At 45.7% G+C, this 121896-nt stretch overlaps 2 protein-coding genes across 3 annotated transcripts; both read right to left on the minus strand.

Annotated features, from left to right (window-relative positions):
- Positions 1-53155: 53155 nt before the first annotated feature.
- LOC139386875 (SUN domain-containing ossification factor-like) lies at positions 53156-74774 on the minus strand. Of its 2 annotated transcripts, XM_071132736.1 has the most exons (22): positions 74489-74774; positions 66993-67086; positions 66673-66840; positions 65774-66315; positions 65371-65455; positions 65092-65203; positions 64890-65014; positions 64711-64778; positions 64013-64120; positions 63632-63737; positions 63189-63209; positions 62251-62306; positions 60011-60093; positions 59487-59552; positions 59120-59261; positions 57392-58747; positions 57146-57233; positions 56700-56804; positions 56291-56442; positions 55580-55671; positions 54955-55010; positions 53156-54780 (listed from the first exon to the last, which is right to left on the minus strand). In XM_071132736.1, exons 1-22 carry the CDS (start codon positions 74548-74550, stop codon positions 54358-54360), a joined length of 4110 nt encoding a protein of 1369 aa, XP_070988837.1. In that variant the 5' UTR covers positions 74551-74774; the 3' UTR covers positions 53156-54357. The 2 variants fall into 2 exon arrangements, with proteins under 2 accessions (XP_070988837.1, XP_070988838.1); XM_071132737.1 differs by lacking the exon at positions 63189-63209 and having other exon boundaries at positions 74489-74736.
- Positions 74775-79174: 4400 nt separating this feature from the next.
- Positions 79175-120419, minus strand: LOC139386834 (dynamin-3-like). The gene is made up of 21 exons (XM_071132681.1): positions 120158-120419; positions 119521-119835; positions 104655-104728; positions 104340-104489; positions 103953-104156; positions 103682-103780; positions 102114-102274; positions 101813-101955; positions 101579-101714; positions 101409-101476; positions 99248-99386; positions 99016-99102; positions 98690-98760; positions 97873-97933; positions 94559-94672; positions 87682-87791; positions 87155-87269; positions 84867-85043; positions 82432-82658; positions 81952-82134; positions 79175-80133 (listed from the first exon to the last, which is right to left on the minus strand). The coding sequence occupies exons 2-21, from the start codon at positions 119679-119681 to the stop codon at positions 80088-80090; spliced, it is 2526 nt and encodes an 841-aa protein (XP_070988782.1). The 5' UTR covers positions 119682-119835; positions 120158-120419; the 3' UTR covers positions 79175-80087.
- Between the last annotated feature and the right edge of the window lie 1477 nt (positions 120420-121896).

A 121896-nucleotide genomic window follows, 5' to 3' on the forward strand; every position in this document is an offset into this window, starting at 1 on the left:
CAGTAGACTCTGTCCCTCCAAACAGTAGACTCTGTCCCTCCAAACAGTAGACTCTGTCCCTCCAAACAGTAGTCTCTGTCCCTCCAAACAGTAGAATCTTTCCCTCCAAACAGTAGACTCTGTCCCTCCAAACAATAGACTCTGTCCCTCCAAACTGTAGACTCTGTCCCTCCAAACAATAGTCTCTGTCCCTCCAAACTGTAGTCTCTGTCCCTCCAAACAGTAGACTCTGTCCCTCCAAACAGTAGACTATGTCCCTCCAAACTGTAGACTCTGTCCCTCCAAACTGTAGACTCTGTCCCTCCAAACAGTAGACTCTGTCCCTCCAAACAATAGACTCTGTCCCTCCAAACTGTAGACTCTGTCCCTCCAAACAATAGACTCTGTCCCTCCAAACAGTAGTCTGTGTCCCTCCAAACAGTAGACTCTGTCCCTCCAAACTGTAGACTCTGTCCCTCCAATCAATAGACTCTGTCCCTCCAAACAGTAGTCTCTGTCCCTCCAAACAGTAGACTCTGTCCCTCCAAACAGTAGACTCTGTCCCTCCAAACTGTAGACTCTGTCCCTCCAAACTGTAGACTCTGTCCCTCCAAACTGTAGACTCTGTCCCTCCAAACAATAGACTCTGTCCCTCCAAACAGTAGTCTGTGTCCCTCCAAACAGTAGACTCTGTCCCTCCAAACTGTAGACTCTGTCCCTCCAATCAATAGACTCTGTCCCTCCAAACAGTAGTCTCTGTCCCTCCAAACAGTAGACTCTGTCCCTCCAAACAGTAGACTCTGTCCCTCCAAACTGTAGACTCTGTCCCTCCAAACTGTAGACTCTGTCCCTCCAAACAGTAGACTATGTCCCTCCAAACAGTAGCCTCTGTCCCTCCAAACAGTAGACTCTGTCCCTCCAAACAGTAGCCTCTGTCCCTCCAAACAGTAGACTATGTCCCTCCAAACAGTAGACTATGTCCCTCCAAACAGTAGAATCTGTCCCTCCAAACAGTAGACTATGTCCCTCCAAACAGTAGCCTCTGCCCTTCCAAACAGTAGACTCTGTCCCTCCACACAGTAGACTCTGTCCCTCCAAACAGTAGACTCTGTCCCTCCAAACAGTAGTCTATGTCCCTCCAAACAATAGACTCTGTCCCTCCAAACTGTAGTCTCTGTCCCTCCAAACAGTAGACTCTGTCCCTCCAAACAGTAGACTCTGTCCCTCCAAACTGTAGACTCTGTCCCTCCAAACAATAGACTCTGTCCCTCCAAACAATAGACTCTGTCCCTCCAAACTGTAGACTCTGTCCCTCCAAACAATAGACTCTGTCCCTCCAAACAGTAGACTCTGTCCCTCCAAACAGTAGACTCTGTCCCTCCAAACTGTAGACTCTGTCCCTCCAAACAGTAGAATCTGTCCCTCCAAACAGTAGACTATGTCCCTCCAAACAGTAGCCTCTGCCCTTCCAAACAGTAGACTCTGTCCCTCCACACAGTAGACTCTGTCCCTCCAAACAGTAGACTCTGTCCCTCCAAACAGTAGTCTATGTCCCTCCAAACAATAGACTCTGTCACTCCAAACTGTAGACTCTGTCCCTCCAAACAGTAGACCATGTCCCTCCAAACAGTAGACTCTGTCCCTCCAAACAGTAGCCTCCAAACAGTAGACTCTGTCCCTCCAAACAGTAGACTATGTCCCTCCAAACAGTAGACTCTGTCCCTCCAAACAGTAGACTATGTCCCTCCAAACAGTAGAATCTCTCCCTCCAAACAGTAGACTATGTCCCTCCAAACAGTAGCCTCTGCCCTTCCAAACAGTAGACTCTGTCCCTCCAAACAGTAGACTCTGTCCCTCCAAACAGTAGACTCTGTCCCTCCAAACAGTAGTCTCTGTCCCTCCAAACAGTAGAATCTGTCCCTCCAAACAGTAGACTCTGTCCCTCCAAACAATAGACTCTGTCCCTCCAAACTGTAGACTCTGTCCCTCCAAACAATAGTCTCTGTCCCTCCAAACTGTAGTCTCTGTCCCTCCAAACAGTAGACTCTGTCCCTCCAAACAGTAGACTATGTCCCTCCAAACTGTAGACTCTGTCCCTCCAAACTGTAGACTCTGTCCCTCCAAACAGTAGACTCTGTCCCTCCAAACAATAGACTCTGTCCCTCCAAACTGTAGACTCTGTCCCTCCAAACAATAGACTCTGTCCCTCCAAACAGTAGTCTGTGTCCCTCCAAACAGTAGACTCTGTCCCTCCAAACTGTAGACTCTGTCCCTCCAATCAATAGACTCTGTCCCTCCAAACAGTAGTCTCTGTCCCTCCAAACAGTAGACTCTGTCCCTCCAAACAGTAGACTCTGTCCCTCCAAACTGTAGACTCTGTCCCTCCAAACTGTAGACTCTGTCCCTCCAAACAGTAGACTATGTCCCTCCAAACAGTAGCCTCTGTCCCTCCAAACAGTAGACTCTGTCCCTCCAAACAGTAGCCTCTGTCCCTCCAAACAGTAGACTATGTCCCTCCAAACAGTAGACTATGTCCCTCCAAACAGTAGAATCTGTCCCTCCAAACAGTAGACTATGTCCCTCCAAACAGTAGCCTCTGCCCTTCCAAACAGTAGACTCTGTCCCTCCACACAGTAGACTCTGTCCCTCCAAACAGTAGACTCTGTCCCTCCAAACAGTAGTCTCTGTCCCTCCAAACAGTAGAATCTGTCCCTCCAAACAATAGACTCTGTCCCTCCAAACTGTAGTCTCTGTCCCTTCAAACAGTAGACTCTCACCCTCCAAACAGTAGACTCTGTCCCTCCAAACTGTAGACTCTGTCCCTCCAAACAATAGACTCTGTCCCTCCAAACAATAGACTCTGTCCCTCCAAACTGTAGACTCTGTCCCTCCAAACAATAGACTCTGTCCCTCCAAACAGTAGACTCTGTCCCTCCAAACAGTAGACTCTGTCCCTCCAAACTGTAGACTCTGTCTCTCCAATCAATAGACTCTGTCCCTCCAAACAGTAGTCTCTGTCCCTCCAAACAGTAGACTCTGTCCCTCCAAACAGTAGACTCTGTCCCTCCAAACTGTAGACTCTGTCCCTCCAAACAGTAGCCTCTGTCCCTCCAAACAGTAGCCTCTGCCCTTCCAAACAGTATAATCTGTCCCTCCAAACAGTAGACTATGTCCCTCCAAACAGTAGCCTCTGCCCTTCCAAACAGTAGACTCTGTCCCTCCAAACAATAGACTCTGTCCCTCCAAACAGTAGACTCTGTATCTCCAAACAGTAGTCTCTGTCCCTTCAAACAGTAGAATCTGTCCCTCCAAACAATAGACTCTGTCCCTCCAAACAGTAGTCTCTGTCCCTCCAAACAGTAGACTCTGTCACTCCAAACAGTAGACTATGTCCCTCCAAACTGAAGACTCTGTCCCTCCAAACTGTAGACTCTGTCCCTCCAAACAGTAGACTCTGTCCCTCCAAACAATAGACTCTGTCCCTCCAAACTGTAGACTCTGTCCCTCCAAACAATAGACTCTGTCCCTCCAAACAGTAGTCTGTGTCCCTCCAAACAGTAGACTCTGTCCCTCCAAACTGTAGACTCTGTCCCTCCAATCAATAGACTCTGTCCCTCCAAACAGTAGTCTCTGTCCCTCCAAACAGTAGACTCTGTCCCTCCAAACAGTAGACTCTGTCCCTCCAAACTGTAGACTCTGTCCCTCCAAACTGTAGACTCTGTCCCTCCAAACAGCAGACTATGTCCCTCCAAACAGTAGCCTCTGTCCCTCCAAACAGTAGACTCTGTCCCTCCAAACAGTAGACTCTGTCCCTCCACACAATAGACTCTGTCCCTCCAAACAGTAGACTCTGTTCCTCCAAACAGTAGTATCTGTCCCTCCAAACAGTAGCCCCTGTCCCTCCAAACAGTAGACTCTGTCCCTCCAAACAGTAGCCTCCAAACAGTAGCCTCTGTCCCTCCAAACTGCAGCCCCTGTCCCTCCAAACAGTAGACTCTGTCCCTACAAACAGTAGTCTCTGTCCCTCCAAACGGTAGCCTCTGTCCCTCCAAACAGTAGCCTCTGTCCCTCCAAACAGTAGACTCTGTCCCTCCAAACAGTAGCATCCAAACAGTAGCCTCTGTCCCTCCAAACGGCAGCGCCTGTCCCTCCAAACAGTAGACTCTGTCCATCCAAACGGTAGCCTCCAAACAGTAGACTCTGTCCCTCCAAACAGTTGACTCTGTCCCTCCAAACAGTAGCCTTCAAACAGTAGACTATGTCCCTCCAAACAGTAGTCTCTGTCCCTCCAAACAGGAGTCTATGTCCCTCCAAACAGTATTCTCTGTCCCTCCAAACAGTAGTCTCTGTCCCTCCAAACAGTAGCCTCTGTCCCTCCAAACAGTAGCCTCCAAACAGTAGCCTCTGCCCTTCCAAACGGCAGACTATGTCCCTCCAAACAGTAGCCTCTGTCCCTCCAAACAGTAGTCTCTGTCCCTCCAAATAGTAGTTTCTGTCCCTCCAAACAGTTGCCTCTGTCCCTCCAAACAGTAGCCTCTGTCCCTCCAAACAGTAGACTTAGTCCCTCCAAACAGTAGTCTCTGTCCCTCCAAACAGTAGCCTATATCCCTCCAAACAGTAGCCTCTGTCCCTCCAAACAGTAGACTATGTCCCTCCAAACAGTAGCCTCTGTCCCTCCAAACAGTATACTATGTCCCTCCAAACAGTAGTCTCTGTCCCTCCAAACAGTAGTCTCTGTCCCTCCAAACGGCAGACTATTTCCCTCCAAACAGTAGTCTCTGTCCCTCCAAACAGTAGTCTCTGTCCCTCCAAACAGTAGACTCTGTCCCTCCAAACAGTAGCCTCTGTCCCTCCAAACAGTAGCCTCTGTCCCTCCAAACAGTAGCCTCTGTCCCTCCAAACAGTAGTCTCTGTCCCTCCAAACAGTAGCCTCTGTCCCTCCAAACAGTAGCCTCTGTCCCTCCAAATAGTAGTCTCTGTCCCTCCAAACAGTAGCCTCTGTCCCTCCAAACAGTAGCCTCTGTCCCTCCAAACAGTAGACTTAGTCCCTCCAAACAGTAGTCTCTGTCCCTCCAAACAGTAGCCTTTGTCCCTCCAAACAGTAGCCTCTGTCCCTCCAAACAGTAGACTATGTCCCTCCAAACAGTAGCATCTGTCCCTCCAAACAGTAGACTATGTCCCTCCAAACAGTAGTCTCTGTCCCTCCAAACAGTAGTCTCTGTCCCTCCAAACGGCAGACTATGTCCCTCCAAACAGTAGTCTCTGTCCCTCCAAACAGTAGTCTCTGTCCCTCCAAATAGTAGTCTCTGTCCCTCCAATCAGTAGCCTCTGTCCCTCCAAACAGTAGCCTCTGTCCCTCCAAACAGTAGCCTCTGTCCCTCCAAACAGTAGCCTCTGTCCCTCCAAACAGTAGTCTCTGTCCCTCCAAACAGTAGCCTCTGTCCCTCCAAACAGTAGCCTCTGTCCCTCCAAACAGTAGCCTCTGTCCCTCCAAACAGTAGCCTCTGTCCCTCCAAACAGTAGCCTCTGTCCCTCCAAACAGTAGCCTCTGTCCCTCCAAACAGTAGCCTCTGTCCTTTAGTCCAACAACAGTACATCAGTTACTTAAACTGAACCGTCCGTCCCATATAGAACTAATAAATCACAATGAAAACCAGAGCATTTCTACCTCAGTGATTGGTTATCAGGACTATCATCATCTGAGCACGGCCAATGACAGCTGCTCTGACTAGAGAGAGAGAGAGAGAGAGAAAGAGAGCGAAAGCGAGAGAGAGAGAGAGAGAGAGAGAGAGAGAGCGAGAGAGAGAGAGAGAGAGAGAGAGCGAGAGAGAGCGAGAAAGAGAGAGAGGGAGAGAAAGAGAGAGAGAGAGAGAGAGATAGAAAGTTGCACATGTAGCGGAGAGGTGCCCACTGGAATACTGATAAGGCTCATCTGCTGCCCAGCAAACAGGAGGCTGGCTGGCTGGCTGGCTGTCTAACACACACATAAACGCACATGCACGTATTCACGCATGCCTGCACACACACACATAAACACACGTATGCACAGACCAACGCAAACATACCGTACATGAACATGATCTCACACACACACACACACACACACACACACACACACACACACACACACACACACACACACACACACACACACACACACACACACACACACACACACACACACACACACACACACACACACACACACACACACACACACACACACACACTCATTTGCTAGCATAGGAGAGACAGGAGAGTGCTACTCCCACTGCTTCTGCTGTTTCTGCCAGGCTCCAGTTAAAGCTGTACACTTAAACAGCACGGTTGCTCATAATGCTACTCCCACTCCACCTCCTCCTGTGTGACTACTGCAGTTCACGGTTCTTCTAGCCTGGATTCACATCCAACAAACTGTCGGCTGGGTTACGTGACAGGTTGCGTCTGACTCAAGCTCGGAAATGTCTAATCAGATTTCTCTCCTCCACTTGGTGCAAGGTCATTCCTTTGGTCGTTTCAGAACAACCTTCCACTCAAGTCATGGCAGTGGGGCTGAAGCTGCATGTGTGGTCAGGAGGAGGTTAATGGTTAGTGGTGGTGTGGTGGTGGTGGTGGTTAGGAGGTTAGTGGTGGTGTGGTGGTGGTGGTGGTGTGGTGGTGGTGTGGTAGTGGTGTGGTAGTGGTGAAAATCTGAGAAGATGTTTTCTATGCCCGACTTGGTTTGAACACAAGTCTCCTGTACGCCATAAGAATGTGTTAGCCCTCTGAGCAAAATGCTAGGTCTACTGTTTTCAGGCAAGGTTCTTTTACACAATTAACCACCTCGAAACATTGCTCACCCTATGCTAGCTACTTCAGAATTAACTATAGTTCCATCTCACATCTATCGTTGCTACTATTTCACCACCAAGTCAAGCTCAACACACCACTACACCACCACCAACACCATTGCCACCAAAACCGCTACCACCCCGCTACCACACCACCACCACCACTACCATACCACCATTACCACCAACACCACTACCACACCACCATATCACACCACTACCATCACCAACACCACCACAGCCACAACACCAGCAACAGCACCACTACTACAACCACAACACCATCACCACTACTACCACAACCACCACCACTACCACAACCACAGCCACCAACACCACCACCACCACATCACTACCATCACCACCACTACCACAACCACAACACCACCACAACCACAACACCACCACTACCACAACCACCGCCACTACCACTGCCACCACCACCACAACCACACTACCACCTCCACATCACACCTCTACCATCACCAACCCCATCACACCACTACCACCACCACCACCACCACACCCCCACCACACAACCACCACCATACCACCACTACACCACCACCATTACCACCACCACCACCACCACCACCACCAACACCACTACTACACCACCACCAACACCACACCATCACCATCAACACTGCTACCACACCACGCCTCCCACACCACCACCACACCACCACCACACCACCACCACACCACCACCATTATCACCAAAACCACTACCACACCACCACCACAACATCACCACCACCACCACACCACCGGCGCCGACAGAGATGGCCGCCTCGCTTCGCGTTCCTAGGAAACTATGCAGTTTTTTGTTTTTTTACGTGTTATTTCTTACATTGGTACCCCAGGTCATCTTAGGTTTCATTACATACAGTCGAGAATAACTACTGAACATAAGAGCAGCGTCAACTCACCATCAGTACAACCAAGAATATGACTTTCGCGAAGCAGATCCTGTGTTCTGCCTTTCACTCAGGACAACGAAATGGATCCCAGCCGGGCACCCCAAAAAACGACTTCGTAAAAGGGGGAAACGAAGCGGTCTTCTGGTCAGACTCCGGAGACGGGCACATCGTGCACCACTCCCTAGCATTCTTCTCGCCAATGTCCAGTCTCTTGACAACAAGGTTGATGAAATCCGAGCAAGGGTAGCATTCCAGAGGGACATCAGAGACTGTAACGTTCTTTGCTTCACGGAAACATGGCTCACTGGAGAGACGCTATCGGAGTTGGTGCAGCCAGCTGGTTTCTCCACGCATCGCGCCGACAGAAACAAACATCTTTCTGGTAAGAAGAGGGGCGGGGGCGTATGCTTCATGGTTAACGTGACGTGGTGTGGCCACAACAACATACAGGAACTCAAGTCCTTCTGTTCACCTGATTTAGAATTCCTCACAATCAAATGTCGACCGCATTATCTACCAAGGGAATTCTCTTCGATTATAATCACAGCCGTATATATTCCCCCCCAAGCAGAGACATCGATGGCTCTGAACGAACTTTATTTGACTCTTTGCAAACAGGAATCCATATATCCGGAGGCTGCATTCATTGTAGCTGGGGATTTTAACAAGGCTAATCTGAAAACAAGACTCCCTAAATTGTATCAGCATATCGATTGCGCAACCAGGGCTGGAAAAACCTTGGATCATTGCTATTCTAACTTCTGTGACGCATATAAGGCTCTGCCCCGCTCTCCTTTCGGAAAAGCTGATCCCTGCCTACAGACAGAAACTAAAACAAGAAGCTCCCGCGCTGAGGTCTGTTCAACGCTGGTCCGACCAATCTGATTCCACACTCCAAGACTGCTTCCATCACGTGGACTGGGATATGTTTCGTATTGCGTCAGACAACAACATTGACGAATACGCTGATTCGGTGAGCGAATTCATTAGAACGTGCGTTGAAGATGTCGTTCCCATAGCAACGATTAAAACATTCCCAAACCAGAAACCGTGGATTGATGGCAGCATTCGCGTGAAACTGAAAGCGCGAACCACTGCTTTTAATCAGGGCAAGGTGACCGGAAACATGACCGAATACAAACAGTGTAACTATTCCCTCCGCAAGGCAATCAAACAAGCTAAGCGTCAGTATAGAGACAAAGTAGAATCTCAATTCAATGGCTCAGACACAAGAGGCATGTGGCAGGGTCTACAGTCAATCACGGATTACAAAAAGAATACCAGCCCCGTCACGGACCAGGATGTCTTGCTCCCAGGCAGACTAAATAACTTTTTTGCCAGCATTAGGGACAATACAGTGCGACTGACACGGCCCGCAACTAAAACATGCAGACTCTCCTTCACTGCAGCCGACGTGAGGAAAACATTTAAACGTGTCAACCCTCGCAAGGCTGCAGGCCCAGATGGCATCCCCAGCCGCGCCCTCAGAGCATGCGCACACCACCACACCACCACCATTATCACCAACACCACCACCACACCACCACCACCACCACACCACCACCACACCAGCACCACCACACCAGCACCATTATCACCAACACCACTACCACACCACCACACCACCACCACCACTATCACCAACACCACCACAGCCACAACACCAGCAACAGCACCACTACTACAACCACAACCACCACCACTACCACAACCACCACCACCACATCACTACCATCACCACCACAACACTACCACAAGCACCGCCACCACCACCACTGCCACCACCACCACAACCACCCTACCACCTACACATCACACCACCACAACACCAGCAACAGCACCACTACTACAACCACAACACCACCACCACTACTACCACAACCACCACCACTACCACAACCACCACATCACTACCATCCCCACCACTACCACAACCACAACACCACCACTACCACAACCACCACCTCACTACCACTGCCACCACTACCACAACCACACTACCACCTCCACATCACACCACTACCATCACCAACCCCATAACACCACTACCACCACCACCACCACACAACCACCACCATACCACCACCGCCACCACCACCACTGCCACCACCACCACAACCACCCTACCACCTCCACATCACACCACCACAACACCAGCAACAGCACCACTACTACAACCACAACACCACCACCACTACTACCACAACCACCACCACTACCACAACCACCACATCACTACCATCCCCACCACTACCACTGCCACCACTACCACAACCACACTACCACCTCCACATCACACCACTACCATCACCAACCCCATAACACCACTACCACCACCACCACCACCACACAACCACCACCATACCACAACCACACCACCACCATTACCACCACCACCACCACCACCAACACCACCACTATACCACCACCAACACCACACCACCACCATTACCACCAACACCACTACCACACCACCACCACACCACCACCACCAACATCACACCACTACCATCACCACCACTACCACAACACCACCACCACTACCACTACCACCACCACCACCACCACCACAACCACACTACCACCTCCACATCACACCACTACCATCACCAACACCATCACACCACTACCACCACCACCACACCACCACCACACAACCACCACCATACCACCACCACCACCACCACCACCACACCACCACTCCCACACCACCACACCACCACCATTACCACCAAAACCGCTACCACACCACCACCACCACCACACCACCACTCCCACACCACCACACCACCACCATTATCACCAACACCACTACCACACCACCACCACCACCACCACACCACCACCACACCAGCACCACCACACCACCACCATTATCACCAACACCACTACCACACAACCACCACCACCACCACCACACCACCACCATTATCACCAACACCACTACCACACCACCACCACCACCACACCACCATTACCACCAACACCACCACCACACCACCACCACCAACACCACATCACCACCACACCACCACTATTACCACCACCATCGCCACACCACCAACACTACACCACCACCATCATCATCATCACAACCATCATCACAATCACCACCACCATCATCATCATCACAACCATCATCACAATCACACAACTACTACCACACCCCCACCTCCACCACACACGCATAGGTAGTCCATCATATCTGATGATGACTTCCACTTCAGAGTTAACAGTGAATTGTAGGGACCAATCCTAGATCCACAAACTTTTTTGTAGGTGGGGCATATGCAGTCTGTGTTGTCAGGGGAAGGCATGAGCTGTTTTGATGTTTCTTTGTGCTCCTCTCCTCCTCCCACCTCTGTACATCGCTCTGGCAGAGCTGCCACCAGGTGGAATGACATGCCCAAGCCAGCGCAGTTGGTGTTTAGTGACCATAGCCTCCATTCTCTTGCAGTTGGTCTTAGCAAGTATTTTTGCGCTGAAGGCATCTTATGTGGAATCGCCCAAGCTGCTTGTTGTGGCGACTGTAGGTGACCCAGGCTTCACAGCTGTAAAGAAGCGTGGTGATGCAGACGGCTTGATAGACGGCCACTTTGGTATGGAGGTGGAGATCCCTGTTCTGGAAGACCCTGCGTCTGAGTTTCCCAAAGGCAGTTGATGCTTGATCCTATTTTGAATTTTGAGGTCGATGCTGCAGTCCCCCGAGAGGATGTTGCCCAGGTATTTGAAGGACAGGACTATTGCCAGTAATTTGTGTTCAACAGTGAAGACAGGCATGGTGGGCCTCCATTGGCAGACCACCTCTGTCTTGATGGTGTTGGTAATCCCTTCCTGCTATAGACCCTCACAGCCCCTACAAGTACGGACTGAAGGTGAATAAGTACGGACTGATGTTGAATAGGTTTCCATCCATCCTGAAACCCGCTGCTGTCCTCAAGCACCTTGTGGAGAAGGTGGGTGACACATAGGAGGAAGATGTTAAAAAGTACAGGTGCCAGCACACATCCATGCCTCACACTAATGCTTACTCCAAAGGGCATTGACTCCTACTCTCCTATGGCCACCTGAGCCATCATCCCATCATGGAACTGGCAAAGGATGTTGAGAAATGTGTCTAGACAGCCAAATTTGAGTAGAATGCCCCATAGTAGTTCCCTGCTAACAGTGCCGAAGGCCTTGGAGAGGTCGACAAAGGCCATGAAAAGTTCCTGATGCTGTTCACGGCACATCTCCTTGAGATGTGCCGTGAACAGCATCAGGAACTTTTCATGTCATGAACATCATGTCGACCGTACTCCTGTTCTTTCTGAAGCCACTGTCACGTTCTGACCTTAGTTCTTTCATTATGTCTTTGTTTTAGTATGGTCAGGGTGTGAGTTGGGTGGGTTGTCTATGTTCCTTTTTCTATGTTTGGGTATTTCTGTGTTTGGCCTGGTATGGTTCTCAATCATAGGCAGCTGTTTATCATTGTCCCTGATTGAGAACCATATTTAGGTAGCCTGGTTTCACTTTTGAATGGTGGGTGATTATTGTCCGTGTTAGTGTTTGTTACCACACGGGACCGTTTCTTTTGTTTCACTTTGTTATTTTGTATTTTTGTAGTGTTCAGTTTGTCTTATTTAAATGGACACTTACCACGCTGCAAATTGTATCATACACCACACCACCTCCACAACCACACCACCATTACCACCACACCACCTCCACAACCACACCACCTCCACAACCACACCACCATTACCATCACACCACCTCCACAACCACACCACCATTACCACCACACCACCTCCACAACCACACCACCTCCACCACCACACCACCATTACCACCACACCACCTCCACAACCACACCACCTCCACAACCACACCACCTCCACCACCATTACCACCTCCACAACCACACCACCATTACCACCACACCACCTCCACAACCACACCACCTCCACGACCACACCACCATTACTACCACACCATCTCCACAACCACACCACAACCACCTCCACCACCCTTACCATCACACCACCTCCACAACCACACCACCATTACCACCACACCACCTCCACAGCCACACCACCTCCACAACCACACCACCATTACCACCACACCACCTCCACAACCACACCACCATTACCACCACACCACCTCCACAACCACACCACCTCCACCACCACACCACCACACCACCATTACCACCTCCACAAACACACCATCTCCACCACCACACCACCTCCACCACCTCCACCACCATTACCACTACACCACCTCTGAAACCACACCACCTCCACCACCATTACCACCACACCACCTCCAAAACCACACCACCACACCACCTCCACACCACCTCCACAACCACACCACCACCATTACCACCACCACCGTCATCATTACCACCACCACAACCACACCACCTCCACCACCTCCACAACCACACCACCACCACCACCACCTCCACCACCATTACCGCCTACCCAACCACACCATCTCCACCACCACACCACCTCCACCACCACCACCACCTCCACCACCATTACCACCTCCACAACCACACCACCATTACCACCACACCACCTCCACAACCACACCACCTCCACAACCACACCACCATTACCACCACACCACCATTACCACCACACCACCTCCACAACCACACCACCTCCACCACCACACCACCATTACCACCACACCACCTCCACAACCACACCACCTCCACAACCACACCACCTCCACCACCATTACCACCTCCACAACCACCACACCACCTCCACAACCACACCACCTCCACGACCACACCACCACACCACCATTACTACCACACCATCTCCACAACCACACCACAACCACCTCCACCACCCTTACCATCACACCACCTCCACAACCACACCACCACACCACCATTACCACCTCCACAAACACACCATCTCCACCACCACACCACCTCCACCACCTCCACCACCATTACCACTACACCACCTCTGAAACCACACCACCTCCACCACCATTACCACCACACCACCTCCAAAACCACACCACCACACCACCTCCACACCACCTCCACAACCACACCACCACCATTACCACCACCACCGCCATCATTACCACCACCACAACCACACCATCTCCACCACCACACCACCTCCACCACCACCACCACCTCCACCACCATTACCACCTCCACATCCACACCACCACCACCACCACCTCCACCTCCACCTATAAAATCACCATCAAAATTAACAGCCACATCTTGTCATAAATAATGTATGCATTATATAATTGTTTTATGACAATGTGGGCACCTGTCTCACTCAACATATTGTCTGTACTATACGGTAATCACCTGTCTCACACACAACACTATCAGTACTATACAGTAATTATACTCCCCAGCATGTATTTCAATTTCAAAGTGAATACATTTCCCTCCTCAGAGAGAGTCTCCTGATCAAACATGTTGGATGTGGCCACGGATCAGTGACCATGCAGCCATGCTGATGCCATGCTGTAATGTAGTCAGACCCCTGGGGGAGAACTGGGCATCCCTCCCCATCACTTCATCATCACACCCATTGATTGAATGTAAACTTGGACCATCTGGTCAGTGTTAATTGCACACATGCTCTGCAGAATGTAGCTAGCCGATCGGGTGGGTTAGGCAGTGAGAACTAAGAAGATAGATGATAGAATATAAGGGAAAAAATAAAGTGCATTTTATACCAGGCTTCCTTCGCAGATCATGATGTTGGGTTGGATGTGAGTTGATCGGATCTTAGCCACAAACAGTTTATGGGCTTTCAGCTATCCGCCCTCAAATCATAGCCTGAAATCCAAGCTGAATAGTGACAATGAGCGATATTATTCTGTTTGGATTCCAGGCTACTCAAATAAAAACATATTCAACACACACCAAAAAAATGGCAACTTCTAATTCAAACTGAGAACTAGTAGTTTTAGCATGCATGTGATGTACAGTTCACTGGGAAAGTATTCTGACCCTTTTTTCCACATTTTGTTACGTTACAGCCTTATTCTAAAATGTATTAAATAGCCTAGTGGTTAGAGCTTTTGGCCAGTAACCGAAAGGTTGCTAAATTGAATCCCCAAGCTGACAAGGTAAAAATCTGTCGTTCTGCCCCTAAACAAGGCAGTTAACCCCCTGTCCCTAGGCTGTCATTGTAAATAAGACCTTGTTCTTAACTGACTTGCCTAGTTAAATAAAATAAAAAGTTACGAATCAATCTACACACAATACCCCATAATGACCAAAAATAATAATAATATCACATTTACATAATTATTCAGATTCTTTACTCAGTACTTTGTTGAAGCACCTTTTCAGAGATTACAGCCTCGAGTCTTCTTGGGTAGGACGCTACAAGCCTGACACCTGTATTTGGGGAGTTTCTCCCATTCTTCTCTGCAGATCCTCTCAAGCTCTGTCAGCTCTGTCTCAAGCTCTGGAGTGTCGCTGCACAGCTATTTTCAGGTCTCTCCAGAGATGTTCAATCGGGTTTCAGTCCGGGCTCTGGCTGGGCCACTCAAGGACATTCAGAGACCCGTCTCGAAGCCACTTCTGCATTGTCTTGGCTGTGTGCTTAGGGTCGTTGTTCTGTTGGAAGGTGAACCTTCGTCCCAGTCTGAGGTCCAGAGTGCTCTGGAGCAGGTTTTCATCAAGGATCTCTCTATACTTTGCTCTGTTCATCATTCACTTGATCCCCACTAGTCTCTGAGTCCTTGCCGCTGAAAAACATCCCCACAGCATGATGCTGCCACCACCATGCTTCACCATAGTCATGGTGCCAGGTTTCCTCCAGACATGGTGCTTGGCATTCAGGCCAAAGAGTTCAATCTTGGTTTCTTTAGACCAGATAATCTGGTTTCTCGTGATCAGAGTCCTTTAGGTGCCTTTTGGCATGCTCCAAGCGGGCTGTCATGTGCCTTTTACTGAGGAGTGGCTTCCGTCTGGCCACTCTACCATAAAGGCCTGTTTGGTGGAGTGCTGCAGAGATGGTTGTCCTTCTGGAAGGTTCTCCCATCTCCACAGAGGAACTCTAGAGCTCTGTCAGAGTGACCATCGGGTTCTTGGTCATCTCCCTGACCAAGGCCCTTCTCCCCCGATTGCTGTTTGGCCAGCTCTAGGAAAAGTCTTGGTGGTTCCAAACTTCTTCATTTTAAGAGTGATGGAGGCCGCCACTGTGTTCTTGGAGACCTTCAATGTTGCAGACATTTTTTGATACCTTTCCCCAGATCTGTGCCTCGACACAATCCTGTCTCGGAGCTCTACGGACAATTCCTTCAACCTCATGGCTTGGTTTTTGCTCTGACATGCACTGTCAACTGTGGGACCTTATATAAACAGGTGTGCCTTTCCAAATAATGTCCAATCAATTGAATTACCACAGGTGGACTTCAATCAAGTTGTAGAGACATCTCAAGGATGATCAATGGAAACAGGATGCACCTGAGCTCAATTTCGAGTCTCATAGCAAAGGGTCTGAGTACTTATGTAAATAAGATATTTCTGTTTTGTATGTTTAATAAACTTGCTAAAAAAAATATTTTAAAAAAATCATTATGAGGTATTGTGTGTAGATTGATGAGGATTGTTTTTATTGAATCTATTTTAGAATAAGGCTGTAGTGTAATGTATAAAAAGTACTTTCTGAATACTTTCTGAATGTGCTGTATAGAACCTCCAGATCTTTATTTCTTGTTCGATTTCAACAGAAAGTGATGTATTTCCCGACTCTGTTGTAAACTAATAGCCTCCATCTTTGTTCACAGGGTTCAGTTTGGAGGATGCAGCGATGGAGGAGGATTTGAGAGTTTGTGAATATTAATATGTGGCTAAAGGGGAGATGTAGTTGAACCACATTGGGCTGGCTAGGCTGTATGTGTGTGACATCGCTTTTCCTCTCTCCCTATCTGTCTCTTTCCTCCTCTTTTCCTATCTCGCTCTCTCTCTTTCCTCCTCTTTTCCTCTCTTTTCCTCTCTTGCCCTCTCTTGCTCTCTCTCTCTTTCCTCCTCTTTTCCTCTCTCACTCTCTGTCTCTTTCCTCCTCTTTTCCTCTCTCGCTCTTCTCTTTCCTCCTCTTTTCCTCTCTCGCTCTCTCTCTTTCCTCCTCTTTTCCTCTCTCGCTCTCTCTCTTTCCTCCTCTTTTCCTCTCTTGCTCTCTCTCTCTTTCCTCCTCTTTTCCTCTCTCACTCTCTGTCTCTTTCCTCTTCTTTTCCTCTCTCGCTCTCTCTCTTTCCTCCTCTTTTCCTCTCTCGCTCTCTGTCTCTTTCCTCCTCTTTTCCTCTCTCGCTCTCTCTCTCTTTCCTCCTCTTTTCCTCTCTCGCTCTCTCTCTTTCCTCCTCTTTTCCTCTCTCACTCTCTGTCTCTTTCCTCCTCTTTTCCTCTCTCACTCTCTCTCTTTCCTCCTCTTTTCCTCTCTCACTCTCTGTCTCTTTCCTCCTCTTTTCCTCTCTCACTCTCTGTCTCTTTCCTCCTCTTTTCCTCTCTCGCGCTCTCTCTCTTTCCTCCTCTTTCCCTCTCTCACTCTCTCTCTCTTTCCTCCACTTTTCCTCTCTCACTCTCTGTCTCTTTCCTCCTCTTTTCCTCTCTCGCTCTCTGTCTCTTTCCTCCTCTTTTCCTCTCTCACTCTCTCTCTTTCCTCCTCTTTTCCTCTCTCGCTCTCTGTCTCTTTCCTCCTCTTTTCCTCTCTCGCTCCCTCTCTTTCCTCCTCTTTTCCTCTCTCACTCTCTGTCTCTTTCCTCCTCTTTTCCTCTCTTTTCCTCTCTTGCCCTCTCTTGCTCTCTCTCTCTTTCCTCCTCTTTTCCTCTCTCACTCTCTGTCTCTTTCCTCCTCTTTTCCTCTCTCGCTCTTCTCTTTCCTCCTCTTTTCCTCTCTCGCTCTCTCTCTTTCCTCCTCTTTTCCTCTCTCGCTCTCTCTCTTTCCTCCTCTTTTCCTCTCTTGCTCTCTCTCTCTTTCCTCCTCTTTTCCTCTCTCACTCTCTGTCTCTTTCCTCTTCTTTTCCTCTCTCGCTCTCTCTCTTTCCTCCTCTTTTCCTCTCTCGCTCTCTGTCTCTTTCCTCCTCTTTTCCTCTCTCGCTCTCTCTCTCTTTCCTCCTCTTTTCCTCTCTCGCTCTCTCTCTTTCCTCCTCTTTTCCTCTCTCACTCTCTGTCTCTTTCCTCCTCTTTTCCTCTCTCACTCTCTCTCTTTCCTCCTCTTTTCCTCTCTCACTCTCTGTCTCTTTCCTCCTCTTTTCCTCTCTCACTCTCTGTCTCTTTCCTCCTCTTTTCCTCTCTCGCGCTCTCTCTCTTTCCTCCTCTTTCCCTCTCTCACTCTCTCTCTCTTTCCTCCACTTTTCCTCTCTCACTCTCTGTCTCTTTCCTCCTCTTTTCCTCTCTCGCTCTCTGTCTCTTTCCTCCTCTTTTCCTCTCTCACTCTCTCTCTTTCCTCCTCTTTTCCTCTTTCGCTCTCTCTCTCTTTCCTCCTCTTTTCCTCTCTCGCTCTCTGTCTCTTTCTTCCTCTTTTTCTCTCTCACTCTCTCTCTCTTTCCTCCACTTTTCCTCTCTCGCTCTCTGTCTCTTTCCTCCTCTTTTCCTCTCTCGCTCTCTCTCTTTCCTCCTCTTTTCCTCTCTCACTCTCGGTCTCTTTCCTCTTCTTTTCCTCTCTCGCTCTCTCTCTTTTTCCTCCTCTTTTCCTCTCTCGCTCTCTCTCTTTCCTCCTCTTTTCCTCTCTCACTCTCTGTCTCTTTCCTTCTCTTTTCTTCTCTCGCTCTCTGTCTCTGTCCTCCTCTTTTCCTCTCTCGCTCTCTCTCTTTCCTCCTCTTTTCCTCTCTTGCTCTCTGTCTCTTTCCTCCTCTTTTCCTCTCTCACTCTCTCTCTCTTTCCTCCTCTTTTCCTCTCTCACTCTCTATCTCTTTCCTCCTCTTTTCCTCTCTCGCTCTGTCTCTTTCCTCCTCTTTTCCTCTCTCGCTCTCTCTCTCTTTCCTCCTCTTTTCCTCTCTCACTCTCTCTCTCTTTCCTCCTCTTTTCCTATCTCGCTCCCTCTCTTTCCTCCTCTTTTCCTCTCTCACTCTCTGTCTCTTTCCTCCTCTTTTCCTCTCTCGCTCTGTCTCTTTCCTCCTCTTTTCCTCTCTCGCTCTCTGTCTCTTTCCTCCTCTTTTCCTCTCTCGCTCTCTGTCTCTTTCCTCCTCTTTTCCTCTCTCACTCTCTCTCTCTTTCCTCCTATTTTCCTCTCTCGCTCTCTGTCTCTTTCCTCCTCTTTTCCTGTCTCGCTCTCTGTCTTTTTCCTCATCTTTTCCTCTCTCGCTCTCTCTCTTTCCTCCTCTTTTCCTCTCTCGCTCTCTCTCTTTCCTCCTATTTTGCTCTTTTCTCTCTCTCGCTCTCTGTCTCTTTCCTCCTCTTTTCCTCTCTCGCTCTCTCTCTCTTTCCTCCTCTTTTCCTCTCTCACTCTCTCTCTCTTTCCTCCTCTTTTCCTCTCTCGTTCTCTCTCTTTCCTCCTCTTTTCCTCTCTCGCGCTCTCTCTTTCCTCCTCTTTTCTCTCTCTCTCTCTCTGTCTTTTTCCTCTTTTGTTCTGTCTCTTTCCTCCGCTTAGAGAAGTTCCTCAGTGGAAACAGCAGGCCTGTCCCTTCTGACTTTAATATTACATGGTCAAGATGAGAGGGACACAAGGAAACAGAGACTACAGTGAGAAACACACAGAGAGAGAGAGAGCTGGGAGTGGGAGAGTGAAGCGAGAAACAGAGGGAAGGAGAGAGAGGGAAACAGGAAGAGAGGAACACAGCGACAGAGAGCCTCTGATGTTCTGTTTTTTCTCTTCTCCATCAGACTGGGGAATAAGGCCAGGCCAGCTGGTGCACTGGGGACCAGAAACAGAGATGGAAAACAGTCATCCAGTCATCTCCCAGGCTTGACAGGTGTCATGTCAGAGCGTTATGTAGCCTTTCTGAAATCCACGGTGGCTCAGGTGAACTGAAACCATAACACAAATGTGTTACTTCTCCAGTGCATACTCCTCTCTCAGACCAACACAACAGTAACACATTGGTACATTATTACATTTCCTTTTGCCACAGTAGAGAAAGGTTAGATCCTCCAGAGAAACAATTAGTCATGGAACTTCAGAGGAGAACAATCGTTGTTTATCTGTTCACGGCAGACAGGCAGACAGGCAGACAGGCAGACAGGCAGACAGGCAGACAGACAGACAGGCAGACAGGCAGACAGGCAGACAGGATTGGAGGAGGGGAGAGCATGGAACTAGCTGTAGCTTATTGATTTCTTTACATAATGAAGCAGTGCAGAATGTTTTACGCTCATTTAATGCCCCGCTTCTTCTGAATAACACATGCACCCACGCAGGAACGCACACACACACACCTCTTGTTCCTTCACTGCAGTAACCTCATTTGGACCATTGAACTAATTAGAGACTCAGTCTGCATTCCGGATTCCCAGCCACCATATGCTCTCTACCCACAACAGTAACTCAAGACTAACTTGGACTGTCAGATTTAGCTGCTGGGCCAAAAAATGGATTTATTTAAAGATTTTAGCACTCTTTCTGTTAAACTGTTCACCTCATCTGCCTCCTGCAGAAAGCACTAACACGAATAGTGTAATGAGTATTTGTGGTGTCTGAAGGAATAGTATTAACTAGGCTATAGCCAGTATAATGTATAATCACTATCACTACTATCACTACCACTAACGATAACAGTAAATAGAGCTGGGCTCCTCGTCCTTCAAAAACCTATATCTCTAATAGCCTATTGTGGAATACTATGTGAAGGAATAATAGCAGCATTACCACAGTACCACAGCTACCGATACCATCGCTATCATTACATTATAATATTAATAATAATTAATACACTGAGTATACCACACATTAGAATCCACCCCCCCCCCCCCCCCCCCCCCAACACCCCTGCTGTTGACTCCAATGCTTCCCATAGTTGTGTCAAGTTGGCTGGATGTCCTTTGGGTGGTGGACCATTCTTCATACACACGGGAAACTGTTGAGCATGAAAAACCCAGCAGCGTTGCAGTTCTTGACACAAATCATTGCACCTGGCACATACCCTGTTCAAAGGCACTTAAATATGTTGTCTTGCCCATTCACTCTCTGAATGGCACACATACACAATCCATGTCTCAACTGTCTCCATTCTTAACAATCCTCCCCTTCATCTAAACTGATCGAAGTGGATTTAACAATAAGGGATCAATAAGGGGATCATATCTTTCACCTGTATTCACCTGGTCAGTCCATATCATGGAAAGAACAGGTGTTCATAATGTGTTGTATGCTAAGTGTATATAATACTAATATTATATTATAAACTACTAGCAGCCCAAATAACAACAGAAATACAACTGTATGATGATGAATATGAGTCTCAGTACAGTATAGCAACATGTATTTTTTATAGGGGAATATATAGTAGAAATATAGAATATGAATCATTGTATAATATACTGTGGCTATACAGAGGGCATAAATGAGTTACATCTACTTGTTAATTATGATTGAATGATTAATCAGTCCTTTATGTTGATAGCCCATTATGACTCCTCATAACCCAGGTAATTTACAGCCAACAGCCTGGTCTGTCACGTTCCCTCTCACAGTCACTATATTCCACTCTACGTTCTACAAATAAAAGAGTAGAAATAAGGCTTCTTTGCGGTTGTACAGCTAGACCCTTCTTGAGGGCCATACATGGCGAGAGCTGTTGAACCCGCACTGGTTCTACATAGCTTCTGTAGCACCATGTTTTTATTACAGTGTACTGTCGGTTATGAAAATGAAAATAACATAAAAATGGGCTTTTCATACTGTGGAGGGGAGTCTAGACTACAGTCCTGTAATTAGGGCCATAGGCCCCTGGGTAAAGTCACCTCACAAAAAGAGAAGATTTTATTTGAGGGGACATGTTGTTTGAGGGAGAGACATATTTTCCAATAAATGCAATATTCTCTTTTGGTTGGAAACGTCTGGGGTCTCCCTGCCCAAGACTGTGGTGCTCCACTGCTCTGCACAGTATTTGATTCGTTCAACTCCTTGAGGCAATCTTCAAGTTCAGTTTTATTAAGAGCTATGGTATAGTAACCATTGTGATGCTCGTAGCAAAACCCTTCAAGCAGCATTTCCCAAACACTCAACCCCAGGTCCATGCTCTTCATGCTCCTTCTAATACATGGGGTCGAACTACAAGAACATTTGACATAGAACAGAAGCCTTACGAGACATGGGGCTCTAGTTTCAATCTACAACTCTCTGGGCGCCCGACTCGCTCCGAGGCCTGTGTGTTAAGCATGACTGTAAAAAGTTCTTCCTCAGAACTGTCTCTGGCCGGCGCAAAATTCCTCATCAGATCAAACACAATACTGCTGTGGCTAATGGTCCCCCATTCGGTAAGGCTATAATTTATAGTAGCTAGTGCAGCTAGTGCTGCGGCTTCCTCCACCATGTCCAGTCAAGCAAGGTAGAGACGAGATGCCAGCCAGACTTGGCACACACACACCGTCAGCGGCTCAGTAAACCACCAGTGACCGCTAACCGTCCCTTCGCCCACTTACATCCAGCCATAGTTCATAAGGACCAAACTAGCAAAACTATGAGGCGTTCTTCACATCCTTCTCTCTTTTGAGGACAGAGAGAGTTGTCCTATTTAGCCTGGCATAAACTCCAACTGCAAGCCATGATGTTCTTCTATGCTAAATTGGAAAACATGGATGCTGTTATATAAAAAGTGCTTCCTCAAATTAAATGACCACTGAGAGTCAGTGGTAAAGGAAGTAATTCGGGAGTAAATTGGTGGTGTATATTTGGACTGATTACAACAGGGTGTGATTATCTTACATTAGCATTGATCCAGCTGTGTGTGTGCACGTGTGTGAGTGTGTGTGTGTGTGTGTGTGTGTGTGTGTGGTATACACTACCGTTCAAAAGTTTGGGGTCATTTAGAAATGTCCTTGTTTTTGTCCATTAAAATAATATCAAATTGATCCGAAATACAGTTTAGACATTGTTAATGTTGTAAATGACTATAGTAGCTGGAAATGGCTGATTTTTTATAGAATATTTAAATAGGCGTACAGAGGCCCATTACCAGCAACCATCACTCCTGTGTTCCAATGGCACGTTGTGTTAGCTAATCCAAGTTTATCATTTTCAAAGGCTAATTGATCAATAGAAAAACATTTTGCAATTATGTTAGCACAGCTGAAAACTGTTGTCCTGATTAAAGAAGCAAGAAACATTAGCTTGTGCCCCGGGGCCTCCCACTCCTCTTTCTATTCTGGTTAGAGACCGTTTGCGATGTTGTGTGAAGGGAATAGTACACAGCGTTGCACGAGATCTTCAGTTTCTTGGCAATTTCTCACATGGAATAGCCTTCATTTCTCAGAACAAGAATAGACTGATGAGTTTCAGAAGAAAGTTCTTTGTTTCTGGACATTTTGAGTCTGTAATCGAACCCACAAATGCATCAGCATTTGTGGGATTAGCTTGGATTGGCTAATACAGCGTGCCATTGGAACACAGGAGTGATGGTTGCTGATAATGGGCCTCTGTACGCCTATGTAGATATTCCATTCAAAATCAGCTGTTTCCAGCTACAATAGTCATTTACAACATTAACAATGTCTACACTGTATTTCTGATCAATGTGATGTTATTTTAATGGACAACAAAATGTGATTTTCTTTCAAAAACAAGGACATTTCTAAGTGACCCCCAAACCTTTGAACGGTAGTTTATGTGCTCCACCTCCAGCTTTCTAGGATAAGTCTGTCTCTGTGAGAGCACATTAAAAACATCAGACAAACAGCCCTTAGAGCAATAACTCCCTTCCCCAGCATGTGTCTTTATTCCCACCCTACAATAGACCCTGATGGGATTAACTATTGTGTGTTGTTGCCGAGGATTAGGGATGTCTAGGGATGCAACAGCACAGGAGGCTCTGCATAAACAGAAACAGACACAACACCTGGTGTCATGTTGCAGTAATGCCACCTTGGAGCAGAGATTCAGCACTGCAGCAGCAGGAGGATTATCAACTACAGGACTCCAGACGATTACAAATACCCTCTGAAGATACTGGAGACAAACAGCTGGAGGAAGAGGAATAGAAACGCTAGACAGAAGAATAAGCAGATGAGTAAGAGGAGGTTGTTTGTAATGTGTCCAAAGGATTAATCAGCACTAGTAGTCTGCTGTTGTGTTGCGCTGAGGCAGGGATGTATGAAAGGACAGTGAGGATACTGCATCCAGCTGTCCCACACCAGCACAACAAACATTACACGTCGCAACCAACTGACAAATGAGCGTAACATCAGCCAGTGACAGTGTCACAACACCATGCTGAGTGTCTGAGCCTGTGACGAGAGGACTCACTAAACCAGGCAATGTTGTGCTGGCTGGTAAATGCCCAAATGATGCCCGGACGGGCCGCAGCAGACTGGCATCTCGCCGAGAGGCAGGCAAGGCAGCCATGTCAGGGATGTCATGTCTATCCAGGAGACAGCATCCAGCCGTCCCACGCCAGGCAACGTCTCTATGGGAGTCTGTCACACACTCGCAGAGCAGGGGACAGGAGAGTGGAGGATAGGGGACGCTACTGGGGACACACACTGAGTCACTCTCCTCCGGCCTCCAAGCACACAGAGAGAGAGCGAGAGAGAGAAAGGGGAAGAGACACAAAGAGAAAGAGAGATTGTGGGATGGATAGTCACTCATCACCCTGCTACGTCCTCATCACATCACATCCTGCCCCCCTTAACCCCACACTGTAAATACCCCCACTCTGCTGCAGACGCCACCCACTGCAATTAGCACTAGCCAGCTACTCACGCACACATGCACGTATACACACAGTTATAACACTGTGAGAGGTGGGAAGGTCCTACATATCAGAGACTAGTGAAAGCAGCTTAGCTACAATGGAGAGAGCAGGCTGCAGCTCTAGCACTAACATTCAGCTTGGTGTTGGCCCAATTTCTACAGGTTGTGGACACACTTGGTGTTGGCCCAATTTCTACAGGTTGTGGACACACTTGGTGTTGGGACACATTTTACAGGGTCTTGGTTTAATAATAAATTTAAAAAAAATATATATTTAAAAAGACATTTGTTCAGTATTATAATTGTCTTGGCGATGTGTGGAGCAGCCTGCATGTGAGGCCAGATCAAATCAAATCAAATTTGATATGTCATAGGCCGTGTTCTGAAGCAATGTGATAGTAATAAACATAATAGCCTAACTGGAGGTAATAGTAGTGACTGTCTGGCTGATGCTGCTACCAAGGCTTATCCAACACATAGATAAAAAGGCTTTCGTGTGCAATTACTAAATTAGTAGAGAAATGAATTTTAACCCAGTGAACTGACACAGAAATGCACTGAACTGCTAATCTGGGAGCAGAAGGGCTAAGATACCACTGGAAGTTAAAGTTTAATGGCTTGATGTCAGGGCTCTCAAGTGGATACAACTGAGGCAGCATAACTCTGGAGGAACTACTTTTCTTATGTAGGATGTCAGTCAGAAAAGCAAACCTAAAGATTGCCTCATGCCTCATAGCATGGCGGCTACATGCAAATACTATTTGAAATCTTTCAAATACTTTGAGTGTATGCTCTAGCCTGCCTGGTGTGCTATATGGGTGGGGTCAGCAGTTTTGGGACTGTTATATTGCTACATCAAGCCAGTCAAGCTTAGTCAACCACAGGTTAAGCGTTTTAAATTATTTCAAATATTAATTGAACCCAGGTCTGGCTATGTAGGCTAGAGTAACTTTCATGTGATATGCCGATGGTGCTCTCTGGGCTACTGTCTGTCTGAGCTCACATTGACAACCATTCATAATGTGAGTGCTAAATGCAGAAGAAGTTATTGTACTGATTTTTATTTTGTCACCCGATTGGCTTGTACACGCTCTGAGTGGGGGCAGGACGGGGATGAAACAAGAATGTCTGCTTGCATCAGATTGTCTAGTCCTAGAAACCTATCAAAAGCCCATCCGACTGTACCATCATGTTATCACACCTAGAGAGAGTGTCGAACAGATGTCTCTTTTTATTTACGGATGTGTGGCTGAATACTGTGAATGGGTATAAAGGTAAGTAGCCATGTTCTGGCTATTTTGGCCTTACGTGGTGTCTTACGAGGTGTCTTACGTGGTGTCTTACGAGGTGTCTTACGTGGTGTCTTACGTGGTGTCTTACGAGGTGTCTTACGTGGTGTCTTACGAGGTGGTTAAGGTATCAAATTGAGAATAGTATTATTAATTGAGCGACCTGTATATATAAAGGTTAAATAAATACAAGTGAAAAATAAAAAAACTCTCTTCCAACACCTAAAAACCACACATCTGTTCAAACCTTTTTGCAGGTGTTCAAACAGCACATTTCCAATAGTAAGAAAGAAACCGTGTTTGAAACCACTTCAGGTGGTCTCTGTAGAGAGAAAAACACAGATGCCCCCTTACTTTCTATTCTCCAGACCCTCCCACCCCCTGCAAACCCTCTCACTTCCTATCCTCCAGACCCAGCCCACTTCCGGGGGAGGACATGGGAGGGGGGGGTATTTTTTCTTCCTGGTCACCTTTAAACATACCATAGCCTCCAACGAAATCATCACCATCCATTTCACTCTGCATGAGTTGAGTGCTGAGAGAGAGAGAGAGAGAGAGAGAGAGAGAGAGAGAATGTGAAAGCACATCCCTTTAAAACTTACATTTTTGGCATGTACTCTTTGATTTACTCCAGATATATATCCATTAAGGTATTTTTAGACTCCAAGTTGCATGCTCCTGAACGCTACTCTCTCTCTATCTCTGTGTCTCTATCTGTCAAGTTCGTTAATTGACTGTATGCCGATTAATTATTGTAATTAAACTGTTGTGTGTTTCGCGGTTGAGGAGAAATATAAATAACAGCAGGAGGTCAGGGCGGCCACATTGAAATGCTACAGAATAATACTCTTTGAGTATTTTGCGTCTTCTTTGGTGGTGTTCCAGGTTGTCGTCATTGCAGTCCCAGAAGAAGATATCTTCTATTTCATATTAATGTGGTTGCCGAGATGTTGAACACTTCTCTATGTGTTGTGAGATCTGACAAATTGGGCATCACGACTGCAATGACGACAACCTGGAATGTTCCCTTTAATTTGGTGTGTCATTAACAGCCTTGTTATGTAGCAGTGTTTCCCAACCAGGGGTTCTAGGACCCCTGTACTTGGACTATCCACAAGAGGTACTTGAGAAGACTCATGAGACCATAGGCCTACTGGTAAAATGTACATGATGGGGTACTCCAGGGCTACTCCAGGGCTTCTCCAGGGCTTCTCCAGGGCTACTCCAGTGCTTCTCCAGGGGTACTCCAGGGCTACTCCAGTGCTTCTCCAGGGCTTCTCCAGGGCTACTCCAGTGCTTCTCCAGGGGTACTCCAGGGCTACTCCAGTGGTACTCCAGGGCTACTCCAGGGCTACTCCAGGGCTTCTCCAGGGCTACTCCAAGGCTTCTCCAGGGCTTCTCCAGGGCTACTCCAGTGCTTCTCCAGGGGTACTCCAGGGCTACTCCAGTGGTACTCCAGGGCTACTCCAGGGCTACTCCAGGGCTTCTCCAGGGCTACTCCAAGGCTTCTCCAGGGCTTCTCCAGGGCTACTCCAGTGCTTCTCCAGGGCTACTCCAGGGCTACTCCAGGCAGAGCTAAATTCAGTTGGTAATACAGTAACAGAAAAAGGTTGGGAATGACAGTCATATAGCATTCAATCCCCCTAGGCGTCCAGAGAGACAGTCCAGTCTCAGAGAGCTAACTTACCAAGAGCCTAACAATCTCAAGTGCACACCTGATGTCAGCCCTGAATTCTCTGTCCTGTCAGGGCAGTGACCAACAACCCAACAGGACGCTGCTGTACTACTGCTTTTTAAAATATACAGACACATCTGCTCGTCGGTGTGAAAGGTCTTTGTTGAAAACACAGCATATAGAGAAGAAAATAACAAAAATCCATTATAACCAAACAACCTTGCTCCAGGGACCGAACACACACACACACACACACACACACACACACACACACACACACACACACACACACACACACACACACACACACACACACACACACACACACACACACACACACACACACACATAAATAGGTCATAGTAATTTTTATTCCTGTTGCGTGCTTTTCTCACCTGGCTGGCTGGCGAGTCCCCGGGGTAAGTGACAGAGGTCTGGGGAAGCGTGATGAGGGTTCTGGGGCTGACACACACAGAGGAGAGGGGCCGGAGGGCAAACCACCACCAACATCCGCATCAACATCACATCTTCATCTGAAGGTACCCAGGGGTGGTAACCATAGTGACAAACATAATACGGGGTCAACTCACTCACTAGTTAGATGTGAGGTGCAGTCCTTGTCACTCTCATAGCCACTCTACCTTGCACAGGTCTCTGGAGCAATACATTTGGGGCAAAGGCACTTCAGAAACAATCGGAAGCTTCTTTGCATGTTTGTTTAGACTTAGTTCATTGTGGATTAACATCAGGAATATGTTCAGTAGGGCACACCGAAAGCAAAAATGTGTGTTGTTATTGGACATGTTTAGGTGGTAAGCTAGTTTGTCAGAGAGCTTGTAGATTATCAGTCATCACTGGTCATCAGTCACACTGTCATTAAAAACACAGAGATGGCTATCAGCTGGCTAAAGCTCTGGGAGGAAGTGTGTGTACTGTGCTTATGATGACTTAGGCTGGAGTGTGCGGGCGTTGTGATTAGTCAACATGTCTCAGCCATGTGTGTGTGCGGTGCACGTGGGCAACAATGTTGCCTTGCATTGTGTGCATGTGTGTGTGTGAGCGTGTCGTGTGAGTCTATATTGTCTACGGCAATATTGTCTGTAGAAATGACTATCCTGGGATAGTGAGTGTGTGTGTACACACCATTATCGCTCGAGTCACACCTCAGGTCTGCGTGTATATGAGCAAGCAATGATCACACACACACCTCCGTCCTGCCCTGTCAGAGAGAGCAGAAAACCTCAGATGACAGAAGGGCTGCGGAGGAAATAAAGCCATGAAACATTGAGTAGATAGAGATAGGCTCCCTGGAGAAGAAAAGTAAAGTAGTCTTGCACGAGCAAGCCAGGATGGCTCACAGGAGCCTATCCCCTGTAGTGTGAGTCAGCTTGATGTACAGTACACCACCCTGAACAGGACACTGGTCTATCACAGGGCCTTAACACCAACTTACAGTATACCCTTAATGCTGGGTGCCAAGCAGTGACACAATGGGTCCCATTTATACAGTCTTTGGTGTGACTCAACCGGGTTCTGAGATCCCAACCTTCCGACGTCAGGGCAGACACTCTAACCACAAGGCCACTGAGTGGGTCAAGAGAAGGCTGTCCATACTCCATCTCCAGCTCAAATGTGGAACGTCAGCTTCTGCTATTTCACTGGCTGGTCCATTCTACAGGCCTGACCTAATCATCCATGCATGGGGCTGGGAGGGGGCTGGGAGGGGGCTGGGAAGGGGCTGGCTGGAGATGCAGCAGTGAGGACTTATCAAGAGAGGTAAAGGCATGGCTCAATTCATTTCAAGTGGCTGCCAATGTCTTATTGGTCTGTGGCTAAGTGGATCACTAAACGCCTCTATCAGAAGGCTATTGTTGCCAAGGCATGAAGAGGATATAATTGACATAGCCTATAAAGTTTATTGTGATGCTTTTACTTACTGCAGAACCAGATCAAATGTGAAGGGCACCACAAGAAGTGAATTCTAAAATTGGTTTGAGTAGAAAATAGAACTGTGGTTTGGAGATGAAAACAAGAAACGTTCCAATAACACAGTCAAAAGACAGTTAGGGGAGGGGATGGAGGAAAAAATTCATCTGGAACATAAATTGCAAATCCTTATTTTATTCAGTTGTCTCAAATGGTATCCGAGTCACATCAAAGAATTCCCTGCACTGAAAGGATTCTCCTCCTCCAATCACAAGAGGTCTCACTGAGGGGATTCTCTTCTCTCTTTTCTCCACTCACAGGTGAGCACATGTACTCCCAGACCCAGAGAGAAGGAGAGAGAGAGGGGGGGATAAAGGGAGGGGAAGAAGAGAGAGGGGGAGAGAGGAAATAGGTAGGTGAGAGAGAGGAGTGAGAGGAGGGAAGAGACATGGAGAAAGGAAGGGAGAGGGGGATGGAGAGATAAGAAGTGAGATGGAGAAAGGAAGGGAGAGGGGGATGAGAGATAAGAAGTGAGATGGAGAAAGGAAGGGAGAGGGGGATGGGGAGATAAGAAGTGAGATGGAGAAAGGAAGGGAGAGGGGGATGGAGAGATAAGAAGTGAGATGGAGAAAGGAAGGGAGAGGGGGATGAGAGATAAGAAGTGAGATGGAGAAAGGAAGGGAGAGGGGGATGAGAGATAAGAAGTGAGATGGAGAAAGGAAGGGAGAGGGGGATGAGAGATAAGAAGGGAGATGGAGAAAGGAAGGGAGAGGGGGATGAGAGATAAGAAGTGAGATGGAGAAAGGAAGGGAGAGGGGGATGGAGAGATAAGAAGTGAGATGGAGAAAGGAAGGGAGAGGGGGATGAGAGATAAGAAGTGAGATGGAGAAAGGAAGGGAGAGGGGGATGAGAGATAAGAAGTGAGATGGAGAAAGGAAGGGAGAGGGGGATGAGAGATAAGAAGTGAGATGGAGAATGGAAGGGAGAGGGGGATGGAAAGATAAGAAGTGAGATGGAGAAAGGAAGGGAGAGGGGGATGAGAGATAAGAAGTGAGATGGAGAAAGGAAGGGAGAGGGGGATGAGAGATAAGAAGTGAGATGGAGAAAGGAAGGGAGAGGGGGGTGGGGAGATAAGAAGTGAGATGGAGAAAGGAAGGGAGAGGGGGATGAGAGATAAGAAGTGAGATGGAGAAATGAAGGGAGAGGGGGATGGAGAGATAAGAAGTGAGATGGAGAAAGGAAGGGAGAGGGGGATGAGAGATAAGAAGTGAGATGGAGAAAGGAAGGGAGAGGGGGATGAGAGATAAGAAGTGAGATGGAGAATGGAAGGGAGAGGGGGATGGAGAGATAAGAAGTGAGATGGAGAAAGGAAGGGAGAGGGGGATGAGAGATAAGAAGTGAGATGGAGAAAGGAAGGGAGAGGGGGATGAGAGATAAGAAGTGAGATGGAGAAAGGAAGGGAGAGGGGGATGAGAGAAAAGAAGTGAGATGGAGAAAGGAAGGGAGAGGGGGATGGAGAGATAAGAAGTGAGATGGAGAAAGGAAGGGAGAGGGGGATGAGAGATAAGAAGTGAGATGGAGAAAGGAAGGGAGAGGGGAATGGAGAGATAAGAAGTGAGATGGAGAAAGGAAGGGAGAGGGGGATGAGAGATAAGAAGTGAGATGGAGAAAGGAAGGGAGAGGGGGATGGAGAGATAAGAAGTGAGATGGAGAAAGGAAGGGAGAGGGGGATGAGAGATAAGAAGTGAGATGGAGAAAGGAAAGGAGAGGGGGGTGGGGAGATAAGAAGTGAGATGGAGAAAGGAAGGGAGAGGGGGATGGAGAGATAAGAAGTGAGATGGAAAAGGAAGGGAGAGGGGGATGAGAGATAAGAAGTGAGATGGAGAAAGGAAGGGAGAGGGGGATGAGAGATAAGAAGTGAGATGGAGAATGGAAGGGAGAGGGGGATGGAGAGATAAGAAGTGAGATGGAGAAAGGAAGGGAGAGGGGGGTGAGAGATAAGAAGTGAGATGGAGAAAGGAAGGGAGAGGGGGATGAGAGATAAGAAGTGAGATGGAGAAAGGAAGGGAGAGGGGGATGGAGAGATAAGAAGTGAGATGGAGAAAGGAAGGGAGAGGGGGATGGAGAGATAAGAAGTGAGATGGAGAAAGGAAGGGAGAGGGGGATAGAGAGATAAGAAGTGAGATGGAGAAAGGAAGGGAGAGGGGGATGAGAGATAAGAAGTGAGATGGAGAAAGGAAGGGAGAGGGGGGTGGGGAGATAAGAAGTGAGATGGAGAAAGGAAGGGAGAGTGGAATGAGAGATAAGAAGTGAGATGGAGAAAGGAAGGGAGAGGGGGTGGGGAGATAAGAAATGAGATGGAGAAAGGAAGGGAGAGGGGGATGAGAGATAAGAAGTGAGATGTGGAAAGGAAGGGAGAGGGGGATGAGAGATAAGAAGTGAGATGGAGAAAGGAAGGGAGAGGGGGATGAGAGATAAGAAGTGAGATGGAGAAAGGAAGGGAGAGGGGGATGGAGAGATAAGAAGTTAAATGGAGAAAGGAAGGGAGAGGGGGATGAGAGATAAGAAGTGAGATGGAGAAAGGAAGGGAGAGGGGGTGGGGAGATAAGAAGTTAGATGGAGAAAGGAAGGGAGAGGGGGATGAGAGATAAGAAGTGAGATGGAGAAAGGAATGGAGAGGGGGTTGGGAGATAAGAAATGAGATGGAGAAAGGAAGGGAGAGGGGGGTGAGAGATAAGAAGTGAGATGTGGAAAGGACCTGACATTGGCATTTAAAAAAACAACAGTAGCCAACACACACACACACATCCTCCCACACAGACACAAAAATATTCCTGATATACAAATACAAAACCCAAGAATTATTCAAGTGTTGGGACAATGCTGTTGCAAGCAGAAAACAGTCACGACAGACAAAACTAGCCATGGAATGTTTTTTAACAGGGAAGTTATTACAGTAAAGTATCATGAAATACTGAGCGGACAGAGGAGAACCTCGGATGAAAACAGCCTTGGAGTCAAGAGGATTGTAGCTTTGTGGCAGTGCATTTGCAGATAATCTTTGGGACGAAAGTGAGCGAGATAGAAAGAGAGAAAGAGAACAAGAGAGAGAGGCAGATAGAGAGTGAAAGAGAGAGAGGCAGAGAGAGAGAGAGAGAGAGAGAGGCAGAGAGAGAGAGAGGGGGGGGGTGAAAGGGAGAGAGCAAGAGGCAGAGAGAGAGTGAAAGAGAGAGAGGCAGAGAGAGAGAGAGAGAGAGAGAGAGAGAGAGAGAGAGAGAGAGCGAGAGAGAGAGGGAGGGGGGGTGAAAGGGAGAGAGCAAGAGGCAGAGAGAAACTTGGGAATAATGTGCACCACAGAACAGAGTGAAGGAAAAAAGACCATCAGAGACGCTTATCTGTGAAAGGCTTCTGCTACCCCACCGGGTCAGAGGAATAAAGAGGTTTTAACCTAATTTCTGACATCATCCACCACTCTCACTGGGCCCGTCCACAGAGGCAGAAAGAACAACAAAAAATAACGGGGGAGAAAATTAATCCCGTTTTAACATAAAAAACATCAGCAGCAGCTGTCTGTAATGAATGCATGTTGGTCAAGCCTGCACATCAAAAGATATAGCCTTCACAAAGATAAAGTAGCGTCCCCACCATTATTCTTATTATTCACAACAGGTAGGCTATACACAGGATGGGTCTGGTGAGCCCTTTGAGCATTGTGGAAATGTATTTCAGTTGCATTATGATCACATAAACATGATAAGGGAACTGACAGGGTTGCCTCAACACTGATCTGTTAGAAGGTAGATGTCATACCACTAGATGGTTCAATTCCAACAGGGATCACATAGGCTACACATACAACAAATGTATGTAGCCTACTCACTAAACTATACTTCGCTTTGGATGAAACTGCCTGCTAAGTTGCATATGTTTGTATATATAATGGTAAGAGAAAAGCTCAATTGAGCAATATAAATTAATGTAAAAATTGTATTCCCCTTAATGTCAATTTCAATCCATCTAACAAGGTCACTCACTGCAATGTCAAACATTCCAGTATCCCACTGAGTAGATGAGATGGAGGGTACATTTTGCCTTCTCCTCCATTTCCCTGGTAATATACCAGAACATTTCTGCTTCCACTCTCCTCAGTAATGATTCTGGGGGAAATGAGTGGTTGATATAACAAAGCAGTATCCTGATCCCATACTACAGTCCAGTACTTCCACGGCTACAGTGCCCCCTGCTGGGTCCAAAATGCACCTCCACTCTCCAGCTCTGGATGATGATGATGATGTTTTGCAGGTGTGGGTTGGATGGTGCCTGTCTGCTTTTGCAGGGTATTTGACTGGGCTTTATAGAAACATTTTATTGATTAATAATGTGTTCTTTTCAGGAGGGAGCAAAATTCTGACTGTTGCAGATAGTTGTGATATTATGAACAGACTAACCTTTACATGACAGAGAACATGTTACTACTATACTAGAAGCATCATTCCATTTTTTTTCAATCGCGTTGGTGCTATTTTCGCAATGTGTGATGTGGTAAAAAAATGCATCCGCAAAACTCTAAACTGATAACACTTGTAATGCCCCCTATCTTATATTCAGAACCCTTTACTGTGCATTCATTTGGGTTTCACACATCTTCACACACCCCTGAGTCATTCATGCAAAATCAAAGTTTTATGTGAGAACATGAGAACATTTAGTTTAGTCCCCAATACATCAGATAATGATAGGCTCACACTTTAGTCATTTTAACTACAATTCAATCCAATAGCAAAGAATACAAAACACATTTAAAAACTGTTCTATAGAACTGAAAAGTAGGTGGTTAATATCATTTCCCATGCATACATTTTTATCATTTGTATCCAATGGCAGGTTGTGTTGAGAATGTCAGTCTTACAGTTTAATTATCTTTATACAGTACATACAGTACCAATCACTTGTGTTGTGACAAGGTATAGGTGGTATACAGAAGATAGCCCTATTTGGTAAAAGACCAAGTCCGTATTATGACAAGAACAGCTCAAATAAGCAAAGAGAAACAACAGTCCATCATTACTTTAAGACATGAAGGTCAGTCAATCTGGAAAATGTCAAGAACTTTGAAAGTTTCAAGTGCAGTTGCAAAAACCATCAAGCACTATGATGAAACTGGCTCTCATGAGGACCGCCACAGGAAAGGAAGACCAAGAGTTACCTCTGCTGCAGAGCATATATTTGCAGCCCAAATAAATGCTTCACAGAGATCAAGTAACAGACACATCTCAACATCAACTGTTCAGAGGAGACTGCGTGAATCAGGCCTTCATTGTCAAATTGCTGAAACCTCTACTAAAGGACACCAATAAGAAGAAGAGACTTGCTTGGGCCAAGAATCATGAGCAATGGACACAAAACCAGGCCACAAAACACAATAGAAAACAGGCTACCTAAATATGGTTCTCAGTCAGGGACAACGATTGACAGCTGCCTCTGATTGAGAACCATATCAGGCCAAACACAGAAATAGAAAATCATAGAAAAACTAACATAGACAACCCACCCAACTCACGCCCTGACCAATTGTTGTGAAGAAGGCTTCAGGGCGCCCAAGAAAGTCCAGCAAGCACCAGGACCGTCTCCTAAAGTTCATTCAGCTGCGGGATCGGGGCACCACCAGTACAGAGCCTGCTCAGGAATGGCAGCAGGCAGGTGTGAGTGCATCTGCACGCATAGTGAGGCGAAGACTTTTGGAGGATGGCCTGGTTTCAAGAAGGGCAGCAAAGAAGCCCTTACTCTCTAGGAAAAACATCAGGGTCAGACTGATATTCTGCAAAAGGTACATGGATTGGACTGCTGAGGACTGGGGTAAAGTAATTTTCTCTGATGAATCCCCTTTCCAAATGTTTGGGGCATCCGGAAAAAAGCTTGTCCGGAGAAGACAAGGTGAGAGCTGCCATCAGTCCTGTGTCATGCCAACAGTAAAGCATCCTGAGACCATTCATGTGTGGGGTAGCTTCTCAGCCAAGGGAGTGGGCTCACTCACAATTTTGCCTAAGAACGCAGCCATGAATAAAGAATGGTACCAACACATCCTCCGAGAGCAACTTCTCCCAACCATCCAGGAACAGTTTGGTGACGAACAATGCCTTTTCTAGCATGATGGAGCACCTTGCCTTAAGGCAAAAGTGATAACTAAGTGGCTCGGGGAACAAAACATCAATATTTTGGGTCCATGGCCAGGAAACTCCCCAGGCCTTAATCCCATTGAAAACTTGTGGTCAAACCTCAAGAGGCGGGTGGACAAACAAAAACCCACAAATTCTGACAAACTCCAAGCATTGATTATGCAAGAATGGGCTGCCATCAGTCAGAATGTGGCCCAGAAGTTAATTGACAGCATGCCAGGGCAGATTGCAGAGGTCTTGAAAAAGAATGGTCAACACTGCAAATATTGACTCTTTGCATCAACTTCATGTTATTGTCAACAAAAGCCTTTGACCCTTATTAAATGCTTGTAATTGTATTCCATAGTAACATCTGACAAAAATATCTAAAGACACTGAAGCAGCAAACTTTGTGGAAATTAATATTTGTGTTATTCTCAAAACTTTTGGCCACGACTGTACACCATTCCTGGAAGCTGAAAATGTCCCAGTTCTTCCATGGCCTGCATACTCAGACATGTTGTCACGTGTGCTCCCTCTCCGGCCTCTAGGTCACCAGGCTGCTCATTATGGCGCACACCTGTCACCAGCGTTACGCACATCATGAGACTCACCTGGACTCCATCACCTCCTTGATTACCTGCCCTTTATATGTCACTCCCTTTGGTTTCTTCGTCAGTCGTCATTGTTTCGGTTGCTGTTTCATGTCAGTGCGCTGTTCGTGTTTCTTGTTTTGCTCATTTATTAATTAAATGTATTCACTCCCTGAACTTGCTTCCCGACTCTCAGCGTACATCGTTACACATGTCACCCATTGAGCATGTTTGGGATGCTCTGGATCGACGTGTACGACAGCATGTTCCAGTTCCCGCCAATATCGAGCAACTTCACACAGCCATTGAAGAGGAGTGGGACAACATTCCACAGGCCACAATCAACAGCCTGATCAACTCTATGTGAAGGAGATGTGTCGCGCTGCATGAGGCAAATCGTGTTCACACCAGATACTGACTGGTTTTGTGATCTACGCCCCTACCTTTTTTTTAAAGGTATCTGTGACCAACAGATGAATATGTGTCTTCCCAGTCATGTGAAATCCATAGATTAGGGCCTAATGAATTTATTTAAATTGACTGATTTCTTTATAAGAATTATAACTGAGTAAAATCTTTGAACATGCTGCGTTTATATTTTGTTCAGTGTGTAAACATTTTTTTTACTGTCTTGGAGTTTGAAATGTACTAGCCAAAGTGGGCCATATGAAAGCTTGATTAACTGGCCCGGTGAGCTCCGCAGATGTTGCTGGGCCAGCAGGCAGCCCTGTCTGTCGAGCCCTGCTAATCCACTCCCTATACTCAATGTCATGTGCCAAAGAAAAAACGCCACCTGCTGGAGAAGACAGATTTTGGGCCCAGTTATCCCTCATGCTTCGCCTCTTCCTCTCTGGTGTGACTCACAAATTGCAGTTAATTACTATAGCTTCCGACTTGGATCAATCACAGTGGGCATACGACGTGATAAAGGAGGATTTTATTGGAAATCTTGAAATCTTAAAACCAGATGAATTAGTATTTTTCATTCATCTTATTTTGGTTGACATCTGTTTTTTGGTTGAACTGATCACCACTTATCTAAATGCTACTAAATGAATAGACAATCTATATACAGTGCATTCGGAAAGTATTCAGACCCCTTCACTTTTTCCACATTTTGTTACTTTACAGCCTTACTCTAAAATTGATTAAATTGTTTCCCCCCCCCATCAATCTACACACAATACCCCATAATGACAAAGCAAAAACAGTTTTTAGAAATTTCAAAAAAAAAATCATTAAAATGAAACTGAAATGTCACTTTTACATAACTATTCAGACCCTTTACTCAGTACTTTGCTGAAGCACCTTTAGCAGCAGTTACAGCCTCAAGCCTTCTTTGGTATGACGCTACAAGCTGGCACACCTGTATTTGGGGAGTTTCTCCCATTTTCTCTGCAGATCCTCTCAACCTCTGTCAAGTTGGATGGGGAGCGTTGCTGCACAGCTATATTTAGGTCTCTCCAGAGATGTTTGATCGGGTTCAAGTCTGGGCTCTGGCTGGGCCACTCATTGACATTCAGAGACTTGTTCCAAAGCCAATCCAGCATTGTCTTTGCTGTGTGCTTAGGGTCGTTATCCTGTTTGAAGGTGAACCTTCACCCCAGTCTGAGGTCCTGAGCGCTCTAGAGCAGGTTTTCATCAAGGATCTCTCTATACTTTGCTCCGTTCATCTTTCCTTCAATCCTGACTAGTCTCCCAGTCCCTGCCGCTGAAAAACATCCCCACAGCATGATGCTGCCACCACCATGCTTCACCGTAGGGATGGTGCCCGGTTTCTACCAGACATGATGCTGCCACCACCATGCTTCACTGTAGGGATGGTGCCAGGTTTTATCCAGACACGACCCTTGTTTTTAATGGTCAGAGTTCTTTAGGTGTCTCACAGGCTGTTGTATGCCTTTTATTGAGGAGTGGCATCCCGCTGGTCACTACCATAAAGGCCTGATTGTTGGAGTGCTGCAGAGATGGTTGTCCTTCTGGAAGATTCTCCTATCTCCACAGAGGAACTCTGGAGCTCTGTCAATGACAATTGGGTTCTTGGTTACCTCCCTGACCAAGGACCTTCTCCCCCGATTGCTCAGCTTGGCCGGGCGGCCTGCTCTCGGAAGAGTCTTGGTGGATCCAAACTTCCTTTTAAGAACGACGGAGGCCGCTGTGTTCTTGGGGACCTTCAATGCTGCAGATCTGTGCCTCGACAAAATCCTGTCTCTGAGCTCTACAGACAATTCCTTCAACCTCATGGCTAGGTGTTTGCTCTGACATGCACTGTCAACTGTGGGACCATATATAGACAGGTTTGAGCCTTTCCAAATCATGTCCAATCAATTCAATTTACAACAGGTGGACTCCAATCAAGTTGTAGAGACATCTCAAGGATGAACCATGGGAACAGGATGCACCTGAGCTCAGTTTCAAGTCTCATATCAAAGGGTCTCAATACTTACATAAACAAGTTTTTAAAAAAATAAAAAATAGCAAATATTTCTAAAAACCTGTTTTGATTTGTCATTATGGGGTATTGTGTGTAGATTGATGAGGAAACATTTGTTTTATCCATTTTAGAGGCGGGCTGTAACGTAACAAAATGTGGGAAAAAAGAAGGGGTCTGAATACTTTCTGAATGCACTATAAACATGAGCATATTGTTCGTGGGCCATGCACCCATTGCATATATGACACTACAACCATTAATGTTATTTTTCAGTAGGGTTTACATGACTCATCTTATCACACTTGGCAAACAGCTGGCAGAGCGCACAAACGTGGGTTAAGGTCTCGTGGCATACTGTGGGCTCAGGCATAATCCGAGACTCGGGGGGCTCGGCCTGGACTCGGGAAGGGCTTCCTGCAGGACAAGCTATTTCCGAGTCTGTCAGAATCATATTACTCTGGACTCCGGATAAAAGTACCCGGGCCGAGTCCACTTCAGCTTTACCCGGCCCATTTTAACTATTTTAGGAGTTGAGTCTGTTCATGAGTTGAGTTTGAGGTTTTTACATGGCAGGTGTTGAAATACCAATTTTTTAAAAAGTCATGGAATTTGCAAGGTCATTCAAATCACAAATGTGTGATAGCTATAGGACCGCAGAGACTATTAGAGATGGTCCCTAATTTAGAGAATCTCAGATGCTATAAATGCTTTTGCTACAGACTACGGCAGTGTTTTTCATAGTTGCAGTCCACCCAATTGAAAAGTGCACATTCACTTCCCTAACATTTGTTCTAGGCTAGAAGTATAAAGATAAACATGCACAATAATACAGGATACACTTACAAAAATGCACTACATTTAAGATGCATTAAAACTGCAGTACAATTAAATAATGGTTGTTTAATTAATAAAACACTACATGACCAAAAGTATGTGGACACCTGCTTGTCGAACATCTCATTCCAAAATCATGGGCATTAATATGGAGTTGGTCCCCCCTTTGCCGATATAACAGCTTCCACTCTTCTGGGAAGGCTTTCCACTAGATGTTGGAACATTGCTGCGGGGACTTGCTTCCATTCAGCCACAAGAACATTAGTGAGGTCGGGCACTGATGTTGGGCAATTAGGCCTGGCTCGCAGTTGGCATTCCAATTCATCCCAAAAGGTGTTCAATGGGGTTAAGGTGAGGGCTCAGTGCAGGCCAGTCAAGTTCTTCCATACTGATCTCGACAAATTATATGAACCTCCCTTTGTGCACGGGGGCATTGTCATGTTGAAACAAGGGAGGGCCTTCCCCAAACTGTTGCCACAAAGTTGGAAGCACAGAATCGTCTATAATGTCATTGTTTGCTGAAGATTTCCCTTCACTAGAACTAAGGGGCCTTGCCCGAACCATGAAAAACAGGCCCAGACCATTATTCCTCCACCAAACTTTACAGTTAGCACTATGCATTCGGGCAGGTAACGTTCTCCTACCATCCGCCAAATCCAGATTTGTCCGTTGGACTGCCAGATGGTGAAGTGATTTATCCCTCCAGAAAATGTGTTTCCACTGCTCAAGAGTTCAATGGCGGCGAGCTTTATGCCACTCCAGCCGATTCTTAGCATTGTGCATGGTGATCTTAGTCTTGTGTGCAGCTGCCCGGCCATGGAAACCCATTTTATGAAGCTCCTGACGAACAGTTCTTACATTAGCTAGCAGAGCAGCCACCGGTAGCAGTGGGAAAAGGCCAGTAGCCCATGCATGGTGCAGCGGGAGGGGCACAGATACTCGCTCATATAGGCCCAAGTGCTACATTTAGCATACATCAGCTGGAGCAGTTAGATTTTTCTAAACCTTAAGAATGGACCAAATGGATTAGGATGTTCGAGCGCTTTCGTCAGGCAAGTAAATCTTCCCACTTCTACCAAGGAGAACCAGGTAGACACTCATGTACTGTACGGGCGACGAAGCAGATTACGTTTTGAGGGGTCTAAACCTAAACGAACTAAAGCAAAAACAGTATGGACAAATAAGATACGGATTTCATGCATTCATTATTGTGAAAAATAATGTGATCTATCAGTAGTACGCTTTATCATGCGGAGACTGGGGGAAATGAAACAGTGGGTTGTTTTCTTACAGCCTTATATGCCCTAGTAGAGTATTGCAACTATGGACTTTTGCATGATGAACTAATTCAAGACAGGATTGTCGTTGGGTTAGCAGACATGCGTCTGTCAGAACGTATGCAGCTAGATAAAGATCTCACGCTAAAGAGAACTATTGAGATGGCAAAGCAAACTGAAGAAGTGAAAAAGCAGCAGAGTTGCCTGCGAGGTGACACAGTAAACAAAAAAGACATGCTCAGTGGATAGAGTTATGCAGAAAGGCAGCCAGTGGAAACAGAAAATCCAGCATGAGAATGCTAATGCTAATGAGAAAAAGCAGTCAGTGTCAAAACTGTGACAAAATCCCTGCACATCCAAGAGCACAGTGTGCAGCTAATGAGGTAGTGTGTCTGTCCTGTGGGAAAAAGGGACATTGTCAATGTGTGTGTGTGTGTCATCAAGAGCCGTAAATGAGGTTCAAGAAGAGGATGATAACATTTTCCTAGGAACAATAAAAGCAGGAGGTGACCCATGGATGATTGACATTCTTGTGATGGACAGAAATGTAAAATTCAAAATAGACACTGGTTTTGATGTGACTGTTATCCCAGACAATGTGTTCAATCAACCCAGCTCTGCAAAAACCAATAAAAACTCTGCTAGGACCAGGAAGAGCGCCGCTGCACGGGATCAGAATCACATGGTTCTATGAAAGGGAGAAAAGGAGACACTGGAGGATGTGTATGATGTCCTCAGAGATCTACACAAAGCTTTACTAGGCGGACCAGTTATCAGAAAGCTTGTGTTAGTTGCTCGACTCGACAGCATTGGTTTACAGACACTGAAAGAAAGCTATCCAAACTGTGCAGCGGTCTTGGTTCAGTACAACAACCATATACCACCAAGCTGAAACCTGCCGCAGAGCGCTACTCACGACACGACAAATTCCTCTGACATTGCTGCCAAAAGCTAAGAAAGAGCTAGAGCCCACGGAGGAGCCCACGTACTGGCTGGTTGTCCCAAAGAAGAACGGGGATGTGCGGATATGTGTCGATTTCACCAGTCTCAACGAGTCAGTGTGTAAAGAAAAATACATACTTTCCATGGTCGAACAGACCCATGGCTCAATAGCTGGGGCGAAGATCTTCAGCAAGTTCAACAGGAACATGGGTTTCTGGCAGATAGCGCTAGCCGTGGAGTCAGTTAAGCAAGCAACCTTCATCACACCTTTAGGACTTTACTACTTCAATCTTCTACCTTTTGGTATAGCTTCAGCACCTGAACACTTCCAGAACGTAATGGTGACAGAGGTCACTGAAGGCCTGGAAGGTGTGGTCCGTCACATGGCTGATGTGTTGGTCTGGGGCTAAACACCGGAGGAGCATGATGCAAGACTTCATGCCGCATTGCAGAAGATGGAAAAAGCCGGCTTAACTCTGAACACGGACAAATGTGACCTGTCAAAGGAGGAAGTGAAGTTCCTTGGCCACATTATATTCGAAAAAGGAGTACAGTCCGACCGGACAAAGTCAGAGGCCGTCAAGGAGATGGCACAGCCATCCAACGTTAGCGAGCTGCAGAGTTTTCTAGGAATGGTGAACCAACTGGGAAAGTCCATCCCTCAGTTTGCAGAAAAGGACAAACCTCTCAGAGACTTACTCTCAAAGAAAAACCACTGGTACTGGGGCGCCGACCAAGTCAAAGCCATCAAAGAGCTGGAGGAGGAGCTGACATCCACACCTGTGCTAGCCCTGTACGGCCCAAAAAAGAGATCAAGGTGTCAGCCGATGCGAATCTTCCTACGGACTAGGAGGAGTGCTGCTGCAGAAGAAGAGCAAGGAGGCCCAGCTACAATAGTCAAAATGTTTATTCACGAGAGCGCTCCCCCCCATTGTACAAAACCATCCTTCTAAGGGGGGAATGATTTAAGATATCTTTGATTTGATGTTCTAAAATATTTAGAATTTAGCAACAATAGAAGCTTAATCATTCTAAACAGATTCACCAAGCGTGACTTTGTGTACGTCGACAGTTGTGCAGGTCCGAAATGACCTGAGGTAAGGTGTGCTACCATAAATAAAGATAGCTTAATAGATCTGGCCGACTTAGTGACGGCTTGCAAGGTTTGTTAACGCAGGTATTTAAATAGGACAGTGATTTTGTACAAATAGGATAACTTAAATGGTTAATTAACATGTAGTAAATTAGCCATAGATCAAATTCAAAAGACATACCTAAATAAAGTCCTCATGAAACTGGTTGACATACAGCGAGGATAAAACTGGGTTTGTTTTTGTGAAATAGATGGTAATTCTATGCGAACAGGATAACCCAACCAATTCAAAAGACAACACTGAAGTAGATTCCAGAAAGGAGAGAGGGAAGCCTAATATAGCGGAGTAAGTTCCAAGATATTAACTTTAAAAGTCCTCTGACACAACAGAAAATAGGTTGTTAACAAGAGCTTTACGACCTCTGGGAAATAGCTTCTAGTTGTACGGGTAAGATTTAATGTCCAATAAATGCACCTCTATAGATAAAGATTCCAGAAAGGAGAAACACACATCGTGATAACAATATACACATAGAGTGTGAGCACACACATAGGGAGTAGTGACATACTGTCACGTTCTGACCTTTATTTCCTTTGTTTTGTCATTATTTAGTATGGTCAGGGCGTGAGTTGGGGTGGGCAGTCTATGTTTGTTTTTCTATGATTTGGGTATTTCTATGTTTCGGCCTAGTATGGTTCTCAATCAGAGGCAGGTGTCATTAGTTGTCTCTGATTGAGAATCATACTTAGGTAGCCTGGGTTTCACTGTGTGTTTGTGGGTGATTGTTCCTGTCTCTGTGTTTGCACCAGATAGGACTGTTTTGAGTTTTCACATTTCTTGTTTTTGTTAGTTTGTTCATGTGAAGGGATTGATTAAAACATGAATCAAAACAACCACGCTGCGCTTTGGTCTGCCTCTCGTTCAGATGAAGAAAACCATTACACATCAATAGTGAGACACATAAGAGTAATTTAATCAGAATTTTAAAAGTACACACATAGAATAAGGAGATAGATATATTTATCAGTCAAAAGTCATAAGGAACAACTAAGAATAAGTAGAACTTATAGTTGTATAAGTGTGAGATCTAAATACTATATCAGGATTCATGCAAATAATTTTTCAAAAATTCTAGGAAGAATTAACGGGGGAATTTATCAAAATAAGTTAAGGATATGTAAGGGATCTCGTCCTCCTCTTCTGACGAGGAGTAACGAGAATAATCGGAGTACCAAAACGCAGCGTGGTAATTGCCCATAATTTAATGAAGCAAAATGAATACTGAACAAAAACAATAAGCAACAAACGAACAGTCCCGTAAGGTGAATGACAAACACTAAACAGGAAATAAACACCCACTAAACCCAGGCGGAAAAAGGCTACCTAAGTATGATTCTCAATCAGAGACAACTAACGACACCTGCCTCTGATTGAGAACCATACTAGGCCGAACACAAAAACCAACATAGAAAAACAAACAGACTGCCCACCCCAACTCACGCCCTGACCATACTATGGGGGGGGCACACGGGGAGTGTGGCGAAGGCAGGTAGGAGACCTGCGCCAACTTCCCGTGCTTACCGGAGAGATAGAGGGACCGGGCAGGCACCATGTTATGCTGTGAGGCGCATGGTGTCCCCGGTGCGTGTGCATAGCCCGGAGCGGTACATCCCAGCGCCTCATATCGGCCGGGCTAGAGTGGACATCGAGCCAGGTGCCATGAAGCCGGGTCAGCGCATCTGGTCTCCAGAGAGACGATGTCTTAAAGGGGTACACACACACATGGAATATTAGAAGTTTGATTTTCTGAGTTTTAATTAAACACGTGAATTCTTTTGATAAAGGAATGTTCTGGGAACCCGGGATACAACATGTAGAACATTTTTGATGTTTTTTCTTTAATTTGTCTAATATAGTAAGAAACACTACTGTGAAAGGGTGGTATGACTTTTGACCTCTTTCATGGCTTTCCTTTGTGGTCTGATCAGCCTCATGGGAGGGCCATTTGGATAATGAATTTAAGGTAATTTGTGATACTGATTTTAAGGTCATTTGTAATTGATAATTATGAACGAGTTTATAGTTCTTTGATATTTGTATTTTGAACCAATGAAAAGAAAGAAATGGCATAGCCTTGGACTACTGGTAGACTTATGTTAAATATTCAGGACATATTCTAAGCCAACAGGACAGGGATGCATGACATCTGTGGTGATCCAGGACCATTGAGAGGATGAGATAAACATAATGAACTATGTAATAATCTTTGAGATTAATACTATTGTCACGGCCGTTAAAAGAACTGGACCAAGGTGCAGCATGGTGAGCGTACATTTTCTCTTTTATTTGAAATGACCCCGACAAAACAAAACAAACTGTGAAGCTTAAAGGCTATGTGCCATCAAACAAAGTTACCTTCCCACAAACACAAGTGGGAAAAAGGGTACCTAAGTATGGTTCCCAATCAGAGACAACGATAGACAGCTGTCCCTGATTGAGAACCATACCCGGCCAAAACCTAGAAATAGAAAATCATAGAAACACAAAACATAGAATGCCCACCCCAACTCACGCCCTGACCAAACCAAAATAGAGACATAAAAAGGATCTCTAAGGTCAGGGCGTGACTACTATAGAAATGTTGATTTTTCTCAAATCCATAAATTCAGACAGGGATACAGTGAGACATTTAGTCAATATTTGGAAACAACCTATATTTGATACTGATGGTTGTGGGAAGGAGCGACAGACAGATAGTAGAAAAGGCAGATGGAGAAGGGCTCCCCGCCCTATGCGGAGGCCTAAGGTGACCTTGATGGTTTGGGAGTATGAGGAGACGGAAGGGGGGGGCAGGAAATTAGCAAGATACAGAGAGAGCAGAAGGCACATGTGGAAAATGAAAGGGCCGATCCTACACGATAATGTCAGACAAGGATAATTTACTAATCTTACCTAAGTCATTGTTTAACCTGTCTAGGACACAGGTTTCGCTAACGGAACCCCCCCACATTCCGCTGAAAAGGCAGCGCGGGTAATTAAAAAATATTTTTGGGAAATATTTAACTTTCACAAGTCCAATACAGCAAATTAATGATAAACATCTTGATAATCTACCCATCATGTCCGATTCTTTAAATGTTTTACAGCGAAAACACAACATATATTTATGTTAGATCACCACCAAATCCAAAAAACACAGCCATTTTTCCCAGCCAAAGATAGTCACAAAAGCAGAATTAGAGATAAAATGAATCACTAACCTTTGATAATCTTCATCAGATGACACTCATATTATTATCATGTTACACAATGCATTTATGTTTTGTTCGATAATATGCATATTTATATCCACAAATCTCGGTTTACATTGGCGCCATGTTCAGAAATGCCTCCAAAATATCCGGAGTAATTACAGAGAGCTACATCAGATAACAGAACTACTCATCATAAACTTTGACAAAAGATACATGTTTTACATATAATTAACCAAACCCGTATGTCCAAGATTTTGTGTCCAACAGGTGAATTACAGGAAAAGGTGATTCACTCAATCCAACCAGGAGACTGGGTGTGGATCCAGTCCCTCAGGAGAATAGACGGGAAGCCGCCCCGTTGAGAAGGTCCATACAAGGTTCTGTTAAACCACCGCCTTGGCCATTAGAATAGCTGAGAGAGTCACTTGGGTCCACGTTACGGTATGTACACTTATAAGCACTGCTCACACACAGAGTTAGGAGAAGAACCGAGTACCAACAGGGTCCAGGGGTTACCTCCTTAACGAAGATTTCCTATCCCGACCGTTCATCACTGTGGGTGATCCTAGAAGTGTGAGTTTGGGGTGGTACCTAGCAGACCGACTAAGGGCAGGAGAGAGTTGGTGGTTTTTGGGAAGAGTAGGGGCTCTGAGCTGCATCCTAGTCTTGGAAACCTCTCTGATACATCCAGATTCACCACCTCCCATTACTAATTATAGGACACCATTGTCTTTGATAAGAAGTAAAAGATAAACTATATAATACACTGATGAGTGACTTACAGAATAAGGACTCAAAGAAGATCAAGATGTAAGATTTAAGGTAAACAATTCCCTAGGAAAGCAAATAACTTTACAGGGATTGGGTTGGCCAGAAGTACTCGGCCAACCCACCTCGGTTCACTTTAACTCCTGATGAGTACCAGTGTTATAGATACAAGAATGGCACCGAGAACTTAGATGATTTTAATGGCTGAAAGGTAATCGTTAATGTGACTGACTTAGGTTTGGGAAGTACAGGAGACAATTCTTAACCTCACAGCAGCTATATCTGATGTAGGGTGGGCTACGACGGAAACTACCAAAAAGGGTGGTTAGGAACTTGCGCCCCAGGATTATTGGTCCAACCAGTTCGAGTTAGTCATCAGAGGCCAGTTACAGGAGACTAAAGTAGGCACAGGAGGAGTTTTGACCAGGATGGGAGTCTAGATGGATGCTATTGGCATCCTCAGGGAAGTTCCAGATGAAGCAAATAGGTGAAGGCTTTACCAGTACATTATTTTGGTGGTTGACAATAAATAAAAATGTGGATTGGATTAATGACATCTATTATAATCAACAGCGATTTGTGAATGATACTGGGAATGCAGTAAAGGGGCTCTCTGACCAGTTCTCCACCACCTCCCTCATGACCTGGTAAAATAGACTGACTCTCGATGTGTTAATTGGCAGAAAAGGAAGAATGATTGGGGTTCATTGCTGTACGTTTATTTTTTAATAACACAGCTCCAGACGGATCAGTGACCAAGGCCCTGGCAGGTTTTACCACATTAGCTCATGAGCTAGCAGAGAACTCTGGGGTGGATATTTCCCAGACAGGGTGGTTCGATAGCAGGTTTGGGAAATATTGTAATGTATTGTGGGCAACTTTCACCTGTATGAGTGTTTTGGTTCTGTGTGGATGTTTGGTCCCATGTGTGAGAGGTTTGATCACCAGGACTCTGGAAAGGTCAATGACGCAACAGATGGTGAGATACGGACCGATTCCGAGCTCCGACCAGTGGGATAACGAGTACAGAGCTCCAGGCCTAGGAGATGGCTCCGTGTCTTTTAAGAAGAGCCAATGTTAGATAAGACTAATTTCAATGTTTAGACAGGACTGTTCTTTCAAACACAGACTGTCTGAGTAAAATTCGGTGCCGACCTGGCTAGGCCTCTGAGAGACTTGGGAGAGGACACGGAGTACTTCTCAAGGTCTCCCTAATCTTTGTCGGTTGGGTATTGATACAGTATGTGCGTAGGACTGTTTGTGTGTGAAGGTATGTGCGTAAGGAGCCAGTATAAAATGGATGGTTTTGTACAACGCTCTCGTGAATAAACATTTTGACTATTGTGGCTGCGCCTCCGTCTGTTTAATTCAACCAGAATCTTACAAACTCTGGGTTGCAGACTGAGTAGTTTAATTGAAGTGGTTTATGAACATTGAGAACATAATTCTCTTAACACTCACACCGACTGAGCAGAGATACTAGCTAGCTCATGTGGAAAAACAAGCTCTGGGGCTGACATGGGCATGTGAGAGATTCAGAGATGTTCTCATTGGTCAACACTTTCAGCTGGAAGCTGATCACAAACCGCTCCTGAGCCTTCTGTGGAACCAACCCTTGTACACCCTTCCCCCACAAATCCAACGCTTTAGGATGAGACGTTTGAGATACTCCTACACGATTGCTCATGCCCCTGGAAAGTCTGTGGACTGCAGACATACTGCCATGTGCGCCAGTCAAATCCAAAGCTCCTGATGCAGAAAAGGAGCACATGGAGAGCACAAATATATATGTGGATGCCATCATGGAACAGCTTCCAGCAAGTGTTTCCAACATGGACAACCTGAGAGAACAACTCAAAGCCGACACTGTGTGCTCAAAAGTCATGACAATGTGTCAGGAAGGATGGTATGAGTTCAGCTAATGCTAAGGCCCTCTGATACTGTACCGGGCAGAACGCGCTTTTCTCGCAGTGCACGACGGTCTTCCGTTGAAAGGAACAAGACTTGTCATTCCATCAGCCTTACGAAAGTATGTCCTCACTAAGCTGCACAAGGGTCAAGGTGTGTTCAAGTGCAGAGCACGTGCACAACAGGCTGTGTGGTGGCCTGGACTCAGCCAGTAACTGAACAAAGTTGTGCTTAACTGCAGGACAAGCATAAAAGAGCACACAAACCACACAGAACCATCACAACTTCCCAAGAGGCGCTGGCAAAGACTGGGAGCAGACTTGTTCACTCTAAAAATAACCACCTACCTGCTAGTGGTGGACTACTTCTCAAGGTATGTGAGAATCGCAAACCTGCCACAAACAAAGTCTGTAGACGTTGTAGTTCATCTGAAGTCCATCTTTGCCCGCAATGGGGTACCTGAGATCCTGGTTTCGGCCTACTCTCCTTGCTTTGCTGGCCTATCGGTCAACTTCACTCCAAAATGGCTTCAGCCCAGCTCAAATGCTGATGGGACTACAGCTTCATACCAACACTCCCATCACTGCTAGACCCATCACGCCCTGAGATGCTGGAGCGCGTTCACTCAAGTCACATTGCAGATGAGGCCTGTTACAGGCACACTGTATTGGCCAGGAATGCAGAGTGAAATAAAAGACTGTCAATAAATGCACAATCTGCAATGAATACGCCATTGAGCAACAAAGAGAGACGATGATGTCCCACGAGCTACCGATGCGGCCCTGGCAGATAGTAAGTCTAGATCTCTTCCAGCACAGTGACAGACTTTCTTCTGGTAGTCGAGCATTACTCAGACTTCTGGGAGATTTACCTTCTCCCCAACCTCTCAGCAGAGACAACGATCAAACGCTGCAAGGCTCAGTTTGCACGCTATGAACAGCCAGATAGGGTAATCTCAGATAATGGACCCCAATTCTCCTGCTTTGAGTTCTGGAAACTTGCTGCAGAATGGGGATTCGAGCACATCACCTCATCGCCACGACACCCAAAAGCTAATGGGAAGGCAGTCGGCAGTCAAAATCGCAAAGAACCTCTGCAAAAGGGCAAGGATACCTGGAAAGCATTCCTGCAGTGGCGCAATACCCCAACAGAAGGCCTGAATAGCAGCCCGGCCCAGCGCCTCATGGCACGGCGCTTAAAACCAGCTGTGCCAGTAGCCAACACTCTCCTGGAGCCCTGTGTGGTGACAGAAGTGCTGGAGAAGCTTCATCACAGAAGACAGGTGTCCAGGTTCATCTACGACAAATCAGCAAAAGACTTAACTGAGTTCAGGGTGGGTGAAACAGTGCTGATGAAGCCATTACCAGGTGACTGGACGGGCCTCTGGAGAATCGGGATCCTGTGTACAGAAAGTTGCACCACGCTCCTACTTGGTCGAAGTGAATGGCTCACTGTACCGTCGTAACAGGGTTGACCTTCAGATTGCTGAGCAAGCCCCTACTCAGAACCCTGATGGGTATAGGGGTCACGTGACAAAGGACGGAACCCCAGCAGGTCATGTGGGGCCTGAGGCACTGGGCGAAGAGCCAGGGGATCACGTCGCCCATCAATACTCAGACAATCAGGTGACACACCTCTGCGTGAACCCGCAGTCCTCACAGACAAGCCCTCTGTCTTTTCACGCTGCTGGCAGCTGTCCCAGCCACATAAAATACTTAATCTGTAGGTTTCCTATTAGGGATTGTAGACAGACCCAATTACTAGGTTTGTTTTGTTAGTGAATTGACAGCTTCTGTCCTATTTTATAAAAGGGAAGATGTTATGGGTGCAAAATGGCACATTGATGCCATCTGTTGGTAAATTACTACAACACCAGTGTTTTTACCGGTGTGCTTAATATACCCGGATGTTTTGCAATGTACTGAACAAGACTGGTTACTCCCAACAATAACTCTGTCCTGTCATTTAACATCCAAACACTCTTTCCCTCTGATACTGCCCAAACTGTAGCAATACATGCTCAACATTCTCTGTTTTCTGGCAATAATCGCACATTGCCAATGACTGGAACGAACTGCAAAAATCACTGAAGCTGGAGACTCATATCTCCCTCACTAGCTTTAAGCACCAGCTGTCAGAGCAGCTCACAGATCACTGTACCTGTACATAGCCCATCTGTAAATAGCCCATCCAACTACCTCATCCCAATACTGTATTTATTTATTTATCTCCTTTGCACCCGAGTATATCTACTAGCACATTCATCTTCTGCACATCTCACTCCAGTGTTTAATTGGTATATTGTAATTACTTCGCCACCATGGCCTATTTATTGCCTTACCTCCCTTATCCTACCTCATTTGCACACACTGTATATAGACTTTTTCTACTGTATTATTGACTATATGTTTGTTTATTCCATGTGTAACTCTGTGTTGTTGTTTGTGTCGAACTGCTTTGCTTTATCTTGGCCAGGTTGCAGTTGTAAATGAGAACTTGTTCTCAACTAGCCTACCTGGTTAAATAAAGGTGAAATTAAACATTTAAAAATGTCCTGTTGGATGCTTTCCTATTACATGTAAGGTCTTATTCATCCGTCTGTGTCCCTTAATCTTGTAAAAATAGGGTCCTCTCTTCTGTCCCTTCCTGACTTTCCTCTGTACTTGAAATAAATGCCTGCCCTTAGTATCTCTATTCCACTGCTCCTGCCATCTCTGTAACATCACTGTCCATATCATGCATTTTACCTCTGCCTTGCTCATTGAAACTACAACATCAACATCCCCACAACTAAGTGCATGTTTAGCCAGTACATCAACTGCCTCCACCCCCACATGGGCTGGGACCCAAGTAAATCGTATCTTGTATACCCATCTGTCTAATCCTGCCATGGGTTTGTAGCACCTCATTACGGTCTTATCTGCTACGTAAGCTAAAGGACTGGAGACTCATCAACACTGCACATGAATCTGAGCAAATAACTACTCTGTCTGACTGGACTTCCTCCACCCACTGCAAGACTAACAGTATGGCCATCAGCTCTGTGGTATATACAGCCAGATGATCTGTAATACGTTCCCTGACTCAGTGCGACCTGTCCTTGGATCTTTTGAACCATCTGTGTAAATGGCCACAACATCCTGATACACAGTATCCAGATATTATCTTAAAACAAATCAAATCAACTCGGGCCTCATTCAAGAGCTCCGATCTGAAGATCACCGACGTCATGATTTGACCTCGTATTGTTCTGAGTTGTTTTGAACGCGGCATGTGTTTACGCCTATGGATTTTGGGAATGGGACTTATACTGAACAAAAATATAAACGCAACATGCAACAATCACTGAGTTGCAAGTTCATAAAAGGAAATCAGTGAATTTAAATAAAGAAACAAATTAGGCCCTAATCTATGGATTTCAAATGATGAGGCACATCCATGGGTGGTAACCTGGCCTAGCCAATCAGAATTCGTTTTTCCCCACAAAAAGGCTTTATTACAGACAGAAATACTACTCAGTTTCATCAGCTGTCTGGGTGACTGGTCTCAGACGATCCCGCAGGTGAAGAAGCTGGATGTGGATGTCCTGGGCTGGCGCGGTTACAAATGGTCTAAAACAACGTTGGAGGTGGCTTATGGTAGCGAAATTAACATTCAATTCAGCTTTGGTGGGCATTCCTGCAGTCAGCAGAACAATTGCACGCTCCCTCAAAACCTGAGACATCTGTGGCATTGCGTTGTGACAAAACTTTAATCAGCTTGATATGCCACACCTGTCAGGTGAATGGATTATCTTGACAAAGGATAAATGTTCACTAACAGTGATGTAAACACATTTTTGCCCAAAATAAACATTTTGTGCATTTGGAAAAATTCTGGGATCTTTTATTTCAGCTCATGAAACATGGGCCCAACACTTTACATGTTGCATTTATATTTTTGTTCAATAAAGGTGCAACCTGTCCATCCACCCACTAATGTCTGAGCTCTTCATTTTTGGGAAAACGATGGTCACATTTCTACTGTGGCATCCAGGTACTACACACTGAAATGTTACCGGCCTGCTGGCTGAAGAAAACCCAGCTGCAGTCAAGTTATTTTGCGCAGTACTAGACTAGCTAGCTCTGTAAACAACACCTGTGATCCCAGGCTTCTTGTCAGCCAAAAATGGTGGATAAATTAAGATAGTTCACTCAGGCTGCTTACAATTGAACGAAATTAAAATAAATCCGTTCTGCTTAACAGGGTGGTTCTCCCATAGACCCCAATGCAATAGGAGTTGGGTCTGGCCTGCTTAGTTCATTGACTGTAATGTTACCCCAAAAAATGAGGGAGTGGGCCATCTCGCTTCCGTCTGTCACCCAGATTAGAATGTCACTTCCAAGTCACAGCATTTTGGGGGAAATGTCTAAATAAAAGTCCCCAACGTAAAAGTAGAAGTCTCAACCTGCATTTATTCATATGATAAATATATTAACGATTTACATTTAAGTGACATTTGCATGAAATTTCAGGTGTCCAACCATGGTACAATCTACTCACTCGTCCATAAATTACAAAACAAGTTCTAACAAAAAGCTAGGTCATAGCTGGTGTTTTACTGTGGTCAAATAGCTTTGATAGGGCCCATTTATCCCTAATATAATAAATTGTTTTCAACTTCAGAAAATGAGAACCAATCTTGAAACAGGAAAAACCTGCTGTTTCTATGAAATGAACATGGCTAGACCAGCAACCCACTAGTAAAAGCAAATTCTAACTTAGATTTTCCTTTCATGGAATTGTATTCCTTTAGCCCATCCTTGACATTGGCTATTATTTGTAGTTTTGATTGTTACATTGTGCACCTTTAAAGGAGAACTTTTCTTTTTTACCAAATCTGTATTTTGAATGTAAATGGGATGTTATAGAAGTGCCCAGACATTATTTTTTTGCGATTTCACTTGTTTTTGATAAACTTACCCCAACCAGAGATAGACTTCCTCCTGCTCATTCTGCAGTGCCAGGGTGGGGATAAAGTAAAACAAAAGCTCTAAAATCACCCAAATACATCCTTTTAGAAACGGCAACGCTCTCACTATAGTGATGCAGGTCTTCAGATGTTGTACACGTTACCTTTTGTCACACCAAACTTTATTGGAAACATATTTCATATTGTGCGACTCGAGCGATATTTCTCCGTGTAGCCCATGATACTTTTCTGGGTGTGCATGCTCGGGCTACACGGAAAATAAGCACAGATGGATAGGGGAAACTGCTTGAGTCGCACAAAATTAAATATAACATTGCAGATAAAGTTTGGAAAGATGATTTCAGAAGTTGCGTTTCTAAAATGACGTATTTAGGCTTTTGTTCATGTTTTATTCTAGAACATGCCATTTACATACAAAATACAGATTTGGTTAAAAAAAGTTAACTTATCTTTTAAGGATGTCATTATTAACCTCATAACAAAGAGCCTGACAAAAGGTTTGACAGAGAACATGGACAGAACATGCTGGTTAGGAGGTGGAAGAAGAGGGATTGTCTCATTTGTGTACTAGCCTAAAGCCTCCTATGTATACAGAGATAACAACCCTCCTTTCAGAGGATGAGTGTTCCAGAGTCTGAAGGAGGAGCAGTCTGTGTCAGACAGGACCTTAGAGCGCCATCACTCCCAGCCTCCCTGCAGCTAGCTCTTTTTCCCCCCCGATGAGGTCCTGCAGGGTAAGGATGGTGGGTGTAGCTTCGCTCCTGTCTCTCCGCGGGCCCTGCAGGAGATCCACGCGCCCAGGCTTGAAAGCCAGCTTCTCTGCCCTGCTCCTGGGCGGGGGCAGGCCGTCACAGAGGCGCGTGCAGGTGGCAGCAGCGAGGCCGCAGAAGGAGGGCTCGTCTGACTGGGAGGAGCCCTCGGAGCTGCCCTCAGAGGGGGGGTCCCTGAAGGCAGGGTGGCGGAGATGCCCCGTGCGGGGTAGAGGGTCTATGGTGCCACGGCCGTTATATATGGGCGCTCGGTTAGCAAGCAAAGGAGAACAGAAAGCAGTGCTCTTCAGGGTCTCCACGGTCTTCATCTTACTGCGTTTCTTCAGCAGAGAAGTGTTGGGGACAGAGGGTGGAAGGGTTGAGGAGAGAGATTTTATTTGTTGAGGTTGGCGATGAGGAGAGATCATGTTCATGATACAGTTATACATGATACAGTTTATATGTGAGAGAGTGTTGAGAATTTCCTTGAGATAGCGACACTGTTCCATCCATACCTTTTTATTAGCTGGTGGAAAATTTATTGGTTCAACAGTTTGCAGTGACTCTGCACCTGCAAGCACAAGGTGAAAATAGAAAGCAAATTATATTAAAAAAAAACTGATTGTGAAACAATATTATAAAATCAGCCAAACAGCAACCACAAACCTTGCTCTCGAGAACCCAAGGCATTCTGCCTTATCCCAAGGGTTCTCAGCTATAAACACTGCTTACTGGTGGGACCATGTAAACTACAATCACAACACACAGGTGTTCGAGCATGCTAGATAGCTAATGAGCACAGTAGGTCGCCTCTGTCTTCCGTAAACAAGCAATGTAACATGTAAATATGGCTGTGTGGAACCGTTAACACAGTTTATTTTAATAAAGGAACTCATCTTTCATATCAGCGAGAAATTATGTTTCCAAAATCGTAGCGCAAGCAATGTGTGTTATCAGTTTAAGACTGTGTGTCAGGGCTCTTAACAAAACTCCCCCAGCCAGAAGGTACCTTCATGAATAGACAGCCACTAAGGTGGATAGTGTCTATGAATGGGCTACCACAAACCTTAGAATGAGGAATCAGAAGGAAGTACACACTCCTCCACACACACATACAGACATAGTCATGAGTAAACTTGCCTTCAGTGGTAGGTAACTGAAAGGAATCAGAGTGCAGGAGAGGATATGAGGCTCGTCTCTTCAAGCTCATGTCTTCATATTCAGAGAACCGCCTGAGGGGAGGAGACAGGATGAATTAGACTTAAAGTAACTGTCCAGTGAAAATCTCACTTTTAAAAGTTCATATTGTTAACTCATACCCAAATAATGTGGCAAAAGCATCAATTGGAGAAGAAAAAAAAAACACTCCAAAAACCCCACCTCAAACATGTATCTCAAATAGACCGTTTAAAAAATGCTTGATATTTCCTCAGAGGATGTTGCACTGGCCAATCAGAGGTCTTCTCGCGTGAATATCTTTAAAGACCGGTATACGCCCAGACCACTCCAACACAGAAAAGCTGCTTTTTAACATACTTAAAAAATTAAAAAAACATTTGGAAGGAAAACTATTTCACTCATATTGTAATTAATTATAGGTCATATTTCATAGAAACCTGGAAACACTGGACAGTTACTTTAAACACAGCATCCTGATGACAATTCATGTATGTCAACAATAATGCGCAGGTGAGTGTGTGGTGTCCCTTGGATGAGATGTGATAACACCAATTGAAGGGTACCTATGTAAGGACTTCATAACACATTCGTAACCCATTCATAAGCAGTACATAATCACAACCCCTGGTGTTCCCCCTAGTGGGACATAACAGAGGATGTGAGTGTAGATACCTCTCTGGGGAGCAGTAGCTGTAGGTTATAGGAGGGTCTGTGGAGGGAGGCTGCATGATGGCAGCCATGCGACAGTGCTGGAAACACAGCAGCAGGCCCAGGATGAAACACAACACCAGGCACAGCAGGAGGTAACTCTGCCTGTCTGTCACCTACAACAGAGACAGGGTCAAGTTAGCACACTGCAGCCATGTGCTGTGATTGGTAAGGGGTGTAAAGAAATATAGAATACATTTTACTGCTGCATTCCAGGGTTGGGTTCAATTCCATGTCAATTCAGGTGGAAAACGTCCTTGCTGAAAAGCAACGAGGTGTAGTAGTTCTTTAGTTCACTTCCCACTGACTGAATTTAAATGTATTGACCCCAAACCTGCTGTATTCAATAGGGTAGAAATGATGTAGTATCTACCTGGCTCTGCAGCTGGCTGACTCTCACAGACAGGTTGAGCACCAGTTGTGTGACGTCCTCCAGTTGGCCCTGCAACGAATGGATGGACTCTGTCTGTCTCTGGTCCTATAGGGACAAAGGAAACTTTTGAGCTGACCAATCACAAACACTCTCACAAGCCATATTCCCATACATTGCAAATTACACCCTCCCTGCAATTTTGAGTGACTAGATGACAAAATCTGTCATTCTGCCCCTGAACAAGGCAATTAACCCACTGTTCCTAGGCCATCCATGTAAATAAGAATTTGTTGTTAACTGACTTGCCTAGTTAAATAAAGGTTAAAAAAATAAATAATTTAAAGGCCAAAACTGTGCGATACCCGCCTGAGACTCCATCTTAAGATAGGCTACGCAGTATGTAACGTTCTAGACAAACACATTGTAGGTCCCCCTCCACTCCGCACCTGCTCCTCTGCCTTCCTGGATGTGTTCTGCAGTTTGATGATGGTTTGGTTGAAAGCCCTCTGCATCTCTTCCATCTGCCTTCGGTACCTTCAACAAAACACACAGAAGTATCAGCATCACCATCTAAACCTTCAATTGACTAACTCTAGTTCCAATAGGTCTGACATCTGACAGTTAATAAAACCAGCAGCATGGTGCTCAATGCTCAGCCAATGGCCATCCATGAATCGCTGAGGCCACTGTACCTCTGGCTGAGTTGCTCTAGGTAGCGTCCGCTCAGCGACATGTTCATCTCCAGGGCCTTGATGCGGTTGTTGAGCCTCATGAACACAGACTCCTTCTGGCTGGTGGAGCCGTGCATGGGGTTCCCGTTCCCCTGCTCCGTGGCATTGTGGAGCTCTGCATAGAAGTCTAAAGGGGAAGGAGAGGAGGGCTGGAAGGAGGTGGGGCGAGGCAGCTGCTGCCCGTTGCCATTGGGCGACGGGGTGAAGACAATGTCCTCCACAAGCTCCGCCTTCCCCTTGGTTTCCGTGGCCACGGCCTGGCCATGGCCATGCGAGGGGGGCTCCGTCATGACCACGACAGGGACAGAGTTCTGCTCCTCAGGAGTAGTGTTGCCGCCGCCGGCACCCGCTGGTTTAAGTGGGGATCCCAGAGGCTGCTGCTGCTCTGTGGGGGTGGAGGTAGTGAGGAGGGGTGGGGGGAGTGGATCAGCCACATGTGGTTGGTGGATGACCGGGATGTTGTCTTGTTCTACAGGCTGGACTTCAGGACAGGGCCTCTCCTCTACAGGGGTTCCCCAGCTCTGCTCCACTGGGCCACTGGAGCTGGAGGTGGCGACAGTAGGAGGCTGCCTGATCTCCCCCTGCTGCACCTCCTGGCTTTTCTCTGCCCCAGTGATGGGGTGCTTCTGCCCAGGCAGGTCTTTGGATAAGGTGTGGAGTGGAGGCGCCACGGCAGGTGTGGGCCTGGCGGCAGAGCTGGAGGTGTCGGTGGAGCTGGGTCTGGGCAGGGTGGAGGTCTGGCTGGGCTCTAGGTGGGGCAGTTCCATACTGGGCTCTAACTCTTCCACTGCCTCAGTCTCAACCCATGGAAGGTGTGGTGGGGTGTCAGTGGGCCTGGCTTCTCTCTCCCCATGGGCAGAGCTGGGCTCTCTCTCCTGGGGTTGTTCCCCCTGAGTGTGTGAATGCTGGGGTGTCTGGGTGGGCGTGGGGGAGATGGGCAGCTGCTGTGACGGGGTGGTGGGGGTGACTGGAGCTGGAGTAGCCTCTGGTTTCCTCTCCTGGCTGGTATAGTTCCTCTGAAAAGAACACTGGTGAACGAGGTACTCCTGCAGGGAGGCTGAGCAGGAGCAAGAAGAGGAGGAAGATGGGCCACAGTAGTCAAGGCTTTCTTGCTGTCGATGGCCAGGGCAACGTTGCTCCTCTCTCTCCCTCCCATCCTCTTCCTCCTCCAGCATGGTGACTATAGACTGGACCTCCTCCTCTATAGGAGAGACTACCTGCTCCTCTTCAGTTACATGCTCTGGTTTGGGTTCCTCTGTGGTAGTGACATCAGGGTCCTCTAGTACTTCAGGCTGCTCCACCTCTACAGCGTCAGGCCTGAGAACAGAGACAGAAACAGGGAGAAACAGGAAGAAAGAGACAGAAACAGGGAGAAAAAGACACGGAGAAAGAGAGACAGAAACAGGGAGAGAAAGACACAGAGAAAGAGAGACAGGGACATAAGCTATTACAGCTATAAAATACCAATAATGCACATCCAAGCACGGTAACCTGCAGGCCCTAACAGAAATGTGATTTATTATCATAGGAATCACAAACTATCCCAATTTGCTGACTTCTAATACACTCTGGTAAATACCATTGCCGTCAGACTTAAAAAAATAAACACTTCAGCAGTTTAAATTACAAAATGTCTGCCATTATTGTAGATCTATATCAAGTGAAAGTGACTGGTTGGCTGGTACTTACACTGGGCTGAGGGTGGTGGTGGTGTCAGGGTCAGATGATGTAACGACAGTCAGGTTCACCGTCTGGCCTGAGAAGTTCCCTTCACCTGGTCCTCCCCCCAGCACGTTGACTTTAATGTTGTTCACCATGTTCAGAATGACGTCTGGAACAAGACAGCCCATGAGTGAATACTTATACCAGTCATTGAAACCCTCCCCACATAGACGTCACAAAGGGTTTACAGACTCAGGTATGACAGATCTCATTTTTTCAATACTAAGAGGGGTGGGAACCCTGTGAGTCTCAAAGACACTTATACGCAGGATGAAACCATAGTTGTGTGACTGGTGTAATGGGATATTTATTTGGCTGTATGTGTCTAACTCACCCTTGGCTGATCCTATGAGGTCATTTGAAGCCTTGTCCTCTGCAGGAACGTATCCAGGAGGATAATCTGAAGGTTACACAAACACAGGAGAGATAACATCACTCACCAGGAACAACATCCAAACAGTTCAAAGGTGAGAGGTACAAATTACATTAACCTGTGATGGGTTGGGATTCCTAAATGTTAACTATTGTTAATCATAAGTTCTACTAGAGACATGAGGGGTGCCATAGTCTAGGGTTAGAGCTTTCATAGTGTCCGTCAATTTCTTACCCTGATATTTAGAACCTAACACCTGTATAAGGACTTTGTTGACATATTACATCTAGTCTCGTCATAAGGTGAACATGTTGCTGTGTACTTGTAACATGTTAATGTACATTGATGAATCCGTCATATCTTATCATGCATTTCCTGTCTGATACGTATGACCAGAGACATTTTATTTATATGTTTATGACCATGATGGTTGAGAGAATATTGACAAGTATTTCAGATAGTGCAGAAGAACAGGAGGCTCTCACCGAGGTCGTCATCCTGGTCATCTAGTCTGTCCAGGGGGTCAGCGATCTCCTCATACTCCTCCACCATACTCGTTCCAAAAACCCTTCGACAGAAAGGAAGACGTGTTATACTGTCTAGCAGTCACCAGAGGGCAGACAAAGATACACCAGGAGCCCAGTCATAACATAACAAATGATAGCTAAAATATCCTAAAATAAAAAGTTTAAACTCCTTAAATGTTTAAACTAACATCAAACTGAGAGTTAGCAAATACTACAAATGTGTGTTTAAGTCCCACAAGAATACAGAAGACAAAATGTCCTGCAAACTCTGACAGCCAGAGCATACGGGCTCATTGTATTCCCAGTGCCCCTGACACAAGGCAGCTTCAAGAGAGAGAGATCAGTTCAACAGTACAACACTAGCAGCTCCAGATGCAAGACTGGTGAGGGGCGACTTATCAGTTGTCAAACTGAATGTATTCAACTGTGTCAACTGTGTAATTCCGTATTTAACCCAACCCCTCTGAACCACCTTAAATCGACATCCATATCTTCGGCGCCTGGGGAACAGTGGGTTAACTGCCTTGCTCAGGGGCAGAACAACATAATTTGACCTTGTTAACTCTGGGATTCGATCCAGCAACCTTCCGGTTACTGGCCCAAAGCTCTAACCACAAAGCTACCTGCCGCCTCACACTCGTACACAGTGCCTTCAGAAAGTATTCAGACTCTTCACTTTTTCACGTTACAGCCTTATTCTAAAATGTATTATAGTTTTTTCCCCTCATCTACACACAATACCCCATAATGACAAAAAAAACTTTTTTACATTTTAGCTAAATGTATATTTTTTTAAATGCTATCATATTTACATAATCATTCAGATCCCTTTCTCAGTACTTTGTTGTAGAACAGTGATTACAGCCTCGAGTCTTCTTGGGTATGACGCTACAAGCTTGGTACACCTGTATTTGGAGAGTTTATCCAATTCTTCTGTGCAAATCCTCTTAAGCTCTGTCAGGTTGGATGGGGAGCGTCGCTGCACAGCTATTCTCAGGTCTCTCCAGAGATCTGAGTTCGATCGGGTTCAAGTCCGGGATCTGGCTGGGCCACTCAAGGACATTCAGAGACTTGTCCCGAAGCCACTCCTGCATTGTCTTGGCTGTGTGCTTAGGATAATTGTCCTGTTGGAAGGTGAACCTTCACCCCAGTCTGAGGTCCTGAGCGCTCTGGAACAGGTTTTCATCAAGGATCGCTCTGTACTTTACTCTGTTCTTCTTTCTCGATCCCAGTCCCTGCTGCTGAAAAACATCCCCACAGTATGATGCACCACCATGCTTCACCGTAGGGATGGTGCCAGGTTTCTTCTACAGAGTTCAATCTTAGCTTCTTCAGACCAGAAAATCTTGTTTCTCATGGTCTGAGAGTCCTTCAGGTGCCTTTTGGCAAACTCCCAAGTGGGCTGTCATGTGCCTTTTATTGAGGAGCGGCTTACGTCTGTCCACTCTACCATAAAGTCCTGATTGGTGGAGTGCTGCAGAGATGGTTCTCCCATCTCTCCAGAGGAACTCTGTCAGTGACCATTGGGTTCTTGGTCACCTCCCTGACCAAGGACCTTCTCCCCCGATTGATCAGTTTGGCCGGGCGGCCAAACTTCTTCCACTTAAGAATGATGGAGGCCACTATGTTCTTGGGGTCTTCAATGCTGCAGAAATGTTTTGGTACCCTTCCCCAGATCTGTGCCGAAACAAAATCCTGTCTCGGAGCTCTACGGACAATTCCTTCAACCTCATGGCTTGGTTTTTGCTCTGACATGCACTGTCCACTGTGGGACCTTATATAGACAGGTGTGTGCCTTTCCAAATCATGTCAAATCAATTGAATTTAACACAGGTGAACTCCATTCAAGTTGTAGAAACATCTCAAGGATGATCAATGGAAACAGGATGCACCTAAGCTCAATTTCGAGACTCATAGCAAAGTGTCTGAATACTTATGTAAATAAGGTATTTCTATTTATTATTTCTAAAAACCTGTTTTCGCTTTGTCATTAGGGGGTATTCGGTTCTGTATTTCTTTTTTGATCCATTTCAGAATAAGGCTGTGATGTAACAAAATGTGGAAAAAGTTGAGGGGTCTGAATACTTTCCGAATTGGCAAATACCTGTTTATTCAGGAAATTGATGTATCTTATCTGGGGTTTTTCTTAATGGCTGTAAAACTTCCATTAACTAAATGTTTTTCCATTCATTGCCTACCTTATGAGACTAAGGGGGCAGAAGTGTTCAGATCCATGGTGAGAGACCAGCTCCACCTGCGATGAAACACAGACATCATTTACATCCAGGAGACAGGCATTAGTGCATGGTGGGACTGTTCTACACCGTCAGTGATAATAATCATGTTGCAATATAAACACTTGGCAAAGCTATGATTTGGCCAGTGGTTAATTTGTTATTGAAATCGTGTGACAAATAGTCAAATTCAAGTTAGTTGTTGTTAACATTGATGATTATCTGGCTGGTCAGCGACAAGCTATTACAGGCACTTTGAAGCTGTGATGAACCGCCTTGCCCTACACACTTAAAGAGACTAAATGCAACGATTCCAAATGTGTTTCACTGATGTTCATTAAGAAAAGTCAAGATTTCAGTCAAGGGAATATGGTTTGATCCCCATGAGACACAATAGCAGCAAAGGCAGTATTCCTTCCTCAAATTAGTCTGAATGAATCTAAGATGAAAAAGGCAAGTGAGCATTGTCGAACTCAAAACCCAACCCTCAAGTAATACAGTTATAGACGAGACAGACTTAATGAACAAAAGTAATCATATTTACACTTTGTAGTCAACTTTGACACTAAAATAAATGTTTCTGACTCATATCGATGCCACATAGGCTGTTTTCTTTCGGAGAAGTTGCCCTTTAAAGAATGGGCTACTCCACAGTCAAAATGTCTACTGTCAAAATGACATGGTATTCTCATGACTGACATGACTAGATGAATTATAATGATGATATGTTCAGTGGCTTTATCTAGATAGAAGGATTATTTGCTACCTGGCCTAGTGTAAGCTGGTGCTGATCAGTTAGCAAGATTCTCTTACTGTTAGCATTGTAACACTAAAGCCCTTCCCTTCCACCCTCTACATGCTCCTCCACAGACCAACCACCTCTAAGATATAAATAGGCTAACCTTTATGTACTTGGTGAACATCTGAAGCAGGAGAAACAAAGGAAGAGAAACAAGTAATTACAAGAAGCATACATGCATTTAAAATAGGACCAATGAATGAATGCTGGTTCCTGTTCCGCTCTTCAGAGAAGAGGTACAGAAGCATCAGTTTAAAGACGAGAAAGGCTCCAATGTTTTGTACATTTGTAAAACATTACTCTAGAATGAGAGGACCAGCACAAACACACAAACAGCCCAGAGCGGGATTTGAGTTTGACCCACTTGTGAAGGAGAGGGCCATAACAGAGTAAAGAGGGGGCTACTGTAGTCTTGATTTTATTTGTAATTAATCAAGTAGTCCCATTGAAGTCAGAATACCTCTTTCCCAAGAGAGACCTGGATGACTAGAATGGGAGTAAAGGAGGGGGTAGATAACAGAAGGTGCAGGAGAATGCCATACACACCTTGACATATTTGGCGTACAGGTGCTCGTCCAGAGGGAAACTCTGAACAGTGCGCTCCTCCCGAGCATGAAAAGTGCCCAGCTTCACCCACTTGTTGGTCGGGTACCTGAGGGAGAATCATCCAACAACACTCAACATCATCAACCTATCATCAACCTATTGTTCAACCCTTATTAGTGCAGTAGTACTGACTATTTTAGTAACATGTATGATGTTCATCATCAAATGACAGTTTGAAAGATATCAAATCAAGATATTCCCTGACTGAAACAGGGATGTGATATGGGATATGAACTTGTCCAATAACAGCAAATTTTCGTTTCAGTTTTTAAATGGTTTAAAACGTTTTTCCATGCGTGCCTTCTATGGCTAAAATCAAACCTGTCACTGATGGAGACCAGGAAGTCTTTGGGTGTGGAGGAGAAGAGCTCAAAGTTAGCAATGTCCAACTGCTTCACCTGGATGGGATCGCACAGCTCGATGATGAACCTGAGAGAGAGAGAGAAGGGGCGAGAGAGAGAGAGAGAAGGGGTGAGAGAGAGAAGTGGTGAGAGAGAAGGAGCGAGAGAGAAGGAGCGTGAGAGAGAGAGAGAGAGAAAAGGGGCGAGATAAAGAGAGAGAGAGAGAGAGGGGACGAGAGAAAGAGAGAGAGAGAGAGAAGGGACGAGAGAAAGAGAGAGAGAAGGAGCGAGAGAAAGAGAGAGAGAAGGAGCGAGAGAAAGAGAGAGAGAAGGAGCGAGAGAGAGAGAAGGGGCGAGAGAGAGGAGGGGTGAGAGAGCGAGAAGGGACGAGTGAGAGAAGGGGCGAGAGAGAGAGAGAGAGAGAGAGAGAGAGAGAGAGAGAGAGAGAGAGAAGGGGCGAGAGACAGAGAAGGGGCGAGAAAGAGAGAAGGGGCGAGAAAGAGAGAAGGGGGCGAGAGAGAGAAAGAGAAGGGGGCGAGAGAGAGAGAGAAGGGGCGAGGGCGAGAGAAGGGGGAGAGAGAGAGAAAGAGAGAGAATGGGCGAGAGAGAGAGCGAGAGAAGGGGTGAGAGAGAGAGCGAGAGAAGGGGCGAGAGATCTCCAAACGCACGCACACTCACCAGATCTTGTTGCTGCAGGGGTTTAACATGTAATGATCCATGCTCTCCATTAATATGGCTGAAGTACTCTGACAGAAAACAAGATCCTTCCATCAATATATGCAAAGCTAGCTATTAAAATCAGTTGTATCAACTGAATATATAGATGGGTTTGGAGGGTGACAGTTTGAAATAGATACCTTAGCCTCTGGGTTAGAACCCAGGATCTTGGCGCCACACTCCACTGAGGCATAGTTGTTGAAGTTCTTCTGCACCTTCTTTACAGCGTGGGAGCCGCCATTGGTGGAGATGTGAGTGGCCAGAGCTATGAAGAGAGATACAGTTTTAATTCAAAACCAGTGAGTGAGTGAGTGTGTGAGACAGGAACACCATCTATCTTACTGTTCTCCTTCTCCATAATTTTCTTCTTCCACTCGTCAAAGGTGGGGATGTCCTCCGCATCCTTGGTTGCCACATTAGGATCCTTCTCCGTGGCGATGTGTGAGCTCAAGCCCTGGCAACAGCAGTCAACAGTACATCAGACTCAGTTCAAATACTTACTTCAATCATCATATACTCAAGCATTTAAGCTGGGCTTAATTAAGCTTGGAGTTTGCACTTTTGGGACTATAAGCATCAGAAAACATTATTTCTATGCAACAAATGTTGGTGTATCTCTACCCGTTCTTTCAGCATGTGGGAGGTGTTGTCGGTCTTGGTGCCTTTTCCTTGAGCGTTGTTAAGTTTCTCCAGGACAACAGGAAGACTACAGAGGGAGACAATAGAAAGAGAGCCTACATTCAAACACTGGTAAAAGCAACTGGGGTCGAACCTGAGCCTCCTGTGCACCACTTGACTGTGTTATCCATTTGTGCTAAAGCCATTAGCTCTCAAGGAGCGAACACAATTTCAGGCCTCAGGTAAGGTTAGGGCATTTTCACATATGAAATTAAATTCCCTGGTTTGGTTTCCTGGATCGTTTGTGAGAATTCTACAAAATACTTTTTGCTTTCACAAGACTTGAAAATAAGCGTTTCAGGAAAAGATTTGCGAGATGTACATTCTACATTCCAAGTCACAATACCTGGGACTCTGGTCCTGGATGTTGGAGCCGCTACTCAGGCAGGTCCAGGATTCATCAAAGGGGTTGGTTTCTCCAGCTTCACAGTCGTCTGTGGCAAGATCAGTATCGCTGAATTCCGGTACAAGGACATCAGACAAAGTATCCTCTGGTACACTAGAGGATGAGCCATGGGGCATGGAGGGGTCTTCAGTGACGGGGTTGAGGGCAGAGGATAGAGGGAATAGGTCAGAGGTGGGTGTTGGCTGCAGCTCTTGGGTGACAATGGGCTCTGGAGGTGGCTGCTCGGCCTCTGGTTCTGCTGTCTCTGCTGTCTCTGGTTCTGCTGTCTCTGGTTCTGCTGTCTCTGGTTCTGCTGTCTCTGGTTCTGCTGTCTCTGGCTCGGCCTCTGGTTCTGCTGTCTCTGGCTCGGCCTCTGGTTCTGCTGTCTCTGGCTCTGCCTCTGGTTCTGCTGTCTCTGGCTCTGCCTCTGGTTCTGCTGTCTCTGGCTCGGCCTCTGGTTCTGCTGTCTCTGGCTCCTTCTCAGAATCCTCCAGGTCCAACGTCTGGAAAACATTATCACTGCACTGTCAGTAAAAGACCGAACTTAATATTGATGGTCCATGGCAACCATCCACCTGCCTGTGCAGTATGTGTTTTATGATACAAATATTTCAGGAACAATCAATAGGTTTGGTCAATAAGTCTGGTGGATGGTATGCAAGTCTCAATCTGCTCTTGAACTAAAGAAATAGACATCTGCTTCACATACAGTAAGAAAGCCAGAGTGGAGTAGTTCTTCAGGTCTACTTCTTATGATTCATCACTGCAGAACCTGTACCTTTTGGACCCCAGGAAGAGTAGATCTCAATTCTAACAGCAAAATGGGGATCCAAATAAAAACATAACCAAAACATAAGTACCTGAACATGCTCCTTGTTCTCCACCTCAGTGCTTGGAGTCCCCGCCCCCTCCTCCTCTGCTAGGCCCCGCTGCTGTGTCTCCACCGCCTCTCCCTCTGGCAGCACCTCCTCTTCAGATAGGTGCTGGAGATACTGTGACCCCCAGCCATCCTCTAACTGAACAACACCCTGACGGACCGGAAGTGAACATTAGTTGTCGTATCCAACATTAAAGAAACAGGTATCATATCAACAAGAGAGTTGTTGATATGTTATACTAGGTATGTAACAAAAGGCATGATTGAAACGTATGGTCCAAACAGGTGAAGCAGGTGATGTACCTTGTAATGGGACCTGTCGCCAGGATCTTCCTTCAGACTCTGGGTCTGAGCCTCTGGGGGTTGCTCTGTGCAGCTAACATATTTAGTGGGGTGCCTGAGATAACATAGGAGAAGACATCAGTGTTATTGATTTAGGCATGGGGGCCACAGAGTGAGAGCAATGGGAATAGTGGATTTGGAATTTCAGTTTACTTCCTGAATTTAGATGAAATTGACCCTAATGCTATTAAGGTGTGGAAATATACTGTAACCTAGTGTCACTATGTTTACCGTTCAAAGAAGTACAAGCCTTGACCAGAAGAAAAACAACTTGATTTCAAAGAATCAATGAAGGAATCATAATCAAACAGAGGGAGCTGCTTCCCAGCAGTTTCAGAGCTGAAAGAGGCGACATGGGAATGCCTAGGTGTCTGACAGTGTCTCTCTCTCACAGTGTATCTTATCACTGTGGGGGGCAGGCCAGGCTGGAGGTGGGAGGTCAAAGTCAAAACCTTATGCCATGTGGCTGCACAGGGAAAATTAAAAAGCACATGCCACTGTCTGCTGACAGTCTGACAGTGTGTCAAGGAAATGGACAAGTCAATGTCACAGCTGTCTTGTGAATCTTGGCACGGGACAACAGAGATCACTGGTCATGACAAGGCTTTAAATAAGTCCACTCACAACAATGTCACATTTCTACTGGGGACAGAGGTCATTGTGTTAAGCTGCAGTGTCAAACAGCTGCACCACTAACGTGGCCTTGTCTAGCAGTGAATTTATAGGGCAAGTAGTCTACTGTGCTTGGCCACTGGAGTCTGGTAAGACACAAATAATATAGGTTGTAGGGTGTTTAACTTTTAATTCAGATCCAACAGCCTTAATGTAACCTCTAAGGAGCCATGGTGTTTTCGTTGGATGAGAAATGATGTATTAGAGTGTGTGGCCACTTTAACAATAGGCAGTAGAAATAAACTAGGCAGTAAAGCAAAAGTAGGCCTACTTGCCAAATATACTGCAGTAAAATGTAATGTAATCAACACCATAAGCCTAGCACACATTCCTACAAGTCTGAGGAATTTGAATTATGAGTTGTAGTTAGAATGAGTAGTAGTACTTAGGGTTGGGCGGTATCCAGATTTTCATACCGTCATACCGTTTCTGTACCATACCAGGGTATATGGTATTACCGGAAGTGCACACAAGGGGAGCTATACAAATAAAAGAAAAAACGATATACAGTACCAGTCAAGTTTGGACACACCTACTCATTCATTGCTGCTCAGCCCTCTCCTGTACTCCCTGTTCACCCACGACCGCGTGGCCATGCACACCTCCAACTCAATCAGAAAGTTTGCAGACGACAACAGTAGTAGGCTTGATTATCAAGAACGACAAGACAGCCTATAGGGAGGAGATGAGGGCACTCGGAGTGCAGTGTCAGGAAAACAATCTCTCACTCAACGTCAACAAAACAAAGGAGATGATCGTGGACTTCGGGAAACAGCAAAGGGAGAACCCCCTATCCAAATCAATGGGACAGCAGTGGAGAAGGTGGAAAGTTTTAACTTCCTCGGCATACACATCACAGACAAACTGAAATGGTCCACCCACACAGACAGTTTGGTAAAAAAGGGCGCAACAGGACCTCTTCAACCTCAGGAGGCTGAAGAAATTTGGCTTGTTACTTAAAACCCTCAAACTTTTACAGATGCACAATTGAGAGCACCCTGTCGGGCTGCATCACCGCCTGGTACGGCAACTGCACCGCCCATAACCGCAGGGCTCTCCAGAGGGTGGTGCGGTCTGCACAACGCATCAACGCAGGCAAAATACCTGCCCTCCAGGACACCTATAGCACAGGAAGGCCAAAAAGATCATCAAGGAAAACAACCACCCGAGCCACTGCCTGTTCACCGCGCTACCATCCAGAAGGCGAGGTCAGTACAGGTGCATCAAAGCTGGGGCCGAGAGACTGATAAATAGCTTCTATCTCAAGGCCATCAGACTGTTAAACAGCCCTCACTAGCACAGAGAGGTTACTGCCTACATACAGACTTGAAATCATTGGCCACTTTAATAAATGCATCACTAGTCACTTTAATAATGCCACTTTAATAAATGTTTACATATCTTGCATTACTCATCTCATATGTATATACTGTATTGTATACCATCTTGCCTATGCTGCTCGGTCATTGCTCATTCATAGACAGCGCTGGAAAAATGAAGAGACCACTGCAAAATTATCCGTTTCTCTAGTTTTACTATTTATTGGTACGTGTTTGGGTAAAATGAACATTTTATTCTATAACCCACTGACAACATTTCTCCCAAATTCCAAATAAAAATATTGTCATTTAGAGCATTTATTTGCAGAAAATGACAACGGGTCAAAATAACTAAAAAGATGCGGTGTTGTCAGACCTCGAATAATGCAAAGAAAATAAGTTCATATTCATTTTTAAACACACTACTAATGTTTTAACTTAGGAAGAGTTCAGAAATCAGTATTTGGTGGAATAAGCCTGATACCAGCCTTGCTGAAGCACTCCCAGGTCATCACCGTTCCTCCACCAAATTTCACAGTTGGTGCAATACCTGGAGAGGCCTACAAGTCAGTGTCTCGCACCCACTGTGAAATTTGGCGGAGGATTGGTGATGATCTGGGGGTGCTTCAGCAAGGCTGGAATCGGGCAGATTTGTCTTTGTGAAGGACACATGAATCAAGCCACGTACAAGGTTGTCCTGGAAGAAAAGTTGCTTCTGCTCTGACAATGTTCCCCAACTCTGAGGATTGGTTTTTCCAGTAGGACAATGCTCCATGCCACACAGCCAGGTCAATCAAGGTGTGGATGGAGGACCTCCAGATCAAGACCCTGTCATGGCCAGCCCAATCTCCAGACCTGAACCCCATTGAAAACCTCTGGAATGTGATCAAGAGGAAGATGGATGGTCACAAGCATCAAACAAAGCCGAGCTGCTTGAATTTTTGCATCAGGAGTGACATAAAGGCACCCAACATCAATGTGAAAAGACTGGTGGAGAACATGCCAAGATACATGAAAGATGTTGGATTTCTGCCAGACAGCGTTTTCCTTGATGGCCAAAAAGCTCAATTTTAGTCTCATCTGAACAGAGTACCTTCTTCCATATGTTTGGGGAGTCTCCCACATGCCTTTTGGCAATCACCAAACGTGTTGGCTTATTTTTTTCTTTAAGCAATGGCTTTTTTCTGGACACTCTTCCGTAAAGCCCAGCTCTGTTGAGCATACAACTTAAAGTGGTCTTGTGGACACATATTCCAATCTCTGCTGTGGAGCTTTGCAGCTCCTTCAGGGTTATCTTTGGTATCTTTGTTGCCTCTCTGATTAATGCCCTCCTTGCCTGGCCAGTGGGTTTTGGTGGGCAGCCCTCTCTTGGCAGGTTTGTTGTGGTGCCATGTTCTTTCAATGTTTTTATAATGGATTTAATGGTGCTCCGTGGGATGTTCAAAGTTTCTGATATTTTTTTTATACCCCAACCCTGATCTGTACTTCTCCGCAACTTTGTCCCTGACCTGTTTGGAGAGCTCCTTGGTCTTCATGGTGCCGCTTGCTTGGTGGTGCCCCTTGCTTAGTGGTGTTGCAGACTCTGGGGCCTTTCAGAACAGTATATATACTGAGATCATGTGACAGATCATGTGACACTTAGATTGCACACAAGTGGACTTTATTTAACTAATTATGTGACTTCTGAAGGTAATTAGTTGCACCAGATGAATACATATAAATGCACCACTTTTCAGTTTTTTTTTAAAACAAGTTATTTTTTTCATTTCACTTCACCAATTTGGACTATTTTGTGTATGTCCATTACATGAAAAACAAATACAAATCCATTTAAATTACAGGTTGTAATGAAACAAAATAGGAAAACTGCCAAGAGGGTGAATACTTTTGCAAGGCACTGTATATTCTTATTCCATTCCTTTACTTTACTTAGATTTGTGTGTATTAGGTAGTTGTGGAATTGTTAGATTACTTGTTAGATATTGCTGCACTGTCGGAACTAGAAGCATTTCCCTACACTAGCAATAACATCTGTTAACCATGTGTATGTGACCGATAAAATGTGATTTGATTTTTGAAGGGTTTTTCTTTATTTTTACTATTTTCTACATTGTGAATAATAGTGAACACATCCAAAACTATGAAATAACACACATGGAATCATGTAGTAACAAAAAAAGTGTTAAACAAATCAAAACATATTTTATATTTGAGATTCTTAAAAAGTAGCCACCCTTTGCCTTGATGACAGCTTTGCACACTCTTGGCATTCTCTCAACAGCTTCACCTGGAATGCTTTTCCAACAGTCTTAAAGGAGTTCCCACATATGCTGAGAACATGTTGCCTGCTTTTCCTTCACTCTGTGGTCCAACTCATCAAACCATCTCAATTGGGTTGAGGTCGGGTGATTGTGGAGGTCAGGTCATCTGATGCAGCCCTCCATCACTCTCCTTGCTCAAATAGCACTTGCACAGCCTGGAGGTGTGTTGGGTCATTGTCCTGTTGAAAAGCAAATGATAGTCCCACTAAGTGAAAACCAGATGGGATGGCGTATCGCTGCAGAATGCTGGCTAAGTGTGCCTTGAATTCTAAATAAATCACAGTGTCACCAGCAAAGCACCCCCACACCATCACACCTCCTCCTCCATGCTTCACGGTGGGAACCACACATGCAGAGATCATCCGTTCACCTACTCTGTGTCTCACAAAGACATGGTGGTTGGAACCAAAAATCTCAAATTTGGACTCATCAGACCAAAGGACAGATTTCCAACAGTCTAATGTCCATTGCCCATGATTCTCTTCTTCATATTGGTGTCCTTTAGTAGTGGTTTCTTTGCAGTAATTCGACCATGAAGGCCTGATTCACTGAACCTGTTGAGATGTGTCTCGTTACTTGAACTCTGTGAAGCATTTATTTGGGCTGCAATCTGAGAGGCAGTTAACTCTACTGAACTAGTCCTCTGCAGCAAAGGTAACTCTGGGTCTTCCTTTCCTGTGGCGGTCCTCATGAGAGCCAGTTTCATCATAGTGCTTGATGGTTTTTGCGACTGCACTTGAAGAAACTTTCAAAGTTCTTGAAATTTTCCGGATTGACTGACCTTCATGTCTTAAAAGTAATGATGGACTGTCGTTTCTCTTTGCTTATTTGAGCTAGTTTTTTTTTTACCAAATAGGGCTATCTTCTGCATACCACCCCTACCTTGTCACAACACAACGGATTGCCTCAAACGCAAGAAGGAAAGAAGGAAGGAAATTCCACAAATTAAGAAGACACACCTTAATTGAAATGCATTCCAGATGACTACCTCATGAAGTTGGTTGAGAGAATGCCAAGAGTGTGCAAAGCTGTCAACAAGGCAAAGGGTGGCTACTTTAAAGAATCTCAAATATAAAATATATTTTGATTTTAACACTTTTTTGGTTATTACATGATTCCAAATGTTATTTCATTGTTTTGATGTCAAAAACCAAAACTTAAGAATGGGAAGCAAATAAATATACAGCTTCTTATACTTGCTTTCAATGAGAATGACACATTTATAACTCAGCATTCTATGTGAATTTGGTCTGGTCTCCAAAAAAGTTAGATATTGCAGTTTTTACTTGTAGTTTGTTATAAGCAGTGGTATAGCACGCCCCCCCCCCCTCCCTGTAGTAACAGTATTGAACATCATACCATCGGTATACGGTATGAATGGTATATCGCCCAAGCCTAATAGTACTACCGGTCGTTTCAGCAAGAATCAACTGTGGGTGGACATAATATGTTCATTAGATGGCAGATTTTGTCTCAATTCCCTCTAACAACACATGAGAAACAAGATAAGGGAGTAGCAGCCTAACTGGCACATTCTATGACTCATTTACAGTGATACACCCAAGGTGTGATTGTGACTGAGCAGTCTTCCCTGAGCATAAACACACGCCTGAAGTGGACTCTCCCCTCTTGAATCCTTGAAGGGAAGTGAACAAGTGCACACTTCAGGATAAAGGGCAGATTATTGGTACATTGAGAAAGTTAGATTTGCATCCAGGGGTGGGACTGTCAATAATACTCCTTCATGCCTGAGTAGAATTAAGGAGGGGTAGCCTCCAACACTGCAGTCTGAGGAAGGAGATAGCCATCAACATGCCATATCATAGCAGTACAAAGTTCAGGGGGAGGTTTACATTTCACCTAACTAGGTACTTTCCAGATGCTTAGCTCATTAATGAGTTTCCACTACAAAATGACAGCCTAGGCCAGGTACATTTTAAAGTAAACTCAGCGAGATGACGTTGCAACGAGCAGCACCCCAAATGAGCACGATGCAAGACTACTCTCACACAGTATCTGTGCACTTCACGCTTCTACAACTTGATAGCTACGGGAACAAAATAACAGAAGTTAGCCTTGCGCTTCAACACTCTTAGTTGAGGAAATGAAGGGTTGCCTTATTGCCGATTTGTTTTTTTTACTGATAACAACCAATATACAAATAATTCCAGTAGTCTGCTATGTCTAGCTCGTCCCGTGTGTAGGTGTAAATAGCTAGCCTATTTTTCGGGCAAGTGATCATTTTCTGGCAACCCAAAAATACTCCTCACTTGCCCAATGCCATGCCCGAGTGCCTTTCAGACCTTAATGTCAATCCCTGCACTACTGTGTTTACTTTGTGCATGCAACATCATCAACAACATCATGAGCCGGACTAGTGCTACACTTTGAAAAATGTAAGGGCCAAGAAGCATCACTTTCCTCGAAAGGACTTCAGGCCATTGGAATTTCTGTCTGAGCATCAATGCAGCATTCATGTGTGCCATTACAGTAAACCAGGTGCATTCTTCTCCATTAAGCCTATCCTAGATTATCATCACCTCTGGATGGAGCCTCTGAACTTTGGTGATGAAGGATTTACAGCCAGGGGTCAGGACCTAAAAGCAGCGAGCCTGCTAGCTGACTGACTTAATAGGCTGTAAATCCTTAACTATCAGGTGAGGGTAAAATGTATTATGTGACTAACAGAACATATTATAAATCAATACAAGCCGTGCAACAACTCGGCAATAGTGTGTTATTTAACCTACCCTATTTAGTATGATAGAGATATTATGTAACTAGTTAAGTTACTATTAGGGTCCTATACTCCACTTTCTGGTGATGGAGGCAGGCTGAGGCAATACGATATGAATTGTTAAAATACAAACTGCATTTGTCTGAGCTAGCCAACGCTACTGGCGAACACTAGCTAGCTAGCTAACGTTCGCTATCTAACAACTCTGAGCTACGTTAGTAGGTAACTTAGCTAGCTAGCTAACTAGCTAACCTGGCTAGCAAGCCAGTTAACGCTATGCTTGCCGTGGTTCTCGTTAATATAGCATCTATTCCAACATGTTTTGGCTAACGAGATGATATAGTTATCTAGTGAGGTAAAACACATTCCTTGTTATGAAAATAGAAGTACCGTAGAGCTAAAACTTACCAACACAGTAATAACACAAGTAGGCACGCTGACATAACTCGCCACAATCTCTTCTTCATCATCCTCCCGCAGGGTCCAACATTATCACCGTCTACCTACACATGTATCAATACTGTCGTTATTCAACAGTTGTATGTTTTAACTCAATGTGAATATGTCTAACTTCTACTACAAGTTACAGGTCCGACACCTAACTTCTAGTTTCCTGAAAGTGGTGTTATGTTGAACTGTTGGCTCCTGTCAAATCCACTGGAGCAGGAGACCTTGCGCTCCGCCAACGCGATAGCTGTGTCATCCGCCGCGTCCCCGGCTCTGTCCAATGAAAACGCAGCAACGCTGTTGCGCAGTAAAGTTCGTAGAAATGTGGTGTACCAGTGTGTCGCTGTCAAATCCCCATACTCTGATTTTGAACTATGATACAAATGAGTGTAAAATGTGACAGTTAAAAAAACATTTTGTTGTTGAGTACTATATAGGGGAATGGACCTTTACAGGAAATTGGCAAATTACTAATTGATGAGTTGGAAGTATTCTTTGAAAATACTCCTTGTATAGCTTTATTCTTGTGCATCCATTTAACTCTGCATCTTTGGGAAAGAGCTTGTAAGTAAGCATTCCACTGTAAGGTCTACCTACACCTGTTGTATTCAGTGCATGTGACAAATACAATTTGATTTGAGCTTTTTTTTTTAAAGCGTTTGTGTTTGTATTTATTAAGGATCCCCATTAGCTGTTCCGTACTGTGTGCCTCCAATAGTCTGTTCTGGACTTGGAGACTGTGAAGAGAACTCCGGTGGCATGTCTTGTGGGGTATGCATGGGTGTCTGAGCTGTGTGTTGGTAGTTTAAACAGACAGCTCGGTGCATTCAACATGTCAATACTTCTCACAAAAAAAGAGTAGTGATGAAGTCAATCTCTCCTCTACTTTAAACCGAGAGAGATTGACGTGCATATTATTAATGTTAGCTCTCCATGTACAGTACCAGTCAAAAGTTTGGACACAGCTACTCATTCCAGGGTTTTTATTTATTTTTACTATTTTCTACATTGTAGAATAATAGTTAAGACATCAACACTATGAAATGTAGAATCACGTAGTAACCAAAAAAGTGTTAAACAAATCAAATATTTTATATTAGAGATTATTCAAGGTAGCCACCCTGTGCCTTGATGACAGCTTTGCACACTCTTGGCATTCTCTCAACCAGCTTCATGAGGTAGTCACCTGGAATGCATTTTAATTAACAGGTGTGCCAGTTGTGTTGTGTCCAGGTAGGGGTGGTATTCAGAAGATAGCCCTATTTGGTAAAATACCAAGTCTATATTATGGCAAGAACAGCTCAAAATAAGCAAAGATAAATGACAGTCCATCATTACTTTAAGACATGAAGGTCAGTCAATCTGGAAAATGTCAAAAACTTTGAAAGTTTCTTCAAGTGCAGTCGCAAAAAAAAACGATATGCCTTCCCATCTGGTTTGCGTTTAGTGGGTGTAACGTAGACACTGGAGTTGAGAAGCAGGTGCAGGTGGTAAGTTTAATATGACAAATAACATGGAACGATCCAACGTAGGAGTAGCGTCTAGACATGAATAACAGAAACAATACTGCCTGGGGAAGGAACCTAAGGAAGGGCCAGATTAAGGGGAGGTATTTAGTGGACAAGATGGTGCCGGAGAACAAGGCTCATGTTTTACGTATTCCTAACTAATTGTGTTTTTTGTTAGTTTCTTTGCTTTGTTTGTAACTTATTTTGTACATAATGTTGCTGCTACCAACTTTTATGACCGAAAACATCTTCTGGACATCAAGACTGCGATTACTCAAAACGGACTGGCAGAATCCTTTTTTTCATTTAACGAGTCCGACGAGCCCGACTTGAATGATATACTGCTTCCGAGGGAACAGGCCCAGATCCCCGTAATTTGAAGAGAAGGCAGAGAAAAAGAGGCCAGAGGACGGGCTGCCTTCGGACAATTCGTAGGCGATCAAATAATCCCCCACTTCCTTCCATTCTAATAGCAAACGTGCAATCTTTTGAAAATAAAATCGATGACCTACGTGGAAGATTAAACTACCAACGGGACATTCAAAACTGTAATAGCTTATGCTTCATGTCTGAACAACAACATTATCAACATACAGTTAGCTGGTTATATGCCGTATCGGCAGGACAGAACAGCGGCGTCTGGTAAGACAAGGGGAGGTGGACTATGTAATTTTGTAAATAACAGCTGATGCACGATATCCAAGGAAGTCTCGAGGTTTTGCTCGCCTGAGGTAGAGTATCTCATGATAAGCTGTATACCACACTATATACCTAGAGAGTTTTCATCTGTATTTTTCAAGGCTGTCTCCATACCACAACAGACTGATTCTGGCACTAAGACCGCACTGAATGAGCTGTATTCCGCAATAAGCAAACAGGAAAACGCTCACCCAGAGTAGCCGGGGACTTTAATGCAGGGAAACTTAAATCTGTCTTACCAAATGTCTATCAGCATGTTAAATGTGCAACCAAAGGGGAAAAAACTCTGGACCATCTTTACTCCACACACAGAGACGCATACAAAGCTCTCCTTCGCCCTCCATTTGGTAAATCTGAACATAATTCTATCCTCCTGATTCCTGCTTACAAGCAAAAATTAAAGCAGGAAGCACCAGATCAATAAAAAAGTGGTCAGACGAAGCAGATGCTAAGCTACAGGACTGTTTTACTGCATACAATAGCTGTAGGATTGACAGAGGCATTGAGGGGAGTTAGAGGGACATAAATGACATTTTCTTACATTATGACTGCTAATACCCCTGGGCCAATGTACATTTGCAGCAGCACTACAACAGCTCAGCAACACAATGGTGGGGATTATCTGAGCAGGGCTTGGGTCATGGATAAGTCATTGTCTCAATGCAGCCTTGAAATGCGCGGACAGAGTCCAGGAGCCAAGATGATTTGATGGCCTCCATAATTCCTGTAGAGCATCTTCTGTTTCCAAAAAGTGTCAAAGTTATCTATAAAAGTTATGGCAGCAGAGCTACAGTAGTCTTTTAGCCAGGTGTGTAATGTCAGTAGCCTGCAGAATCTTTCACAGCCGTGGCCCATTGATGGTACCGGCCCTGAAGTAATTGGCCGCTTTTTGGAATCTTTCATACTTAGAATCAGTTCTTTAAAATCAATTTTCAGCAGTTCCGAGCTAGCCCTCCTAATGTCGTTTGACCCCACATGGACAAGTTGGAGCTTTCAGCAGAAAAATATGTATTCCCGAGTTGCTTTATTTTCTCATTGTCTTTTAGAAAATAGCCCAGCTATGACAATAACAAAATTATTCTGTACATATTACAACTTTTTTTTAAAAACATAGTCTACTCTGTGTAGAACAGTACTTCATGTCAAAAGAAAAACAAAAGTGATGCAATGCAACTCAATGCTGATGAGGACGTGTTCATCTGCCTGATAATAAGTGACGGGCTGCAGTTACTTATGGCTAACCAGCGCCATCTTCTGGGAAAATAAGTGTACTGTTCCTGTCTGTATAACTATCATTATAGATCATGGTGATGATGGCCTAATAAATCCACCACAATAAAATCAGTTGATTTTAGTTGAGTTTCATATCTGATTCATTTAAACAAACCTTCTGTCTTAGTATTATGTGCAGTGCAGTCTGTGAATGTCCTTTCAACAACGTGTATGTTCAGCTACTGTTTCCAGTGGAGGGGCTAATAGTTTAGCCTGCATGGGTTAATCAGATTAATATATTTTGAAGAGACACATTTTGGACAAAGGGAAAGTGGGAGGGGAATAGTTTATTGAAGAGAGATACAGACACACAGAAAGAAAAGAACCACTGTTGCAATTCAATTCCCAATTAATCTAAATCCTCCTACATACAATATATTTTCATAACTATAGGAACCACATTGTTGATGTTCTGCTTGATATTGTATGATTTCCTTTCTATAATTAACTTTGGCAATACAGACTTGTAACTCATGCCACTATGGCGGTCTAATTGATCTATTTAGAGAAGTAGAGCGAGAGAACACTAGAGACATTGAGAGAACAAGCGCTAGATTGTAACAAGGTCATTATAGTCAACAGTCACCTCTGTATTATTAATACCTTGGTGTGTATGTATGTACTGCAGAACACAGTCTCAAAAGAGGACCACATACATACACAATAACAAACTGACAGAGAGCACTTTACACAAATCCACCTTAAGCTCTGGGCACAGTGGCTGACTGGACTCAGGACTGGGGAGGAAGAGGGAGAGGAGAAAAGGAGAGGACAGGGAGAGGAGGATATGTGTTACACAGTTCTGAAGTGGCATGTGATCAGTCATGAACACAGGGGAGGTTTGAATCCAACCTGAGGCAAAGGCTAAATGGAGAATGTCACTGTTCTCAGTCACACAGAGATATGTATCTTCCCATAATTGTGGCCGGTAATATCAGTGTATTTCTCTGTCTCTCTGTGTGTTGGGAATACTTCCTTCCATCTCGCCAGCCAGCCTCTGTGAGTTTGAGCTTAAAGGTGTGAGGAAGATCTCCACTTGACCAGTGATACAGTAGATACAGGCATACCATTTATTGAGGCTGTTTTGCTTTGAACAATGTCCTCAGCCTTGTTCTATGTGTATTGACTGCTACTACAACACAGGAACAAATCACACAGTAATCCAACATCAAATTAGTCCCAAGGGTCTTGATTTATTAACAGCTTACAACTCAAACATCAAACCAACGTGCAGACAGACAATACATGCACACGTGTTGGCACACTCTCACACACATATATATGCACAAATATATGCACACACTTACATTCACACACACACGCACACACACTCCACTAAGACATATTCTTTCCTCTCTAAGAGAAGAACACCTAGCCAATAACCCACAGAAAGAAGGTGTTGTACAATATGTAATATATGATACTAAAACTAACTTGGCCTAGATAGGCCAATTAGACCCCCTCCCACACACACACACACACACACACACACACACACACACACACACACACACACACACACACACACACACACACACACACACACACACACACACACACACACACACACACACACACACACACACACACACATGCAATAAAAGCAACCTATGTGCCATGCTGCATTTTGGAATGGGTAGGGCAGTGCCACTGCTGAGCATAGATATGTAGAGAAGCAGCAAGTGGGGTCTAGGTGTAGGTGGGTGGAGGGTGAGGATGGGGTTCTAGGGACAGCAAGTTGGGTTCTAGGTAAGGGAGATGGAGGTTTTCTAGGGGCTGAAACTCAGTCGGAACTGGATCTGCTAAACAGACCTGGACCACAGGTGAGCACAAGCACACATACAGAAAGATACACCACAAGACAAGCACCATACTGTACATAGATACATGGACATCGATCGTCACCTGGCGTGAGGTCAGGGGTCAGGGACAGAGGGCAAAAGGTTCAATGTCTGCACTATGTAAAGGATAGACAGAAGAGGGGCTTGTGGAGGATAGGGGGAATGGGGTTGGTATGGGGACAGATGAGCGCTAGGGGATGAGCGCTAGGCCCTTAAGAGATCACAAGCTCCTTTGACTGCTTAAGATGGGGGGACATTTCTTGTTGGAGAAGGAGGAGGTCGCCGACTGGGGGCGGGGGAGGAAGGGAGGGTGGGAGGGCAGTAGTGTTTAGAGGACGAAGTATGACAGAGAGAGAGAGAGAAGAGAGTAGGAGAGTTGGAGAGAAGCAGAGAGTTAAGTTAGTTGAAAAAGGGTTAAAAACAGGCAATTAGCAATAGCATAAAGGACAGGTGTTAAAAGAGAAATAGTGACTTCAGAGAAAGAAACAGAGAAAAAGTGTCATCCTGAATTAGGAAGTGGTGTTGAGAAACACTTCAGCTGGTGGACTTCCTTGCTTCAGTAACCACAAACTACTGGAATGTGTTTGTGTGTTTTAGTTGAACGATACTGAACAAGAATATAAACGCAACATGCAACAATAAAAAAAAATGTATTTGGTATTTGTATTAAGGATCCCCATTAGCTGCTGCCAAGGCAGGGGTCCAGCAACATTAAGGCAGTTATACAATTTTAAAAACCTTACAATACATTCACAACAGACTTCACAACACATTAAGTGTGTGCCCTCAGGCCCCTACTCTACGGTTACAGCTCATATAAGGAAATCAGTCAATTTAAATAAAATCATTAGGCCCGAATCTATGGATTTCACATGACTGGGCAGAGGTGCAGCCATGGATGGGTCTGGGAGGGCATAGGCCCATCCACTTGGGAGCCAGGCCCAGCCAATCAGAATGAGTTGTTCCCCACAAAAGGGCTTTATTACAGACAGGAATACTCCTCCGTTTCATCAGCTGTCTGGGTGTCTGGTCTCAGAATATCCCGCAGGTGAAGAAACCGGATGTGGAGGTCCACACGTGGTCATTGGACGTACTGCTAAAATCTCTAAAATGACGTTGGAGGCAGCTTATGATAGAGAAATGAACATTGAATTCTCTGGCAACAGCTCTGGTGGACATTCCTGCAGTCAGCATGTCAATTGCATACTCCCTCAACTTGAGACATCTGTGGCATTGTGTTGTGTGACAAAACTGTACATTTTAGAGTGGTCTCTTATTGTCCCCAGCACAAGGTGCACCTGTGTAATGATCATGCTGTTTAATAAGCTTATTGATATGCCACACCTGTCAGGTGGATGGATTATCTTGGTAAAGGAGAAATGCTCACTAACAGGGATATAACAGAAATAAGCTTTTACACCTGCATTGCTTGCTGTTTGGGGTTTTAGGCTGGGTTTCTGTACAGCACTTTGAGATATCAACTGATGTACGAAGGGCTATATAAATAAATTTGATTTGATTTGTACGTTTGGAACATTTCTGGGATCTTTTATTTCAACTCATGAAACATGTGGCCACTTTACATGTTGCGTTTACATTTTTGTTCAGTATAATAACCCTTAAAATATTCCCCTTTAAATTAGACAGTGGAACTTCTATATATGATGTAGGGAGTTGAGTCAGGTTATATGGTCAGGAAAAACTGATCGTTACCACTAGTAATGGGTACCAAATAGTGTTCAGTGTATCTGTCAGTTGAGGCTAGCAAAGGCAGGACTGCTCATAATAATGTCTGGAACGGAGCAAATGGAATGGCATCAAACACATGGAAACCATGTGTTTGATGTATTTGATACCGTCCCACTTATTACGCTCCAGCCATTACCACCAACCTGTCCTCCCCAATTAAGGTGCCACCTACCTCCTGTGGTCTCTATGTATACATATCAGACCCTTTAATCTAAAGGCCAAAGCAATTTACAATGAGTGCATACATTTTTAGTTTGTGATCCATGTGTGAATTAAACCCTTGCTTTTAGTACACACGATCATGCTCTGACCAACTGAACCATAAAGGAGCACATAGGCCCTGGGCTGGCCTCACCTGGGGATGCTGGGAGGGGCCCGGTTGGGGCGGCTGGGGACCTGGGGGCTATCAGCACTGTTGTTGAAGGGCCCCAGGGGTCCTGGGCGGTTAGGAGGGGGTGGAGCCCCTCGCCCCCCTCCGGGACTAGGGCGCTGGCCTGATGACATCCTCCTGGAACCAGTGGGGCTGGTTGGAGGAGACCTGGGGGGGTGGAGATATGGCCCTCAGTGACCTCTCATATATGACATATTCTTGACATAACAGGTAAAATAGACTTAACTATTTGTGATTTCCTTTTTTTATTTCGCAACACTATCCAAGTAAAACATGTAATAATAATAATAACATAGTCTTCTTGGAAATCAGTGCAAACCCGGGTCTCCTGCTGGCCAATCCCAACATCTTCACCATTATTAGAACAAGAGTTGACTACACTACACTTAGATCAATGTCTAGGGTCTAGGGTAGTCCTTCTCAATGGACTACCAGGATGCCTACCTGTTGCCGCCTCCACTGCGCCAGTCGTTCACGGGCGGCGGCATGGGGGTGGAGATGGTGGTGGTGGAGATGTCTCCTATGATGGCCAGGGCCTCCTTCAGGGACTGGTGGGTCCTGAGGACCTCATCCCTCCTCTGGACCTGCTCCTGGGACTCATCCATCAGGGCACCCTGGTCCCCGGCTGAGTACAGCTGGGCCAGCAGCTCCGCGTTGATGAAGTCCTTCACCTGGTGGCAGGAGAGAGAATTGATGGATAAATCAATCACTCATTCAAATATGTTTATAAAGCCCTTATTACAACAATAATCGTCAGCTAGTGCTTTACGGAAACCCAAACTGTTTAATTTACCAATTCAGAAAGTTTGGAACCAATAGGACCCTGAACAGTTTCTACTTCCAAGCCATTAGACTGCTAAACTAGACTGCTAAATAGCTAATCAAATGGCTACCTGTACTATATGCATTGACTCACTTTACCCCTTTTCTATATTTACATACCTACCTCAAATACATAATACCCCTACACATCGACTCGTTACAGCTACTCCCTGTATATAGCCATGTCTATATAGCCATCAGGCTGCATCACATCCGGAGTCCCGTAGGGCGGTGCACAATTGGCCCAGCGGCGTCCGGGTTTGGCCGGTGTAGGCCATCATTGTAAATAAGAATTTGTTTTTAACTGATTTGCCTAGTGAACTAAAGGTTAAATAAAATAAAATATTAACTCGTACCGCTGAATATCAACTCGGTACTGGTACTCCCTGTATAGAGCCATGTTATTACCTGGTACTCCCTGTATAGAGCCATGTTATTACCTGGTACTCCCTGTATAGAGCCATGTTATTACCTGGTACTCCCTGTATAGAGCCATGTTATTACCTGGTACTCCCTGTATAGAGCCATGTTACCTGGTACTCCCTGTATGCCATGTTATTACCTGGTACTCCCTGTATAGAGCCATGTTATTACCTGGTACTCCCTGTATAGAGCCATGTATAGAGCCATGTTATTACCTGGTACTCCCTGTATAGAGCCATGTTATTACCTGGTACTCCCTGTATAGAGCCATGTTATTACCTGGTACTCCCTGTATAGAGCCATGTTATTACCTGGTACTCCCTGTATAGAGCAATGTTATTACCTGGTACTCTCTGTATATAGCCATCATATTACCTCGTACTTTCCTGTATATAGCCATGTTATTACCTGGTACTTCCTGTATATTGCCATGTTATTACCTGGTACTCCCTGTATAGAGCCATGTTATTACCTGGTACTCCCTGTATAGAGCCATGTTATTACCTGGTACTCCCTGTATAGAGCCATGTTATTACCTGGTACTCCCTGTATAGAGCCATGTTATTACCTGGCACTCCCTGTATAGAGCCATGTTATTACCTGGTACTCCCTGTATAGAGCCATGTTATTACCTGGTACTCCCTGTATAGAGCCATGTTATTACCTGGTACTCCCTGTATAGAGCAATGTTATTACCTGGTACTCTCTGTATATAGCCATCATATTACCTCGTACTTTCCTGTATATAGCCATGTTATTACCTGGTACTCCCTGTATAGAGCCATGTTATTACCTGGTACTCCCTGTATAGAGCCATGTTATTACCTGGTACTCCCTGTATAGAGCCATGTTATTACCTGGTACTCCCTGTATAGAGCCATGTTATTACCTGGTACTCCCTGTATAGAGCCATGTTATTACCTGGTACTCCCTGTATAGAGCCATGTTATTACCTGGTACTCCCTGTATAGAGCAATGTTATTACCTGGTACTCTCTGTATATAGCCATCATATTACCTCGTACTTTCCTGTATATAGCCATGTTATTACCTGGTACTTCCTGTATATTGCCATGTTATTACCTGGTACTCCCTGTATAGAGCCATGTTATTACCTGGTACTCCCTGTATAGAGCCATGTTATTACCTGGTACTCCCTGTATAGAGCCATGTTATTACCTGGTACTCCCTGTATAGAGCCATGTTATTACCTGGTACTCCCTGTATAGAGCCATGTTATTACCTGGTACTCCCTGTATAGAGCCATGTTATTACCTGGTACTCCCTGTATAGAGCCATGTTATTACCTGGTACTCCCTGTATAGAGCAATGTTATTACCTGGTACTCTCTGTATATAGCCATCATATTACCTCGTACTTTCCTGTATATAGCCATGTTATTATCTGGTACTTCCTGTATATATTTAACTTTCCATCGGTCTACAACTTTTGTTTATGTGACAAATAAAATCTGATTTGATTTAGCTTGCCTAGCACAAAGAAACCATTAGAATAATCTAAAAAGTTGCACACCAGTCAGGCTCAAGTTGACGCTGAAGGTATTTTAAAGATTTCAACTACCATTTGAACCCAGTTCTGATAGCACTACGCCAGCGTGAAGCAGAGGTCTCTTACGTTGCTGATCATGAGGTGCATAATGGTCTTGGGCATGAGGTCGCGGATGCACTTGTTGACGATGGCCATGTAGGAGTCGACCAGGTTGCGGATGGTTTCCACTTTTCGCTCCAGCTGAGGGTCCATGGAAAAGTTGTCCTGGGACGAGGACAAGGAGCCGCCGCCCTCACTCTCCACCTGGAGGAAAAGGGCTTTTAGTTTTAACACACCTGTATTTAGCAATACAGAGCTAGTGGCTTGCATCTTTAGATGCAGAAAAATTGTGTTTATCAATGACAAATAATAATAACTTTATTAGTAGTGCGCTTTTCATTACAAACGGAAATCACAAAGCTCTGTACATCAGAAACAACCATAGCGCAGGCTTTTAAAAAGGGCTAAAATCTTTTAACAAAAACGAGTTACAAGTACAAATAGCATATCAACAAAATGTAGCCTACAGCTATTGTGACTAGTTACATCATCTTCACACTTACATCAATCTTCAGGGAGAAAGACAGAGAGGATGGAGAGATTAAAGTGATATGATGAGTCACTTGGGAAGTGATAGGAGAGATATGACTTTTTTAAATTGTAAAAACATACAGTACCAGTCAAAGGTTTGGACACACCTACTCATTTAAGTGTATTTCTTTATTTGTACTATTTTCTACATTGTAGAATAATATTAAAGACATCAAAACACACATGGAATCATGTAGTAACCAAAAAAGTGTTAAACAAATCTAAATGTATTTTATATTTGAGAAACTTCAAAGTAGCCCATCTTTGCCTTGATGACAGCTTTGCACACTCTTGGCATTCTCTCAACCAGCTTCACGAGGTAGTCAGCTGGAATGCATTTCAATTAACAGGTGTGCCTTATTAAAAGTAAATAATGGATATGACCCATCAGTTGTGTTGTGACAAGGTAGGGGTGGTATACAGAAGATATCCCTATTTTGTAAAATACCAAGTCCATATTATGGCAAGAACAGCTCAAATAAGCAAAGAGAAATGACAGTCCATCATTACTTTAAGACATGAAGGTCAGTCAACACGGAACATATCTAGAAATGTGAAAGTCGCAAAAACCATCAAGCGCTATGATGAAACTGGCTCTCATGAGGACCGCCACAGGAAAGGAAAACCCAGTTACCTCTGGTGCAGAGAAGTTCATTAGTTACCAGCCACAGAAACTGAAGCCCAAATAAATGCTTCAGAGTTCAAGTAACAGACACATCTCAACATCAACTTTTCAGAGGAGACTGTGTGAATCAGGCCTTCATGGTTGAATTGCTGCAAAGAAACCACTATTAAAGGACACAAATAATAAGAGGAGACTTGCTTGGGCCAAGAAACACAAGCAATGGACATTAGACCGGTGGAAATATGGTGTGGGGGTGTGGGGGTGCTTTGCTGGGGACACTGTCAGTGATTTATTTAGAATTCAAGGCACACTTAACCAGCATGGCTACCACAGCATTCTGCATCGATACACCATCCCATCTGGTTTGCGCTTAGTGGAACTATCATATGGTTTTCAACAAAACAATGACCCAACACACCCCCAGGCTGTGTAAGGACTATTTTATTTGACCAAGAAGGAGAGTGATGGAGTGCTGCATCAGATGACCTGGCCTCCACAATCACCTGACCATTGAGATGGTTTGGGATGAGTTGGAGCCAACAAGTACTCAGCATATGTGGGAACTCTTTCAAGACTGTTGGAAAAGCATTCCAGGTGAAGCTGGTTGAGAGAATGCCAAGAGTCTGCAAAGCTGTCATCAAGGCAAAGGGTGGCTACTTTGAAGAATCTCAAATATAAAATATATTTTCATTTGTTTAACACTTTTTTGGTTATTACATGATTCCATTCTTCACTATTCTTCTACAATGTGGAAAATAGTAAATATAAAGAAAAACCCTAGAATGAGTAGGTGTGTCCAAACGTTTGACTGGTACTGTATACTGGATTATACATTCAAAATGCATATTTAGCAATGTACATTACCATGCAAGCACACAGGTTTAAGAAAAAATCATAAATAATAAGAATAGATATGACAGAAGTGCAACATGGGAAGGGAGTGAGGGGTAGTCATGGGTAATACGTAAGATGTGGTGGACAGGAGTTACAGTGAGTCAGTGACTAATATCGGGTGATGCCACAGGAAGTGGTCACAGTGTTGGGCACCAGGGTCGAGGTCAATTCCATTTAGGTTCAGCCAATTCGGCTGGCTTTGTGAATAGACTGAATGGAAATGGAATTGTCCCCAACGCTGGTGGCCCGTGCAGCAGTCACTCACATTGGAAGATCTTTCGGGGTAGACCCCAGCGCGTAGGAGAGAAGCCCTCCAACTGTCCACTTCATCCTGAGTGTCACAGGCCAGCTCCAGGAAACGGTTGTCCTTGTACACGTTCCTGTCGGACCACAACACAGGGGAGGGGAGGAGGAAGTTAGATACACTGCTTCCGGGTCCCCTTAGGGGTCAAGGCAGGGGGTGGCAGGCCCATCTAGTTAAATAAAGCCTAGGAAGAGAAGAAGCCCACCAGCCACATTGGTTTCTGTCTTCCTGTACAGTTTGTGTTATTAGAAGTAGTGGTACCAAAGTGGGAATATTTAAAGTAAAAGTACACTTAGAAAAAAAGGTGCTATCTACAGTAGAACCTAAAAGGGTTCTTCGGCTGTCCGCATAGGTGAACTCTTTGAATAACCATTTTTGGGTTTCACAGAGGGTTCTACCTGGAAAACAGACAGAGTTCTACATGGAACCAAAAAGGTTCCCCTAAGGGCACAGCTGAATAACCCTTGTGTACCGCTACAATTCCAGACCTCTGCTCGGTGTTGAAGATGGCGAAGGCGTGCTTGCTGGACATAAAGCCTTTCTCCACGTCTCGCACCTTCAGGTTGTCAAGAGGGAGCATGTATTTCTTCTCCTTCTCCTGAGAAACACAAACAGAAAGGAAGAGGCCATCAGGTTTGACAATAGAAACAAGCAAATGCAAAGAACCATAGCATGGAAATGCATACTTCTTTTCTGATTACTGTCTGATCTCTGTGTGTCAAATTATGTATATTTTTTGGTTCGATTTTTAATCAAGAGGTTGGCTTAATTGGGCGACGATCCAGGGAAAAGAGAGAGAAGGGGAATGTGGAGACAAGGGTAAGGAGAGGGAGAATTTAGGGGGAGCGCAGGGGAGAGGAGAGAGGGTGGGGGAGCACAGAGGGGGAGATAGAGGGGAGGTGGAAAAAGGGAAGAATAATGAGAGTGAGAGGTAGAGCGGGGCAGGAGAGGGAGGGTAAGGGAGAGAGAAAGAGAAAGCCTACATGTGGAAGTCATTAGTGTGTTGGTCAAGACACAGTCGTTCTCCATGGTACATCTGTAAGGGAGGGGGACCTGGGGCTGGAGGAAACCTTCTGGCTACGGGAGGGGGAGCTGGGGCTGGAGGAAACCTGGCTACGGGAGAGGGAGCTGGGGCTGGAGGAAACCTTCTGGCTATGGGATGAGGGAGGGGGGGGGGGGACCTGGGGCTGGAGGAAACCTTCTGGCTATGGGATGAGGGAGGGGGGGGGGGGGGACCTGGGGCTGGAGGAAACCTTCTGGCTATGGGATGAGGGAGGGGGGGGGGGGGGCTGGGGCTGGGGCTGGAGGAAACCTGGCTACGGGAGGTTTAGCTGGGGCTGGAGGAAACCTGGCTACGGGAGAGGGAGCTGGGGCTGGAGGAAACCTGGCTACGCGAGAGGGAGCTGGGGATGGAGGAAACCTTCTGGCTACGGGAGAGGGAGCTGGTGCTGGAGGAAACCTTCTGGCTACGAGAGAGGGAGCTGGGGCTGGAGGAAACCTTCTGGCTACGGGAGAGGGAGCTGGTGCTGGAGGAAACCTTCTGGCTACGGGAGGGGGAGCTGGGGCTGGAGGAAACCTGGCTACGGGAGAGGGAGCTGGGGCTGGAGGAAACCTTCTGGCTACGGGAGAGGGAGCTGGTGCTGGAGGAAACCTGGCTACGTGAGAGGGAGCTGGGCTGGAGGAAACCTTCTGGCTACGGGAGAGGGAGCTGGGGCTGGAGGAAACCTTCTGGCTACGGGAGGGGGAGCTGGGGCTGGAGGAAACCTTCTGGCTACGGGAGGGGGAGCTGGGCTGGAGGAAACCTTCTGGCTACGGGAGAGGGAGCTGGGGCTGGAGGAAACCTTCTGGCTACGGGAGGGGGAGCTGGGCTGGAGGAAACCTTCTGGCTACGGGAGGTGGAGCTGGGGATGGAGGAAACCTTCTGGCTACGGGAAGTGGAGCTGGGGCTGGAAGAAACCTTTTGGCTACGGGAGGTGGAGTTGGGGCTGGATGAAACCTTTTGGCTACGGGAGTGGGAGATGGGGCTGGAGGAAAACCTTCTGGCTACGGGAGGTGAAGCTGGGGCTGGAGGAAACCTTTTGGCTACGGGAGTGGGAGATGGGGCTGGAGGAAAACCTTCTGGCTACGGGAGGTGGAGCTGGGGCTGGAGGAAACCTTCTGGCTATGGGAGAGGGAGATGGGGCTGGAGGAAAACCTTCTGGCTACGGGAGGTGGAGCTGGGGCTGGAGAAAAAATTCTAGCTACGGGAGAGGGAGCTGGTGCTGGAGGAAACCTTTTGGCTACGGGAGAGGGAGCTGGTGCTGGAGGAAACCTTCTGGCTACGGGAGAGGGAGCTGGTGCTGGAGGAAACCTTCTGGCTACGGGAGGGGGAGCTGGTGCTGGAGGAGACCTTCTGGCTACGGGAGGGGGAGCTGGTGCTGGAGGAAACCTTTTGGCTACGGGAGGGGGAGCTGGTGCTGGAGGAAACCTTCTGGCTACAGGAGGTGGAGCTGGGGCTGGAGGAAACCTTCTGGCTATGGGAGAGGGAGCTGGGGCTGGAGGAAAACCTTCTGGCTACGGGAGGTGGAGCTGGGGCTGGAGAAAACCTTCTAGCTACGGGAGAGGGAGCTGGTGCTGGAGGAAACATTTTGGCTACGGGAGAGGGAGCTGGTGCTGGAGGAAACCTTCTGGCTACGGGAGAGGGAGCTGGTGCTGGAGGAAACCTTCTGGCTACGGGAGGGGGAGCTGGTGCTGGAGGAGACCTTCTGGCTACGGGAGGGAGAGCTGGTGCTGGAGGAAACCTTTTGGCTACGGGAGGGGGAGATGGGGCTGGAGGAAACCTTCTGGCTACGGGAGGGGGAGCTGGTGCAGGAGGAGACCTTCTGGCTACGGGAGGGGGAGCTGGTGCTGGAGGAAACCTTTTGGCTACAGGAGGGGGAGCTGGTGCTGGAGGAGACCTTCTGGCTACGGGAGGGGGAGCTGGGGCTGGAGGAAACGTTTTGTCTACGGGAGAGGGAGCTGGTGCTGGAGGAAACCTTCTGGCTACGGGAGGGGGAGCTGGGGCTTGAGGAAACCTTTTGGCTACGGGAGGGGGAGCTGGGCTGGAGGAAACCTTCTGGCTACGGGAGGGGGAGCTGGTGCTGGAGGAAACCTTTTGGCTATGGGAGGGGGAGCTGGGCTGGAGGATACCTTCTGGCTACGGGAGGGGGAGCTGGGGCTGGAGGAAACCTTCTTGCTACGGGAGGGGGAGCTGGGCTGGAAGAAACCTTCTTGCTACGGGAGGGAGAGCTGGGCTGGAGGAAACCTTGCTATGGGAGGTGGAGCTGGGCTGGAGGAAACCTTCTGGCTACGGGGGGGGAGCTGGGGCTTGAGGAAACCTTTTGGCTACGGGAGAGGGAGCTGGGCTGGAGGAAACATTCTTGCTACGGGAGGGAGAGCTGGGCTGGAGGAAACCTTCTTGCTACGGGAGGGAGAGCTGGGCTGGAGGAAACCTTCTTGCTACGGGAGGGAGAGCTGGGCTGGAGGAAACCTTCTTGCTACGGGAGGGAGAGCTGGGCTGGAGGAAACCTTCTTGCTACGGGAGGGAGAGCTGGGCTGGAGGAAACCTTTTGGCTACGGGAGGTGGAGCTGGGCTGGAAGAAACCTTCTGGCTATGGAAACACAGATGTGGAGAAACACAGGGGACTCAGGGGACTCTGCGGTGTGTATGTGAACATGGACATCAGAAGAAACAGAGGGCTGCTTGTCTGGATAACACTGAGCATGACACAGTTTTAAAGGTGGGTGCAACAAGTCAAGATGGAGAGTAAAAAGTAATGTAAAATTCTCCATAACTCAATCCATCCATCTCTCCATCACTCAATCCATCCATCTCTCCATCACTCAATCCATCCATCTCTCCATCCTCGCCATCTCAATTCTTCACTCTCACATTCTCTCTCTTTCTCTCTCTCTCTCTATTAACCCTCCCCCTCTTATTTCTTCAATATTTTTTCTTTCCATTCCAGAGGGGCCCACTTCCTGCCTGATTTGTCGGGTAAGGAGGTTGAGAAAGGGATAGAGAGAGAGGGAGAGGTAGAGAGAGAGTGAGAAAAGGAGAGAGAGGGGGGGAGAGATTAAATGACAGCCTGGTGTTGACTTAACATCTGCTACCGCTTAACAGTACAGAGAGACAGAGAGAAGGAGGGAAGGAGGGAAGGAGGGAGAGAAGGAGGGAAGGAGAGAAGGAGGGAAGGAGGGAGGGAGAGAAGGAGGCAAGGGGGGCAGGAGGGAAGGAGAGAAGGAGAGGAGGGAAGGAGGGAGGGAGGGGAAGAACTTCCAGAGTGAAGTTAAGAAAGAGAGGGAGACCTGAAGAAGAAACAAAATGAAGGATTTAGAAAACTGGAACAACAGAGGTGCCCAGATCTGACCGCTGCAGAGCCATGGTAGGGTATTACTAGACAAAACAATGGGAGTAGAAAATGAGAAATGAAAAATACACTTTGCAGACCTCTCTAGTTTGTATTCCCCAAGGGGTCACTCCAACCCATATATGGCCACATGGGTCCCTCCCTCTTCCTCACTCTCTTTCCCTCCCTTTCTCTTTCCCTCTCTCTTTTTTGTAATATCCCCTCCCAGAGTGCTTAGCCAGTCTGTCCCGGTCGGTCATCTGAGTGAATGTGCCACGTCAAGCCTGGATACTCTGCCTGGCCGGCATGACCCAAACGGACCGCGATGGGAGCGACACACAGAAACACAATAAACCTAACGAGAGAGGGGGAGAAGAGGTTACGCAGACTGGTGAAAAGAAAACAGTGATTTTGGGGACCGGGTGGGGGTTCCCTACTTCTTGATGCCAAAATGGAGGAGGATGAGGGAGGAAGGCAAAGAGCAGCAACCGTGCAGCCCTACTGCCTATGGAATGGCCTGACACTCTGAGTCTGTCTGTCCGGCTCCGTCCTCCCAGTGTTCAGACTACCTGTTCATTGTCATACTGGTGTACAGTAGTCTGCACATTGGTTAGACTGGGCAGGGAAGCACTTCTCTTCTCTTTGGGGAAACATTGGCTTTCGAGGAGTGTGTTTGATTAGCCACACTCCACCATGGAGCATCTTCCAGAGCTGCCTGCTCGTCTCTGCTTCCTCCTTCACTGTGTGTGTTAGCTATCGGTTCTCACTAGGGCATCCTATTTGTACTTTGTGGCTGTTGTAACTGCATTTTTTTTAAACACTTATTTTATTTATGCAACACATGTATAACATCAGTTTCCTGAAGAAAATGCCTATGCTATAACAAAGTTGTTTTTTCATAGTCAGGTCTAGACCAATGTGTTGTAATGTCTTTGAAACAGTCTTTCTGCTAAATGTACAGAACAACAGTAATAGAAATGTATAGGCTCCCTTGCACAAAGAATTCAGCCCTGATTGGCTCCGGTGCAGTAAAGGGAGGAGCAGCAGCGGCTCCATAGAATCAGACACAGAACAGTGGTCAACCCATCCATCAACTCCTGCTTCAAATACAAACACATACTTCTAGTACTTCATTGGGGTTGGGTGGTTACAGTAACTATGTTGCCTAAATATACAGTCAAACTCATAGTGATTAAATATAATAGTAAATCATTTCATTCTGTGATCAAACTATTGTGTGAAAGATGATTGCCCAGGGTGTGCAAGCGGAAATCAGCGAGAAATATTACTTCACTGATGATATAATAAACCAGCTAGGGGAGTGGCCTGGTGGTTTGGTGGGGTTAGTAGATGGCGGTGTTGAGAGGATGTATAGGAATCAGTGGTATTGTTGGGGTAAAGTACCGTATTGGGGTTGTATACTGTATAGAAATTGGAATTAGTGGTGGGTGTAGTAGGCTTGCAATGGTGTTGGGAATGCTTTTACTGCACTGTTAGGGTGGTATTTCAGAGGCTGTGGGTTGGTATTGTTGATAGATGGTTTGCATAATGAAGGGGTATTTTACTGTACTGTTAGGGTGGTATTTCAGAGGCTGTGGGTTGGTATTGTTGATAGATGGTTTGCATAATGAAGGGGTATTTTACTGTACTGTTAGGGTGGTATTTCAGAGGCTGTGGGTTGGCATTGCTGATAGATGGTTTGGATATTGAAGGGGTGTTGGGTTCAGAAACAGAGAGGGAGGAATATTGTCATTTAATAGGGGATTTCTCCCCACTGAATCATTGGAGGCTGATGTTTGGATTAAAAACTTGCCAAGAATGTGTGCTGTTCCAGAGAAACTGCCAACTGCACCAAGAAAGAGGCGGGGGGGGGGGGGGGGGGCAGAGCTAGAGAGTGTGTGTGTGTCTAATCAAGTGTGTGTGTGTGTGTGTGTGTGTGTGTGTGTGTGTGTGTGTGTGTGTGTGTGTGTGTGTGTGTGTGTGTGTGTGTGTGTGTGTGTGTGTGTGTGTGTGTGTGTGTGTGTGTGTGTAGAATAAATATACAGTAAAACGCACAAGGAAAGTAAAAAAATGCTTGGTTGAATGTCAGAACTGCTTGAGAGTCAATGCAACATGAGAATGTCTACGATCCACCAAGTTAATGTCTATACCTATTAATAATCAAATAATGCCTTATAAAGCCAACACATTACCGTTTTTGTGTAAATGTGTGTGTTTGTATAATGTGTGTGAGTATGTGTGACCAGTGGATTGATTTGGGATTGTTCCAATTGTGCAAAAGAAAACCAAATGCCTTAACTCCCAATGGAGTGAGAGAGGAGAGGTGGAGAGAGAGAAAGAAAAGATGGGGAAACTCAAAGACAGACAAAGTGGGCGAGACAGCTGATAGGGTCACAAACAGTCCACATAGTTTAATCCTCTCTATGTTCAGAATGTGGTCAATACACAGCCATATTCACTGGACAGGACTCAAAAGTATTTTATATCCTCTTCCCGCTCTCTCTTTCTATGACCTATGGATGTCATCTGCTGACCAGTGCATGGATTGGCTGACTCCGGGAGTTGCCGTGTGTCTGCCTGTCTACACTTGCTGTGCAGAACTTCCTGGAACCTGTACAGCAGGCACAGACAGGCAGACAGACACCAGCCCACCAAGCTATGATGAACGCAACATTCAGTCAATCAAGGAGCACCCTGCATCTCAAGGGGAGGGGAAACCCCACTGAAGAGCCAATGGGGAACCACCGTTGAGTTGTGATTCAGTGAGTAGTCAGAAGGTATGATTTATAAAATGTCCTCTACAGATATATCAAACAAAAGAGACTCTTATGACATTGGAATATTCTACCATTTGTTTACCCTGTCCTCCCTTCTGCCAGACATTAACCAGAAATGATGTTCCAATCCACCAACACCAGAAATCTAGCCACAAACTGCATCAAACTTACTGTGATTGACTACCGTACTAACCCACCCTGAAGAGGGTTGACTAACTCACCTCATCATCCTTAAACCAGGACAGGCTCTCAGCGGTCAGGACAAACCAGTACTCCTTGGCCCCACCTTTAATGATGCTGATGTTGTTGATGGTTAGCCAGCCCTTACGGATGACCTGTAGAGAGGGTAGGGAGCAGAGGTCAGAGGTTAGAGAACAGGGATTAAGAAATGGGGCCATAGTGGTGGTGGGTGTTGTGATTATCAGGAAGAAAATTCTGACAGGTTTAAAGGCACTGAACAGTTGTCAGGTCAACACAGAAGCTAAACCTACTGTACCCATCCTCCACTGATTACACATTCTGTCAAACCTGGCTTGCTAGGCTACTATACGTAACCAAACCTGGCTTGCTAGGCTACTATACATAACCAATCCTGGCTTGCTAGGCTACTATACATAACCAATCCTGGCTTGCTAGGCTACTATACGTAACCAAACCTGGCTTGCTAGGCTACTATACATAACCAATCCTGGCTTGCTAGGCTACTATACGTAACCAAACCTGGCTTGCTAGGCTACTATACGTAACCAAACCTGGCTTGCTAGGCTACTATACATAACCAAACCTGGCTTGCTAGGCTACTATATGTAACCAAACCTGGCTTGCTAGGCTACTATATGTAACTAAACCTGGCTTGCTAGGCTACTATACGTAACCAAACCTGGCTTGCTAGGCTACTATATGTAACTAAACCTGGCTTGCTAGGCTACTATACATAACCAAACCTGGCTTGCTAGGCTACTATACATAACCAAACCTGGCTTGCTAGGCTACTATACGTAACCAAACCTGGCTTGCTAGGCTACTATACGTAACCAAACCTGGCTTGCTAGGCTACTATACGTAACCAAACCTGGCTTGCTAGGCTACTATACATAACCAAACCTGGCTTGCTAGGCTACTATATGTAACCAAACCTGGCTTGCTAGGCTACTATACGTAACCAAACCTGGCTTGCTAGGCTACTATACATAACCAAACCTGGCTTGCTAGGCTACTATATGTAACCAAACCTGGCTTGCTAGGCTACTATACGTAACCAAACCTGGCTTGCTAGGCTACTATACGTAACCAAACCTGGCTTGCTAGGCTACTATACATAACCAAACCAATTTTTGCACAGATATGATGTATGAATAATAAAATGCAATGAGAAAGTGTGTTGTGTGAGAACTCAAAGTTAATCGATTGTGTCAGTGTGTATCTTTGTGACTCAACCAGACCACAACATGTGACTGAGTTCCGTTCGGTGACAGTCTCCTGGCACAACAAGGCACTAGGGTGACAGTCACAAACACAGGTCTGTGTCACAGTGTTAAGAAGTGGCTGTTGGGTTATTAGTGCTTCATTACATCCCCAAAACACACAATATTAGCATTATAGCATTAGTGCTACATCAGTGTCCATTGTGTTAGGTGTGTTAACCAGCAGGCACAACAAGCCCAAGGATTGAGTGAATATTAAGTTAGGTGTCTCAGATGGCATAGAACCACTAAGGGGGTTACCCAAACAGTTCATTTATAAAGTCTTGATTTTGTTCAGTTGTTTGCACGAATCAAAGATTTTTACAACACCATTTGTATTGGGAGGCTGATTGTGAAAGGTAACCCCCTGTGGTCAAAGGGATGAGGGAGTGTCGTAATGTAAACTGTTGCTCTTACAATCAGGCCTGAGGCGGGAGGAGAGGAGGCCTGAAACAGGAAGGAAGTGGGCCGTTAAAACACCTGGGGCACCACATTACGTGGGTACCACGTCTGGATACAACCTCACGACTGGAACCTGCCACACCTGGCTCAAATACATCAAGGCAAATACATTCTAATACTTGAGTTGTGGTTGATTTAGCTTGGAGTTTGTACTTTTGGGACTATTCCATTGGTTCCATTGTACAGCAGGCAAACTAAATCAACACAGATCAAGTATTTAAAAGTACTTGACATATGTATTTGCCATAGCAGTTGAGTGGGTTCAAGTTAGCATACCTTGAGAAGTGGAAAAAGCTATAAACAGCAGCACACTCAAAGTGGCCACAAGAGGGAGCCACACTCAATGAGCAGTAGAGTAAGTATTTTTAAATGTTTTATTTTATTTTATTAGGATCCCCATTAGCTACCGCTAAAGCAGGCAGCAGGCATAGCCCAACCCTAACCCCAACAAGTAATACTCACCAACCAGACCACACACCCAAAACAGGGCAGCTCAGATTCTCACTAAGGGCTTGGGATGAAATGCATGGGGGCACCTTGATGATATAGAAGTGGTTCAAACACAGTGATGATGGGAAACAGAGCGTAAAAACATCCATTTGGTTTGTACACACTGACATAATAATAAGTGTCACCATCCAAGTGAAAAAGACAAACAAAGGCTATCGAAAGGTCCCCAAAATCAACATGAAATGCAAAAACATGCGACACACAGGTAATGGATGTATAACGTACTGGAGTATACATACCATGTGTGTACAAATTAATGATAGATAAAGAAACAAATACGAGTCTGTGTCCCTATGGTCCTGTTTCCTCCTCTATGGTCCTGTTTCCTCCTCTATGGTCCTGTTTCCTCCTCTATGGTCCTGTTTCCTCTATGGTCCTGTTTCCTCCTCAATGGTCCTGTTTCCTCCTCTATGGTCTGTTTCCTCCTCTATGGTCCTGTTTCCTCCTCTATGGTCCTGTTTGCTCCTCTATGATCCTGTTTCCTCCTCTATGGTCCTGTTTCCTCCTCTATGGTCCTGTTTCCTCCTCTATGGTCTGTTTCCTCCTCTATGGTCCTTTTTCCTCCTCTATGGACCTGTTTCCTCCTCTATGGTCCTGTTTCCTCCTCTATGGTCCTGTTTCCTCCTCTATGACCTGTTTCCTCCTCAATGGGCCTGTTTCCTCCTCTATGGTCTGTTTCCTCCTCTATAGTCCTGTTTCCTCCTCTATGGTCTGTTTCCTCCTCTATGGACCTGTTTCCTCCTCTATGGTCCTGTTTCCTCCTCTATGGTCCTATTTCCTCCTCTATAGTCCTGTTTCCTCCTCTTTTGCCTGTTTCCTCCTCTATGGTCGGTTTCCTCCTCTAGGGCCTGTTTCCTCCTCTATGACCTGTTTCCTCCTCTATGGTTCTCTTTCCTCCTCTATGGTCCTGTTTCCTCCTCTATGGTCCTGTTTCCTCCTCTATGGCATGCACCCCACTGTGTGAGCCAGGGCACCCTTGACCTTTTTCCCAAGTTTGTGTGTGTGTGTGTGTGTGTGTGTGTGTGTGTGTGTGTGTGTGTGTGTGTGTGTGTGTGTGTGTGTGTGTGTGTGTGTGGTTCAGATCCTCCTCTATGTCTCACCTGGCTGACCTGGCTTGCAGCATTACTCTGCTTGCTGCTCTGCTTGCTGCTCTGCTGTGCACTATGGAGGAGAGACAGCGAGAGAGAGAGACAGCAGAAAGACAGCAGAGAGACAGCAGATAAACAAAGATAGACAGAGAGAGACAACAGAGAAACAGCAAGGAGAGAGTGAGAAATAGCAGAAGACAGAGAGATGCAGCAGAGAGATGGCAGAGAAACAGAAAGACACAGCAGATATGCAGCAGAGAGACAGCAGAGAGACAGCAGAGAGACAGAAAGACACAGCAGAGAGACAGCAGAGAGACAGAAAGACACAGCAGAGAGACAGAAAGACACAGCAGAGAGACAGCAGAGACAGAAAGACACAGCAGAGAGACAGAAAGACACAGCAGAGAGACAGCAGAGAGACAGAAAGACACAGCAGAGAGACAGAAAGACACAGCAGAGAGACGGCAGAGAGACAGAAAGACACAGCAGAGAGACAGCAGAGAGACAGAAAGACACAGCAGAGAGACAGCAGAGACAGAAAGACACAGCAGAGAGACAGCAGAGAGACAGAAAGACACAGCAGTGAGACAGAAAGAGACAGCAGAGCGACAGCAAAGAAATAGAGAGAGACAGATAGAGACAGCAGAGACAGAGAGAGAGATAGGAGGTTAGCACAGGAGAAAGGGAAGCAGACAAGAGAGGGAGAGGTCTGTTAAAGTATTGTCTGCAGGTATTCAGTATCCGTTTCGAACGCTCACACCCCTACCCCCATCTCCACTATGTAATGAAAACAGCAGGCCATTAAAGGCAGGCGTAGTCAGTCATTTACTTAGCAAAGCCTATGAAGTCCTCATGGTTAGTGTTGATGTATGAGAGCTGGACATCGATCAGCAGCAACACCTGAAATTGGAGACAGAAAGATATGGTCAACAATACATGCAGGCAATTACAGTGTAGTATTACCAGCCCCTGGGTCAATAATTATACTATAATCATGTGAATTTGTACTGTGTGTGTGTGTGTGTGTGTGTGTGTGTGTGTGTGTGTGTGTGTGTGTGTGTGTGTGTGTGTGTGTGTGTGTGTGTGTGTGTGTGTGTGTGTGTGTGTGTATGTGTGTGTGTGTGAGAGAGAGAGAGAGAGAGACGTATGTGTTACCTGGTCCTTGGCCCTACTCTCTCTGTCTCTGATGTGTGAGGTCACAATTCTCTCGGTTTCCTCACGCAGTCTGGGGAAGCAATCCAGCTGAAAACACACACACACACATACACAGATAACCCACCACGCAACCTGTTACAGTGCATCCTAGGAAATAATATAATTTAAAATATGTTTTTGAAAGGAATGACAGCGTACATCATAATGAGGATTGACTAAACTAAAAGGTTACCTTGTTAGTACACTGGCGCACGGTGTTGATCAGCTCCTGAATGACCATGTCCACACACTTGATACACGGCTCCTTGATCTTCACTATCTGCTTCTTCACAATGGCCTCAAATGCCATGTCTGGAGTGAACAGGCCAGTCCTGCAGCGCACAGAGAGAGAGAGAGAAACAGAGAGAGAGAGAGAGAGAGAGAGAGAGAGAGAGAGAGAGAGAGAGAGAGAGAGAGAGAGAGAGAGAGAGAGAGAGAGAGAAAAGAGAGAGAAAATAAAACAGTCAATAAAGCAAATGTGTGTGGGAAGAAAAAGAGGATAGGAGCTAAGCCAAGCTAAGGATCCTGGGACAAAACACCTCCCTCTGCAACTGGATCCTGGACTCCCTGACGGACCGCCCCCAGGTGGTGAGAGTAGGTAGCAACACATCTGCCACGCTGATCCTGAACACTGGAGCCCCCCAGGGGTGCGTGCTCAGTCCCCTCCTGTACTCCCTATTCACCCACGACTGCATGGCCAGGCACGACTCCAATACCATCATAAAGTTTGCTGATGATACAACAGTGGTATGCCTGATCACCGACAACGACGAGACAGCCTATAGGGAGGAGGTCAGAGACCTGGCCGGGTGGTGCCAGAATAACAACCTATCCCTCAAAGTAACCAAGACTATGGAGATGATTGTCGACTACATGAAAAGGAGGACTGAGCACGCCCCCATTGTCATCGACGGGGCTGTAGTGGAGCAGGTTGAGAGCTTCAAGTTCCTTGGTGTCCACATCACCAACAAACTGGAATGGTCCAAACACACCAAGACAGTCGTGAAGAGGGCACGACAAAGCCTATTCCCCCTCAGGAAACTAAAAAGACATGGCATGGGTCCTGAGATCCTCAAAAGGTTCAACAGCTGCAACATCGAGAGCATGTCTGACTGGTTGCATCACTGCCTGGTATGGCAATTGCTCGGCCTCCGACTGCAAGGCACCATAGAGGGTAGTGCGTACGGCCCAGAACATCACTGGGGCCAAGCTGCCTGCCATCCAGGACCTCTACACCAGGCAGTGTCAGAGGAAGGCCCTAAAAATTGTCAAAGACCCCAGCCACCCCAGTCATAGACTGTTCTCTCTACTACCACATGGCAAGCGGTACCGGTGTGCCAAGTCTAGGAAAAAAAGGCTTCTCAACAGTTTTTACCCCCAAGCCATAAGACTCCTGAACAGTTGATGAAATGGCTACCCGGACTATATGCATTGTGTCCCGCCACCCCCCCCCTAGCCCCTCTTTTACGCTGCTGCTACTCTCTGTTTACCTTCTATGCATAGTCACTTTGACTATACAGTTAAAAAAGTAAAAAAGTATTTAGTCAGCCACCAATTGTGCAAGTTCTCCCACTTAAAAAGATGAGAGAGGCCTGTCATTTTCATCATAGGTACACTTCAACTATGACAGACAAAATGAGAAAAGAAAATCCAGAAAATCACATTGTAGGATTTTTTATGAATTTATTTGCAAATTATGGTGGAGAATAAGTATTTGGTCACCTACAAACAAGCAAGATTTCTGGCTCTCACAGACCTGTAACTTCTTCTTTAAGAGGCTCCTCTGTCCTCCACTCGTTACCTGTATTAATGGCACCTGTTTGAACTTGTTATCAGTATAAAAGACACCTGTCCACAACCTCAAACAGTCACACTCCAAACTCCACTATGGCCAAGACCAAAGAGCTGTCAAAGGACACCAGAAACAAAATTGTAGACCTGCACCAGGCTGGGAAGACTGCATCTGCAATAGGTAAGCAGCTTGGTTTGAAGAAATCAACTGTGGGAGCAATTATTAGGAAATGGAAGACATACAAGACCAATGATAATCTCCCTCGATCTGGGTGGTGTCTGTATGTAGCCTCGCTACTTTTATAGCCTCGCTACTTTTATAGTCTCGCTACTGTTATTTTTCACAGGTTTTTTACTGTTGTTTTTATTTCTTTACTTACCTATTGTTCACCTGATACCTTTTTTTGCACTATTGGTTAGAGCCAGTAAGTAAGCATTTCACTGTAATGTCTACACCCGTTGTATTCGGCGCACGTGACAAATAAACTTTGATTTGATTTGAGAGTGAGAGGTGGAGGTGGTATGAGAGTGGTAAACAGTAATAATATAAAATAAACACCCACCTGATACCGTGAATGTTCTTGATGGCGTAGCTGATCTCCCGCCGCATCTCCTTGTCATCACATTCCATCTGAGAGAGAGAGAAAGAGAGAGAAAGAGAGATTGAGATTGAGAGACTGTTTTTCAGCCTAGCACCCCAGGAAACAAGATATGCATCCGCCAGCTATCTAACCTTGACCAGTTCGAAAGGGAATCTCTCGTGGAAGATACGGTTGATCTTGGCTCCACCAGAGAGCTCTACAGTATCCACCTGGTCCCCAGAGCCCTCAATGCGCTTCTCAAAGTCCACGGAGAACTGCTGCACCATCCTACACACACAATTTAAATTGGAATTACAGTTGATTTACTGACTATACTGAATCAAAACGCAATTGACCCAAACCCTGATTGTGAGTGTGGAACTCACTGCAGCAGTTGCTTGGTCTTACGTCCCGGGTCATCAGGGCGGTATCCCCGGTACTCCTCGGCCTCCTTATCCAGAGACAGAAGCTGGGTCTGCAGCTTGCTACGGAACGCCGGCAGCGTGTCGCGGATGTGGTTGGTCAATTGCTATGGCAACACAACACAAAAAGTACCCTAAATATAATGTCGCTAAGCAAGCCTATTATGCTGGGCTTTAGGATGATTAGCAAGAATGTAATAACCTGTAGGAGAGACTCAGTTACGGTTCATAACCTGGTCAGTCTGCAGTCTGTTGGTTAGCCTACCTGGTTGAGGACTTTCTGTAGGCACGGGGTGCCCATCTTTTCGGCCATGTGTCTGTAGGCCGGGTGAGTGAGGAAGAACTTCCTCTCAGCAGCCATAGCCATCTTGATGTCCTTCTTTCCATCAATGTCCTTCTGACTGCGGTTCACCACTCCAATATAACCTGGCAACACACACAGATGGGCAGTGAGAAACCACTCCAATATAACCTGGCAACACACACAGATGGGCAGTGAGAAACCACTCCAATATAACCTGGCAACACACACAGATGGGCAGTGTGAAACCACTCCAATATAACCTGACAACACACACAGATGGGCAGTGTGAAACCACTCTAATATAACCTGGCAACACACACAGATGGGCAGTGTGAAACCACTCCAATATAACCTGGCAACACACAGATGGGCAGTGTGAAACCACTCTAATATAACCTGGCAGCACACAGATGGGCAGTGTGAAACCACTCCAATATAACCTGGCAACACACAGATGGGCAGTGTGAAACCACTCCAATATAACCTGGCAACACACACAGATGGGCAGTGTGAAACCACTCTAATATAACCTGGCAACACACACAGATGGGCAGTGTGAAACCACTCTAATATAACCTGGCAACACACACAGATGGGCAGTATGAAACCACTCCAATATAACCTGGCAACACACACAGATGGGCAGTGTGAAACCACTCTAATATAACCTGGCAACACACAGATGGGCAGTGTGAAACCACTCTAATCCATCCTGGCAACACACACAGATGGGCAGTGTGAAACCACTCTAAAATAACCTGGCAACACACAGATGGGCAGTGTGAAACCACTCTAATATAACCTGGCAACACACAGATGGGCAGTGTGAAACCACTCTAAAATAACCTGGCAACACACAGATGGGCAGTGTGAAACCACTCCAATATAACCTGGCAACACACACAGATGGGCAGTGTGAAACCACTCTAATATAACCTGGCAACACACACAGATGGGCAGTGTGAAACCACTCTAATATAACCTGGCAACACACACAGATGGGCAGTATGAAACCACTCCAATATAACCTGGCAACACACACAGATGGGCAGTGTGAAACCACTCTAATATAACCTGGCAACACACAGATGGGCAGTGTGAAACCACTCTAATCCATCCTGGCAACACACACAGATGGGCAGTGTGAAACCACTCTAAAATAACCTGGCAACACACAGATGGGCAGTGTGAAACCACTCTAATATAACCTGGCAACACACACAGATGGGCAGTGTGAAACCACTCTAAAATAACCTGGCAACACACAGATGGGCAGTGTGAAACCACTCTAATATAACCTGGCAACACACACAGACAGACGGGATGATGGAAAAGACATGACTGTGATACAATAAAATGGGACCAAAATGTAAGGCGAGTGCTAAGGATAGAACAGAAAAGCTGATACCAAAGATGACTGAAGTAGATCGGTGGACATAGAGATGGAGAAAGAGGGACAAAGAAAGAGAGAGATTGGTAGAAAGACAGAGAAACAGTGAGTAAGAGACAGAGAGAAAGAGATGTCCCACCTCTCCTTAGGGGCAGCAGCTTGTTCTCCAGGACTTCCCTGGCGTCTGTTCCCTCATCCATCAGATCCAGCTTGGTGATCACTCCTATGGTCCGCTGGCCTGGTGTCAGAGGTTAAAGGGTAAGGGGCAAAGGCAGAAGTCAGTCACAACACAAAGACCACGTTCATGGCTGACTTCATTGCAGATGCCTGCGAGATCTCTCAACGTCTGGATAGGTGTTTAAAATATCAGCTAACCCCAAAATGTGATATAGCAATATGATCAATCTTACCCTGGGGGTCAACATCTTTGGCCAGTTTGAGGGCGTCTGAGTTGGCCAGGTCAGAGTTGGCCGGAGTGACAGCCAGGATGAGACAGCTCTCCCTGCAGATGAACTGCATGATCATGTCTCTGATCTGCTGCTCAATGTCCACTGGCTGGTCCCCCACGGGCACCTTGGTGATGCCTGGCAGGTCAATCAGGGTCAGGTTCAGCACTGCAGGCAGGGGGGAAAGGAGAGAGGAGGACACATATTATAGTGAATATTAATGAACACACAGTAGGGAAGGAGAGCACAGAGACATATATGAGAGGGAGAGAGAGAGATAAAAGAGGGGGAGGGAGAGGGAGAGAGAGTAAGAGAGAGAAAGAGGGTGGATGAGAGTTTAGGTATGTGTACCATGTGGGGAGTAGACGCGCAGGTTGATGGGGACGGGAGATATGCCCTTATTGGCCCCAGTAATGCGGTCAGTCTCCGCCTCAATCTCCTGCCGAACCTCATCGAAGTCAGTGAATTTCTTCCCTTTGCAGTGTAAGAACTCTGCCCATTCTGTGAAGAAAGATGCAGATAGGTATGTGTGTGTGTGTCTGTGTGTGTGTGTGTGTGTGTGTGTGTGTGTGTGTGTGTGTGTGTGTGTGTGTGTGTGTGTGTGTGTGTGTGCGTGCAAGCATGCGTGCGTGCGTGCATGAGTGTGTGTGCGAGCACGTGTGTTACCTGCATTGGCACTGATGAGCTGCAGGACAAGGGGCCTGCGGGTGACGATCCCAGAGCCTCGGGGCAGGAAGTCCCTGCAGACAGACAGCCAATCAAGATAACAACACAAAGAAACAGCTAGGGCTGTGATGATTATGGACGTTTGAGAAACAATTATTTACCACGCAAATAGCCTCGGTTATTATAATAATTGTCATTTTTGTTTAAAAATGTTTTAAGCTGGTAACGCATCATAATGCATATTTGGAAATGAGCTACAACATCACTAATGAATACAACTACAACATACCTAATGAAAACAACTACAACATACCTAATGAAAACAACTACAACATACCTAATGAAAACAACTACAACATACCTAATGAAAACAACTACAACATACCTAATGAAAACAACTACAACATACCTAATGAAAACAACTACAACATACCTAATGAAAACAACTACAACATACCTAATGAATACAAACACAACATACCTAATGAATACCTAATGAATACCACTACAACATCACTAATGATTAAAACTACAACATACCTAATGATTACAACTACAACATACCTAATGATTACAACTACAACATACCTAATGAATACCACTACAGCATACCTAATGAAAACAACTACAACATACCTAATGAAAACAACTACAACATACCTAATGAAAACAACTACAACATACCTAATGAAAACAACTACAACATACCTAATGAAAACAACTACAACATACCTAATGAAAACAACTACAACATACCTAATGAATACAACTACAACATACCTAATGAAAACAACTACAACATACCTAATGAAAACAACTACAACATACCTAATGAAAACAACTACAACATACCTAATGAATACAAACACAACATACCTAATGAATACCTAATGAATACCACTACAACATCACTAATGATTAAAACTACAACATACCTAATGATTACAACTACAACATACCTAATGATTACAACTACAACATACCTAATGAATACCACTACAGCATACCTAATGAATACAACTACAACACACCTAATGATTACAACTACAACATACCTAATGATTACAACTACAACATACCTAATGAATACCACTACAGCATACCTAATGAATACAACTACAGCATATCCGCCTACTCCTAAAATGAATATTAAGATGATTATGACAATAATGTTTTTTGTTCACAATTATTGTCCATAATTGTCGGTTCCATGATTATACTATAATTGTGCCAACCCTAGAGACAGCCAATTTGGACAGTTACACAGAGGGACAGCCAATCAGGACAGTTACACAGAGGGACAGACAATCAGGAAAGTTACAAAGAGAGGAGGTAAGTTTAAATTTGACAAAAAGATGGTGTTTGGATATGGGAGACTAGGTTGAAGGTGACACTACTAGTGACTGTCACACCCTGGCCATAGAGAGGCTTAGGCCAGGGTGTGACTAGGGTGGGCATTCTAGTTTCTTTATTTCTATGTTTTCTATTTCTTTGTTTTTGGCCGAGTGTGGTTCCCAAGCGAGGCAGCTTTTCACTTTGTTATTTTATTTGAGTGTTTTGATAAATAAAGAATCATGAACATTTACCACGCTGTGCTTTGGTCCGATCCTCATTCTGACGAGAGCCGTGACAGAACTACCCACTACCAAAGGACCAAGCAGCCTGGCCAGGAGGAGCAGGGATCCTGGGCCCGGGAGAAGAGTGAGTGGAGGACCTCATGGACATGGGATGAGGTTATGGCAGGGGACAAGACGCTGCCATAGAAACAGGCGGAAACAGCAAGGGAGGAACGGCGGCGATACCAGGAGTCATGGCAATGAGGCAAGCACGAGAGGCAGCCCCAAACAAAAACATTTGGGGGGACACACAGGGAGATTGGTGGAATCAGGGTGGAGACCTGAGCCAACTCCCTGTGCTTACCGTGGGGAGCGTGTGACTGGTCGGGCACCGTGTTATGCTGTGATGCGCACCATGTCTCCAATGCGCAGTCACAGCCCGGTGCGCTATATTCCAGCTCCCTGCATTGGCCGGACGAGAGTGGGCTTCCAGCCAGGACGGATGGTGGTGGCTCAGCGCTCCTGGCCTCCAGTGCGTCTCTTCAGCCCAGGATATAATCCGCCGGCTCCAGTGCGTCTGCACAGCCCAGTGCGTCCTGTGCTAGCGCCCCGCATTTGCCAGGCGATAGTAACCATCCAGCCAGGACGGGTTGTGCCAGCTCTACGCTTGAGACCTCCAGTGCGCCTCCACTGCCCAGTGTATCCGCTGCTCCACGCACCAGGCTTCCAGTGCATCTCCCCAGTCCGGTGAGACCTATTCCGGCTCCACGTTCGAAGCCTCCAGTGATGATCCATGGCAGGAAGCCTCCAGTGATGATCCATGGCAGGAAGCCTCCAGTGATGATCCATGGCACGAAGCTTCCTGTGATGATCCATGGCACAAAGCCTCCAGAGATGATCCATGGCACGAAGCCTCCAGTGATGATCCATGGCACGGAGCCTCCAGTGATGATCCATGGCACGGAGCCTCCAGTGATGATCCATGGCCCGGAGCCTGCAGTGACGGTCCCCAGTCTGGATCCTGCAGCGACTGTCCCCAGTCCGAAGCCTCCAGCGACGGTCCCCAGTCCGGAGCCTGCAGCGACGGTCCCCAGTCCGCAGCCTGCAGCGACGGTCTCCAGTCCGGAGCCTGCAGCGACGGTCCCCAGTCCGGAGCCTGCAGCGACGGTCCCCAATCCGGAGCCTGCAGCGACGGTCCCCAGTCCGGAGCCTGCAGTGACGGTCCCCAATCCGGAGCCTGCAGCGACGGTCCCCAGTCCGGAGCCTGCAGTGACGGTCCCCAGTCCGAAGCCTCCGGCGATGATCGGTGGTCTGGTTCCGCCGGCGATGATCTGCGGCTCGGTTCCGCCAGCGATGATCTGCGGCTCGGTTCCTCCAGTGAAGGTCCATGCACCACTAAAGCGAAGAGATCTGCGGGCAGAGGGGGGTCTACGTCCCGCACCGGAGCCGCCTCCGTGAAGAGATGCCCACCCGGACCCTCCCCTTTAGAGTCAGGTTTTGCGGCCGGAGTCCGCATCACGCCCTGTCACGCCCTGGCCATAGAGAGGCTATTATTCTCTATTTTGGTTAGGCCAGGGTGTGACTAGGGTGGGCATTCTAGTTTCTTTATTTCTATGTTTTCTATGTATTTGTTTTTGGCCGAGTGTGGTTCTCAATCAGAGGCAGCTGTCTCTGATTGGGAATCATACTTAGGTAGCCTTTTCCCCACCTGTGTTTTCTGGGTAGTTGTTCTCTTTTTTTTCTTTTTTTTTCTTTTACCCCTTTTTCTCCCCAATTTCGTGGTATTCAATTGTTGTAGTAGCTACTATCTTGTCTCATCGCTACAACTCCCGTACGGGCTCGGGAGAGATGAAGGTTGAAAGTCAATGCGTCCTCCGATACACAACCCAACCAAGCCGCACTGCTTCTTAACACAGCGTGCATCCAACCCGGAAGCCAGCCGCACCAATGCACAGGAGGAAACACAGTGCACCTGGCCACCTTGGTTAGCGCACACTGCGCCCAGCCCGCCACAGGAGTCGCTGGTGCGCGATGAGACAAGGACACCCCTACCGACCAAGCCCTCCCTAACCCGGGCGACGCTAGGCCAATTGTGCGTCGCTCCATGGACCTCCCGGTCGCGGCCGGTTACGACAGAGCCTGGGTGCGGACCCAGGGACTCTGATGGCACAGCTGGCGCTGCAGTACAGCGCCCTTAACCACTGCGCCACCCGGGAGGGTAGTTGTTTTCTGTATAGTTTATTTGCCTTACAGAACTATTCGTTTTTCACTTAGTTATTTTGTTTGAGTGTTTTGACAAATAAAGAATCATGAACACTTACTACGCTGCGTTTTGGTCCATGCCTTCCGAAGAGAGACGTAACAGTGACTGTGTTGCACTATGGGAGACTGAGGCCTTGCCAACCACCAACAGACACTAACTGCCATGATGTAAAGTCTCACACCTACTGAACACACACAACCAACCAGATAACATAGAATGAATTAAACCACACAGCACACAACCAAACAGGGTCTCTTCTTTGATAATGACAGAGGAAGAGATTTGATAATATCAATAGAAAAACATTTTGATCTGAAAATGTCATCAGGCTCTTTGGTAAATCCAACTGATTATACAGTCCAGTTTACCATCTGAACCACCTGAACAGTCCCTGATTCGCGTATCTGATTCTGATGAAATAAAATAGTTCATGCACAAGAGGTCAACATGAACAGCATGCAAAGCAGCAGGTAGCAGAGCACTCATTTAAAGTATTTCTATCACTTTGGTGCCATTTTCACAAGTATGTGGTTCATGTTCACAACTCTTTGTACAAAACTCAAAACAGATCATCAAAACGGCAGTTGTTTCAAAACTCTAACCACATTTTCAATTGACTAAGTACAACGCACAAAATCATAGTCTTTTTTCCACCAAACTTAATTAGTGTTTCATCTAAAACTACATGTTTAGCATTGCAATTCAGTGCCTTCGGAAAGTATTTAGACCCCTTGACTTTTTCCACATTTTGTTACGTTAAAGACTTATTCTAAAATTGATTAAATAAAAAAAATGACTCAGCAATCTACAGAAACAATACCCAATAATGACAAAGCGAAAACAGGTTGTTTGAAACTTTGGAAAATGTATTAAAAATAAAAAACAGAAATACCTTATTTACATAAGTATTCAGACCCAAAATTGAGCTCAGGTGCATCCTGATTCCATTGATCATCCTTGAGATGTTTCTACAACTTGATTGGAGTCCACCTGTGGTAAATTGAATTGATTAGACATGACTTGGAAAGGCACACACCTGTCTATATAAGGTATCATAGTTCACAGTGCATGTCAGAGTAAAAATCAAGCTTTGAGGCCAAAGGAATTTTCCGTAGAGCTCCAAGACAGGAATATGTCAAGACACAGATCTGGGGAAGGGTACGAAAAATGTTATGCAGCATTGAAGGTCCCCAAGAACACAGTGGGCTCCATCATTCTTAAAACCTTTTTGGGATAGGGAACAGAGTGAACTGCCTCTTACTCTGTCCCAGATGCTAATATGTGCATATTATTCTTAGTATTTGATAGAAAACATTCTGAAGTTTCTAAAACTGTTTGAATGATGTCTGTGAGTATAACAGAACGCATATGGCAGGCAAAAACCTGAGAAAAATCCAACCAGGAAGTGGGAAATCTGAGGTTTGTAGTTTTTCAAAGCTTGGCCTATCGAATACACAGTGTCTATGGAGTCAAGTTGCACTTCCTACGGCTTCCACTAGATGTCAACCATCTTTAGAAACGTGTTTCAGGCTTCTGCTATAAAGGAGAGGGGAATGGGAGCTGAATAAGTCATGGGTCTGGCAGAGTGTCTCAGGCTCGTGACGCTCGCTCAGGACAGAGTTAGCTCTCGTTCCAGTGCTTTTCTTCAGACAATTAAATTGGAACCTTATTGATGATTTATGTTAAACACATCCTAAAGATTGATTCCATACATCGTTTGACTTGTTTCTACGACCTGTAACGGAACTTTTCGAGTTTTTGTCTGGACGAAGTGCTCGCACCTCATAAAGATGGATTACTGGGCTGAACACGCTAACAACAAGTGGCAATTTGGACATAAATGATGGACTTTATGGAATTTTATGGAACAAATCAGTCATTTATTGTTGAACTGAGATTCCTGGGAGTGCCTTCTGATGAAGATCATCAAAGGTAAGTGAATATTTATAGTGTTATTTCTAACTTCTGTTGACTCCAACATGGCGGATATTTCTTTGGCTGTTTTGGGTTCTGAGCGCCGTTCTCAGATTATGCTTTTTCCGTAAAGTTTTTTTGAAATCTGACACAGCGGTTGCATTAACGAGAAGTCTATCTTTAATTCTGTGAATAACTTTTATCAATGTTTATTATGAGTATTTCTGCAAAATCACCGGATGTTTTGGAATCAAAACATTACTGCACGTAATGCGCAAATGTAAACTGAGATTTTTGGATATAAATATGCACATTATCGGAAAAAAACATACATGTATTGTGTAACATGATGTCCTATGAGTGTCATCTGATGAAGATCATCCAAGGTTAGTGATTCATTTTATCTATATTTCTGCTTATTGTGACTCCTATCTTTGGCTGGAAAAATGGCTGTGTTTTTTTGGGACTTGCTATGACCTAACATAATCATATGTTGTGCTTTCGCTGTAAAGCCTTTTTGAAATCGGACATGATGGGTAGATTAACAAGAAGCTTATCTTTCATTTGCTGTATTGGACTTGTTAATGTGTGAAAGTTACATATTTCAAAAAAACATATATATATTTTGCGCGCTGCCTATTCAGCGGAATGTTGTCGAGGGGTTCCGCTAGTGGAGCCTGCCCTAGATTAAATGGAAGAAGTTTGGAACCACCAAGAGGTTTGGAGCCATCACCTCTTCCTACCAAACTGAACAATTGGGAGAGAAGGGCCTGGGTCAGGGAGGTGACCAAGAACCCAATGGTCACTCTGACAGAGCTCTAGAGTTCCTCTGGAGAGATGGGAGAACCTTCCAGAAGGACAACCATCTCTGCAGCACTCCACCAATCAGGCCTTTATGGTAGAGTGGCCAGATGGAAGCCACTCCTCAGTAAAATGCACATGGCAGCCCACTTGGAGTTTACCAAAAGGCATCTAAAGACTCTCAGACCATGAGAAACAAGATTCTCTGGTCTGATGAAACCAAGATTGAACTCTTTGGCATGAATGCCAAGCGTCATGTCTGGAGGAAACCTGGCACCATCCCTACGGTGAAGCATGGTGGTTGTAGCATCATGATGTGGGGATGTTTTTCAGCGGCAGGGACTGGAAGACTAGTCAGGATCGAGGGAAAGATGAACGGAACAAAGTACTGAGATATCCTTGATAAAAATCTGCTCCAGAGCACTCAGGACCTCAGACTTCGGCAAAGGTTCACCTTCCAACAAGACAACGACCCTAAGCACACAGCCAAGACAATACAGGAGTGGCTTTGGGACAAGTCTCTGAATGTCCTTGTGTGGCCCAGCCAGAGCCCGGACTTGAACCTGATCAAACACCCATGGAGAGACCTGAAAATAGCTGTGCAGCAACGCTCCCCATCCAACCTGACAGAGCTTGAATGCATCTGCAGAGAAGAATGGTTGAAACTCCCCAAATACAGGTGTGCCAAGCTTGTAGCGTCATACCCAAGAAGACTCGAGGCTTTAATCAGTACTGAGTAAAGGGTCTGGGCTCCTGAGTGGCGCAATGTTCAAAGGCACTGCATCTCAGTGCAAGAGGTGTCACTACAGTCCCTGGTTTGAATCCAGTCTGAATCACTTCTGGCCGTGATCGGGAGTCCCATATGGTGGCGCACAATTGGCCCAGCATTCGTCAGGGTTTGGCGAGGTTAGTCCGTCATTGTAAATAAGAATGTGTTTTTATTAGCTGCCCTACCTAGTCAAAACATGTTTTTAATGTGATATTTCCATTTTTAAATGTCTTAAAACCTGTTTTTGCTTTGTCATTATGGAATATTGTGTGTAGATTGATGAAGTAAAAAAACAGTTTAATCAATTTTAGTCAAGGGGTCTGAATGCTTTCTGAAAGTCACGGTACATGTTCATATAAAGTAATTGCCTTCCACACTGCAATGCTCACATTACTTTGAAATGATTCTCTTCTCTTTTGTTTAAATACATTTTACTATTACTTAATCTGACTGCTTTTAATCGATGATCACTTAACCCTTTGGTAAACCTGTAGATTTGACATGTAAACTGGTTTGTCTACTACAGATTTTGAGAACTACATAATAAAAATGTATGTCTGTGAAGTACAAACATAAAAAGTATGATATACACCAGAATGTACTACTATGGTGATGACTGTTATTGTCACACCCTGATCTGTTTCACCTGTTCTTGTGATTGTCTCCACCCCCTCCAGGTGTTGCTTATTTTCTCCAGAGTATTTATCCCCGTGTTTCCTGTCTCTCTGTGCCAGTTCGTCTTGTATGTTTTAGTCAAGTCAACCAGCGTTTTTTTCCCGTACTCCTTTTGCTATTCTCCTTTTTCTACTCCTCCCGGTTTTGACCCTTGCCTGTTTCTGGACTCTGTACCCGCCTGCCTGACCATTCTGACCACAAGCCTGTCTGCCACTCTGTACCTCCCAGACTCTGATCTGGATTTGACTTTCTGCCTGTCCATGACCATTCTCTTCATTCTCTGAGTCAGCTCCCCATACTGGTCCTGAGAAGTGTGTTAAAGTTCCGGTACAATTGATGCCGGCTATACGCACCAGGTCTCCAGGGCGTCTTCACAGCCCAGTACGTCCGGTGCGAGCTCCTCGCACTTGCCGTGCAAAGTGTGTTAACGTTCCGGTACAATGTGTGCCGGTTCTACGCACCGTGTCTCCAGTGCCCCTCCGCAGCCCGGTACGTCCTGTGCCAGCTCCCTGCACTTGCCGTGCGAAGGTTGTCATTTGTCCAGGACATATTGTGCCAGCTCTACGCTTCAGACCTCCAGTGCGCCTCCACAACCCAGTACGTCCTGTGCCTGCTCCTCAACCCACTCCCTCAAGTGTGCCTTCCCAGTCCGGTACGTCCTGTTCCTGCTCCTCGCACTCTCCCTCAAGTGTGCCTTCCCAGTCAGGTACGTCCTGTGCCTGCTCCTCGCACTCGCCACCTATGCTGGCCCCACGCATCAGGCCTCCAGTGCGCCTCGCCAGTCCAGAGCTTCCGGCGACGGTGCCAGGTCCAGAGCTACTGGCGACAGTTCCCAGTCCAGAGCTTCCGGCAACGGTTCCCAGTCCGGAACCTCCTGAGACGGTCCACAGTCAGGAACCTCCTGAGACGGTCCACGGTCCGGAACCTCCTGAGACGGTCCACGTTCCGGAACCTCCTGAGACGGTCCACAGTCCGGAACCCCCAGCTCCCTAGCCGGAGCCTTCCCCTGCGCCGATGCCCAGTCTAAACACGGCGTCCAGTCCAGCTCCAAGGCCAGAGTCTTCTTCGGCATTGGTGCCAAGGCCAGGCACAGCGTCCAGTCCCGCTCCGTGGCGGGAGCTTTCCCCTGGGCCGATGTCCAGTCCAGACATGGCGTCCCGCTCCAAGGCAGGAGCCTTCCCCAGCATCTAGGTCCAGTCCAGGCACAGTGTTCAGCCTGGGTCCATGGCTGGATCCGCAGGATGAGCGGATACTTCGTCCCGCACCAGAGCCGCCCCGGATGCTGGCGGATGAGCGGGTACTTTGCCCCGCACCAGAACCGCCACCGACACTAGACACCCCCCCTAACCCTCCCTTTTATGTTTCAGGTTTTGCGGTCGGAGTCCGCACCTTTGGTGGGAGTACTGTCACGTCCTGACCATAGAAAAACTGTATTTTCTATGGTAGAGGGACTAGGGGTTTTAGTCTAGTTTATTATTTCTATGTGGGGTTCTAGGTTTCATTTTCTATGTTGGTGTTTGTGTATGATACTTCCGGGGCCGACAGAGATGGCCACCTCGCTTCGCGTTCCTAGGAAACTATGCAGTATTTAGTTTTTTTACGTGTTATTTATTACATTGGTACCCCAGGTAATCATAGGTTTTATTACATACAGTCGGGAGGAACTACTGGATATAAGAGCAACGTCAACTCACCATCATTACGACCAGGAATACGACATTCCCAAAGCGGATCCTGTGTTTTGCCCACCACCCGGGACAATGGATCGGATCCCAGCCGGCGAACCAATACAACGACGCCGTAAAAGGGGCAGACAAAGCGGTCTTCTGGTCAGGCTCCGGAGACGGGCACATCGCGCACCGCTCCCGAGCATACTACTTGCCAATGTCCAGTCTCTTGACAACAAGGTTGATGAAATCCGAGCAAGGGTTGCATTCCAGAGAGGCATCAGAGACTGTACCGTTCTTTGCTTCATGGAAACATGGCTCACTCGAGACACTCTATCGGAGACGGTACAGCCAGCTGGTTTCTTCACGCATCGCGCCGACAGAAACACACATCTTTCTGGTAAGAAGAGGGGCGGGGAGGGGGGGGTATTATGCCTTATGATTAACAAGACGTGGTGAGATCATAACAACATACAGGAACTCAAGTCCTTCTGTTCACCTGAATTCCTCACAATCAAATGTCAACGGCATTATCTACCAAGAGAATTATCTTCGATTATAATCACAGCCGCATATATTCCCCCCCAAGCAGACACATCGATGGCCCTGAACAAACTTTATTTCACTCTATGTAAACTGGAAACCACATATCCTGAGGCTGCATTTATTGTAGCTGGGGATTTTAACAAGGCTAATCTGAAAACAAGACTCCCTAAATTCTATCAGCATATCGATTGTGCTACCAGGGCTGGTAAAACCCTGGATCATTGTTATTCTAACTTCCGCGATGCATATAAGGCCCTCCCCCGCCCTCCTTTCGGAAAAGCTGACCACGACTCCATTTTGTTGCTTCCAGCCTATAGACAGAAACTAAAACAGGAAGCTCCCGCTCTCAGGTCTGTTCAACGCTGGTCCTGGTCCTGGTAATCGACGGGACAGTAGTGGAGAGGGTAGAAAGTTTTAAGTTCCTCGGCGTACACATCACGGACAAACTGAATTGGTCCACCCACACAGAAAGCGTGGTGAAGATGACGCAGCAGCGCCTCTTCAACCTCAGGAGGCTAAAAAAATTCAGCTTGTCACCAAAAGCACTCACAAACTTTTACAGATGCACGAGAGCATCCTGTCGGGCTGTATCACCGCCTGGTACGGCAACTGCTCCGCCCACAACCGTAAGGCTCCCCAGAGGGTAGTGAGGTCTGCACAACGCATCACCGGGGGCAAACTACCTGCCCTCCAGGACCCCTACACCACCCGATGTCACAGGAAGGCCATAAAGATCATCAAGGACAACAACCACCCGAGCCACTGCCTGTTCACCCCGCTATCATCCAGAAGGTCAGTACAGGTGCATCAAAGCAGGGACCGAGAGACAGAAAAACAGCTTCTATCTCAAGACCATCAGACTGTTAAACAGCCAACACTAACATTGAGTGGCTGCCGCCATACATGCAAAAAAATGTATCACTAGCCACTTTAAACAATGCCACTTAATATAACTACATTACGCATCTCATATGTATATACTGTACTCTATACCACCTACTTCATCTTGCCATCTTTATGTAATACATGTATCACTAGCCACTTTAAACAATGCCACTTAATATAATGTTTACATACCCTACATTACTCATCTCATATGTATATACTGTACTCGATGCCATCTACTGCATCTTGCCTATGCCGTTCTGTACCATCACTCATTCATATATCTTTATGTACATATTCTTCATCCCTTTACACTTGTGTGTATAAGGAAGCTGTGGTGAAATTGTTAGGTTAGATTACTTGTTGGTGATTACTGCATTGTCGGAACTAAAAGCACAAGCATTTCCCTACACTCGCATTAACATCTGCTAACCATGTGTATGTGACAAATACAATTTTATTTGATTTGATTCCGAATTAGAGGCAGCTGGTAATCGTTGTCTCTTGAGTTGCATTTTTTCCACCTGTGGGTTATGGGATATTGTTTATGTTTAGTTGCCTGTTAGCACTGCATTGTCATCACGGTTTGTTTATTCTTTATTATTTTGATTTTTCTAAATGTAACTTTCTTAAATAAATAATGTGGAACTCTACGTACGCTGTGCCTTGGTCCGACCATTATTACAAACATCGTGACAATGTTATAGCAGGTGCATTGAAATGCTTGTGTTTCTAGCTCCTAAAATGCAGTAATGCAATAACAATATAAAACTAACAAATATTCTAGAAAGTCCAAAACAAGAAAGAAATGCAGTCCCTATACAGTAAACATGTATCCAAAATGAAGCTACAGTACTTTACTAAAATTGCATTTGCCAATACAGTACTGTAATATATGCAATTTACGTAGCTGACACTGTTATCCAAAGTGACAACAGTCCACACATTTTGGTATGTGACCCCAGTGGGAATCGAACCAACAACTCTGGCTAGTGCCATGCTCTAATGAACTAAGCCACGTACAGGACCACTACAATTCTGTGAAATAGAATACAGGGGGAAGATTGCCATGACCATGCCACTCTCCTTCAGGTCATGGATGAATCCAGACCTATATCAGGCTTGTTTTTTCTCCAGGTACATGAACAATGAGGATATTTACTTCAATTTTGATGAGAACCTGTGGCCAAATGCTCAAGATAGGCTTGATGCAAACTAGTGCCTGCTAAACATGATGTACCTTTCATTTTATAACATTGTGAAATATGCCTTCAATGGTCACTCATGAGGTAGACATTTTGGAAATGTGATGTTCAGTGCATTTTATGGGAAGTGCAAATGTATTGCCTAATGTGAAAACAGTAATGTACTGTAATTTACAGTACTGTTGCATACTACATTCAAAGGGCAATTTTTACAAATATATCTTAATTTTTTTGCTATTAGATGAACTGGTTGTTCATTATATTTCACAGTAAAGTTATATTTTGGATCAATGGTTGTGTGGTGAAATATGTCTACAAACAAAATAAATGCACAATGAAAGGTTTTAAATGTAAGACGTAACAAGTGTGACCAGTTTGTAGTTTTGTACTACGAGTTTTGAAAATTCACCACATACTGTACTGTAAATAAACTGAAAATGATGACTTCAGTACATACCAGTCTGCTACCAGACGAGAGAGAGATTGAGTGTGTGTGCGTGAGTGTTGGCTCATGTAGACAAGTGACAATGCATGTCACTTGTCTACATGTCTGTTTAGGTCACTTGCCATTTCTCATCACACAGTTGAACGCTACAATCCTGACGCAATTGAAACAACGGCTAGGCTAGATGAATATTGATCATGAGATTGCCCTCTATCTATGGGCTAGCAGAAAAGATGAGTCAGAACCCTGGTGTCCATTCAGCAGCGGTGTGGGGGAGCCAATCCTGGACAGCAGGATCATTACTCAGCTGGATCCCAGGTCTCAGGGGTGGCCGGCTGAGCTTTGACTGATGCTGCTGCTGACAACAACCATGCACCTCATCTATCTAGACCTGGGTCATATTTTCTAGGCACCAAATGGAAGAAAACGGACAAACAGGGAGGGACTCCGGAATCTTGGCCAATAAGAAACACGTTTTGCTACGGTGTGCACTAATGAATACAACCCTGGCGATAGCAGAAACATCTTCTATACATAGCGTCAATTACCAGTCTTTACCATTCACGTTTGTCTGTAAATATTTGTAGACATAGGTCATATTTCAGAAACAGTTGTCTGACTTGTCAGATTACTCTTTAACATCCTCTGTCTCTATCCAATGGCATCTGTTTATGTACAAACCACATTCAAGGGCCACACTGTGTCATAATGTACAGTACCAATTCATCCCACAGTGAACAAAATCGATGGAAACTCTTCTTCACGATTGACAGCAGAAGTGACTTGATCATATCAATGTAATGAGATGAGAGAAGAGTGGTGACAGGTATATGTACTGTATATCCAACAGTCCTTACAACAGTCATTTCATTACTTATTTTACAGACAAAATCATTCACTCTCTGAGACACCCACATCCGAAATACCTTTAATCAACTACAGTACAGAGGACACAGAGGATCCGTCTTATAATAATGTAGGCACTTGTATTTGTCCTATTTCACACATGTAAAAGCATGTATTATACCCATGTGTGAATTGGAAATGTGTATTTGCATATCCCAACTCCCCCTGAGACACCCTCAGAGAGTGGGGTTACGGCCAGGGTCTGCCATTATCAACGGCGACCCTGGAGCAATCTGGCTTAAGTGCCTTGCTCAATGACACATTGACAGATTTTTCACCACCTAGTCTATTTTGGATTCAAACTAGAGACCTTTTGGTTACTGGCCCAACTCTCTTACTGCTAGGCTATCTGTCACCCGCATTTGTCTTGGGACAAATGATAATTGGTAATATAATACTCAACCAGATGATTCAGCCTTCATTCAATTCAGTCTCGCATTACAGTTTCAATCCATTCATTGGTAAATCGATGTCTTGAAATAAACCAAGAGGCAAAAGGATGGACAAATAATTACTCTTCACCTAAAGATGCTTTCGTCTACAGAGGTTTACGTCCTTCATTCACTCTGAAGCAACAACAGCCTATGAATCACATTTGTTTGACAGAAATAAGAAAGGGATAGTCAGTTGTGTCACAGCAGTGAGATAGGCAGTATTGATACAGTTTATGCTGTAATGACTAGAAATCCTATTGGAACCAGGAGACCACAGCAGACATCTCGGGTTCTAAAGCAACCTTTATGCAGGTGGTGGGTGGACATGTTATATTTCAACCCAATACTGTAGGCCTATAGACATTATATATGTACAGTTTACAAATAGAGACATGGATTTGTTTAAAGTGATTGAAAACAAATGTTGTCTCTGTTTAAATGGTAGAGCTACTGAAGAAATTTATATTTCAAGGAATGAAACAGGCTGGATGGGGCTGAAATCCCGAGGGTGTTGCGGTAACCCAAATACCGGCTCCCCTGTCATATAGCCTGCAATGCAATAGGAATGTGCGTTGAAAATAAGATGGAGACGAGCTCGAGCTCCTGGCTACGAGATGATCAGGGACGCCACGGCGCGTGCGTCCTCTGGGAAAACAAAACGTGACGGGGATGGACACGACTGGGGATAAATTGGCCGTGACAGGACATCCCCAAGGTTAACAGGAGATTGGATTATTTCTAGCCCTAGTATTAGTAATGAATTTGACGTGTTGTGTTTGGCTGCTACTCGTTGAACCTACCTGCCAACGAAGTTCTCCAACACCGAGCTCTTGCCAGCGCTCTGTCCGCCGACTACCGCGATTTGTGGCAGGTCAAGATTGCAGCTCTGACCGATGCCGCTGAAAGCGTCCTGGAGTTTATTGACCAGCGGGATCAAATCCTCCATTCCTCGGTTACCCATGGTGCTAGCGGGCGGGAGGCGCTCAAGATGAGAGAGAAGGAAGAGAGAAGGTAGGGGGGTGTGGTGATATATTTAGTCCAGGGCTACCGTGCTTGTTGATGTAGTGAAGTCATCTAGCCGCGCATTGCCCCGAGCCAAGCAAGGGTCGATTCGACTGAGGAGAGACAGGGAAAGCGAGGCAGTCAGAGTAGGATTGCGCAGTTGTTTGCCTGCAACACCACACACACCATTATTTTCAAGGGCATTTGGGGAATGAGGTCCTGTTAAAATCTGTGTCTAAAAGTCATCTATAAAGCCGTGCAAATTTGTAGACATCATTCTATAGATTACATGCATCAAGATGAAAAATAACCTACACCAAATGATACACGTTGCAACGAATATTATGTTTTGTTTACAGGCAACACGTTAATAATAAATACATCGACATAATTCATTCTATTATTTTTCTATCGCCATTTCTCATTTAGACCTACCCTTTCTCGAGGATTCCTTGTCGTTATGAATGTCCGAGCGACAAAATCGGTCGCTGTCCAGTGCTGAATCTGAACAACAGGCAGATCCAATCCAAGGTCCGGATCGAAACGCGATTATAGATTATACAAGCAACGCCACCTGCTGTAAATGAGCATCGGTTAAATGTTAAATGATGATGTCCTGTGCTATAATAATGTTTTGTTCGGGTAGTTTTGCTCGGATGGAGTCAAAGCCTCATTCCGAACGAACCCAAATTCGCCTTTATAACAGATTAATCATATATTTTTATGCAACCGCGATAATTGCGAGGAGGCGCTGCGTTTGGTGTTCAGATTGACATATGAAGTGCCCAATGACAACAGGGGAGCTGTAGACGCGGTAGGCCTATAGGCAGGGCGCATGCAGGTTAGGTATAACAAACCCGCCCCTGTGCTATCGTGCCATGTTTGCGGTCATGACTCACGGCTGCGCATCACGCACTGAGCAGGATTGGATGCGTTCCTTCAGTCCCCTACAGTGAGAGCAAAAATAACATGTCGAATATTTGAATTTGAGGGACACTGACACATTCATGCTCAACTCATCCCCCCTTTCCATCAAGGCCTCTTCTATCGTGTGTGAAAATGCATGATACAAAGATGTATTTTGTTTGATGGCAAAGCATTCTGTTCCATTGCAGGTGTCTGGCCCTACAGTCGGTGTGTAGCTAGGCTACCATAGGCTATAGGCACACGCTGCCTATTATAACCTCACCAAGCCAACATCTGTGTTAGATAAAATCCATTCTCTATCCTCCATTCATTATAACAATAGCTATATCTTATATTTGACATGTTTATTAAACAGCATTATAATCAGTGGCTAAATGTGTTTGGTCATTAAGGCCTACCCTGGTGAGGGCAGACATGGCACACTATAACAACAGGTTAACATTCCAAACACCTAAACAACCCTTCTACACGATGACCAGGTGTCCCATTCAAAATAATAATTAATAATAATACATTTAATTTGTATAGCGCTTTTCATTACAGAGTTATCAATACCATTATCAAGTTTGCAGATGACAAAACAGTGGTAGGCCTGATCACCGACAACAATGAGACAGCCTATAGGGAGGAGGTCAGAGCCCTGGCCCTGTGGTGCTAAGGAAACAATCTCTCCCTCAACGTGATCAAGACAAAGGAGACGATTGTGGACCATTCTCATCGACTGGGCTGTAGTGTCCACATCACCAACAAACTATCATGGTCCAAACACACTAAGACAGTCGTGAAGAGGGTACGACAAAGCCTATTCCACCTCAGGAGAATGAAAAGATTTGGTATGGGTCCTCAGATCCCCAAAAGGTTCTACAGCTGCACCATCGAGAGCATCCTGACTTGTTGCATCACTGCCTGGTATGGCAATTGCTCGGCCTCCAACCGCAAGGTCACTACAGAGGGTAGTGCATACGGCTCAGTACATCACTGGGGCCAAGCTTCCTGGCATTCAGGACCTCTATACCAGGCGATGTTAGAGGAAGGCCCTAAAAATTGTTAAAGACTCCAGTCACCCTAGTCATAGACTGTTCTCTCTGCTACCGCACGACAAGCGATACCAGAGCGCCAAGTCTAGGTCCAAGAGGCTTCTTAACAGCTTCTACCCCCAAGCCATAAGACTCCTGAACAGCTAAGCAAAAGGCTACCCAAACCCCTCTTTTACGATGCTGCTACTCTCTGTTAATTATCTATGCAGT

This window comes from Oncorhynchus clarkii, chromosome 28 (genome assembly GCF_045791955.1).
Source record: "Oncorhynchus clarkii lewisi isolate Uvic-CL-2024 chromosome 28, UVic_Ocla_1.0, whole genome shotgun sequence".
Classification (NCBI taxonomy): domain Eukaryota; kingdom Metazoa; phylum Chordata; class Actinopteri; order Salmoniformes; family Salmonidae; genus Oncorhynchus; species Oncorhynchus clarkii.

Excerpts from the sequence above, each read along its gene's own strand:
- LOC139386875 (XM_071132736.1), bottom strand. The coding sequence starts at position 74,550 with ATGATGAAGAAGAGATTGTGGCGAGTTATGTCAGCGTGCCTACTTGTG. Across the intron at positions 67,087-74,488 it reads CTTGTGTTATTACTGTGTTG|GCACCCCACTAAATATGTTA; the intron begins GTAAGTTTTAGC and ends ATGTTATCTCAG. Across the intron at positions 64,779-64,889 it reads GTTCTAACCCAGAGGCTAAG|AGTACTTCAGCCATATTAAT; the intron begins GTATCTATTTCA and ends GTTTTCTGTCAG.
- LOC139386834 (XM_071132681.1), bottom strand. The coding sequence starts at position 119,681 with ATGGGTAACCGAGGAATGGAGGATTTGATCCCGCTGGTCAATAAACTC. Across the intron at positions 104,729-119,520 it reads TTGGAGAACTTCGTTGGCAG|GGACTTCCTGCCCCGAGGCT; the intron begins GTAGGTTCAACG and ends GTCTGTCTGCAG. Across the intron at positions 101,956-102,113 it reads TACAGAAAGTCCTCAACCAG|CAATTGACCAACCACATCCG; the intron begins GTAGGCTAACCA and ends GTGTTGCCATAG.